Source organism: Coptis chinensis, chromosome 6 (genome assembly GCF_015680905.1).
Source record: "Coptis chinensis isolate HL-2020 chromosome 6, ASM1568090v1, whole genome shotgun sequence".
Taxonomy (NCBI): domain Eukaryota; kingdom Viridiplantae; phylum Streptophyta; class Magnoliopsida; order Ranunculales; family Ranunculaceae; genus Coptis; species Coptis chinensis.
This window is the reverse complement of record NC_141461.1, coordinates 7,292,846-7,437,024: the sequence shown is the minus strand read 5'-3', so window position 1 is coordinate 7,437,024 and position 144,179 is coordinate 7,292,846. Positions and strand designations below refer to the sequence as shown.

Below are 144,179 nucleotides of genomic sequence, written 5' to 3'. Positions count from 1 at the left end.
CCCAAGGAGGAGATATAAAAAGTGAGGAGAGGGAACTAGTAGAAGAGGGAGAAAGGAAAGAGGGAGGAAAGAGGCACCGAGAGAAAAAAAGAGAGGTGGAGGGGAGGAGGAGGGAGGAGACAAACCGGAGGCGGAGACGACGGGCCGAGGGAGACGCCGGCCGAGAGGAGGAGGAGGAGGAGGGGAGGCGGGAGGCCGGCCAGAGGAGGAGGAGGAGGAGGGGGAGATCTGAGAAGGGGGAGGAGTATGGAGGCGCCGGCCGAGAGGAGGAGGAAGAGGAGGGGAGATCTGAGAAGGGGAGTATGGGAGGCCCGATAGAGAGAGGAGGAGGAGGGGGAGATCTAGAGAAGGGGAGTATGGAGGCGCGGCCGAGAGAGAGGAGGAGGAAGAGGAGGGGAGATCTAGAGAAGGGGAGTATGGAGGCGTCGGCCAGAGAGGAGGAGGAAGAGGAGGGGAGATCTAGAGAAGAGGAGAAGGGAGACGACGACCAGAGAGGAGGAGTACGGAGATGATGTCCTGAGATGAGGAGAAAGAGAGGAGGAGATATCTAGAGCAGAGAAGGAAGGAGACGACGGCCAAAGGAGATGACGGGTCGAGGAGACGCCGGCCAAAAGGATACGACGGCCGAGGATAATGACGGGCCGAGAGGGGGAGGAGTAGTGAGATGATGTCCCGAGATGAGGAGAAAGAGAGGAGGAGATATCTAGAGCAGAGAAGGAAGGAGACGACGGCCATAGGAACGGCGGCCAAAGGAGACGACGGTCAGAGGAAACGTCGGCCAAAGGATACGACGGCCAGAGGATATGACGGCCAGAGAGGGGGAGGAGTAGTGAGATGGTGTCCCGAGATGAGGAGGAAGAGATGAGGAGATATCTATAGCAGAGAAGGGAGAAGACGACGGCCAGAGGATACGACGCCGTAGAGGAGGAGTAGGGAGATGATGTCCCGAGATGAGGAGAAAGAGAGGAGGAGATATCTAGAGCAGAGAAGGAAGGAGACGACGGCCATAGGAACGGCGGCCAAAGGAGATGACGGTCAGAGGAGACGTCGGCCAAAGGATACGACGGCCAGAGGATACGACGGCCAGAGAGGGGGAGGAGTAGTGAGATGGTGTCCCGAGATGAGGAGAAAGAGAGGAGGAGATATCTAGAGCAGAGAAGGAAGGAGACGACGCCATAGGAACGGCGGCAAAAGGAGACGACGGTCGAGGAAACGCCGCCAAAGGATACCACGGCCGAGGGTATGACGCCGCAGAGGGGAGGAGTAGTGAGATGGTGTCCCGAGATGAGGAGGAAGAGATGCGGAGATATCTATAGCAGAGAAGGGAGAAGACGACGGCCAGAGGATACGACGCCGAGAGGAGGAGTAGGGAGATGATGTCCCGAGATGAGGAGAAAGAGAGAGGAGATATCTGAGCAGAGGCGGGAGGAGACGATGGCCATAGAACGGCGGCCAAAGGAGACGACGGGTCGAGAAGACGCCGCCAAAGGATAATACGGCCGAAGAGGATAATGACGCCGCCGAGGGGAGGAATAGTGAGATAATGTCCCGAGATGAGGAGGAAGAGGTGAGATGTATATAGCGAGAAGCGGAAAGGACGACGGCCGAGGATACACGCCGCAGGGAGGGTAGGAGATGATGAGAAAGAGAGAGGAGATATCTAGAGAGAAGGGATGACGAGGCGACGGCCATAGAGAGCCGGGCGAGATGACGGTCGAGGAGACGCCAAGGATACGCCGGCCAAAGGAGACGACAGCCAGAGAGGAAGAGGAATAGGAGGAGAGATCCGAGAAGAAGAGAGGTGACAACATCCGTGGAGGAGGAGAAAGAGGAGGAGAAACCCAGAGAAGAGGAACTAGAATGAGGAGACAACGGTAGGAGAATAGGGAGGCAAACCGTGAGGAGATGACATCTAGAGAGGAGGAGAATCCAAGAGTGAGATAGAAAAGAGTGGAGAGAGGAGAGAACCACGGTGCAGCCTTGATCCCTCGAAGGGTGGGTACGAGGGCAACCCAAAATGGGTTCACCGATGAAGTCGATTAGGTGTTGTTCGCCTTCGCATCTAACCAAGTAGTCGAGGACTATAAAATTAGAAAAAATTGTGAAACGGGTTGCAACATTTAGCAACTGTGAAACTTAAAGAAACTTCCTCGACAAAGGTTAGACAATTTATTTCTCTCTACACATATTACAATGGAGTGAAATATACATGATATATGCATGAAAATAATGCAACTATGTTAGCATGAATAGTTAGAAAGATTGTGGTGTATGCATGCTATGTTAGTAAAACAATGCATGGTTTAGTTTGGATATGATTGCTTCAGAATTCTACGCGGGTTTGTGATGTCAACCTAGATTTTTCGCCATAAGCCATCCAAAGCAAAACCAAGTTTTCGAAAACAAATCAATTTTTTTTTTTTTTTTTTTTTTTGAAATTCATTTTGAAAACAATGTGAAACAAAACATTTTTTTATCCACAGAACAAGAAATACCACAAATGATTGCATCACAAGTGAAGGTGGGGGAATGAGTTACCGACAAGAATGTGAGCATGAGGACAACCATCAGATAGAAGTACGATCAAACTTGGCACCTATGAATTAGATGATATTCTTTTCCCTTTGATTGTTTGACCTTCACAACGTACTGAACGACACCCAAAAACTTTTTTCCAACACAGATAGAGCATAAAGCATAGGACCAATCTTCTGGAGACGACTTCCTCATACATCGCAAAACACTAGTAGTGAATCCTCCAATGCCTTCCTTTTTTTTTTTTTTTTTTTTTTTTTTGCGAAAGTACTTCTCAACTAGGAGATATAGTGGACTTAGAGATCAAGAGCGGACTTTCATAGGACTATAATGTAGGCTTAGGTGATGGGCCTCGTAAAGAAGGATAGAATCAAAATTTATTTTTGGAGTAGAACTTGTCATATAAAGGGATGAGTAATTGGAATGATGGTAGTGAGATGATGATACGGATCCCAAATCTTAAATAAAAATGCCCCTTGTTTAGGTTTTTCATTTTGGACCGGTGTTGATTATTTTGTGCAACTCTAAGCATTTTGAGTTCTGACGGGGGTTTTCTCTCTTTTTTTTTTTTTTTTGAAAGATTTTTTTTTTTTTTCCCTTTGCACTAGAATTTTCTTCAACATCTTCTTGGGATAAATAACATGGGGGTGATTGTTTTGTGATCAAAGATGGATGGAATGATACCCCTGGAATATGACAAGTTCTATAAAAATAGGTATGGGCAATCTATGGGTAGGCTAAAGATTTATTAGGCTTCCTAAAAGATATGGGCTTATATTGTGGGAAATAAAAGAATAGGCTAAGGCTCAAATGGGCTTCTAATGGTAGCATATGACATTAAGTGGGCTTATGAGGCTAAAAACAAAACGATTAAAGATGGCCTATTCCATCGCCTATCTAAGATTTCCATTATACTCTTCGCCTTAAAATAAACAAAGCCGGTAAAAATAGTACCTTTTAATCGGGTCGGCATTAGTAGGATTTTTCATGTAGAATCTTCATAGTGAATGGACATTCACCGTTGGTTTGAACTTTCTCGTTCATTGATTCCACTCTAGTCCGATCCGCTTTGCCCAATTTTTTACTTGCAACAATCTGCCCATTGGTATCTAAGTCCCAAGAGAAACATCAATGCCCTACTTCATATATCTCGCTCAAAAATGTTGATCATAGATGAATTCCTTTCAAAGATTCTCGCTTCTTTTGATGTAGTCGATTCGAAATCACCGACTTTTGATGATAGATAGCTCTCATGTTTTCGATCGAGGCTAATGATGCAATATGGAATTTGCCCTCCACGGTAGGGGTAGCCGGTCATTGATTGGCTAAGTAGTCGCTGATTGATGAAATGCAAAATATTCCCTTCTTCAAGAAGGTAGTTGATCAAATGACGCCAGGGAGTTTTGCCCTCTCCACAAGCGGTAAATGCATAATGTCAATGTCGATGTTGATGATTTTAGACATTTGAAAAATGTTCTCAAACATAACCGCTGAATTTTCTTCCTCCTCAATTTCTTCTTCTCGTGAGTGATTCTCTCATCTTCAACAATGAAAATCATGTACCACCTTAAGACAATAGATTGTCATAGGTATGATCAACACTTCTATGGATTCCTTCAAGAATTTGATCAAAGCTTCAACGCCGAGGGGATCAAGGTTATACCAATCTGCACATAATGTGGTTCATCCGGTGGTGCCAAGGTTGATGGTCTTTGTCTCCACAATGACTAGCGCCCCCGGTTAATTCTCGATCAAGCTGATGAGAAGGAAACGGACTCAAAGCAGCCTCATTGTCCATTCCTTATCATTGCCTGGGGAGGGATCATAATAATCTGCACAAGTCATTCAATCATCTTGCACTAAGGCAAGTGGGTAAATCATATTCGTGGGATTTTGAAAACTTTTTGATTTTTTTATATTTTGAAATATTTGATTTTTTTTTTTTTTGATTTTCCAAATATTTGATTTTTTTTTTTTGGATTTTTGAAATATTTGATTTTTTTTTTTTTTGAATTTTTGAAATATTTGATTTTTTTGGATTTTTGAAATATAGTACAAAAAGGAGTTAGAACAAAAGTTTCACGCCTTTCGAGCCCTATCTGATTCATCCTGGCTCAAACCGAGCAATATGATGGCCGGGATTGATCAATAATGACTTCATGCTCCCCAATCATCATAGTCGCCATCAATGAATGGATCCTCATCGTAATCTAAGGTCTCTAAAAACCTTTCCCAAATCTCATATCATACCGGGAGTCGAAAGTGGCATGTTCTCAACATCTACCGAACCGAGTCAACAATAGATTCCATATTCAATGATCATCCAAATCAAGTATGGTATGAGGGTCCAACCGACATGATAAGGAGGATAGCCTTCGCCTCCCCGGTCGTAAGATTCAACTTGGGGAACCGCCAAAGTAAAAGATGGAGTATAGTCCATACCGACGAGGAGATGTCGATCCAACCTCATTTATCCAACTAAACCGTTTAGCCTCATGATCCAACCTAAGTCAAGGCGATATCCTTAATAGAAATTAACATCCGCTTTGAAACAAGAATTTCGAAGCCGCAGATCCGGTCATCGCCTTCCCCAAAATATGTTGAATCAATAATAGCCTCAATCTATGCCCCTAGATTAGGTAGAGCCAATCCGAGATAATTCACCGTATGCTAGAATCGAAAATAATTCCCCGCCAAATTTTCCACAAACTCCTCAAGATAGCCTAGCCCTTTTCGATCATCTTGACTAGAATCAGAAGGGTTCTAAAATGCCGCTTTGGTTTTTTCCCAATCCAAATCTTTGGAAAATAGTTCTCGCTTCACTAACAACCGAAATCATCTTGGGATTTCCATTGCAAAATGGGGTAGGAGCTTCTCCTTATCGAGTGCTCTAAACTCCACAATCCCTAATGGTCGCTCGTGTAGTTACACTTTCCTTCAATCATTGGTACCTTTATGCTCCTCTCGAAGAATCCGTGATCATCCCAATCACTAGTGATGCAGATAATCTTTTCTTGCCATAAGAACTTAAGCTTTCGGAAATGTAGATGGAATTGTGCGCCGACCGTGTAGCCACCGGTCCAAAAAGGAAATTGTAATTAGCCTCGGCGTCCATAGCCAAGAATGTGACTTTGAATGTGACCGACCTATTTGGACGTTAGTTGTGAACTCGCCAAGGACTTCTCTTCTCGATTATCAAACCCATGAACCGCTCTGGCTATATCTTTAGTGAAAGTGAAGTCTTCTGGCATGATTCCAATGGCTTTCGCAGAATTGACTGGGCAGATATTTAAACCAGATCCATTGTCAATCAGTACAAATGACACCTTATGGTTGTTGCAATGCACCGTAATAGTCAACGCTTTAGGTGGATTATTCCATCTCATGGTTAGATCACCATCAGAAAATATTATGGAGTTTGTCTTCCTGAGGGAAGCAACAATACGTGCCAAATCGTCTGGCTGGATAGAAACTGGAACATGAGCTTGGTTCAAGACTTGAAGAACTGCTTGCCTATGTCAGTGATGTCATGAGTAAACCCCATATGGAAATATTGACTTGGTTTTCTGCAATTGTCGATTACCTCATTACCCTCCCCGCTTCTCGTTCAAGAGTCGCATGGTCAGCCGTTGGGACAAAACCCCGATCCTTCCGTAGTGTGGTGCCTTGTATATCCTTCCTCTTCTTGTCAAACCGCGAGTCTCAACACATTCCTCCGCCAAACTAGGTTCTAATTGCTTCAACTGATGTAGTGAGATTGCCGAAATCATCTTTACTTTTCTGCTCAATTAACTTCTTCCCTAGAACCTCCCTCGGATCGCGGACTCTTGGGCCGGCACAAACGGACCTTGGGGATCAGTGGATAGAGTTCGATCACCCGCCGCCGAAGTTGATTCTCGCTAATCAACGTCCTCGAGGTTCTCACCCAACTTGTGATGTCGCTGATCGAGATGTATTCAAAGGATCTACCCATTTCAGAATGGGCCTCGCGATCATAAAGGATTCCGATGCTCTCTAGTCAACTTGAACGGCTTTTGAATTTGTGGAGTATGTAGAAATGGTGCTACCACCTCATTTAATTAGATACCTCTAGGCTTTGTTTGATCCATGCATCTTCTAACCGCATCTTGAAGATTAACCGCCTTGTGGGCTTAACATCGACGCCCGTCTGATCGAATGATGAATGATGTCGGACCCTTCTGACATTTTCCAAAGTATTAACTCTTCCATTATGAATTGAAATGGATTTGTCGAAAATATTGGGAGTGCCGAGATCGAGGCATCTATCTTACCCTCATCAATTAAGTTTTGGATAAGATGTTTAAGGAGCATGCACCTCTCCCGCCGTGTGACCTGGAGCCCGATGGAAGTCACAATGTTTCAAGCATTATACCGTAATCCATTAATCGATTTGGAGGAGGCCTGCTACATTAACGTAATCAATCCCCGCTGACTAAAGCCCTCAATACAACTTGTAATGGGAAGCCCAATTCTATGAACTGCCTCATTGGTTCGAAAACCCCCGCCTTGTCATTCTTGGAGGAAAATGACTTGATTGAAAAGGATGAGTTGTCACCTCCGACCGAATTTGGCGTGATGTGGGCTGAGGTTGTACTTGTGTGGCAAACGCATGTGTGTCCTTTCGCTTATCGACAATAACCTAAGGTGGCTTCTTCTTCCTCGAGCATCATTTGAACCCGATGATACAATTGAGGTCATAGTTCCACAAGCTAAAACATCTTCAATTTGAGTCCCCTCACAAAACCAAAGCCTAAAAAGATGGATGATAGCCGAGACTCAATCAATTTGCATATTCGAGTTCAAACTTTTACCACCATTCGAATCTGCTTGGTCTCCTCGACGGCCCGCCTAGAATTGAGCTGCTTTGGTCCTCCACTTGGTTACATACTTGGTGAATGTCTCAAGAGGACCTTTGCTTGAGTGTTCCAATTGTCTTCGACCCATCTAGATGTCTCAGATTGTATGAAAAATGGGTCACCAAAGCTATTGCAAGTTCAGCCCACGATCTCATCTTCCTCGAGCCCTCGTTCATCCACCAAGTCGCGCACCCTTTAAACTCCTTTGGAATAATCGACCAATAGTTCTCGCCCGATCCCCATAGGCCGCAAGTAGCTAGCGACATTTTCACATGGGCTTTGGGACACCCAAATTCGCCATATCTCTCCATCTTAGGGAATTCAAACCATGTGGAACCCTAATTTGTGGATATGGACAAAGACTATCCAAATCGAACTCGTCCACTTTGATCTTGGTCAGTGCTTCCTCAAGCTTTTTCAATTTGTCTACCACTGGGCCTTGGTATTGATCTTGGATGATAGGAATTTGATTTTGGTGTTCATATAAGTGGTAGGTCAGGGTGTCCGTGGTGATGTATGGAGGAGGGAACATGAATGGTGTAGAGCTCATGGGTCGATAAATTTGGGGTGAATACGGGTGTGTATGTATATTGGTTTGGGTTGTAGTATGAATGGTGAACGCGGGGTTATGCCAATGAGGTAGGGTCGATATAAGAGACGGGTTGGCTTGGTGTCCGAGTTGGTATAAGAAGTTGTAGTCAGGTGGATTGATGCATGAAATTCCTAGTAGGTAGTTGAGCTTATGGAGTAGGTAGGTTAAAATCAAACCTCTTGGTGGTGGTAATGGAGGGATTGCCTTTGAGAAAATTGTCCTTGCCCCATGTTCATGAATTTTGGTAGCATTTTCTTGAAACATTGTCTCCATTGCTTGTCTCATTAATTTGTCCGATCCAGAGGGGGTGATGTTGACTCTAACCACCTCCTCGGGGTGGTTGTCCATTGCTAGACAAAGGATTGTTCACCTTGAGAGATAAGCTGGAACTAACCATCACCGAGACGCCAGTGGAAAAGACCATCGAGGAGAATTAGTCGGGTAGATTCTCCATTTCCATAAGCGAAGTTAATCCGGTTGCACGAGATAACCTTAACCCCGCCTTCTATTCCAACCGGCTTCCCATAAGTTTCTTCTTTCCTATCTTAACCGAAATACCTCAAAAGAAAACATAAGTCCGACTCTCTCGTGATGTCCCTAGCAGAAAGTCGCCAAAAAACTTGTAATGACAAAAATGTGTACCTAGGTCTATGCAATTGATTTTAGAGTCGCCACTAACTTTATTAAGGAAAAGTCGAGAAAAACCTATGTGAAGGACTAGCCCTCAAAACTAGATGATTATCGGGTTCGGTAGTCAAGGTAACGATGTGGAAGGTGTTAGGCACCCACGCCGCCGGTAAAACCAAAATTTACTTCTATTGAGGTGTAATGTATTAAGATAGGCAAACGAAGAAAGCTTGAAACATTAATCTACCAAATTGGATGATCTTCACTAAATTATTTAAAAACTAATAACTATATGCTATAATAAAACTAAAAAAAACAAATAATCCTAATATGCAATACTAATTAAAATAAAAGAGAAAAGAAAGATGTCACCTTGTTTGGAATGTGCCTCATACTTGATCTTGATTGATTGATTGATTGATGATCTTGATTGATTGTTGATAAATGATGATGGTAAACTTGATTTGGAATTGACAACTATGATTTTTGGATTGAAACATGTGATTTGAGAAAAAAACAGCTTTTGGTGAAAAGAAGCTTCTACTTAAGATCGAAAGAGGGGAAAAGAATACTAAAGACGAAGAACACGAAGAACTTCATTAGAAAAACCCATCGAAGTTGAAATTTTACCTTCAACTCCAGATTAAACTAAAGAAATTCTACTCTAGAATGATGAACTAGAAAAGAAAAAAAGAAAAACACTCAAGAAAAGAAAACTACTAGGCTATTAGCTCAATAACTAGGTCCGCATTATTAACTTCAATTCCTAGCTCCGCATCCTTAGCTCCGTGATGTTTTTGTGGGTGAATGAGACCCATATTTATAGCTTTTGTGTGCAGATTCAAATATGGTAATGAGTTTGATCCAATGGTCGAAGTATTGATTAAGAAAAAAAATCCAATGGCTCGATCTCTTTTCTAGTTGCACCTCCTAACCGGCCTTTGATTCAAGAGGGGGATAAGGGGGTGCGATCTTGGCCCTTGGTTTTGATATTTCAGATGGATTAGGCAAAAACCAAGCCCTACACGTCCTCAATGAGCCCATAATCCGTGGTTTCCAAACATGGCTCCAAAATGGCATATTCTCTAATATTCTCGATTTTAGGGATCAAATCAAATCAAACAATTAAGGAAGGTTCTCTAGGTTTTGAGGCTTTAAAATGGGCTAGAAACCCTAATGAAAAGGTCCAACTCGATCTGGATCCACAGCCCACGAGCACAAGTCCAAAACCACAAAAGGCCCATTTTGACCATATTTTCAATGCCGAAATTCCCTTTGACCGGTCAAAATTAGGAAAAACTCTTTCTTCACAAAAGTTGTTCATTAATCCATTAGGAAGGTCCATGAACATTTAAAATTACCCTTGGGTCGAAATCTTACTCCAATAAATCGTTACACTCAACAGTGCGCACAACGGGCTGAAACGGGATAAGGCAAGATTAGGGTTTCTGAAATCCAAAAGGAACCTAGGCAAGCTTGTACTCATTTCCAAGGATTTTTCAAGGGGAATTCAAACAGGAAATAATCTCATCCAAAGAAAGAGCGGAAAAAACGAGATTTGGGCTCCAAAGGGTTACAGGGGCATTTTGGTCATTTTCAGCTCAAAACTCAGAAAGCAACGAAACTTCAGTCATAACTAGAACATAATGAGGAGAGTCTAAAGACTCTAAAAGAAGATGAAAAGAAAGAAGTTTGAAGTAGAAATGAAGACTCTAGAAAGCAAATCACCTTATATTATCATATTTAATTCAAGCGTAAAATCACGAATCTAATTATGCCCTGGTGCAAAAATGGGTGTCTACAAATTTTACACATTACTCACGTCAAATCTTAATTAGATAATGACAAACAAGGTTATACAATTTTTCGACAACATTTTATTATTACATTTGTCCATAAAATTAAATATGTGAAAATATGGAAAAAGTCAATATTCCAATACCAATCCAATGTCAAAGTCAACATGTCATTTCCATGTTCAGCAAGTTCATGGTCATAGCCATGGTTCATGGCTAAGGTCATAGTTCAGGTCATGGCTAAGGTAAAGGTGCATGGCTCATGGGCTCATGGCTAAGGTCATGGTTCGGACCCAACTAGCCAAGCCCATGACTCAAACAAAAGATTCAAATAATGTTAGCCGGATCCACATAACTAAACATAAAAGCCAAACCAGAAACTAGCCTAAAAACAGATTTAGCCCAACTAAAAATATCTATCAGAAACATATCCACTTAAAACAATAATGACCCAGCCCACAAAATTAAAAGGAAACCGGCCCATGCTCAAAAGAATAGAATCCGGCCCAACAACTTAAACCCAACTGACCCAAAGAAAACTAATCTAAACTTGCCCGACCCAAACAAACCAACTTAGGTTGGGCCCAAGGCCCAACAGAGAGGTCATCTTCCTCCCCTCACCAGCAGCCTATCCTCCACCACCAACCACCACGAATTCCACCCGCTACCACTCCAAACCTAATCGAAATTACTCCAAATCAAAACCCTACCACTTTAATTAAGGCAAAACTATAATTATTAAACTCAAATCACTTCCAAGATCTCGAAATTTCACCACCGCCTCGAAAACGCCCCCCGACAACCAACAACCAAACATCCATCCCTAAACAATCAAATCTCCATTCACCAAACACAGTTCAATCAACACACACTTCACCCATACACCGCGACAGTTAAGCCACCGATTTTTAAACCCGACAATCCCCCATAAACCAACAACCCACAATCAATACAATATACCCAACACTTCACAACAATAAGAATTTAAAACCACAACAAAAAGAGTTAAAAACTATGCAGGACGATTTCTTTCTCCTGGGCTTGCACTACCATTAACGAGCCCAATCAAGCTCGATACTTAATATACAAGAAGATGTTTGGCTCACCGCTATTAACACACATATCCGAAGTTTCAAAAGCTCAAAATTCAGAGTTTCAACAGCCAACCTCAAAGAAATCAAAATAGCAACAAAGGAACCATTTTTAACTATTCGACAAGCATCTAATAACATAGAAAAATACAAAGCTTAAACCTTTGACAAGAAAGCTATTTCCTCAGACACACGGAAATTGAAAACAAAATAACTACTATATTAATTAAAAGCTCCATTCATAGTCCGAATCGCTATGGCCCAACTCTCTATCAAGCGAAGTTTTTATCTCCGCTTCCATTTTGTTTTATTTTTATCCCAAAACCCTATTCTCAAAAATATGAATATATATACCGGGTTTGAAACCTAAGCCCCAACACCTACTGAGCCCTTAAATCGACCCACATATCCCAAATCCAATCCAACAAATTTTAAATAAATAAAATAAATAAATACATATTACAAATACGGGCGTTACAGAACAAACACTGAACTGCTATATGGACTATGGCTAAAAACAACATAAATGAGAGGAGATTGTTTATAAAAACATATAGTGTGCACCCACTCAAAAGACTTACTACTCTGTTACAATCAAGATCGAAACAAGGTCGATCAGCAAAGCAAAATTTACAAAGTAATAGAAGTGTAGCACTTCACCATTGCTATATATACTGTAAACAAAATTATTTACAAACCAAAATAAATATATTGTAACCCATCAGTAGAGTTCTACCCGTTGCCCCCTTCTAAGTACAAAATAACAATCAAACTGAACTAGAAATAAATACTACGTGTTACTCAAATCTTAAGATCCTTCCATTATTGACGCGCATGTAGAAAATACACTGAAACTATATTAATAGCTGCGAGACTACATGAAAAAAGTGTAAAAAAAAATAAATAATACTATAGTAGTTTGTACCTTTGTGATCCGACTTTGTCTTTTTTTTTAAGGACAATTACGATTGTCATGATCAGCATATATAAGGGTTGCAAACGTGACATTTTCTTGTGTTCTTACTTGTAAAGTCTTGAATTATTATTAAGGGTATTTTTGTAAATTTCATATCAAATCCGTGGTTGTTATGTAATTTGGTCGTCGGGTTTATATTTCAAAGGTATAATTTATCAAACTTGACCACTCATAAGTCACGCTAGGTAGGCTTTAGGCAAAATTTGACCAAAAATGGCGGTTAAATAGGCGCGGCCGCACGAAGTTAACAAATTTAACGCATGAACCAGATAGAATATAGAAGATCAAATTTAGCGGATGAGCCGAAAAATAATTACGAACGCCAAACGAAAGTGGTTAAGTATTAGGACCTTAAGTCCAATTGAATCGATCGGGCTTGGGCCCAAAAGTATCGGCCAAATCGCTAAAATTGAAAAAATAAAAAATCGGGCAAAACCAAAATCGCCAAAAACGCGACTTCCTTTCTTCCCCATTCGCACTTTCAAAACCCTAGGAGAGAGAGAGACCTAATCCTCTCAATTCCCCATCGATTTTACTTCAATACTTCCGGCCTCAAACCTAGAAACACTAGAATGAAGTGAGAGGATTGAAATCTCTTGAAATTCGAGCATCCCGACGCCAAATCGCCATGAGTGAATCGCCTCCAATCGATTCCACTCAAAAACTTAAACGCCTAAAACCTTAACAACACTCAACCAAGCGAATTCAAAAATTATTGAATTAAAATAAGCTAGCTGAGTTAATTTGCTTCAATTTCGATTTCTTGAGGTTGTGATGCTTTAAATGGATTGTATTAGGGGTGTCCGGCAATAATTGGACGAAAAGGAAAACAAAGGGTGGAGTCGAAAAATTATTTGAATCCATTTTTAAAAGGTGAGTAATTTGGTTTCAAACGATTAGTTTAAACTCGCTTTAGTGGTATTGGATGAAAGATATTTGAATGGGTTGGTTGTACACTTCGGCAAGAGTTCGGTTTGGAGAAGGAGAGCTCCATTTTGACAAGAAGCTTTTATCCCAAGAATTTGATTATTCAAGCCAATTTCGAAAGCAATTCATGTTGATTTATAACCGCTTAAGACTTGAATGAGTAATGAAGGGGATAAAGAACACCCGATATTATTGTTAGAGTTAATATGAATCGGGCTGTAGAATGGGTCAGAAGTTAAAAAATTTGGAATAAGCCCAACAAATAGCCAGAGATCGTCAAGTAATCGTAAATGGCCCTCACATAGTTAGATAAAAATAAATACCAAACCAAATTCCCAACAAATTTATATAAGAATTTCGTAAAATTCTAATAACCGACGATATTTATATGCCAGATAATTGAATTCGAAGTTGATTCGGTTTGCCGAGCTTGATTCGCTAAGGGATTGAGGAGAACGGAGTTGCTAAGGTAGAACCTACATCCCAATATATAGTCCGCTTATTTTCATGCATGATTTGAATTGATCAAATTGGAAATAGATAGTTTGTGTATCAACCATGCATGTATATATGATATTCATGTTTTGCATTGTAGTTTTCCTCGATATGAATTAAGTATATGGATAGCTTTCGCGTGAAATGGTTTTCTCAAATCGGGGGTAGCAATTGTTTTCCTTTAAAAGTGAAAAACTGGTTTTGGGGAAAGGTTCGCGTCTCTTTGTCCGCGAAGGAGATAAGATGGATTTTGTAATATTACCCGGTTGTTTGTAACTAGGTAAGTTCGATCGGTCCCGGATGGTCGTTATTTACGATGATTCGCTTGGGGAATCATCGGTTGTTATTTACTACGATCGCCCGCTGGGAGTCATAGGTTGTTCCGCCGATTTCGAAATCCGTGAACTCACACCTATATAATCAAATTTAAAAGAAAAACTAGATATGTAACTAGAGTATTTGAAAATAATGGTAATACTTATATATATATATAGATATTACTATGTTTATCACGAGGAGATTTAGAAAAGGAACCGCAATTCCTATAAAAAGGAACCGGTCGATTTCTGAGACTCTGCAGTCATTCAGATTCCAACCAAACACACCTTCGATGGTGGCCACCTTTAAAGGGATGCATCACCGGATGTAGTCCGAATTCCTTTTCTACTTTTCTAGATAACCATTGCTTGACGCAAAATGGTGATTAGCTTGTATGGGTTACATGCTACCTCGAAAGGTTTAGACGAAGTGAGAGTTTAGTCCACTTGTGTGTCGATCCCGAAAGCAACCCATCGTCGAAATAGTTAGGTGACAGCCCCATGGGGTCGTGGGTCAAACCAGCCCTAAAAGCTTTGGGATTTTGTGTGTACTGAACACAACAAAATAAAATCGAAAACAATACATGGTTCACACCGGGAAGAAGATTGCTCTCGACCGGGTCGAAAATACCGCATCCTCACCATTCTAATAGGATGCAAATGACCCACAAGAGTTGTATGCCGATCGTAAAAAACTATATTTTGTATATCAATGAAGCATGCCGATTTGATTTAGCTAGATAGTGATGTATATATACATAGTCACAATATTTGAATACTATTATAGAAACCCCGCATGTTTTAAATGTTTTATATAAGTAAACTATTATCGTTATGTGCGCTTCTATTAGTTGTTTGCTCATCCTACTTAACATTTCCTGACGGCAGCCAACTGTGGAGGAGGGTTTCCTAACCCTAGGAATGACGGTATGGTGATTTGGGAGGATTCCCTTTACGCTTGACGAGAGGCAGAGTCAAGGTTATATTTGACTCAGATAGATGACCTAGGTTATTCTTTTGTCAATATAATGAGCCTAGCTCTTTTCCTTTGGTTGTATAAAAGAGACTAAGATATATACTAGGTCATTTTGATGTAATAATCGTATTTGGCAAACCGTTTTTGTTTTGTAGTTATATCGCCATATCCCTCGTAGTAGTTAGAGAGTTTGTATATATGGTTTTGGATGTATGTATGGTTGTTGGAAGGAATTATAAGATGTCCGTGGTTTATGACAGTTATGACAAGTTTTGGGTTTTACTTAACGCCGATCAAACAAAGGAAACTATAAAATTTCGTAGAATCGATAGGTGTCTCGCGAGATTCATTCCACGCCCCTGATGTGTGTTGGGTCTCTGACATTACTTCCTTGTTCTTCCATAGATCTAAGTATCTACCATGTTCCCCTTGTGATGCATCATCTTTTTTGGGTCTACCTTTAGTTTGTGAAACAGGGGGATCTAAGAGCTACGAGGCAAAGAAGGGTCATCTAGCTCTTGAATCACATGGTGCCGATGGCAAAGAAGGGTCATCTCTTGAAGCACATGGTGTTGATTCACTTAGAGCATCTTCCTTGACAACTTCCCCTGGAGTGATACATGATATTTTTTTACCGAGTTCCCGTAAACCATCTAAGAATATCTTGTAGCTTGCTGGAGTTCACAAGGCAATACATGCCCATTTTGTTTCTTCTTGGCATAAATAGCTAAGGTTCATCACTTCAATTTGTTCTTGACATTGTGATCCTCCCTTATCATCTCTCCTAAATCTGTTAGCCCTTTTCAACCATCTTTCTTTTATGAAACATTTAGGAATTTCATAAACATCAAGTTTGGATAATACATTTATTAAGTGGGCACAATGTATTCCAACGAACTCATAACGGTGACATTCACAAACGCCTTCGATCACAAGTTTGTGGATTCCATTTCACAATCCAATATATGTTGATTCTCGCCATCAATTTTATTGCGCATGAACTCCACCTTATATGTATTCAACTTACCACCAACAAAGTTAGCTTTATACAACTCAAGATCAAAGTACTGAGCCCTAAATTTTTCATAAATCTTTCTTGTATTATATATCTTCGTTGCATGCTTCAAAATAAAACTTCTTCCAGTAACAATACAATTTTTCTACTTCGACTCAAAAGTCATCGTGTCTCTCCTTTACTTCTATATTCTTCAAAGCTTGTTCATATTTTTGAACGAATTCCTTTAGACTAATAGTACTATAGATATAGTCTTTGAAAAAGCTATTAATTCCCTCATTATGGCCAGTAGTATTCATACCAGCAAAGAAAGTAGTTCGATTATACACTGGAACCCATGCCTCTATATCTTTATAAAGTCCATCCAACCAAGTATTTTTGGTAAGCCCATATTTAGCTATCAATGATTTCCATCTTCAATTCTCTCAAAATCCTCAATCCTAAATGTTAAACTCAGACATTCCTTCATGGCCCTTTAGAAATAACTTGATTTTTTGTAGTGCAAATATCCTAATTTTTTTACCAAACTTCTTCTTAGTATGCTAATAACATAACTTGTGTTGTGTGGTAGGAAACACCTTAGGAACAACAACTCTCATGGTTGGATCTGAGTCAATAATAAAAGAAATCGGAGCCTTTCCCCCCATTGCTTCCTTCCAAGTCTTGAATAGCCATAAGATCGAAACTCTTCTCCGTTTCGTCTTGTAGCAATATAATGCACATCCAAATTGGATAGTTTGAAAGTTATGGTTTACACCCAATTGAATGGTGCAAAAGGTAACTCGTACTTGTTAGTCTTGTATGTTGTATCAAAAGTGACTACATCTCCAAATTGTTGGTAGGACATGCATGACCTAGCATCAACCTAAAAGAAATTAACAACTCTCCCTTCTAAATCACACCATTTGAGCATGGTAAAACTAAGGATTATCAATTTCTCTTCTTTGAAGTGATTAAAACCCATTGAGCATCACTAACATCAAGTTTTTGTCTCACATCATGAAGATGATTCCAAAACCACGATCGTTGGCACCAATCACTTCACCTCCAAGAATAGTATTGACTTTGTTTATCTGTAGATTTGCACATAAAAACGCCAACCGTACCATACCTTTCACTGCATCGGCATTTTCAATTTAGCCTTAGGTGGTTTCTTTTTTGAGGGCTTACACAAAGGAGTGATTATGCTCGCCACAAATCTACTTAACCTAGCTCCCATTTCATTGTGGTTCGAATGAGCTTAATATACATTTGTGTTTTGCATTCCCCTCTCATTGTGTTGAGGTATTGAATCGTGGTCTTGACACCTCCTCATTAAACTTTTTTTAATAATAATTCAAATGCGAGCATGTAAAAGAGATGTTTGTCACTTTATCACAATTACTCCAGGATTTGTTAGACAATCTTTTAATGATTGAAAACCCCTTGCTAAGACCATATTTTTTGTAGTATCCTTTCGCCTCTTCGCTTGAATCAAAACCCATGCCCACAAATAGTGTTTGAATATTATATATGTTCAACATCCTTATCAGGAAATCCAGTGACCTGCCTCATATCTTCCTCTATTGTCAAACAATTCTGTACATGATTATGCCATTTTTAACAACACTACACCTGTAGTAAAATTTTAGTGATTAGTCACTTAATAATCCAGAAACTCAACTGATTTTGTTCATCTCAAATATTGCTTATTTCTTTAATTAAGAAAATAACAAAATGAAGAAAAATAAAAATGAAGAAATCATAACTAATACACTATAAAGAATCAAAGAAATATAATACAACGGAAGGAGTAAATTAAAGGGGGGGGGGGGAATCAAATAGAAACCCCTTTAATAAGTCTTGTAAATGAGAGTGTGGATTGTCCTAAAAAAAGTGTGAACTGGAAGATAGTGTGTTTTTAGCACCAATTTCGGTCATATTCTGGTCAAATGCTTGCTTGCGCATTAGTTAAGCCAAGCTATATTTTCATCATTTTGATAGTCAATTATGACAGTTGGACTCTCTTATTAAGGACCCTAGGATTTGGTGTACGTGTTGTAAGGTCCACATTCATTGTAAGATCTGTTGTACAAAATATGTTGTATACTAATCCCCAAACAAAAATGTTTAACCTTGTCAAAAGTTGTTTTGAAATTTGAAAATTTTGGACCATTAGATAACTTTATAATATTGTAAGCAATTTTTGATACATCTAGACATTTATAAATGTGTTGATTTTTTCTAAGGATAATCTATATTGTGAAGATAATATCTCCACCAAAAATCAGTTTCTAATTCATTGTTTTTCATAGTGGAGTTTCTTTGGAGTTCGTACAAATGGAGTTCATATAACGGGCTGGATATATATATTGTGCCTTTTTTTTTAGGCTTGGTTACTTTGCGCAACCAACAAATGAGGCAGAGTTAGTTCCAAGGTCACAATGTTACAGTTTATGATGGTTGCGTTCTATGGTCTTAATGCATTTTAAATACTGTTTTAATTAAGTTCTTCCATATTTGATACAACTAATCATAAGCTCATGTGTATTCAGTAACCAAAGTTTCAGTCAATAATCCTATGCAGTCTTCTTGTTATCTACTATCTATATACTAAAGCAGAGACTTTTTATGGATGATTTTCTCTCTCCTATGTGGCACTTTAATATGAGAGTTAGTTTTTCTCTCATTTATGTGGCACTATAATATGAAATATAGTATTTTCTAATAGCATACAATCCCACGTACATTGAAACTCTTTGGAGAGTTTGAGTGTATTTCTAATTCTTATATTTGGAGAGTCTGAGTGTATTTCAAATTCTTATATATTTGATCAAATAAAAAAAATTGCTAAAAAATAGGTGATTTGTAAAAGTTAATTTCCTATTACGAATCAAACATTTTTAGTGTTCCAATTATTATATATTTGATCAAATAAAAAAAATTGCTAAAAAATAGGTGATTTGTAGAAACTAATTCCCTATTACAAATCATACAATTTTAGTATCTATGATAAAGCACCGACTTATTTCGAATATATCCTTAACACGGCCTCAAAACATAGTTAAAAATAATTATACAAAAAATAACATCACAAAATATATAATATAAAATGAAAAAAAATTAATAACGGCAAAACAATAATGACAAATATTTTAAAAAATATATAATACTGAATGAAACTAATGTCAAAAAAACAATTAATGGAGAATCGAAAACTGGATGCAAATGCATCGAACTAACTTCAAATAATATTTAACGGAAAATCGAAAACTGGATACAAATGCAAGTATTAAACTAATCTTAAAAAGTAATTAATAGAAAATTGGAATATGGATACAACTGCATTAAACTAATATTAAAGAATAATTAATGGAAAATCCAAACTTGAATGCAAATACATCAAACTAACATAAAAAAATAATTGTCGGAAAATCAGAATCTTGATGCAAATGCATTGAGCTAACCCTCAAAGATTAAATTAACGGGAAATCGGAAATTTGATGCAACTGCATTGAACTAACCTCAAAGAAAAATTAATTATAAATTGGAAACATGATGCAAATGCGTGGAACTAATCTTAAAAAATAATTAATGGGAAATCGGAAACCGGATACAACAGCACTGAACTAATCTCAAAAAAATGAACTAATTTCAAAAAAATAAACTGGATGCAAATGCATTTGACTAACCTCAAGAAATAATTAACGGGACATCGGAAACTGGATGCAAATTCATTGAACTAGCCTCAAACAATAATTAGCAGGAAATCGGAAACCAAATGCAAATGCAACTTTATCAAATAATAAACGAGAAATCAGAAACTAAATGCAAATGCATTAAATTAATCTCACATAATAATTAACGGAAAATCAGAAACTGGATGCAAATGCATTGAACTCCATCTCAAATAACAATTAACGTAAAAATTGGAAATTGGATGCAAATGTATTGAACTAACCTAAAAGAATAATTAACGAGAAAACAGAAACCGGATGCAACCGCATTGAATTGATCTCAAAAAATAAATAACGGAATTGAAAATCGATGCAAATCAGATTGAACTAACCTCAAAATATAACGGAAAATCATAAACTGATGCAAATGCATTGAACTAATCTCAAAACATAGTTGGGTTATATGTTGTGGGAATGTCTCAATAAGTATAGTTTTGCATTTAAAATAGTGTTTATCTTATCTTTTTTAAAGATGATTGGGAACTCCTTGCTATTCAAGTAGTTTCAATATATATGAACTTCACCTTATTAGACAATCTCACAAAAATTCAATCAAACTTCTTTTATTAAACAACAAAATAAAGTTGAAGGATTTTATCAAAGACGAGTTTTTTTTTTAATTGAAAGTGAGGTTTTCACGTTATAAGAAATTTGGTTGAGTGATTAATATAATATTAATATATAATAGTTATGCATATTTGCAAATATTTTTCAGAATAATTAATATAACAGCACCCGTTCGTAGATAACCTTTGAAGATTTCACATAGTGAGTCATGTATAATTTAAAGAATAATTAATAGGAAATCGGGAACTGGATAATCTTCGATGATCCCACATAGTAAATTAAGTATAATTTACTTTTTATGTCATATTTGCAAGAACACTACAGATAGATCAGTAGAAGTTAGTACACCACATTGGATAATTAAAAGAAAATCAGAAACTGGATTCAAATACATAACTGAGCTCAAAGAGTAATTAACGGGAAATCGGAAACTTTATGCAAATGCAATAAACTAAACTCAAAAAATAATTAACTAGAAATTGGAAACTTGATGCAATTGCATTAAACTAACACCAGATGATAACTAACGGAAAATTAGAAATTGGATGCAAATCCTTGAAAAATATCTAACGGGAAATCGGAAACGGTATGCAAATACATCAAACAAACCTCAGATAATAATTAATGGGAAACCGGAAACTAGATTCAAATGCATTGAACTAAACTCAAAAAATAATTAACAGAAAATCAAAAATCGAATGCAACTGCATTAAACTAACCTTATAGAATAATTGGTGGGAAATCGAAAACTAAATGCAAATGCATTGAAATAATCTTAAAGAATAATTAACGGAAAATCAGAAACCGGATATAATTGTATCGAACTAACCTCAAAGCATAAATAACCATAAACTAGATGCATATGTATTGAACTAACCTTAAAGAGTTATTCACGGGAAATCGGAAACTGGATCCAAATGCAATTAACTAATATCAAAGACTAATTAACGAAACATTGAAAAATGGATGAAACTGCACTGAATTAACCTAAATGAATAATTAACGGGAAATTATAAATTTGATGTAACTGTATTGAACTAACCTAAAAATATAATTAATGGGAAATCGAAAACTTGATGCAAATGCATTGAACTAACCTCAAAGAACAATTAACATAAAATCGAAAATTGGATGCAACTGCATTGAACTAACCTCAAAGAATAATTAACGGAAAACCAAAAACTGAATGCAACTGTATTAAATTAAAATAAGAGATTAACTAATGGGAAATCAGAAATTGAATGCAAATGCATTGAAATAACCTCAAAAAATAGTTAACTGAAAATTGGAAGTCGAATGTAACTGCATCGCACTAATCTCAAAGCATAATAGCCTTCTCACATGAGTAATTACGAGTAATTAAGAACCCAAAATGAAAGCGAGTTTATAAAAACAGACTCTTACATGTATGCAAACTGTATAGAAATTTTAAACTATTGAACTAACCTAGAAAAACAATTAACGGGAAATCAGAAACTGGATGCAGATGTATTGAACTAACCTCAAAGAGTAATTAACGGGAGATTGGAACCTGGATGCAAATGCAATGAACTAATCTCAAATACTAATTAACGAAACATCGAAAATTGGCCGGATGCAACTGTACTGAATTAACCTTAATGAATAACTAACGGAAAATCATAAAGTGGATGCAATTGCCTTTGAACTAATCTCAAATAATAATTAATGAGAAATTGAAAACTTGATGCAACCGCATTGAACTAACCTCAAAAATAATTAATGAGAAATTAGAAATTGGATGCAACGTGCTACATTAAACTAACCTCAAAAATAATTAATGAAAAAATCAGAAACTTGATGTAAATACATTGAACTAATAACCCTAAAATATATTTGTATTATATGTAGAGGGAATAAATGTCTTGACAAATATAGTTTTGCATTTTAAGTAGTGTTAGTCATAATTCATTTATTGTGATTAGAAATGTCTTGCTATTCATGTAGCTTCAATATTATCTTCGCCACATTGGGCATTCTAACAAAACTTTAATCAAACTTTTATTGTTAAACCTAACAATAAAAAAAAGTCGATTAGTTTTATCAAAGTTTGATGTTTCCTTTTTATAGAGAGGTGTAAGAAATTTAAATGAGTAATTAATATAATTTTCATATCTCAAAGCTATGCATAGTTGCTAATATTTTTTAGAATAATTTAATATAACGACACCGGTTCGTAAGACACGTTCATGTGATAAATCTTTTCAAGTGGGCGTAGTGTATTTGTTCCGGCCCCCACAAATGTGGCCCAATATAAGCCCAATTCAATACAAGCCCATGCTCAGAGCCCAACTATAAACAAGCCCACGCTCAGAGCCCAACTATAAACAAGCCCACGCTCAGAGCCCAACTATAAACAAGCCCACGCTCAGAGCCCAACTATAAACAAGCCCACGCTCAGAGCCCATGCTCAGAGCCCAACTATAAACAAGCCCACGCTCAGAGCCCATGCTCAGAGCTTAACTATAAACAAGCCCACGCCGAGCCTAACAAAACAAGCCCACGCCAGAGCCCATGCTCGAGCTTATCTATGAAAAAGCCCATGCCGAAGCTTCTACATTCCACGAAAGCCGGTTCTCCCATGCCCTTCTCCAACTTCATTCCACGAGTGACATATGTCCCCGGCCAGCTCTCTAACTTCATCCCACGAGCTGACAGTTGCCCCGCCAGCTCTCCAACTTCATCCCATGATTGGACAGTTCTCCCGCCAGTTCTCCAACTTCATCCCACGAGCTGACAGATGTCCCGCCAGTTCTCCAACTTCATCCCACGAGCTGACAGTTCTCCCGCCAGTTCTCCAACTTCATTCCACGAGCTGACAGTTCTCCCGCCAGTTCTCCAACTTCATTCCACGAGCTGACATATGTCCCGCCAGTTCTCCAACTTCATCCCATCGAAAATAAAATGCCCCGCCTTTACCGAATCTCCAACTTCATCCCATGATTGGACAGTTCTCCCGCCAGTTCTCCAACTTCTTCCCACGATTGGAATATTGGAGAACGAGGAAGTAACTATCACCAATGCTACCTATAAAATCCAACCTTCATCATTTTTCTAGAACTACGCAATCGAGACTTGATCCCAAGCAATATCTTTGGGTACGTAGGCAACTTCAAAACCGAAGTCCAAATCTCATCTTTCCCCAATCACCATCTCCTTCACCATCTCCAAAACACATTACTCACAACCCCTCAACCATGGTGTGTTTTTGGCAAATCTTATTTGAAACATATTTGGCTTTTCGCTCCTACCACTCAACCACAAAAAAAAAAGTTACGTCAATGACTTCTAAAAACAAACAACGGTGAAAGTATCCCTTTTACCGCCACAAGTTCGGCATTCACCTTCACTGCCGAATTCATTTTCCAAGTCCGATGGTCCTCGCCATCTCAAGGACCGAGAGAGTGGGTATTCACGCATGCGGATCCATCAACTCGGGTAGGCCGGTTCCAACAATTGGAGAGCAAGAATAACAATCAAGAAAACAAATTTAACGCGTCGAGTGTCACAGCGGACGAATTTCTAAACAATTAAAAAAAATGAATAATTGAAATATAAATATCTCAACCATCACTTGGTTCAATTGTCTAAAAACCCAGGCTATGACGGGGAATACAACACATGTCAAAACCTAAAACCCACATCACAACAGGGATCAACTTAACAACAAAAATCTCCAAATTCCTCAACTATCACTTTATTAAAACTTTCTTCCATCCCAATACAAACATAAACAAACTTTAAGAATAACTTGTTTCCAACATCGTATTCTCATGTCATATAAAAAATGTAACCTACGTTATTACATCATTCCAAAGATCGGACCTAATAAACTAAACTCCCCAGATTTGCTCCAAAGTGAGAATCCAAATCACACATACCATTCCACCGCTTTCCCACCTATGTTCCCAAGAACACACCCACGCGTTAGCCAAAACAAAGCAAACATGGGTCCGCAAATTGAATTTTTTGGTATGAGTAGACTAACACATATAAACATTTCAAACTTTTCTTATCCAACTAACACTTTAAATCTATTATAACCTAATCATTCTCGAATTGGAAGGCGGTTAGTTCAGTCATCTCATCCGCATAGTTTCTTCCCAAGCAAAACTTCCATTTGTTTAACTTCCATTGTATTAACTCATTCTATTAACTCCTTTTAATATCTAAACCATTGAATTACACTTACCGATATCCATATTGTATAAATAAGTGGTAGGACCGGCCCCTGCACAAAATGTTATTAAGTCATACCCTCACGCAAAGAAAGTTAGAACTTGCATATAACATATGTAGATATCCTATGTATTCAAAAGTAACCCCAAACACTCGCGATAATCCAAGAATACAACTAACATTCAAAATAATACCTTAGTTCCTCTCTAGAGGCTGATCCAAACAATCACGGTCATTCATGGCACATTCATGAATACCCGGTCATTCATGGCACATTCGTTGAATAATACCATATAACGCTTAACGGGCCATTTATGGCACATTCAATAAATGCCCACCTAACATATGACATCAATGCGGTCGTAAAACTCAATTTCCAAAACTTGAGTCGTTGGAGTTCTAAAAGAGTCGCGGTAAATTTATTTACGCATTATTGAACTTTATTTTATGTATCATTTCGAGAGAAATCGAATGAGTATCTTCATTCCTGTATTTTTTGATTCACCCATGGCGTATTAGTTTTATGGATGTCTAAAAATCATAGCATTAAAGTATCATAAAATCTTGCAAAAATCACATAGTAGTTAATACACATACACACGTATATATAGAGGTCTTAGCCTAAAGTCAAGTATGCTAATAGCCCTAGACCTATCTTAATAACCCAAATCATAATCCGAAGTTAAAAGGTCAAATTAGGTCAATTGGTCAAAGTCAACCACGGTCAAAGTCAACTCGGTCAAAGTCAAAGTCAACCATCATGGTCAAGTCAAACTGCTGTTTTCATGTTCGACCGCCGTCGGTCATAGCCATGGTTCATGACTAAGGTCAAAGGTGTATGACTCGTGGGCTCATGGTTAAGGCCATGGTTCGGACCCAACCGCCAAGCCCAAACCTTTTTTCCATAACCCAAAGTCCAAACATGTAAAGACCGAGAAAGATCTATTTTAAGTCCTATGGACTGGCCCCAAAAATATTAGAAGCGGGCCCAAAACTTATCTTGAATGTGCCCAAAACACAACCGAAGTTCGGCCCAAAACTTTAAATTAAACCGGTCCATAAATTTCAAAACAAATAGAAAGGGCCCAACCACTTAAATTAGATTTCGCCCACATAACAACTTAACTAAAACCGCCCAACCAAACTAATGTTTTGGCCCAAGCCCAAAATCGGATTCGTTTCATCTTCTTCTTCTCCACCGGCCACCACCAAAATCGGCCACCACAAACTTTCACACACCACCCTACACAAACCCACCGATTTTAATCCTCACAAAAAACCCAACAACATTAAAGAAAACAAAAAAACCCAAATCGTCCATTCCCAACATCACCAAAACTAGATCTAAAATCGTTTCGGCCACCATTAAAGCTTGTTCCAAGCTCCAATCGACAAATGACCCACACAACTCTCAACCACCACTAACCAACCAATAACCAAACATAGTTCAAACAATTGTTAAAAGCGATAAACCCCTAAGTCCCAATAATGGCGTGCGCCATTAACGATGGCTCAAGCTTTCTCCAAGCTTCCCCCGATTTAATTTTTTTTTTCCGACATCACGCTACTACACAACCCAATCACGGTTTAATCAACCAATACAAACAACAATCACCCACCAAAACAAAGCAACATAGTATAAAAGCGATTTATTCATGGGCTAAAGCGCCTCCATGAACGCTTGTTCATAAGCGTCGGCAGTCCACCCAATATCCAACCCCGACAGATCCCAACAAGATAACATAAACCCAATCATCCACAAGAGGAATTTAAAACCACCGGATAAACTGTACAGGACGATTTGGCTTGCGCCACCATTAAAACCTCTAGAGTTCGAACAGTTTACCCAAATCAACAAAGTTTCGACAGTTTAATACCAATCCGAATTTAACAAAGTTTAATAACTACAAATGGCACGAAGTCCAATACAATAGGAAAAATGAGCAGTATAAAAAAAACAGAAACAGTATACGCCGATATATGTAAACTACAAATCCGGTGAAATAGCAAAATAGCTACTCACTTTTATTAACAGCTCGACGAATCTTCCTAGCCCGATTCGTCGCGCTCCAACCTCCAGCAAACAAGCTTCAAGCTCTGCCTCCATTTTTAATATTTTATTTTTCTCTCGAACCACTATTTTCGAGCGATGTGTTTATATACTTGGGTCCAAAACCCAGAGCCCAACACGATTCGGCCCAAAACCAAGCCCACGTATCCCGAGTCCAATCCGACGAATTTTTAAAATAAATAATTAAATTAATTAATTAAATAGAAAAATACGTATTTAAAAAATACGAGTTACGGGGCGTTTCTCAGGTGCTCCACTCACGCACGCCATTAACGGCCTCCGAGAGCCCGGCGGTTCAACAAAGACGAGATCCGCGAAGAATACAGTTTGGCAGTTCTATATCAAATCCGAGTTTCTCTAGAGTTTTAACAACTCGACGACACGACGTAGAATAAAAACAAGGACAACCCTTATCCATTTATCTACGGGCTTTTATCCGTCCGAAACTGCTGGATATCCTATATCTGTTTTATCTGTTATCTATTTTCATTATTATCTTTATCATTATTATTATTAGGAAAACAAAGAAATAAAACACGGGGTGTTATAGTCAGCTTCTCAAAGATGATTCAGGCTCCACGGCAAAAAGTGTTTGGGATCGTTTGAACACTTAAGCATCTCTGTCAAAGACTCCGAGTACAAACTCCCGCACCAAGAGAAACCGTGCGAGTCGCTTACGAAAGGATTCGCGCAAACAAAATGTGCAACGCCGAAAGCCTACACTTTCCAGTGTAATCGTAAGCGAATCCACAAACTCCTCTGCCGACCTAGATGCAGACCACCCTATGAGGGATCACCAACTCACAAAAAAGATCTCATGACAAAACCGGTTTTGCCGATTCGAACCGTGCTAAGAGATCGGCAAAATATCCATATAGGTTAGGCAAGATAGACTACCCAACCAACGAAAAACCAATGAAGTTCCTACCCCAAACTCTAGGAGGGTAGGCAAAAACTAATCTGAAGTCCTCGTCGCAATAGCAATATATCGCGATCTCAACAAAGAGAAGACTATTCACCCGCGCGGTTCCAGTTCACAACCTAATCGCTCAAGTTGTAGTCCTAATCCAAGAGCTCATTGTCGGCCAAAGTATGTTGACAATGGTAGCGATGGAGATGGAGACTCACTTGCAACAGTCAAGAAAATGGTTACGACAGGTCCGAAAGACTCCGTTAAGTATTCTCCGATGTTCACCATAGGAGAAGAAGGAACCGATCTCCACTCGGCTCGGTCACCTTCACCTGTATGGATCGGGGTCGACGAACTCACTCCCCTCGTCCAAGAAATCTTGGCCAAAACGTCCACCAGTTCGGATTCGGGACCATCGTCGAGAATGTTCCATTTTCTGAACGACGTCTCCATGAGATGATCTTGAAGGCTGTTAATGATAAGGAGTCACGAAAAACAAAATTTGAAATCTCGCTATAGAAAGTGGTATCGATTCTCCTTCTCTCTCCAATCCAAACAACCGCTCATCACAAGGACTTCAAGCGGCGAGAATTGAAGTATGATGAGATTGATGGAGATCCTTTGATGCATCTTGTTAATTACGAAACAAGATGATCTTATGGACTTTCGACGATTATCTTCTTTGCAAGTTATTCCCCGTCCACACTCATTGGAATTGAGTCGATGAGATGGTTTAACATGCTTCCGAAAGATCCATCCACAATTTTACTTGATCCGCTTACAAGTTTGCCGAGCATTTTCGTCACAACCGAAAAAACCAAAACATATTGATTCTCTATTCAAGATTAAACAACAAAAGAAGAAAAGCTTCGATAAGTTTGTTGCGAGATTTCGAAAGCGGTTTGTTGAAATCCCGGATGCATCGATATTCTTGTCATTTATGCCTTCAAGGAAGGCATTAATTATGATAGGGGCGGCATTTACAACTCTATTGTAAAAGACGTCCCAACAACTCGTTATGAACTTTTCTCTCGAACTTCAGCCGGTTTATTCGAGTTGAAGATGATGCATCGGCACGAAGTTCCGCGAGAGATAGGGATCGAATAAGCAAGCCGCAGGAACAGAGTCAAAACCGGTTTCAATAAACAACCGTCAAAAGTCCAAGAGTGATGGTAGGCCACAACAATGGAACGGCAAAGAACAAAAGAAACTTCCAGAGTTAAAGCTTACCGCCTCAACGAAGTACTGTTATCTATGAGAAGATTAAGGGGAAAGAATATCTTATCTCCACCTTTTCCTCTCTCAAAGATACCAAGGCTACACGTGATAAATCCCCGTGGTGCAAATTTCACGATGATTTTGGTCATGAAACCGAACAATGCCGATCTCTAAGGGGTAGAATCCAAGGTTTGATCGAGAAGGGTATGCTTCAGATTATGTCTTTGGTAAAACGAAAACAAGCTTTAGTCGTTACCGCATTACCAATGTAATCAAAGTCGGTCATGCGAGAGTTGATTCAATGTCTAACACCCAACGCAAAGAATTTCAATCACTCCAAGATCATCGATCTCACCACCACTATGTTTATAGTGGATATGATTTTCTCCACGGAATGGGTACATCAAACTTATGAGGAAGGACCTCTCTTGGGATCGAGAATGACCGATAGGAGTGCACCATCCTCATTATGATGCCGCTTGTAATACAAGCTTTTGTTGGAATTCACCGTGTGCAGAAAATCATGATCGATCTGGTAGTTCGGGCAAGTGTGATCTACAAGTGTTGTTACAAAGGACTCAAACCTCCCCGATAAAATGATAGTTCCCGATCCAAATCCTATCATTGGCCGATGGGACAACAAGAACATCGGTTGGTAGATGCTTTCTTCCGTGACATTAATGAACAAGGAAGTTACAATTGATTTTCTTCTCTTGGATTGTAACTCCTCCTACAATGTCATTATGGGAAGAGATTGATTCACTCAATGGGAGCTGTCGTTTCTACTTTCCATCGCTATCAAGTTCGGTGTGATGGTAGGGTATGCAAAGTTCGGTGATCGATAAGCGACTTTAAAGTGCCATGAGTCCATACTTCGAAGATTATAAAGATTCGGAAGTCAAGGGTAACACCATCCTAAATGTCGATGGGAAAAAGTAGCAATTACAGAATTCCATTGGCCGGGTAAACGCTATGGAGCAGCGTTTAGGTGGCCCCCCGACCATCGATAGACTCCTCGAAGTACAGATCGGCAACAAAGAAGAAGAAACCACTTTTATTTCTCAAGGAAATTTCCAAGAAAGAACAGATAATCTCATTGAGCTTTTGAAGAAAAATTGCCGCGGTGTTTTTGCGTGGACGGTCGAACAAATGCACGGGATTGATCCTTCACTTGCATGTCACAGTCGATATCGACAAAACACAAAAGCCAAGCATTATTCGGAAGCTTCTACGAATGGCTCCCCGATCGAAAAGCTCAAAGTGAAAGAAGAGATCGACAAACTTCTAAGTGTTAATTTTATTAGGCTGCATATATATCCCAAATGGATATCAAATGTAGTAGCAAATCCCTAAGAAAAATGGGAAACTTAGAATCATGGTTGATTTTACCGATGTCAATAAAAAATGTCCTGTTCACCCGTATCCTTTGCCTCGTATTTCTGAAATGGTTGATGCCACTTCGGGGTTTAAAACAATTTCTTTTATGGATGCCTCAATGGGATTTTATCAAATTGCATTAGCCGAAGATGAACAAGAACTTACAACTTTCATAACGGACCAAGGCTTATTTTGTTATAAGGTAATGCCTTTCGGTCTAAAAATGCAACACCGCAACATATCGAAATTCATTAATACATCATTTTCAGACTTCTTAGGCAAGTTTATGGAAGCTTATATTGACGATATGGTCATCAAGTCGCATGAAGAGTCATCACACCTTCATCACTTGCAAAAATATTTTGATCGGTCGATACATATTCAATCGCCTAAAATCCATTAAAATGCGATTTGGATTAGCATCGGAAAATTTCTTGGATATCTTATGACCAAACGAGGCATTGAAGCTAACCCCGATCAAATATATGCAATTACTTAAATGCCCTCGCCAAAACCAAGAAGCAAATCCAAAGAACTTACGGGTAGGATAGCCGCTTTGGGTAGATTTATCTCAAAATATTCAAATCGCTCCACCCTTTTTCCAAGCCATTAAGGGATCCCCAAAATGGACCGGATGAGTGTGACGTAGCTTTTCAAAAATGAAAGAATACCTAAATACGGCCGCCAATTCTTGCTAGTCCGACCACCGGACAAACAATTGGCATCTATTTGGCGAAAGATCGAAATAGGCGTGAGTGTCGCCTTATTCATTGATGATGAAAATGAACAACCAATTTTCTTCATAAGTAAGACCCTTACAGCTCGAAACAAGGTATTCACAGATTGAGAAAATAGCTCTCTCACTTGTCCATAGTGCACGAAGATTGAAGCCTTATTTTCAAGGACGATCATCAATGTCTACACCTAATACCCCTTGAGAAAAGTTCTTCAAATGCTGATTCGAGCCGATTAGCGAGAATGGGAAACATATTTGAGTGCCTACAAAATTATCTACAAAACCCGATCATCCGAGAAAGGCCAATGGCATCACTTATGGCCGATTTTCCGTCGATGACATACCACCATGGAAGAGCGGTTTGACTTAACCTCCTCCTAATCCACAACAAGGATCGGCCGATCCATCCACAAGTGCCGACCCTACTTTATGGACTATACACACGGACGGTTCCAAGAACAAATCGGGAGTTCAGCCTTGGTTGTGTTTTGATCCGACGATGGCGAGAAAATTGAAAAAAATCTGTTAAGCCTCGGATTTTGGCGATCAAACAATGAAGTTGAATATGAAGCGGTTCTTTATTTATGCAATGCGAACGGCACTTGACCTCGGGGCGACAAAATCGAAGTTATTCACCGACTCAAAAGCTTGTTGTGAATCAATTTGGCGGATCTTTTGTTACTTTCGAAATGATAGGATGGTCGCATATGTCCAAAAATGCATGAGCTATCCATTCATTTCAAATCCATTGCTGTTCACCCGCTCTGCCATGAATGATAATCGTCATGCCGATGCCTTTAGCCTATCTCTCTCCGCAGCTTGATGTTAACAATGAAAGAAAAATCTATATTGATTTCCAACCTTTTCCAAGCATAACCGGTCATAGAAGAACATGTTCAAAACTTATATATTGCTCATCTATGCTATTTCCGGGCGACATCTCGAAATTCAATTCGAAAGCAGCAAGTGAATGCCGTAAATACAAGGAAAAGAAAGAGAGAAGAGCTAGCTCAATCGGTCCGCACAAGTTCAAAATCTCACCGGAGGAAGCGGCTCAAGAAGATTTAGTCGACCATCAAGGTTTGGCCGATCATCGTGTTGAGAGTGATTCTCCACCCACACATAATGCCGACCAAATCAATGTTGATATGGAAGATGAGTCCCACGGCGATAATTCTCGTAAATTACCACATTTGGATCTCCAATCTATCGGCGATGACACTTCACCGATGATTGGAGACCTATTTATTTAGAATTTCTGCAACATGGAACTCTTCCCTCGATTCGCCGCTTTCCTACAAAATTAAGAGATGCCCGGAAATTTGTCATAATTCCAAATTCTAAAGGAAATCTCCTACTTTATAGGAAAGCAAATAATTTCAAATCCTCTTTTTGGATGTCTTTCCAAAGATCAAGGTCATCTAGTTCTCGAAGAGATACACTTCGGACTTTGTGGAAACCATTCGGGGGACGAAGTCTTGCACATAAAGTCATGACTCAAGGATCTTTGGTGGCCTAGCATGCAAAGACACTCAACGAATTTTGCCCAAAATGCATACCATGTCAAAACATGCAAATATGGGCAAACTTCCAAAGAACGGAACTCCACCCAATTCTAAGCCCTTGGCTTTTTTGCGAAATGGGGCTTGGATATTGTGGGACCCTACCAAAGGCTCCCCGGAAGTGTAACGATTTTTATTGGTTGCGGTGATTATTTCACTAAAATGGGTAGAAGCTCAACCGCTTGTGAACATCTCAAAGAATGATGTACGGCGTTTCTTATGGAAAGACATCGTTTGTCGCTTTGAATTCCATCTAACATCGTCTCGACAACGGTAAACAATTCGATCGCGGAAGAAATTCACAAATTTTAAGCCTCACTAAAAATTCAAAGATAATTTCTCCGCTCCATATTATTCACAAGCAAATGGACAAGTAAAGCAACCAATAAGACGATTCTCTCGACTTTGAAGAAGAAGCTTAATGAAGCAAAAGGAAATTGGGTTAAAGAGTTGCCCGGTGCTTTTGGGCTTATCGCGACCACTCCAAAGCATTCTACCAATCTTTCCCCTTTCAATCTAGCTTATAGCATGGATGCCGTCCTCCGGCGTAATTAATTGCACCAACTACAAGGACAAAAGCGATACAAACCGGTAACAATGATGTCGCTCTAACTTTGGTGGCGCACTCAATTGATAAAACTTCGAGAAGAAGCTTTACAATGTCTAATAAAATATCGGGCCCATGAAACGCAAATATGATAAAAAAGCTTTGCCTCAAGAGTTTTGAACCGAAGATTGGGTACTTAGCCGCAAAAAAAAGCTCATTGAATCTGGGAAGTCAGTCGAGAGAATTGGGAAGGACCGTTCATTATTGATAGACCCGGCATCCAAAGGGTCTTATTTCCTTCATCGAATCACCGGAGAAAAATTTGTCAAGCCATGGAATGCTTTTCATTTGAAAAAGTTTTATCGTTGAATGTTTATTTTTCATTCATTGTAATCATTTTATAATTCAATAAAATTCGATCCATCTTTCGTTTTAACTAGAGATCAAATATCCCAAATTATGTTATCATTACACTATGGGGGCGGCGACTCCCCAAATTTCATTATGTTATCATTACACTTTGGGGGCGGCGACTCCCCAAATTTCATTATGTTATCATTACACTATGGGGGCGGCGACCCCCCCAAATTTTTTATGTTATCATTACACTACGGGGGCGGCGATTCCCCAAATTTCATTATGTTATCATTAAACTATGGGGGCGGCGACACCCCAAATTTCATTACGTTATCATTACACTATGGGGGCGCCGACACCCCAAATTTCATTACGTTATCATTACACTATGGGGGCGGCGACACCCCAAATTTCATTACGTTATCATTACACTATGGGGGCGGCGACACCCCAAATTTCATTACGTTATTATTATATTATGGGGGCGGCGACACCCCAATTACGTTATCCTTAATACTTATATCTATTTTGCCGACCTACCTCAAAACCAGATTACACAACTATTATATATTTAGACCGACCTATTCTGATTACCAATCTAATAAAAAATAGATAAAAACCAAATATCATGAATACAATTGGAAAAAAAACATAATTGAGAAAGAAAAACCGTAACCTAACCTCACATCATCATAACAATAAAGAATAAAAACTTCACTCGTGAAGTTATGCATAATGCTATCCTCCACTAGAACTGAACACCTAATAGATCCGGCGGAGATACATCTTCCAACTTCCTATAACACATAGTATAATAATCGGACAAACCTTTGCAATTTTTCCGCTTTCTCGGAATCTCTTGATTTCCAAAGTCCAACACTTGCCGATGCTTCACGCAACACCGCCCCAGATTTCTTAATTTCAACCGCATGCTTCTCAATTATATCATCCTTCTCTTCACACCCTACTCTAAAATTTTCCACCCTCTCATGACATTCATCTAACTCCTTCTTCAAAAAATGCATTCTCTTCCAATAGTACCTTGTAGTCTCCTCTAATCCCTCACCCATGAACTTGTTTTGACAATTCCAATTTCTCACATTTTAAAATTGCAACTTCATCACTCAAAACCTTCTCGCTCCTTGAGAACAACAATTTCTTGATTACGCTTTTACACTTCAAATTTCATGATATTCATTTTCATCTCATAGTCGTGCAAAACTACTTCATTTCTCATAAGTACTCCTCTCAAATGTTCATTCTCCTGAAAGATGAGATCTCTCTCCTTCCAAATATTACTCAATCTCGCATATTCACTGGTTTTAATCTTATGATTTTCTTTTGCTTCTAAGATTTCTTTAGCACAATCCCCAAGCTTCGACGCCTAATAGAAAAAATAATGTAATACTCAAAAAAAAAAAAAAAAAAAAAAAAATCAAACACACACTATAAATTACCTCTGCAAGCTTTGAATTCAACATATTAATGGTTTTTCCAAAATCTACACTTCGTTGATAATCCAAACACAATAACTCTGGATCTAAAATATTAGACAAAAGGATTTAAAATAATAATATATAATAATCAAGTAAATACTATTTAAATAGCTATTCAACATCTAACCTTCAATTGCCAAGGCTTGCGATCGCCCGAGTGATGAGCATAGGTGTTGTAGAACAACCGCCATCCCCTACAACGAAGAAGAAGGTACAGTTGATCCAACAATGATGTCGCTAGCACTAACAAAAAGTAGACACTTCGGTTGACACACCGCATTGGTGTCGCCAGGTCGGCAATCCAAAGATTTGTACCAACAATCGTTGACACTTCATAACATACCGCATCGGTATTAAAAGCAGAAGTCGGCAATCCAAAGCATTTGTACCAACAATCGTTGACACTTCGTTAACATACCAAGATCGGTATTAACAAATTGGCAATCGATCCAAAGACTACCAAAAACAATGGTTGATACTAAACTCGACACACCAAAGAATGGTGCCATCGGCGAAGTTGTTACACCAAAGATTGGTGCCAACAACAAAAGTTGGAACTCCAATACTACTTCCACCAAAAGGAGTTGGCGGTCCAAAATTGATTTTGACAAATGTTTGAACCCATTGTATCTCCACCATCGTCAACTTTTTCCATCTACATTACCAAAAGAACCATTAAACAATCAATAACGAATATTATTCTAAATCACAGAAACAAGATCAACACTAACATCAAGTCCAGATATACTATTAGTCATCGCTTCCCCACCGATATCATCATCATCATCAATATCAAGCACATCAGTAGTTTTATGTACAGGAAGACAAAAAACCTGTGACAATGAAACATCATTCCAAAACATATTATAGGTATTACATATATGATATTTTAAAAGAAATATTATATATGTACCAGTTCTCGACTATCAATCTCTTCCTCAATTTTACTTGAGTTATCCCCAGCTTTTTCTTCTTTTTTTTGATACATTTCTTTTCTTCTTTCTAATATTTTCTTGTCCACTATCCTCGAGTCATCTCCTTCTACTTCTTCGTCATCTTCAATCGCTATCATCCACAATAATATTCTTTCTTTCTTTGAGCCACAAGTAGGTGCTAATTCCCTAGGCTCATTCAAGCCTAGTTTCTATATCATGATAATAATCTACTATATCGTGCTGAAACGAAAAGATCATAGACATCCGCATTATGACTAAACAAACTAACAAATTTCTTTTTTATCATCTCGCTGCTAAACACTGATTTATTTGGAAACTTCAGAAAATCCCCTATAAAAAAATTTAAAAAAAAAATAAAAAATAAATAAATAAATAAATTTAATCAAAATGTAATGCTAACTATTTAAAATTAAAATTATAAGAATATTAAGTTTATATCTTACTTGATATATTGTTAGGATAATCAATATCTTCGAACCTCCAATTGCCTTTAATCTTAAAACCATACAATTTCGCATTCTTGTAGTTCGAAGGCATCCCATAAAACCGATAATTCTGGTTGTGATGGTTATGATATCCCAATACATAACTTTTTGAAGAGGCCTTGTTTTGCCGCAGAGGCTTCAATAACTCAAACAAAAGGTCTGACGACATACTATTTTGATAAACCTTACAAATTCTCGCTACACGTGCAAATATAGCCCAATAGCCAGGAGATAATTGTAAGGGATGTACTCTCCATCGAGCTAATAACTCGGAAACTGATTTCCGAAATGGAACACTACAACCAAGCCAAAAATGTGAAAACAATAAAATTATCTCATCCTTTTCACATTTTTGGTCGATATCGCTACCAACATACTCAATTAAAACATCATCTCCGATATCATACTTTGCTCTCAAACTATCAGCATCAATTCCCTTCGTCACCCTATTCATATTAAAATCTCCCTTATCACCCCATCTCCTCTTCAAGTTATAATTCTTCTCCATTATCAAATATTTTCAATACTGTCAAAAAAATAGAATAGTATCGATTAATCCTTCTCTTTCTTTGATAATAAGATCTAAACACTTGTTTACTGTCTCGCGATCACTACATAGATACAAATCCTAATATACATTTCCTCATTTAAAAAAAAGTGTGAACGGTTAATAAAAACATACCTTACTGCCAAAGTAAAACAAGAACACGAAGGAGATAATTTGAACTTTTATTCTTCTCTTCTCAATTCTAGCTATCTCTATCTTTTAAGTCCGATAATTATTCTACTCCCACGAGTTCTCCTTTTATAGATATTCTAACTCCGTGAGTCCGATACCAATAGGACTAGATTTTCAACACCCACCCAACAATCACTTTCCTAATTCGCTTAAGCTTCTCCCTTTTATTAGGTTATCTTCAAGAGACCTTGTTATATATGAAGTGTGAATTCAATTTGGAAATTAATTAAAGATCTTCAACCGACCTTGTTATATTAGTTTATCTTCAACAGAACTCACTTACTAAAAGTTTGAATTTGGCGGATCGAAACATGCCGATCAACTAGCCCATCAATTCAGTGAAAAATTCAATTACCAGATGCAATACACGTCCTCGTTTCTTCTCCCACTGACGAATCATCACTTGTTCGAGTAGCCGATCCAATAATGCCGCTCGCATTGTCGCATTGCCGCTGGTGCGATGATCCATAGAAAAGCCGCTGAAGAACTTTGAATGCCGCTGCTATTTTTTTCCCGAATTGCCGCTGCCATACCATAGTTGAAGGTAGTTGAATAACCCATAGTTGCCGCGGCATATCCAGAGAATTATGGGATCTGTCCGCTTGCTGTATGTGATAATAATTCTGGCTATCAGCAATGCTCTCATTCATCTTTCTATGCATTATTGGTTGCCTATAATCCCTTTTCCCAACATACGTATCTTGTGAATGAATGCGCAATAGGATTCTCTGGAATCTTATTTTCCATGATTGTTATAGAGACAAGTCTCATGGCATCAATCTAGAAGCGTGTTTGGACTTTTTAATGTTCCCCGCTAAAAATGGAATATACAAACGCCGGGAAGGAGGTATCACCAAATACAGGTTCCAAATACTCTTCTCTTCCAATCGAACGGTTGAAGACTTCATTGTGCTCCCGCTCGATTTTGCTAACTCATGTCGATCTCCCCTTTTAAGCAATGTTATCATCAGCAATGTTAAACTTATATTCAAGAAGTGCAACTGCGCAAATTACACCATTGGAATGCTCTCTGGACAAAGATGGTGTGCTTGAGCAAATAGAGAGGAAAAATGCTACATTGACATGTCAATACTGATTGATCGATACTTCGCCAAAGATCGGTGAGGCAATTACCAAAAAGGTGGATACTTCCTTGAAGCTCCAGTTTACGGTAGCAAAACCCGCTGAAGATGGACAACTTGTTATTCTTCTTCTTTGGGGAGAAGTCATCGTATGAGGGAAGCAATCCCCGCTTTTGATGTCATGGGAAAGAAGTCTTTCTATTTGTGCCCCTTTTGTGTTAGTGCTTGACGGTCTGCAAGCGTTACTTCCCCACATGCCCACATGTGTATCGTTGATACCTTCGAAGATGTCTTGGAAGTTCGTGGAGCGGTTATAATGTGGTGGGAGATAAACCAGAAAGGCCCCCGAGGGTAGAACGAGGGAGAGTGGAGGCATCTTTCTTTGCGAGTCGCAAGTTGTAGGATGAGATTGTTGAGCACTTTCACCATTGACAAACATATTTCTTTTAGTGGTGTGTGTTCTTGATGAGATTGGCATTGAATCAACTTTATAAGCAATCCACTCTCTTGGACTATGTGGCGATCCCCCGCTTCATCGCGAGAAAATGTGTGAGCAAACCTGAACTTCAGATGGTTGGAGTTTTTCAGAAAAGGATGCTCTAGTAACATGCTTGTCGATGGCCTCTCTAGGATTTCTTGTAAAACAACATTGCGTAAGCATGGTATCGACATCATCATCCGGTTATATGCCTACACATACAAGTCCAAATTCACCACCCAAGAGTTTAATTTCCAAAGAATATATGGAGAAACCTTTCCTCATGGATGCCACAAAGAGAACTGCCCAGTTAAGGCGAAGCATGGTATACTAAACGGCCCAGATTTGTTAAAGCCGTTAAATTGATAATCGACGAAATGAGTTTAGGTGTCTTCAAGGCCATTTCAGAGTTGATTGTTGTCATGGCTTCGCGACCGATGAATTTTTGGAAAAGAAAGTTGCGGATTTAATTAATTGCCCAATCTAACGTGTAAGACATGCCGCCGATCTCTTTGGAGGTTGCTTCAATCACTTTTGCCGATCCCGCGATGCCAATCTTTGAACCGGCCGATGCCGCCGAGTTTAGATTGCCGCGAAGTTTGAATTGCTCGAGTTTAGATTGCCGCTGAAGTTTGCATTACCCCTGGACTTTATCATGAATTGCCGCTCGAGTTTAGATTGCCGCAGAAGTTTGAATTACCGCTGGACTTGATCATACCAGCACTAATGCACCGGATCCCATCATTTTTTACCAATTTACTAACCTACCAAGTACCATAAATATTAATACTTCTTTGCCACACGGGCCTTGCCCATGTAACAAAGAGAGGGCGATGTTCCGGCCCCCACAAATGTGGCCCAATATAAGCCCAATTCAATACAAGCCCATGCTTAGAGCCCAACTATAAATAAGCCCACGCTCATAGCCCAACTATAAACAAGCCCACGCTCAGAGCCCATGCTCAGAGCCCAACTATAAACAAGCCCACGCTCAGAGCCCATGCTCAGAGCTTAACTATAAACAAGCCCACGCTCAGAGCCCAACTATAAACAAGCCCACGCTCAGAGCCCATGCTCAGAGCTTATCTATGAAAAAGCCCATCCTGAAAGCCTACATTCCACGAGCTGACAATTCTCCCCGGTTCTCCACTTCATTCCACGAAACATATGTCCCGGCCAGCTTCTAACTTCATCCCACGAAATGACGGTTGCCCCCCTCTCCAACTTCATCCCATGATTGGACAGTTCTCCCGCCAGCCTCAACTTCATCCCACGAAATGACAGATGTCCCTTGATTCTCCAACTTCATCCCACGAGCTGACAGATGTCCCGCCAGTTCTCCAACTTCATCCCAGGAGCTGACAGTTCTCCAACTTCATTCCACGAGCTGACAGTTCTCCCGCCAGTTCTCCAACTTCATTCCACGAGCTGACATATGTCCCGCCAGTTCTCCAACTTCATCCCACGAGATGACAGTTGCCCCGCCAGCTCTCCAACTTCATCCCATGATTGGACAGTTCTCCGCCAGCCTCAACTTCTTCCCACGATTGGAATATTGAGAACGAGGAAGTAACTATCACCAAGGTTACCCTATAAAATCCAACCTTCGTCATTTTTCCAAAACTACGCAATCGAGACTTGATCCCAAGCAATATCTTTGGGTACGTAGGCAACTTCAAAACCGAAGTCCAGTCTCCTCTTTCCCCAATCACCATCTCCTTCACCATCTCCAAAACACATTACTCACAACCCTCAACTGGTGTGTTTTGGCAAATCTTGCTGAAACAGTATTCTTTGAGGATATGGAAACAATCAATCTGTTTTAGTGATTTGTACACATTAATACGTAAGCCGAACGGTGATGATTTACCGCTAAATCTAATAAAACTATTATACAAACTAGATCGAGTTTAAGATAATTCCATTTGAAAATGACGGATTAATATCCTAAACCACAAAGTGAAGAGGCTATCTCAATTTGATCCCTTAGTTTCTAAGTACTTATGCACCATAATCGCTGCTCATTAACGTATTTCGGTTTATTTTCAATAAAAATATATTATGATTCGAAAATTTGCCGCTAAATCACTATAAATATAAGAAAATTATTATACAAGCTAGATCGAGGTTAAGATAATTCTAGTTAAAAATTTTAGATTAATATCCTAAACCACAAAGTGAAGAGGCTATATTAATTTGATCCCTTATTAGTTCCCAAGTATTTATGCACTATAATCATTGCTTCATTAACGATTTTGGTTTATTTTCATTAAAAATATATTCTCGATTCGAAAATTTGTGTGAGACATTTTGTAAAAAGCCTTTTCAAAGACAAAAATATTTAATAGATCCCGCCAGATGTCCGGTTCAAAATCTAGTTAACACCGAAAACGTGTCAGTCGGTCAAGCAAAAGCTCTCCTTCGTGGGCCTTTATGTGCCAATAGCCCAGATTAAGTTTTGGGTAAGAAGATATTAGCAAAGTCCAGTACTTTCTAATTGGGCTATAGCCGGGAGACAAATTTGTAATAAAGCCCATCCCAATTACTGGTCGCTTCTTTCCTCCGAAGTTCAAACACACAAAAACCTCTCGACTTCCATAACAACATCAGTGCAGCACCACCAGCGTCTTAGGGTCTTAGACTCTTAGGGACAGGTATTTTGGTCTGTCTCTCCTCTTGGTTGAATTTTCATTGACTGTATTCAGCATAGAATGGGCGATATGAGTACCGGCCACAACAATGACCACAGAAGGTATATGCATTTGACCACTAGTTAAGGAATTGAATGCTACATAGCATAACTTAATAAGAATGGTAGTTAGATGAATTTCTACCACAGAAACGTTAGCAACTGTGCAAAAGGTACGCATGCTACACGTTACTCGTTAGTCGATCGTTACTTTTATCCTGACACATACAAAAGTGGTTTTCCCTCAGGCGCTTATATGAAAATAAAAATAAAAATGCTCGTTAGATTATCATTCCATCGCCGAGGGAGCATAAATAAATACCCCCGACATGCTTTCTTTTAATTTTTCACACAAAGTCACAGTAGTATCTTCATATATATGATCCTCTAGAAGAACATTTGGGGTTACCATGTTAATTATCTTTGCATCAGTAACAGTATGTGTAAAGGTAAATAGAGCTCCGACCCTGTCTTAACAAAAAGTGGGGAACCTGAATATATCTAACAAGCTGTAGAAGGATGAGTGTAAGGGTTATATATTTGAGGTTCCTTTGCAACTGTATATGAGACCTTGGAGGATGTGTTAATGCCTCCACTTCCAATCCGCTCACAGGATGGGCACATTGTGAGTGTAGCTGCTGGGAGATGCATTAAGAGTGGTGGTGCTACTTTCAGTGCTTTCAGTTCATGTAGCTCTTTTTGTAGCCTCTTGTTCTCTTGTCTTAGAGCCTCACTACACTTCTTCAAGTATTCACAGTCTACTTCAGTTTGCTTCAATTTGGTTCTGTAGAAACAATATATTAGTTATGTATAACACTATAAATATAATTAAAACAAAATATAAACTGTTAAATATGTGCCCCAATATAATCTGAATGGGGGGAGGGGTATTAAGATCAAAGTATCAGTCTTCAATAGAGCACCTTGTTGAGTAGTATATCGATTGGGCCTTGTCAAGGACATCTTTGATACTTATAGATTAACATATATAGTTAAGGTAATCTGATGCTCATTTAATGGTGGTACAACTTAAAGATACGAACCTGGCTCTCCTGTTTTGGAACCAAACTTCGATTTGTCGAGGCCGTAGGTTCAACTGCTTTGCCAAGGCTAGTTTTTGCTTCTACATACATATAAGGGAAGACCTTATTAGACCTTATTAGAACTACAACAAACATTACAGTGCATATATACTAGAAAAGAAAGAGCAGTCAACTAGTATATGCGCACCGGATTCAGGGTAGTATTCTCCTTGAAACTGTCCTCCAAGAGTGAAGATTGTTCTTTCGACAGTCTCAACTTCTTTCTTGTATTACCTTCTTCATCTTCATCACTAATCACCCTTTTACAAACCCTCTCTAACTCCATAATCTCTTCACTTCCAAGGCGGTCCTTTTCGCTCTTCACTCTTGTGTTACAGAAAGAAGATACATCGCTACGGGGAGAAGCATAGGGATGGACATCTATTGACTCATCCATTGCTTGATACGTCTCATCTGAAAGGCCTAATGTTAGAGATGGCTCAAAACTTGTTGATGGAGTAGAAGTGGGAGATGGCAACAAACTCTCGATGTTTAGACATGGTTTAACTCGCTTGTAAACGGAATTTGATTCGTTTTCATGCATCCTTTCGCTTCCTAGACCAAGCCCAAGGTGTATATTGCATACATCTTCAGACATGTTTTGAAACATGTTGAACAAGAACCAATCTTCCTAGTAAGAAAGGAATGTTTGATAGCTTTTGAAGTTCTCAAGTCTCTTTGAAAGAAGAAGGAAACAAAGTCTGCCAGAAAATGAGTGGGTAGGTATGACTATTAATCGTAGTGAATGACTAGAGAAGCTAATCTGGAATGAGAAATTAAGAAAAAAACCACATATTATTTTTGCTTCATAGGTTGACTATAACAATCCTACTAAGTATCATTGTTTATTACCATCTATTATGACAAAGATATATCTTTGTGTCAGCTATATGCCTATATATATATATATATATAGTTGAGGTATGGACATACAGGACAGTACACATCAACGAGAATAATTCGTCCTCCTATTCACACTCCACAACAACTACTACAACTTTCTTTTCACATGTTCCTTTGTACTAATCTTTACTTTAGATTGCAGACAATTATGTAGCACCTTTTGAGTTGTTTAGCTTACATTGTAACTTGCAAGTCGTAACTACCTTTTAGGTCTTTACTTTCTACCTATTTTTTCTCTTTGTTGTGTTATTTCAAATTTGTAGCATACATGGATCTGTTATGCTTCACATATGTTTAGGTACCATTCTTCATATTTGTCATGAATAGTGGAGATAATTACATTCTAGATCGAGTAACCAGATTCTTGTTAACCACTTGAATAACATCATCATGTTGCAAAAGAAAATAGAACCAACTGTGCTGCTAAAGCAATTATAAGTTAAATCTAAGTGAAGATCGATGAAAACAAATAACATATATTTCTTCTCAACTCTATTTAGGTTATGAACTAAGTTGGAAATATAGGAGTGAAGGCCCATATATCTTCCACCTTTATCATGATTAACTGCCTGCAGTAGTGCTTAAGAATCTAGATTAACTGGCGTTAAGCTGAAGAGAGAATTAACTTCAAAATCATGTTGGATACTTGGATATGGATATCCATTAGTTGTGTGTCCATACTCCATAGCAGAACAAACAAAGATGTCTCCCACTCCATATAGCATATGTTATGTTCAGCTTTATAACACATGCTCTGTTGTCCGTCTTCTTTTCTTTTTACTTCACTACAGATAATTGTACGTCTTGCCTATTGAAATGATGGCTATTAATTTAGGATCATTTTAATAATATCTAGTATATAGCACTTGTTATTCAAAGTTCATATTAAAACATATTCGTAGCATACCCCAAAACAACTTTACAGTAACAACCTTGGGCATGTTTGTTTTCTTCAACAGAGCTTAACCCCAGAGTAGCCCTGCTCGAGCGTTGCCACGGCCACTGGGTGAAAACCGTTCACATTAGAGAAAATTAAGAATGCATATTGACACTAGCTAGAGAAAATTCATGTATGATTCGGTGATTCGTTTTCCATCTTAGAAAGTAAGTTTAATGCTTCGAAAAGAAAAAAGGGTATGTAATGTTAATTGGCCATGTGCCAATTGAAAGAAATTGACTTGAGATAGTAACAAACCATCAAAGTTATCAACAATACACATATAGTGGTGCCATCCCTAACACATTGATAAGAGGATTTAGAATCATTGAAAACAATCCCTCATTAGTGGACTTCCCCTGCCATTATCCATTCTTATTTCTTCTTAGTATATAGTGGGTTAAATAAATCTTAGATCGTACTGCACACTTATCACTCCATACTTTATGGAATGACACATCATTTAGAAGAATAAATGATGTACTAGAGAATGCATGTACTAGAGAATTAAGAGGAGGAAACACAAGTTAGGCACAGAGACCCCACCAATGATTTGGTATAATGGGTATTGGATTCCACTGGTGTTAATTGTGGAGCGTAGAAGTCGGCAAATGATAGAAGAAAGGATCAAGTTGTGGTATGCTGATTTTGGATTTGATAGGTTGTCCTTCTTGTCTTGTATACTGCCAGCCGACCATATTTTCTTAATAGGAGTTGTGATTTTTCTTTTTCTTTTCTTGTTGTTTGTGTCTTTTCTGTCCATGCATAGCTGCAAAGTTGCAAGCCCTCCAAATCAAGGATACCAAGTCTTTGGTATCAAACTTTTCTTAAGGATTGTTTTTTCTTTTTTTTTGTGTTGAAATCAATTTGTGATTGTTGGATTTATCATGAGGTACTTCTCGACCACACGGATAGTCTCAACATACACTCATACAAATGACTAGTTAGTAATGATTTGGCGAGGGAAGTAGTGATGTACGCAGCATGAAACACCAAGTATAAAGAGAACATGATATTAGAACCTAACTAGTAACTACCTAAAAGTTATCCTGTTAGCTGCTAAGATGATACTTGTACTTCTGAAATTTTCAAAAGGAGATTAGATGGAAGAGGGGATGTGATTACAATGATGATGATAATTGATTGGAGAACTTAATCATATTGCATTGGACAATAGATGTCTAGTCAGAAAAGTGAGTACATATCCTGTCTTCAATACTGTTTTCCATGAAAGTATGAAACAACATCATCAACACACCGACTTTCTAAAATTTCATTTTAGCTTATCTTACACTCTCCTCTCCATTTCTAGAATGGGCTTTTCAGATGGGATATCATGCTTGCGTTTAAAAGTATATGGTTGATGAGTAATGTCATCCATCCCCACTAATAATGTTGCTTTCTTGTGTTGACTTCTCAGTATATTTCCTTCTTTGGACTCAAGTTCGATGGAAAATGTTACAATCAATTTGACTTGTTAAAGTTGTTAGTTGATATAAACAATTGTATACTCTCGGTGCTAGCAGCAGAAATTGCAGCGCAACAAGGATGGGTGCAACTGTGGATTGAAACTGATTTTGTGGCAGTAAAGATTGCTTTTAAAGGACTGAAGATACCATAAAATCAAAATGGAGAAGCAAGAGCCACAGAGAGGTTAAACAAGGTGCCAGTGACAAACACCTATAGGGAAGCTGATTGGACCTGGGCACACAACCCAGGCCCATGGGATAACTAGTACCGATATTATTCCCCACTTAACCACCCATTGGGTTTTGACCACAGTTTGGCCATGAGTGTGGGGTTTTATCCGAAAAGGCCTCAGTACTAGTTAGTGATCTTCCCACTTTACCCATGTGGGACTACTAGATTTCAAGATTTAGTTAGTAATCTTCCTACTTTACCCATGTGGGACTATTAGATTTCAGGATTGCACGATATCATGCCAGACTTTGTAGGTGTCCACGCTTCGAGAGGACAAGCTCCACCTTGACGCTTTGTTAAGCAACTCCATTTGAGTCGTTAAGCAACTCCATCTGAGTTATGCCATCTTGACAGTTCCACCTTGAATGAGTTCATCTTCAAATTCTACATGATATGTGTCGTTTGTCCCAGCCGAACTCGGCTCTGATACCATTTGATTGGACCTGCATGATCTGTGCCGTTTGTCCGAGCCGAACTCGGCTCTGATACCATTTGATTGGACCTGGGCATACAACCCAGGCCTGAGTCTCCAGGCCCATGGAATAACTAGTACCGGCTTGGGCCACATCTTGACCATGGGTGTGAGGTTTTATCCGAAAAGGCATCGGTACTAGTTAGTGATCTTCCCACTTTATCAACCCACGATGAACTCGTTTCTTCTTCCATGTGGGACTATTATATTTCAGGTTCACAATACCCAACATAAACCAATTTGATGTTGCTGCAAAAAAAAGATCCTCATTGAGTATAAGTGAATTGCTATTGAGCTGCAGCGGACCAGAGTTTATCAAAAGTATTGAGTGCGTGCCCATATAGGACTTACTATATGTAGCATCTCAGCCTTATGAGCATCAGTTGTAACAAGGGCCCTTCCCTTTGTGTATGACATTTTTCACTCATGCTCAATAAAAACTCCTGTGTGTGCAAGAAAAAAAATGCGCTTGAGGGCGGTTGAGGCACAATGTCATGCTAGAAGTTAAGACCCAATAATCATGTAGTAGTAGTGTAGTATATCACTCTTTTTCTTTCTTGGTTCATGAGCTTATAGTATTATGTATATAATTTGTACGATTCAACAAGAAATCACATTCTTATTCATTGAAGCTGATAAATAATTTTAGTAGGTGGTGAAAAAATTGGATTAATCTACCTACAGATCATTATCAAATGTGAAGTTGTATGCGTCTTTCAGGTGCAAATAATGCTGGATGGTAAAAATACAAAAATTATGGGCCTCATTTGGCATTGCTGAAATCATATATAGCGTCTTTCTCATGGATTTCATAGCTTAAACTCTGTTATGGAAATGTGCCACGCTGCTTGAGCTCACCTCATTTCCAGCTCGCTCAATCTAATTTCTGTTTGTATGAGTCTCGCCTGAACATATTCAAGCTCAACAGCCTCAACTCAATTGACATCCCTGCACCTGCTACTCCGGCCTCCTGCTAATACTAAGCTACTCAAGCTCAGCCGACAGGGCTTGCATCATTCCGTGTTGCTATCAAAGTGTACGCAATTATTGGTCGATTTTATACCAATAACTAGGCAATGAGTATATTCCACTGTCCTAATTCAGCTTCTATGTACTAAAAGTAAAGGTTGATAAATCGTCCCGTGTGAAAGGTGAACTCCCCTATTAGATTGCATGTAGAAGCCCCTTCAAAGAATATATTCCAGCTAAAACAACAAAGAAATGCAAAGGTAATTGCCACTAAAACTCAACTTTGGGCTATGGCGGACCGGAGTAGCACAAGATTTGGTTGAGATCTTGAGATACCCCTCTCATGGTGTAATCATTTTTCTAGAAGGTGGAATTTATGAAAGGTGATACTAATCTATCATCAGCTGACATTCTGAGAATACATTCCATTTGGCATTTGCATCATTAACCATTTAAATTTCATGTCGAAAGTCATAATTATTCCAATAATCATACAGAGTCTATGATTTCTATCACGATCTTTTTCAGATACAATGAAATCTATGTATGTACTATACCCTTTTGTTGACAAATATTAAGATCATCATGGAATAACTTTTGAGGCAACTCAATAAGCGCCCAACTCCTTTATAGAGTTCAAACACCATCAAAGTTTACACTTCAAATTTTGCTCATAAGCATTCCTTCTAGAGTAGAACATATAAGAGAATATGTTTATCAAAAGATTGGGAATATTATTTATTACGCAGTATTATTCTACTGGTCAATTTCGCATAGGATATTATTCGCAATAGGATTTTGAATTTTTGAATATACAAACAACGTACATAAAAAGAGGAGGAAAAGAGGAGGGACCAAAATTCATTAAAAGTTGACTTCACCCGAGTTGTGGTCCCGTGGACTGAGTTGAAAAAACAACACTGTTCGCTAAAACCCTTCTTTTTTTGCTAAAACCCTCTTTTCTGAAAAACCTTCTTCCCCTCAAAATTCCCAAAAAGTTCTCACTCCAAATTTTCACCATGGAACCTGCAACTACTATAAGCAAAGATCTATTAGACATAGAGAAGAAGAACACTACTTCTTCTTCCTTGGGTATATCTTCTTTTCTTTTTTCCTGGTAATTTTTTTTCTTTTTTCTTAAATTGAATATTATTAAAAATCTAATGTTTTGGTTTGTTTTGTTTGCAGAGTCTAGTCTTTTGGTATGCAAAAAGGATTCTTTGCCTCAAAACCCAAAACCCCAAACTTGTTCTGGGAAACTTGTAACAACTTCTGTAGCTGAAAGTCAAGGTAATGTTTTTATTACATTGTGCTTGTTGCGATTTGTACTAAAGTGTATTTGTTTCGGTTGCATCTGATTGTTGCCAACATTTTTGGACTTCATTTCAATGTTAACTGGAAAATGTGGAAATTATCTTTGCAAACCACTAGACTGTATTGAGTTATACTATAGCACTTTTTAGGGTTTTCTTGCTGGCTTTCTGGTTAATCGAGTCATATGGAGTGAGAAATCGTTTTGAAGAAACAACGGGCTAAGACCCTTTTCCTGTTTTGAAATGGTCTTGGTAATGTCGCTCATGGCAAAAAGATACCTGGAATGCTACTGCTATAAAGGAACACTAGTAGTATGGTTGTGTTGCTTCATTTATAATGCAGACATATAAGAGCTCAATGAAAGCATAAAGGTCGTTGTGGAATAGCAATGTAAACCTGCATTCTCTTTTGGTAGTTAGGCCAGTTTCTTATGAAATGAATTCTACTGTTACACATAATGTGTTTCCATGTCTTGAAGGCTGGGTACAGAGTGTTGATTAGGCTTCGTACCCAAATTTTGCCCCATATCGAACCAAGAAAAGTATCGGCTCATTTTGGTCTTGAGTTTAGTGGATAGGCCTTTACAAGAATTAAGAGAAAAACTTGATAATTAGGTACCATATCTAGTTTGCATACAATGTGTTTTGGTAAGGCTCTCTCTTATGTTAATAGACACTTAGGTTAATTTTTGTCAGCTGCTTAAGATGATGCAGTACTAGAAGCCTATAATATAACTGAGGGCGTATATTTGGCTTGATTGGGTTACACAGCTTGGACACCTAACCATGTGACATGAGTAGTACTTTCCCCCCATCAGATTTTGGTAAGCTTTGTTGAAGCTAATGCTGTGAAGTCTTCTTAGCTGGAAAACTTGCTTTGAACGTCCAATATGAGTTATTGGTCAACTCTGTTAAAAATGTTGTCATTGTTGTTGCTAATCTCCCAAATACTCCAGTGCTTTAACAGTTGCTCAACCTAACTGCTTCCAATCATTTCAGTTCTTGGAAAAGTGAAGGATTTCTTAGGAGTTATGGCTGAAGCCAATGCAAGGCTGCAGCATGATGCAAAGGTGACAAATTAATCTCTACAATTATTAAATCTTCTGTTAGAAGAGAAATTCCAGTAAAGGCTAAGCAATTCTGTTTAAAATCTACTGAGCAACAATTGTTTAACAGGAGAAATCTTGCATGGAATATGATATTGAGGCACTCACTGGGAATGAAACTGAATATATTGAAATGGTAATCAATTTCGCCCCTTCTCTACTAATTAGTAATCACCAAAAAGTAACTGCTTCTCCAAGCTGGTAAAACTTAATTTGCAGGATTTGGCTCTTGGTGTTGCTGATCTTCATACGCCAGAGGCTGTAGCGGCTGCCGAATTTGCCATGGCTGGTTCCCATTCAGTGATTGCTCTACCTACCACTTGCTGCAGTGGGTCTGAAAACGAAACTAGTGATGATGACATCAACAACAATAATGTTGGTGAAGCTAATAGCACATCATGTTCTTTGAACAAACCTAAGAAGTCAATGTCAGAGAAGGATGCTGTTGTGAGTAATGGGCAGTTGAAAAAGCGTCAAAAAATTATTGAGCTCCTCTGATACATATTTGGTTTACCGACATTTTCAGATGAGAGGATCCCATTCAGGGGTAACATGGCCTACAGATGCTTTACTGTGAGTAGAAAGAGCTACTGATGTTGCTGGAACAAACTTCGTCTCATCAAAGAAAGGCAGCAGCAATGTATCTAATTCCTTGCGAAGTCTGTGCTTTAGTGTGTTGTTCCTATATTTAATACGCTTCTTCTCTCATGTGTTTCTGAGTTATTTCCTTTCCTCTCAGTTCGACACTTGTAACGTGTGTGTCATATTAATTTTTTCTTACTTATTACTCTAGCTTGTTGAGTAAATAAAAATTAAACTCACACCAGCGTGTCTGCAGTTCAGTAGCAATCAGTTGAGCTAGAGATTAATACTTAATCAAATATCATTTTCAATCCAGATAGATAGGGGTTGACAATATGCATAAAATAGTTATCTATACTTCCGTCCATATCCTTTTGCTTCTATTATTGTTTCTAGGGGAATTGACTTATCTGGAATTCTGGATGGAGCAGATTCGTAACCAACTAATACCCCCTCCATTCTCCCCTGTAGTTCACTCTGGCTTTCTGATCCCAAGTTATTTCTCCGTACCTAGAACTAATATCTCCATCCCCACATTTGATAAGCATGGAGGTAAAATGTTGCACCATGTTCTACTGTATAATGATGGCCTACAGCTCTTAGAGCCATGTATCCACGTCATCATCTTTGGATGACAAATGCTGTAGTGTAACTAATTTCAATTATGGGATCTGTGCGATTTCGAGAAGAGTTTTGTGCAGCGACTGTGGCTTTGAGAAGAAAGGGCAATGGTCACTGCCTTTAATCTTGAAGACACCCGCAGGTGGGTTATCTCTGACAAGCTTTTCTTGGACATCTGGAGAAAGAGTGTGATCATCAAGAGTCTGAACAAAGAACCGCCTGCTTGTGCCATAATTCGCTGGCGTGAGTGAAAGCTTCTCCATGATTGGTTCCAAAGGGATGGGTCTCATGGAAACTGTGGCCAGTGCAACATCCTGAAATGTAGTGGATCTTCAGTTAAATTCATTATACAAGATCACAAGTATATTCACTAGTATAGAACAAGAAAAGTATCAGATCTAGAGTTAGCTTATCCAAGCCAACATCTCATTATTCCACTAGGTACTAAGTACTAACTAGAATCATTTATGCTTCTGATAAATTTCGTATGTAATATTTAATAAAATTTACTCAAGCATGGAAATCAATAACCAAAGAATTACAACGATAAACTAGGACGACTAAAACAACATAAAGAGGTTTTATATCTAACAACTTATTCAACAACAGTGCAGAGAAACAAGATCCTCAATCATCCAAGTTCAACCATACCTTAGAAGGAGTCTGGTTGAAGTATAGGCCCTTCGTCTGCTGCTTATCAAACCTCAGACTAGTAGGGGGCTTGTCTTGACCATTGCCATATACTAGCAATTGGGATTCCTGCACAAACATCTCAGCAGATCCTATCTGCACCAATCGATTAGTGTGTTACTAACAGACAAGTCAAGGAGGATGTGCGTCAAAGTAAATTTAATCCCACTAGAAGATAAAATTTAAAGTAGAATCCCAGCTGCAAATTTTTTAGAAGTATTAAATATCGTATGATATTTAAAACTTGAGGCTGCCTCTGGTCCAATACCTTCTTATGAGTGAGCAGTTTCTAATTTCAGCTCTCTATGCAGTAAGCACTAAGGAGTTTGGTTTTATGTGTATGATCCGACCCCTAACAATATGATGAGTTTAAGTATTTCAATCCCATGATCTCATCCGCAGGTAAACTTGTTATGGCTTGGAATTACATTTAACTCCTAGAGCAATATGTTATTACCAGTGTGCGTCATCCAAGTTGACTGAAAGGTCTGGAAGACAATAGATACTACACATACAGCCGATACTTCGTTAGGCTGGGCCACCCAGTTACTTGTATCATTGTAGGGGTTTGTAAATTTTATTTCTTAGTTTAAAGATATATGATTTGACATTTGAGTGTACTAAGTTACTAACTTAAAGCACAAGTAGGAGTCGCCAGTTGGTGAAACACAAGCTAAGAGAAAGATGTGTGTATCATCTTCACGACCATATTTTGGTTTTAATTATGATCACATAAGAAATTAAAGGTAACATACCTCTTCAGCAAACACATCAAAAGGCTTCTGCCCATCCGAAACCATTGTAGCACAGACAAAAACTGCTTTTGAAATCTTTTTTGGGCAACACTCAAAAGCATATGAGATGCTTGCTCCTCCACAACTGTGGCCAGCCAAAAGGATTACAGACAAAAGGATCACACCATCACTAGCACACTCACACCTTTTCTTCTTCAGGTAAGTTCTGTAAATAATCAATCAGGGGCTTAGCGTAATCAGCCAAGAGATCTATGGCAGAGCAACAGTCTTATACCGTGCTCCAAACCCTTCTCCATGAACAAAATCCTTCTTCCTCTTAACACTTGTAAACCGAATGTACTCTCTTTTCTCCCTTGACAATGTCTGAACCCTCCTTTCAGAATTTGCCGAATCATCAAAAAATGCTTGTCCACGCACTCGGGGACTCAACAAGATTGCTGAAGGGTGTTTTTAACAGAGAAAAAAAACATAAAATAAAAACGATATGGGGACGCGAGGGCTCGATCTCGGGTTCCTCGTATATTCGCTCGCAGTGGGGCCTAGGACACTGGAGCGACCACTTTACTAATGCTACGTTCCCGTCAGATTTTGAAAGTTATATTATATATATCATCTAGAGACTTTTGTTGGTCCTAGGCTATTATTTCAGATCCGTGGTCCAGGCTTGGTCTTGTAAAATTAAAACCCGACTCAGTGTTAGAATATTGAATTTCAGTGTTATTTACCTCTTAATTTATTTATTTAACAGTTCCATTGAGTTTTTTATTTTTTAACATTGAAACCCAAGAAACTTGACCAACCCGACCCAGCCCGACTAATCCGAGTTGGGCTTGGGTTGAAAACTTAAGGACCGACTAGGGCTTGGTCCTGAGCTCGGTCTGAAACATTTATAACTCGGGTTAGGCCTCAACCCGACCCAACCTGCCCGAGTTCCACCCCTAGGTGGGATTTATTACTTTTGCTTTTGGATTTCTCCTAACATCATCTCACTGCCATGTTTGTTCTCTTCATGGTTTTTGTTGGTCAGTCAAGTGACAAATATGCATATTTCCAAGATTTGTAGGGATTATCTGTAGTACAATTGAATGTGGATTAGCTGTGTTTGACCAAAAATTTTGTTGAGAGCATGTGTTTATGGTCTGGCTAGTGAGAAATGCTTCACCTGTTAGAGGGGTTCCACTGTATAATATATCAATGAAACCAAATGAAGTGGGGCCTAGGACACTGGAGCGACCAACTTACTAATGCTATGTTCCCGTCAGATTTTGCAAATTATATTATAAATATCATCTAGAGATGTTTTCCAAACTTTTTTTTAAAGGCCCAACTACACAAGTCCATTTGCTTTATTAGTCCTTCTCATAACCACTAGGTAATTATCATAGGCCCAATTGACGAAACTCAGGCCTAGAATTAAATGTCACATTCTTTTTAGGGTCCTGTTCAGTGTTCTAAAAAAAAACTAGGCGGTAGTCGGCAGGCGTGGGAGAGCGCCTAGGCCTTCTAGGTGGTGCCTAGACGGGCTAGGCGCTAGGCGTTTTTTATTATTATTTATTTAAATAAAATTAACTTTATATACTTTTTAAAAATACATATTAGTAATCCAACCACGAAAGTTAAGTAAAATCATACCATGTCTCCTAATAGTCATAACTCAAACAAAATGACATAAGATCAAAATAATCCAAATAAACATACAAAAAGATAACATTATGACTTTTGAACTACTCCACTAGATCTACAATTTCTCCTCTCCATATCTTTCCATCACTCTCTCTCCATCAGATTCAAACTCATACTCTTCATCTCTCTCATCCTCGCTCTCCTCATCCGACACAAAATCTTCTTCATGAAGCTCTCTAACATTATTAAACTTTTTGATGATTATCCAACCATAACCAGAAAATCCGAACCGGGATTAACTTCTTCATCATCCCCACCATGAACAATCCATCTTTGTGCCTTACTAGCTTCACTAGCAAGTAATGCATCTACCTCTTTTTTTTTTCTTTCATATTATTGTCGATGAGTTTAGCATTAAATTGACATCGACTAGATGTTCCAACCTTGTCAGATCAGTATATTCCTTTTCTTTGTATGTATCTACACAAAAGAAAATGAAAGTTAAAATACTATTAATACTCTGTGTCTCTTAGTTTTATTTATTTAACCACTTACTACAAACTTTATGGTTAGTACTTACCCCCTCAAAAGCACTCCAATTTCTCTCGCATCCCGATGAATTTGTAGTCAGTGAGAGGATCCTTGAAGCCATTCTTTGCAAGTTTGGAGTATGATTATCATAGTTAGACCACTATCCAACTAGTCAATAGATAAGGCAATAAACACAAATATAAATAGTATTAATGTTAGTATTAAATAATATCAGGTGGAATGGAAATGAGTAACTAAGTAATGAATATCTTACCTGGATCATACTTATCATCATTCTTGGCGCATCCCGCCACGAGTCTACCAAATGCACCTTCTTTTTTTTCTTATACTCCAATAATTCATTATTTGTGACTTTATTTTGCATATCAAAGTCACCATGGAAGAAGTGCTCCTCTATACAAAGAAAAATCTTGTTCATGACAATTGGATCCTTTCCTATATCTTGATCTTTGAAGTAGTAATAAGGATTCAAAAGGTAGGCAACCAAATGCAATGGACTGTCAAGCCTGATAAGCACCCAAAACTGTATTATAAAAACCTATAGAGACATAACATTTCGGGTGATTTTGTGCTTAATAATCATGAAATAATCGCATCTTCGCTTTTTTGCGGTTGGAGCAACTAATGTAAAATGATGATAAAGCCGAAATTTAAGCACGGAATAGGGAGTATACACATGCCTTCCGATCAAGCCCATGTGAAGCCAACAAATTTGGACTAAAGCCCAAAGACTCAAATAGTACATAATCCAAATAAACGGGATTATGTGCATGTAAGCATCAAACTTCCGCTCATATCTCTTGAACCATGACTCGAATCACGGCGAGTGAGCTGCCCGGACGATCGGTCGCGATGAACTCTACAAATAGGCAGAAAGTTGTAAAAATGTCAAAAGACCCGGATGCCAATCGGACATCGTGACGTGGACCCACTAGGCGGCCCATAAGATTTGATGAGTCATCATGCAAGTCAAGACAAAGGTGCAAATAATTGGTGCAAATTTGACACCTTGCATGAAGTTAATGAGTTAGTTGGATTTAGGTGATGATTATCTAAAAAAAATGAAGGTGTCAAATGGGGGTTAGTTGTGGATAAGTGAAAAATAAATGAGAGGAGAGTGTTTCACGTGGGAGAAGAGAAAAAGGCTCTTTATGTAAAGGGGGCTGATTTTGGGAGTTGGAAGCTTTTACTTCATTGACTTTTACTTTTCATTTACATCCATGTCTTTAATTTTGTTTTTTAGTTCTTAGTTTTTAGAGAAAAGCTTGAAACTTGTTAATGGGGAACTCTCTAGTTTTTAAAAAACCTTCTTCATTTCATTTAGGTAAAAACAGTTTGTAGTTTTCTTGTTTCATTCTCCTTTTTTCATTTCACATATCTTCTTGTAGTTTAATTCAATCCTAGGATCATGAGCTAAAACTCTCCCAAGGAAGGGTTAATGATACTCATGTGAGGATCATGCTTTACAAATTTAGGATTCCAAAATCACTACTTAAAAGACTTAGGTTCTATTTTTCATCCCCGTCCCCAAAATGACAGAGATTGACAATTATCGATCAATTGTTGTAAAGTAGAACTAGGAGTTGGAATGATATTTCGGAGATGAAATATCATTTCAATTCTACATGCTAGCATGATATGTTTAGAGATAGGTATATTATGTTAGGGATTTGAGATGGTAGTGACTGCTTCTAAAAGACTTGTAGCTAGGCCTGCGTATGAGTAGGATTAATCCTTCCCTATCTATCTCTCTCTTTCATTTAACTATAAACAAACTTACAAACTTTAGATAACTTGTGTAAAAAATCTATCTATAAAAAATCCTTCTCACTTAGTGCTCCAAAGTGTAGATTCCAGTTGTGATCATTTAAATTCTTGTCTTAGAAGTTGGAACGAAATCCCTACTCGAACTAGATTGACATTCTCAAAGAAAAAAAACAAATGAGTAAGGAATTATTGAGTTTTAGCACGTAGTAAGTCAACTTCTAAAACACCTAAAAGTCTTAAGATCAAATGGCCATTGCCGGGATACCATATGTACTATTTGATGACACTCGGCGGTTTGAGGCTATACCATATGTACTAAGGGTAATATTATTATTAGACCATTGCACATTGGTCGTCGATGGTACCGGCCCGAACCCTAGGCCCCCAAAACATAAAGGTTAAGCCACACCGATTTGGATTGGGTTAAGCCCTAGAGTCATATATGACAAATTACTTTGATTTTCTTGTAATGATTTTCTTCTTGTAGTCCGGTGTTGTTGTCACGCGTTCTTTTTTGTATAATGACACATACATCTTCCCTTAGTACATTGCCACGTTCATCTCCACTTGTACATTTGTATATAAAAAATAAAATAAAAATAAAAAAATAAAAAATAAAAAAATAAAAAAATAAAAAAGGGTTGAAGGTGCCTTCTTCATATTCCATGGATGACATTTTAATGCCGATCATTTTAGCATTCGATTCGTTTAATTTGGAATTGAAATGAATCGAAATTCCGTTTGAAATTTTGGGACATAAGCGAAATTTCCGAATTCATTGGGCTTGGACCAAAAATTAGAACCGACCCAAATCACGGTAATGCGGTCACAAAACCCAAATGTTATCTCCATCGTAATTATTAAAAAAGCGGTCGATATCCACAAACGGGTCGATATCCAAAACGGTCGATTTTTGCCTATAAATTCCGACACTCCTCATCACCCTTCACTCATTCTCTCACTATCCAAAGCTTAATCTTCACATATTATCTTTTCATTCAAAACAATGGATCCGATCGAGCGATTGGAAAAGGAGCAACGTGAATGGGTCATCCACAAGATTCGTGATAACAAAAGATTTGTCATTATTCTAATCATCGATCATGCATAACTTCATCCGAATATCTAGATCTATGTAACCTCCATATCTCTTTCCCTTTGTCGCTTTGTATATTACTATGGTGTGTTAAATAATTCTCAACCATTTGTACGGGTTACGTACTAAATGGAGGAGCATCCTTTTTAATAAATTGGGTATATTAGTTGTATTTTTACCTTATCATAAACATAAAATAGTTATCAAAACCATAACAAATAAGAAAAATCAATAACGCAATAAAATAAATCAAACTCAACTTATTGTTTTCAGAGAAGATTGTGCACGCTACACGGTACGCCTAACACTTGTCACGCACGCAGCTCAATTATTCTATCTATCTTCTATTATTGAGGTATGATCATAAATTTTGAAATTACGTGTAGGTCTAACTGCTCTGTGGAAACTTTCCTCCTAATTCTCTATCATTTTAAGACCTCATTAATTGTTTTGGACACGACATGAAAAGACATACTATGGATACCCATAGTTCTTGCTGACATAATTAGGGATACCAACATCACATGTTTCACTTGTAAGTTGAGATCTAGATGCACTTGACATCCCCGATTCGCACTGCATCCTATATTTTTGCTATAAATCTCTTCATTTCAGCCATTCTCATTTCACGCTTTCTACACTATCCTTCCATCAATTATCCTTCCAAATGGATCAACCAAGAAAGATAGTACCCGAGAAGAACTACTTGAATTTTTTGATGATTGCCGATTTTCTCCTTTTTATGACACGAAATTGTACGCCGAGGATGGATGCCTCTTCTATATCATGCGTATGACTATTCCGCAGATTTTTGGTCTTGATGTTCTACCAATTTAGCGGACTGAAAATGAAAAATTCTGTTTCCATGCATATGGACAACGCTTTGAATTAACTAAGAAAGTTATCTCCGACATACTTCAAATTCCAATGAATGACTCGGGTTCGATCTTTCGAGTCCCCATTTAATTCCGTCAAAAATTACTACGGGCCACGTATCTCATGGCGGTCGGAAATAAAAATCACGTTGTTCTTCAACGCTTTTTGAAACAAAATCAACGAGTTGTGCTCCACCGGTTGGGACACAATGTGGTGGGTACGCCACACCAATCTGAAGTCACCAAGCCTCAATTACACCTACTTTGGATTATGCGAGAATCAAAGAGATGATTTTTGTATAATCCAACACCTCCGAACGCAATCACCGTAAGAACAAAAAGGTTAGCACCTCCGCCTACTTTAGTCACGAAAATTATGATGCGTTGGGGTTATCCAAATTTCTTCCGTAAATACCTCTTCAAAGAGCATTTGTTACAATACTTCACAAAGATCGCGGTGGTTCTTGGACGCCGATACTCTGCGGATGAAATGGATGGCCAAAACTCAAACTCGCATTACATTTCTTTGATGAAAGTGCCATGCGTAACATTTTAAATCCCATGGAAGGTATTCAAATTCTTCATCAAGGAATGAGGGAACTCCACGCGCGTCGCCGAAATCATCATCAAAAGTCTTATGGATTTCCAAGAACGTCAAGCGATGCATGATGTTGATCAAGAGGCACTATTGAAACTCACTCTACCATTAGAAAATCACACTCTTCTAATATAGAATCAAACTACGATCTCTCGGCAACCAGGGAACCCTTCAAATCCAAATTTTAGCCAACAAATTAATGAACTGAACAGTGTTGTCCACAATCTGCATTCCCATCACCATCCTTATCATCATTCTGAACCATAAAAAAAATAATAATAATGGTAAAAAAAAAAAAAAAATAAAAAAAAAAGGTTTATGTTCTGCTTTTACAAAACTCAACTTTCCCCAAAATAAATAAAATAAAATTATTATTATTAAGTATTTCATCGTGTGTGCCTTTAATTAAAATTTTTGTTATCTTTGTATCTTCTTTTGTAAGAAATGCCTACTAAGGATTGTCATATTTCAAGTTGTGATAATAACAATTTTAACATGTTCTTTTAAACTTGATTACGAGGAGGTTTTATCTTCTTGCATACTCATTCCTCCATCCATCAAAAATTTTCTTGGACATATTTCTTCTCATATCTTTCCCCATCACTCCACTCCATCAAACATGGCATCTTCATCGAACGTAGCATCTTCATCAAACAGGACACCTCCGAACTCATCCCCTCGAAAGCAATCATTTCAGCCATGATGGATTCCAATACTTATGGACTTCATTTCCGTGATTGCATTACTAACATCGGGTGGTCTTCCCTTGTTATTCATACGACCAAACTTATTCTCCAAGTTTGGCGGCCTACTTTTTTATGCTAATATGGAAGATACACCAAAGATTCAACGCCGCTCATGGTTTTTTCTTAGACGGATTCACAATCAAAGTTGGTGGCACAAACCATGTCTTTTCGAGGGCAACACTTGCCCGACTTTAGATCTTCCATATCACGAAACCCAACAACAACATGGCCATACATTTATCACAACTCTACTCGTTCCTTTTCATGGCCTGCTTTTTAAAGATATCTGGTGACGGTCTTGAAATTAAAGATGAAGGAACTAAACTTGGCAAATGGCGGACATCACCATTCCCTTAGCCAAATGACCATGAACATGGGAAATGCGATGTTGTTTATCCTTCTTAACATCATGGGAGATTGGCATTTTTCTACCGCCAATGATGCCGCATGTGTAGTCTTCAATGCGCTTTGCTCGAGGTCATACATTCTTTGATATCTTAAACCGTGTTATCTCCAATTTGAAACGAGCTCGTACTTTTCGGGATCAAAGATATACTTTTACCAGAATCGCTTTTGTCGAATTATGAAGACACATTTCCCAGCACGGGGCCACTACTTTTCATGACCGGGTCAAAGTAGATTCTATGTGCCCAAAGAAACAAGATAATTCGCTCATTAAGGTTTAGGCAATGGAAACGTCCCCGCACGATACTTGAGACATGTTCGCTTGTTATCCAGCGATGATAAGATGATGAAACATTTGAACGAATCCGGTGAACAAGAATGGGCCACCATTTGGGAATACGCTATCTTTTGGCGATACTAAGGAAAATGCATTTCAATCAAGAAGAGGCCGACCTTCACCACATCATGGATGGTAAACTTGAGTAGGGAATTGTACATATATCTAACTGTATATAATTGTATATATAGTGTGCTACACTTTTTTTTTTTTTTTCAGATAATATATTATGTTACCACAACTTTCTCGCTCCAAAGAATCCAAAATTTAATTTTGTTTACGGTTATCAGGTAATTCCTTTCTTTATCTATTTCTATTTCGAAGACTAATCATCACTCTGTTTGGGAGTGATATATATATATATTAAAATTAAAAAAAAAAAAAAAAAAAAAAAAAAAAAAAAAAAAAAAAAAAAAGGCAACTTGTAGTCTGTATATAGTTTCTATTTTCTTGTTAGTAAATATAATTAGTGACAATGTCTTGTTTCTTTTTCAATGATGAAAATTATCTAGAAGTCTCACATTAGCATTCGAATTATGATTCGTTTTTAAGAAACTTAAGCTAATACGTACGCAATAATTTTTATATCTTTTTATGAGTATTCATGCACCGAAAGTATCATTGATTGTACATGACAATAAGTTTCCGAAAACCACGGTTAGTCTACTTAAACTATCAATCCCGTGAGAATCTAACCAAAAGCCTCGATATGAGTGATTTGTGAGTAATGACACGAGGAGTAGTTTTTCGAATAAAGAAAAATCACGCGATCGACTTACTTGATCACCATCCCAACCTAGGCGAGAATTAGGCATTCTTTGGATCGACATAGCTATAAATTATTACCTTTACAAATTTTACCGCTAGTCACTCCAATCGAACCTTTCATCAAACCTTTCACTTTCACCAAAAATTCCTTTACCCATATATTAACCCCAAATAAAAGAACCTACCTAAGTGATGAGTATGAGAAATAGGGCTAAATGTAGAAAAATAAAAGAAGACTTGTTCCAAATAAAAGTTAGTTACCTGCTTCAAAAATAAAAATAAAAATAAAAAATAAACAGGATCATGTTTCTTAAGCCTAAAAAAAAAAAAAAAGAGCAAGGTAGGAAAACTCAAGGTAGGGCGGAAAAAAGAAAACAAGGATTTCTCAAGTGTAAATATCTTGAAGACCTTATTCTCTTATACTTATCATTTTTGATCTTCCACTTCCATTTCTTTCACACTATCACCTAAGCCCCATAATACCTAATAAAGACCTCAAAATTCAATTAGGAGTAGGATGGTGTGATAATAAGTAGTAGATGTGATTGATCGACCTCGGCTCCTCTGACTGTCATCGAGTATGTGAAGAAAAGTGTGCCCACTGCACACTGGAGTTAACAAAACCTGAGTGGAAAAATTATGAGCGAATTTGTGTTTCTACACATACATGTGAGAACCCATTTAGGTACACTCTCCAAAGGATCCGAAAACAGCTCCCTCTTGTGCAATTCAATGTAAATTCACTGAATGCATACTCATATGTAGATGTTTTAATTATTGTATGCATATTAACTTGAGTTTCGAAAGAATTAATCCTCGTTCCTTGCTAAGGAGATGTATAGATATCTGAGATTAATTTAGGAAACAAGCTTTTGTTACTAAGTCATTGTAGTATAAATGAAGTTTGTGAGTATCTTCCCTGGAAAACTCTCACGAGGCTATAACTCGTCCACTAGGGAATTCCTAGTGGTTTAAGGCCTTGTTGCATATGGTCAATGCAACCGCTTTCTACTAAACGAGACTTAGCTTAGAATGCACGCTTTTGCCACTTATCCGCTTTTAATGTCTCTTCTTTGCTTGAGGACAAGCAAAATGCTGTTTGGGAGTGGTGTGATAAGCACCCAAAACTGTATTATAAAACCCGTAGAGACATAACATTTCGGTCAATTTTGTGCTTAATAATCATGAAATAATCGCGATCTTCGTGCTTTTGCGGGTTAGAGCAACTAATGTAAAATGATGATAAAGCCAACATTTAAGCACGGAATAGGGAGTATACACATGCCTTCCAATCAAGCCCATGTGAAGCCCAACAAATTTGGACTAAAGCACAAAGACTCAAATAGTACGTAATCCAAATCGAAAGCGGGATTATGTGCGTGTAAGCATCAAACTTCCGGCTCATATCTCTTGAACCAGACTCGAATGTGACGAGTGAGCTGCCCGACGATCAGTCGCGATGAACTCTACAAATAGGCAGAAAGTTGTAAAATGCCAAAAGACCGGATCGCCATCGACATCGTGACGTGGACCCACTAGGCGGCCCATAAGATTTGATGAGTCATCATGCAAGTCAAGACAAAGGTGCAAATAATTGGTGCAAATTTGACACCTTGCATGAAGTTAATGAAGTTAGTTGGATTTAGGTGATGATTATCTAAAAAATGAAAGGTGTCAAATGGGGGTTAGTTGTGGATAAGTGAAAAATAAATGAGAGGAGAGTGTTTCACGTGGGAGAAGAGAAAAAGGCTCTCTTATGTAAAGGGGGGCTGATTTTGGGAGTTGGAAGCTTTTACTTCCTTGACTTTTACTTTTCATTTACATCCATGTCTTTAATTTTGTTTTTTTAGTTCTTAGTTTTTAGAGAAAAGCTTGTAACTTGTTAATGGGGGAACTCTCTCTAGTTTTTTTAAAAACTCTTCTTCATTTAGGTAAACAAAGTAGTTTTCTTGTTTCATTCTCCTTCTTTTCATTTCACATATCTTCTTGTAGTTTAATTCAATCCTAGGATCATGAGCTAAAAAACTCTCCCGAGGGGAGGGTTAATGATGCTCATGTGAGGATCATGCTACAAATTTAGGATTCCAAAATCACTACTTAAAAGACTTAGGTTTTATTTTTCATCCCGTCCCCAAAATGACAGAGATTGACAATTATCCGATCAATTGTTGTAAAGTAGAACTAGGAGTTGGAATGATATTTCGGAGATGAAATATCATTTCAATTCTACATGCTAGCATGATATGTTTAGAGATAGGTATATTATGTTAGGGATTTGAGATGGTAGTGACCTGTTTCTAAAAAGACTTGTAGCTAGGCCTTGCATGAGTAGGATTAATCCTTCCCCTCTCTCTCTCTTTCATTTAACTATAAACAAACTTACAAACTTTAGATAACTTGTGTAAAAAAATCTATCTATAAAATCCTTCTCACTTAGTGCTCCAAAGTGTAGATTCCAATTGTGTTCATTTAAATTCTTGTCTTAGAAGTTGGAACGAAATCCCTACTTAACTAGATTGACATTCTCAAAGAAAAAAACAATGTGAGTAAGGAATTATTGAGTTTTTAGCACGTAGTAAGTCAACTTCTAAAAACACGAAAAGTGCTAAGATCAAAGCCGACAACGTCTTTTTCTTCGATAATATCTATGACTTTGATTGTAGTTAGCAGCCACATTTTTAATGTTTCTTTGATATCTTTCTCTGCTTGCTTTAGTTCACCATGTAAAAAGCCCATAGATGGCTTATCTCCCAGTCACAAGAATGCTAAAACACTTTCACTAAAGGAGCAAATACTTTCAAGCATAGTGTTACCCCATTCCAAAAGTCATACTTAACACCTGGAATATGCCATTTTCCCTTTGCGCCTTGGACCATTTGCACTGATTCATCACTAGTAAACATAGTTTTCAACTTCTCTTTTTTATCCATCAAACTTTGCAAAGTCAGGAAAAAAGTTGCAAATCTAGTAACTCGCGGCCCACTATGTCTCTTTTTTTTGTAGCTTTCCTCATCATCGACAATGTTTTATGATGTGAATAAATGAAGATAGTGAACACTTTTGCCTTATCAATCACTTCTTTGAACTTTGGTAGCTTTCCAATCCCTTCAAGTATAAGGTTCAATGTGTGAGTGACACATGAACTCCAAAACAAGTGTGGTCTCTTGTTCCTCAGTAAAACCGCCTCGACCATATTGTTCGAAGCATTGTCGGTCACAAGTTGAACTACATTTTCTGCTCCAATTTCTTCAATACACTTATCAACATAAGAAAAAATAAATTCTCCAGTGTGTGACTCCTCTGAAACTTCCTTAGAAGAAAGGAAAGTTGTGTTTAGCTTGCAATTGACACATAAATTCATGATGCTCCTTCTTTTTCGATCGGACCACGTATCCGTCATAATAAAACACCTATTAGTAGCCCATTCTTTTTTTTACTTCTCGAGTGAACTTTTGGTTCGCTCATATTTATTTTTCCTTCAACAATGGCTCCCTCAATTGGTATTGGCTTTGAGGTAAGTAACTCGGGCCAAATTGACCAACCGCTTCAACAAATCTTTTGAAGCTATCATTGTCAATAGCATGAAAAGCAATACCGGTTTCATACACCCATCAAAACAAGTATTGATGCACGCTATCGCTTCTTTCCTTCCAAAGTGCATCATTAATATTTTGTTGGCACATCTTTTTCCTTGCATCAATTGAAGAATCAGGAGTGATAGCGGATGCAAACTTATCCATAGGCCCTAGAGTATGTGGCCTCTTCCTCAACACAACCTCGTCATCTTCTCCATCAATAATTTGAACTTCTGCTCTTACTTATGCAATGTGCTGGTCTTTCTTACCCTTCTTAACTTTTGCTCCTTCTAGTGCAGCTTTACATTTGGCTTTATCTTCGTCGTTAGACTTTGGACATGCTGTTACTTGTCCCAAAATGTTCGCAATGTGTAGTTTCATTCGATAAATGCCCCCACTAATTTCTTTATTGCACAGCTTACATTTTAACTTATCCTTGTTATTTGCATCTTTCAACATCCCATACTCCCAACCAACATCGTCAAAATCACGTTTCAAATGATCGGATTCAGATTCAAACACGACATTAAATGCCGCAGAAGAAGCAACATTACCAACCATTGAACTGAAAATATCACAACATCATACAACAATTAATAACCCAAAAAGACAATTCAACCATATAAGTTACTAGTCGAACAAAATATATGAAATAGCTAAATGAGTTGTCATTCATTCACTTAATTTTCTCCAAGAATACACTAGCTTATAATTTCTAGGCATAGAAAATATATGAACTTCTGCTCCACCTCGTCATCTTCTCCATCAATAATTTGAACTTCTGCTCTTACTTCTGCAATGTGCTGGTCTTTCTCACCCTTTTTAACTTTTGCTCCTTCTAGTGCAGCTTTACATTTGGCTTTATCTTCGTCGTTAGACTTTGGACATGCTGTTACTTGTCCCTTAATGTTCCCAATGTGTAGTTTCATTCGATAAATGCCCCCACTAATTTCTTTATTGCACAGTTTACGTTTTAACTTATCCTTGTTATTTACATCTCTCAACATCCCATACTCCCAACCAACATTGTCGAAATCACGTTTAAAATGATCGGATTCAGATTCAGACACGACATTAGATGCCGCAGAAGAAGCAACATTACCAACCATTGAACTGAAAATATCACAGCATCATACAACAATTAATAACCCAAAAAGACAATTCAACCATATAAGTTACTAGTCGAACAAAGTATTTGAAATAGCTAAATGAGTTATCATTCATTCACTTAATTTTCTCCAAGAACACACTAACTTATAATTTCTAGGCATAGAAAATATATGAACCTACTAGATACTATACTGATATTAATTAGGATGACATAAATATTCTAGAAGAGTACACAATAAAACATGGCATTAGTTTTAACTTTTAACATTGAGCTGCTGCTGGAAGTTGGAAGTTAAATGTTTTCAATACTCAAAAACATTAGGAAACCTATTTATTCACACCTAGAGCATATTATGGAACTGCTTGGCTTGTGTACACTCAGGCTCATTGTTTGCATTTATACGATTTGTGAGATTTGGTCTCATGTTAGTTCCATACACGCATACAGTGTACAAATCAGTTCATGTTATGTTAGATACAAATTTCTCAAGCACCTTGGCAATGGTTAAATTTGTAAACCTAAAATCAATTACCTCAAATCTGATGAGAACAAAGAGGCAGTTTGTGAACCTGTTGGCTTGTTTATACTTAGTGATTCCCTGCGTCTTTATTATTAAAGGGTGCTAATATTCTCACACCCTTACACTTGTAGAATGCAAACTAGAGTCTGAACATATAAGTAGCTATCTTGGTGCTGATTTTTCTAATTTATAAGTTTAAGATCAACTGATATTTAACATTCTCATCTTACATCAAATACTCAGAACTAGCAATTCATATGTACCCAATGCTAGAGATGATAAAGCAGATCAACAAAATATACAAGGAAAAAGCGATGGATAATCCTGACTTTAGTTTTCCTAGCTAGAGTTTATTTTGTTTACCTTATTGAACTATGTTCTGTCTCTAATAAAATTATACAATATCGAAAAAACGTGATGATCTTGAAGATAAGGAAGTTAGTACCTTATCTTGGAAGTTGGGAGACAACACGAGCTGCTGCTGAACGAAGTTGGAGCAAAGTTGGAATGAAGTTGGACGAGCTGCTACTGAAGGAAGTTGAATACGGGTTTTGTTTTTTTTGGGTAAAGAATACGGCCTTTGATTTGTAATTTCACTAATTTGAGTAATTTGTTATAAGCCCTATTGGGACTTGCCTTCTTGGGCTTTTTTCGAAAAAACAAATATGGGCCCGACTAGACCGATTAGCCCCGCTTGGATCATATGCAGACCGCTAGTCGGGTAACCGACTTGCCCACCGATTATAGCCTTAGGCGAAGTTGCTGGGGCACCGCCTAGCCCTAGCCACCGCCTAGGCCGATTTTTAGAACAATGGTCCTGTTAAATACACACTCCAGCTCCTAAGAGGGTACTCTCCGACTTGGGAACCAGTTTTTTGGTTAAGAGTAACCCAACCGGTTCACTAAAAAATTAGAGGGGCACGCTCTTGAAACTGGGTGACTTTGTATGCAGGTTTTTAGTACTATTTTCATAGGTTACTAACAGTATAAAATACCTTCGAGACTTTCTCTTCTCTCTTCCTCCCGGCCACACCCCCCCCCCAGCCTCCTCTCCCTTTCTTTTACGTTTAAACTACTACCGACATAAAAAATAATAAAAAAGTAATAAAAAAAAACACCCGAGTCTCACTTTGTTTGGAGTTTTCGCTTTGTTTTTTAGAGAAATTGGATTTTGGTAATGGTGATTTTGGTAGTGTGATTCTAAATTGAAAACATTGCATTTATTGTTCAAAGCATAGTAAAGTGGTATTTAGTTGCTGACAATTGCTCAAAATGTTGGTGTTTAGTTGCTGAAAAATGTTGGTATCTAGTTGCTAAAAATTGTAATAGTAAAGTCGTAACCAGTTACCGAAATTAAAACTCAGTTTCGGTATCCAGTTGCTAATTTGATAAATGGTATTTAGTTGCTCAAAATTGCTCAAAATTTTGGTGTTCAGTTGCTGAAAATTGTATTTGTAAAGCGGTAACCAGTTACTAAAACTCAATTTTGGTATCCCTAATTTGAGAAAATTGCTCAAAATTTTGGTGTTCAATTGCTGAAAATTATAATAGTAAAGCGGTAACTAGTTACCGAAATTAAAACTCAATTTCGGTATCCAGATGCTAATTTGATAAATTGTATCTAGTTGCTGAAAATTGCTAAAACTTTTGGTATTCAGTTGCTGAAAATTGTATTTGTAAAGCGGTAACCAGTTACTAAAACTCAATTTTGGTATCCCTAATTTGAAATAATTTGGTGAAATATTGAAATATCGAGATGTCTAACCCTAAATCTTAAACCCTAAATTGAAATATTTATAAATGGTATCTAGTTGCTCAAAATTACTCAAAATTTTGGTGTTTAGTGGCCGAAAATTGTATTTGTAAATCTCAATTTCGATATCTCTAATTTGATAAATGGTATCTAGTTTCTAAAAATTGTTCAAAATGTTGGTGTTCAGTTGCTGAAAATTGTATTTGTAAAGCGGTGACCAGTTACCGAAATTAAAACTCAATTTTGGTTTCCAGTTATTAATTTGATAAATAGTATCTAGTTGCTGAAAATTGCTCAAACTTTTGGTGTTCAGTTGCTGAAAATTGTATTTGTAAAGTAGTAACTAGTTACCGAAATTAACATAAGATTGAGAAGATTACAACATTCTACAATTCCTCTTTTTTCCCTTTCCTTTTCACAATAACTTTTGTCCCAAACCCATGACATATGTTGTCAACTTCCACTTCCAATTCCAATGTAAGCTTTCAATATGCTTAAATTATACTTAAATTCAACAAAAATAAAATAGTTAGACATATACCCAACTTAAAGAAAACAATTGAAGTGGAGAAGATAAGTCAAACAAATTACCTCGCAAGTGTATGGATTTGGTGAGTTTTCATGCTCACCACCTCCCATAGTTTTGAGTTTTTGTAACTTTTTATATTAGGAATGGAGAATAAGTGTTTAAAGAGAAGTAGATTTGATAGTGGGGAAAGAAAAAGAGTATAAAAATGGCTAAAATTTGGGTTTGAATTTTAGTGAGAAGCCAAAAAATTGAAAATGAGTTTTGAGTTTGATTTTGAGAGGGAAATTCAAATCAGCCTAAAAAGAGAATAAATTGATTTCGAAATTTCATAAAAACAATTGGGCAAAATATTGAAATAGTATTGAATTATTGAATAATTGGTCGAAATATCAAAATTATTTTGAAATATTAAAATAATTGGTCGAAATGAAAACTCAATTTCAGATGTCGAGATATCGAAATAATTTAAATATTGAAATATTGAGATGTCTAATCCTAAACCCTAAATTGGGAATATCAAAGAATCTCAAATTTTGATACCATTACAAATTAAAATAATAATAATAAAAATATATATATAATAAAATAGGCGTTAGATTAGATAATGAATATTAACTTCCAAATGTACTAGATGTTAGATACTATATTCAAAATATAGTTAGAACTGTATTGAGGTTTTTTTTTTTTTTTTTTTTTTTTTTTTTTTTTTTTGAAAGTTCTAACATTGGCTAAACCCTAAATATATGTACAGTTGCTACATACCAATTCTGAAATCATAAATAATAACTAAAATGTTTTATTATGGAATGGAAAATGGGTTAAAATTATATCATTTAATCAAACTTTAATTTGTTGGTAAAAATTTAGATGTTAAACCGATTCAAATAAAATATAGTTAGAACTGTATTGTTTCAAACCTTAAATCTTAAACATAAGTAAAATTGCTACTAATTATGAAATAAAAAATTACAATCCAAACATTTTATTATAGATTGGAGAACGGGTTAATTTAAATAATTATATTGTCTAATCCAATTTTAATATGTTGGTAAAAATTTAGATATTAGATTAAAAGTGTAGTTAGAACTGTAATAATTAAAACCCTAAACCCTAGACATAAGTATAGTTGCTAACAATTTTGAAAAAAAAAAAAAATTATAACCTAAACGTTTTATTATAAATTGGAAAATGGGTTTAAATTATATTATATAATCTAATTTTAATTTATTGGTAAAAATTTAGATGTTAGATTCAAAGCCTAGTTAGAACTGTATTTATTCAAACCCTAAACCCTAGAGACATATACAATTGCTACCAAATCGAAATTAAAAAATTAGAACTTAAATATTTTATACTTGTTGGAACTAAGTTATCACCTAAAACAACTACAAATAAGTTAAAATATGTTAATTATTAATCAAATTATTATCAAAATTGTTATCAAATAGATGATAAAATATTTAAATATTAGAATTTGATAACACAACAACAAGATACTAAATGGTTTAAGAATTTCCAGTGTCTATTTGTTGTATATTTACTTAGTAAATGGTAACCCGACACTGTAATTTATGATTATGTTTCATCAACCCGTTACCGTGATTTATGATATTTTACGACAATGTGTTACCGTTTCTCAAAAGAGTACATAAATCAAGATTACACGAAAATTATTTTGAAGTCTAAAATTCAAACTATCGTAATCCATTTAGTTTAAATTCCATTAGACAATTTCAATTATATTAATCTCCAATTTATTCTTTTTCATATTCAATTGGTTTTTCTAATATCATATAATCTTTAATTTATTTAACATTGAGATGTGGGTAGTTGTATTGCGATAAAGCGTTCATTTGAGAGTTGAGTAATGATACATACTCCATTTGAGAGTTAAAATATAGAGGTATTGAGAGTTGAGAAGTAGAAAAAATTGAGTTGAGTTAAGTTAAAGAAAATTGAATTGGATGTAGATAATTAGATAAAAAGAGTGTATTTTGATAGTGTATAGAGTTGCATAGTGCAAATTAGTTAGTTAAAATAGGAGATTACCAATTTTTTATGGGGAGATTACCACTGGATTTTTTGGAACACAAATGTAATAATAAATTTCCGGAAATACCTTTTAGAAAACATGGATTTTTATATTCTTTTTAGTTGGAACACAAATGTAATAATTTCACTAAATTTGTTCTCTTCACGCCTTTTGTTGGTAAGTCAAGTGCCCATTGTTATGAAATTCTTTTTGGATGTGAAATTTTGTGGCATCATATTTAATATTATATTATTTTATATATAGCTCGCTTCGGGTGAGATTTTTTCATTATTATACTTTTTTTTGCTTTTGGATTTCTCCTAAAAATCAGCTATCATTTCACTACCATATTTATATTCTCTTCACGGTTTTATTTTTAAATACCTTTTGAGACTAAGTCAAGTTTTGTGGCAAACATTGTTATGATATTCTTTTTGGTATGTGAAATTTTGTATATATATATATATATATATATATATATATATATATATATATATATATGCGTGTGTGTTGACTGTGTTCTAAACATTTAAAAATCGGTGAAAAATGCATTAATGGGGAGGTTTTAATCGTCATGACGCTCAAACGTATTCAGTAATTAATTCGAGAATTACTTAAGGCCTACAAATGCTGCGTGCAATCATCATCAACACGTCCGCCATTTTTCTATTCAAAATTTAAAATTTTGAATCAGATTCCAAAACAAGAAAGTTTGATTATATTTCCTTATAATCAAAATTAATGGATTGCTTCAAAGTCATGATTCTAAATTGGGTAGCAATAATGCAATATAGAATATATCATAATCATTCCTATGCAGAAGAAAAAATAAAACCGAATAAACACAAACTAATTAAATATCTTATTTTCTTTGCCGTCAAAAAATAAATAATCAATCGTTGTTTTAGTTTAAGGTTTGGTAGGTCAGTTTAAAGTTAAAACTAAACACGGTTACATTGCGGCCATAAAACAGTTGGGTTAAAAATCCCACTTAACTAGAACCAACAAGTAACAACACAACACGTGTCTCTCACTCTTACTCAACTAACACGTGTCAATATATTAACAAAAGGACTACAAAAACCCAAAACTCTACACCCGTAGTAAAAAAATAGACACTGACAAAAAGCTTCCAGCAGAAGCAAGTAAAAAGAAAGAGTAAAGTAGGCATCTCCTCAAAACTGTGGGGGAAACTGAGATTCGTTTTAACGCTTTCCTTAAAACTCGAAAATTGGAAATTAGAAATCTTGAAATGACGGCTAGTTCTGAAAAAGATAGATTAGGTTTGATGACAAGAAGAAGTAGTCCTATGGTCGTGGGTGATGATAGTTTGTGGGTGAAGCTTCGTGATGCTGGGTTCGATGAAGAGTCAGTTAAAAGAAGAGATAAAGCTTCTCTCATTGCTTATATTGCCAAACTTGAAGCTGAGGTATATCATTTTATTTATTTTCTTGATTTCTTTAATTTGTTATTAGGTGAAGGAATCAAGTTTGTGTTTTTAATTACTTATTATGTTATTGGCAATGAATTCATAGCTTGGTTAACTGAAAATGATACATTTTCTTGGCTATAAAACACTAATAACGAACCCAACCGACCCGATAAATCTTTGCTGCCTCAACTCCAATTCTCTCAACTTGTTGGTGAAAAATAAAAAAAGGAAATCCAAGTTCTCAGCATATGTCGGATTTGTTAAAAGGTGAAGGACTAGTGGACCGATTTGGTGGTAATGGAAATGGAGGACTTGTGATACACTTTTTTTATGCCGTCCGACTATTTGATCCAACGTCCATCAATAATATGCTGACTTTTTTAAGTCGCCTACCCAAAAGACATACCTACTTCCCTTACATAGTTAAATGTGCATCTAGAATATATTATTCTATATGCAGCAGATGGCGTGTCGGTTAATTTCAGATTTTATGCATATAAACCGGTGACCGAACCGACACAGTTGGTTTTACAAATTAGCAAACTGATCTGAACCAATAGTAAATAGATAACCGACCTGTATGACTCGTTTCGGGTCTGTTGTGGCGGATTTATGCACACCCCTATTGACATGGATACATGTGTCCGTATCCGACATGGCGAAATATCAAACATTGAGTTATCACATATGGTATGTGTCATGGATTATCTGACATGGATTGTTTTCTTGATATGTCGGGTCCATTCAAATAGATAAAACACCTTTTATAACATGAGAAGTTGCAGCATATTTCTACTGGAATTTTGTTATCTCTGATCACATATTTACATTCTTATACCAATTTCTTGCAGATTTTTGACTATCAGCATCATATGGGTTTACTTTTGATGGAAAAGAAAGATTGGGCATCGAAGTATGAGCAAGTCAAAGCTTTAGTTGACTCAACTGAAATGAAACATAAAGTGGATCAAGCTGCACACTTGTCTGCTTTAGCGGAAGCAAAGGAACGTGAAGAATCTCTCAAGAAGTCTTTAGGAATCGAAAAAGAGTGTCTAGCAAATGTAATGTTATTATCACTTATGTGCTTCTGTTTGTTTCAGTAGATGCGCATATTCTTTTATTTTTTATATCGTTATACTGTACGACCCTATATATGATTGTCTGTTTGCTTATCTGTAGATTGAGAAAACCCTGCATGAGATGCGTGCTGAATCTGCTGAAACCAAGGTTGCAGCTGACATCAAGATGACTGAAGCACAAAATATGTTAGAGAATGCCCAAAAGAATCTTGTTGATGCTGAAGCAAAAAAGCATGCAGCCGAATCGTTGCAAGCAGAAGCCACTCGGTATCATCGTATTGCTGATCGCAAGTTACAGGAAGTTGAGGAACGTGAAGATGAACTTAGGAGACGTATTATGTCTTTCAAGTCCGAGTATGTATTTTCTTGGATTGCCACTTTTCACAATTGCTTCTTACTTTGGTTGAAACTTTTGGTTTTTAAGACTTATATGTCTCTCAAAATCATTTGTAGAAAGAGCAAGAAACATCCATAACTACTATTTCATATGCCTTGTAATCAAAATGACAGTTGAACCAACAGTGTGCGTGCGGTATTTCTTTAATTAATTAACCCTGCTTTCAGCTGCATGAAAGATTTATATTTTTTTGGGATATGGGTCAAACATGCTTCAAGTGTTTGCATGCATTAGGTAGTTTCCTTAACAATAATTTGGTTTTTATGTATTTGCGAGTCACGGTTTGTGTTGTTGATTTATGCTCTTTGATTGCTAGATGTGAAGCCAAAGATAGGCAGATCAGTCTTGAAAGACAATCTTTAGTTGAAAGACAGAAACTTGTTCAACAAGAACAAGAAAGAGTGCTGGACTCTCAGGCCCTGCTAAACCAGAGAGAGGAGTACATCAGTGGAAAACATCAAGACTTTAGTAGGCTTGAGAAAGAGTTGGAGGATTCAAAAGCGAAGATTGACAAGAAACTTATAGCTCTGAATGAGGAAGAAGCAAGTTTGAACTTGAATTTGGCTTCCCTTTCAACTAGGGAGGAGGTGCGTTGGTTTCTATTCCTATGTGCATTTAGGATAATGATTGTGGGTGTTTGAATATCACCAACACTTGCAGAAGTACCTCAAGAAGCTATCACGTAATTCATTCTCAATTACTTTGGATTATTGTGCTATTTGGAAGCATAATTACACTGTTTGTCCTTTCTTGCTATCAGGCTGTTAGTAGGAGGGAAGCAATGCTGGATAAAAAAGAAAGAGAGTTGCTTTGTGTGCAGGAAAAGCTTGCTAGCAAGGAGCATGTCAGTGATTCTTTTTAAGATTAACAATAATATAATCATATTGTTTTATTATATTCTGATTGATACTTCTATTTTGAAATTTCCAACACTGGAAAATAATGTAGTTTCTGGTGAACCACGCAGGATGAGATTCAAAGACTGATAGCCAAGCATGAAGCTTCTCTCGAGTTGAAAAAACTTGAACTAGAAGCAGAGATGGAGCAGAAGCGCATATCAATGGAGGATGAGACAGAGACCAAAAGACGGGATTGTGAGTTGAGGGAGGTTGATCTTGATCAGCGTGAAGATTTGGTTCGGGAAAGGGAGCAAGAGATCGATTTACAACTAAGAGCTCTATCTGAGAAGGAGAAGGATGTAACTGAGAAGCTAAACTCGCTCCAAGAAATAGAGGAGAATCTCTCTGCTGCCAAAGAAGCTATTGAACTGGAGAAGCTTTATATGCAAAAAGAAAAGGAAGAGATAAAGAGTATGAAGGCCGACCTCCATATATCATTTGATTCACTGGAAACCAAGAAAAAAGAAGTAGAGGAAGCACAGGAGAAGCTAGAAGCGACCAAACATGAAAGGAATGAGTTACTGGTTCTAGAAGTGAAACTAAATGATGAAGTTGATAGTATCAGAGCTCAAAAGCTTGATCTCATAACTGAAGCCGAAGAGTTAAAGGCAGAGAAATCAAAATTTGAAACTGAGTGGGAGCTGATAGATGAGAAAAGAGATGAACTACGGCAAGAAGCAGAACGCATTTCTGAAGAGAGGAAATCAGTTGCAAAGTTTCTTAAAGAGGAACGTGCTAGGCTAAAAGCTGAGAAAGATGAACTGCAGGAACAGTTTAAGCGTGATGTGGGGTCCCTTTCTAGTGAGCGCGAAGATTTCTTAAGTAAGATGGAACAAGAACATTCTGAGTGGTTCAGCAGGATTCAGCTGGAGCGAGAAAATTTTGTCCAAGATATTGAACTTCAGAAGATTGAGTTGGAAAATTGTATCCGTAAAAGGAGGGATGAGATAGAAAGGTATCTAAGGGAAAAGGAGGATGCCTTTGAGCAAGAAAAGACAAAAGAACTTCAGTATATTAATTCTGTGAAGGAGATACTTGCTAAGGAGCGGGAAATTGTTGAATCAGAAATGAGAAGGCTTGATGATGAAAGAATAGGGATCACCCTGGATCACGAGCGGAGGGAAAATGAGCTGGCTGAACTTAAAAAGTCTGTTGAAGAACTTCAGATTCAAAGGGAGAAGCTAAAGGAACAAAGGGAATTACTGCGTTCAGATAGTGAAAAGATTAATGCTCAGATCCAGCAACTTGATCAGTTGGAGAGCTTGAAACTAGCCTCAGAAGATTTTGTTTTATCTGAGATAGAAGAAGATTTTAAGTTCACCAGACAAAACCGTCCTGCCAAACGATATCAAGATTTTCAGGCAATATCGAAGGACGATGAGCTGAAATTGCTTACCTCAAAAGATGCTCGCAGTGGTTGGTTGGGCTCTAGTTTGATTTCAAAGAAAGCACAAGATAGTGCTTCACCCCCTAGTTCGACCAGGTCATGGTTAAAAAGGTGTTCTGACATAATTTTCAAACCTTCTCCTGAGATGTCTTCTGTTAACGACAATGAAAGATCAGCTGCTACCGAGTTTGGAGGTGCAAAGTTACTGGAAGACATGTATTCCAAACAAAGCAAGAAAGTTGGGTTGGCCCAACTGAAGAATGTCCAGGACGAGTCTGATCTGGTTGACCAGTATATACCGAGGAGTGAGAGGAAAGACAGTGGTTTCCAAAGGATGCAGCCTATTAAATCGGTTAATGAAGAACCAAAAGTGATACTTGAAGTACCGTTAGCTGATGAGATTGTAAAAGGTGCATCAGTTATGGAATCTGAAATCGAAACAGAAGTCACTGAAGATGCACTATATCCTGATGCAGGGGTTTTAGCTGGAAGAAAAAGAGTTAATAGGTCTTCCTCCCCTGATGATTTTGAATTGCCATTGAAGCAAGGGCGTAACAAGAAGAAAAGAAGGCAAGGAGGAGATTCTCCTGTAACACCATTAGAAGAGACCACGTCAGACTGGTAATACTTAAATCACTATCATAATCTTGTATTCTTGTCAGTTTGATTTTAAAGTAATGTCAATATAGCTTTATTTTCTGTATGGTAAAATTAAATGTGTTTTTGCACTATATTTTTGTTTCCAGTGCTGCTCCTCCCTCAGTAGAGAAAAATGGTTTTCCATTATACGGCCAGACTCCCAAAAACCCTGAAGAAAATGGCGATGGTGCTAATGAAACCATGAAGTGTGTAATTGATAGTGATGCTACTGAAATTAAAGGGATTGAAACCTCCGCAGAACTAAACAAACTGGACTGTTCACAGAGCTTCACACCTGCTTCCCACCAAGATGATCCTGATGATGGAGTCATAGGTGCAAATGCATTTTCTGAAGCGATACTAGCTGGACTAGATTGTTCACCAAACTTCACATTCGCTTCCCCCCAAGATGATATTGTTGATGGAGGCATAGATGGAAATGCATTTTCTGAGAGAGTGGCAAATGGCTTAGAATTTTCTGCGAAATGAATCGTACAGGAAAGAGAACTTACAGAACATAATGAAATTTCAGAAATGGGTTTTTAGCCAGGTGACGATTTTTTTTTATTGATTAAATGATTTTCAGTGTGCATTACTAATCACATATGTTATTGTTACTGATAAAGTGGTATATTCCATTCTGCTTATATTCTGAAGGTGTTCCTTATTTTAGCTACTTCCTTCATATTTAAATCAGTTTATCTCCTCATCTTTGCATATTGGTAACCTTTTTAAAGTTTTTATATATATAGCTGGTCTAAATAGAACAGTCTTTCAACAGAAGGGAATATGAGTTTCTATCAATTTATTAAACAAATTCACCATAATTGGCACTGATTAAAGCTTGTTGTTTGTCACAGAGGATGAAGGAAGCAGGTATTCCGAAAGTCTCCCAGTCTGTTTGGCGTGGCTGGGGCTGTCTCCCAGCATTAACGTGTAATGATTTGCTCTATCTTGTGTAAATGTAGAGTCTAATTTGTATTGTTAGAGTTTTCCATATACAGTTAGTGTTGTCTTTCAGTTAGAGTTGGGGTTGGAGATGAAAACCACCTTGTCAAGATTGATCAGAAAGTATACTACAGAATATTGCAATGGAAGTAATTTTCTTGGAATGAAATATATCATAGTGAGGTTTTAATGGAGATTTCTGTCAGTGTTTTTTTGTTTTGGTAATAGTTGGTGTGCTTGCTTGTATCTTTTCGTGGTAAACAACTTTTTACTGCATTTTCAGATTCTTGCCTGCTTAACGGACAGAGTGTCAGGAAATTGTCTGGCAATGTGTGTGCAATTGTAAAAATAAACCATCGATCTGGTTAACAGATGTAAGCAGATCAATGGCTTCCATTAGTTTTTGTTTGTACAAGGGGGCGAACCCGAACTCCAATTTGGCTGATGAACATATTCGCGTCTTATTCTCTCCAACGCTCAATCCCACTTGCCAACTGTCAAAACAAACTACCACTGTCTCCCTCTCAATTCGTTGTTGGTGTCATTCCCATTCTCATTCTCATTCTCTCTCTCTCATTTCAAGAAATTTTTCCGAAGCTTCTTGGAATCTTTCATACATTCGAAACTATTAAAGCTTAAAATGGAAGAATGATTTGAACTCAGCTTCATTAACCTTAGAGCAATAATAAACTAGATGGCGATAGAGCACAAATGTTGCGAAACAGGGTTCTTCATTTACATTGTAATCATTATTTTATTGGTTATATTTGCTGGTTTAATGTCTGGACTCACTTTAGGTCTCATGTCCTTGAGTATTGTTGATCTTGAAGTTTTAGCTAAATCTGGAACTCCTAATGATCGTAAACATGCAGGTACGTATAGCAATGCCAATCTCAATTGAGTTTTATTTTATTATTGTTTTCATGTGCCGTCAAATCGTCAATCATATTAATTGTTGCATCATAAGAAAATAAGTTCCTAGGACTGCTTCGGTCTTTGCCATTTGGTTTCGAGACTTCGAGTTGGATGTATCGAATTTTGTTAACTATATAGCACATAGCACATACTTGATGGTCAAGAATAACCAATACAATTTTATTTGCTTTGAGACTTGAGTTGGATGTACCAAATTTTCAATCCACTTCCTATATATTCTTTAGGAAGTGCTCGTCTCCATTTAAATTCTTCAAGAACCAACATTTAGTTGAATCGTGAGGTCACACAATTACAGAACAAATTAAACTTTGCTCACCTCCTTAGTGTATAGGTGCAATATTCTCGAATGATCTACACACCAGATATGGTAGAAGACTAGGCAAATCCTTAGGTAAATATTTCTAGAGATGTGGTAGATGTAAATATTTCTGGAGATGTATACACACCTACCACACGTGGTGGAAGGTGCTTAGGTGAGACTTGAGAGTACTTGCTCCAAGCGCTTATGAATGAACTTCCACTCCCCCATTTATGTATTTGTTTGACTAGTGTAGTCAATAAAAGCCTCAGTGGGAAGTAGAACTACAGATTCCAAATGTCTGCTAATACAAATTTTACGTCATTTCTTTTTCTTGATTATTCTTTTTCAGCAAAGATAATGCCTGTGGTAAAAAATCAGCATTTGTTGCTTTGCACCCTTCTTATTTGCAATGCTATTGCCATGGAGGTAAGTTTTCTCTAGGGCGCTTCTTATTTCTTTCTCTTAAACGGACATATTGTATAGTGCCTTAAGCAGCTTATATAGTGTCTTGCACAACTTATATAGTGTCGTATGTTAAACAAGTTAATAAGCGTAAATTAAAAAGTTGTTCAAGACATTATATAAGTTGTTCAAGACACTATAGAAGCTGCCCACGAACATGTCCGTTTAAGAGAAAGCCTGGCTTATCTAGAGAAAAATGAAAAATATTTCTCTGTCAGGCACTCCCAGTTTTCCTTGATGGTATAGTTACAGCTTGGGTTGCTATATTGATTTCAGTGACGTTGATACTGCTTGTTGGCGAGGTGAGATACCCTGATTGACTGATGAACTTCCTGCACCTTTTGATGGGTCTACACACCTAATTATACATGTTCCATATTTTCTATGAACAGATCATACCACAATCTATCTGTTCACGATATGGTTTGGCAATAGGTTCATCCCTGGCTCCATTCGTTCGTGTACTTGTTTGGGTTTGCTATCCTATTGCATACCCCATAAGTAAGGTGGTATTCTGCTTGTTTTCTTGCATGACGACTTTTCCATGTGTTTTTGTATAAGTTGTTAAAATGATAGGCAGGTAGCCATAAATTGATTTACCAAAGAAAAGAACCCCATATTGTTATTTGGATATTCATCACAGCAAAGGCCTTAAATGGCCTGTATTTTCTAATTTTTCAGCTACTGGACTATCTGTTGGGGAATGGGCATGTAGCACTCTTCCGAAGAGCTGAACTGAAAACACTTGTTGATCTGCATGGTAATGCGGTGAGTTTTTCTTCTATTGCTCGACTCCTATGAAATTGTCATCTATGTCTGCATTAAAACTTCATATCAGAATATAAATTGATGTAGTTCAGAATAGTTGTGCATGTGTACGTCCATTATGCCTGTGGTTAATCAAAAAAATTCTATTGATAGGCAATATACTTGCTTTCTTTCAGTGTCATGAGGAGTCCTACTGGGATTTATGTTAGAATTTGATATTGACATATTTACGCACAAAGGTTTCCTTGTTCTGCGTATCAATATCCAAAAAATTGCATAACTTATGTTGGAAGAGAGACAGAGAGTAATTGTAAATCGTTGTTGGCTTGACATTCCTACTGCCTTTTCATTTCATCTACTTGCCATATTCTTCTTTGACTTGGATGCAGGCTGGAAAGGGTGGAGAACTAACTCATGATGAAACCACTATTATAGCTGGAGCGCTTGAACTTACTCAGAAGACAGCAAAAGATGCCATGCAACCTATATCTGACACTTTTACAATTGATATTAATGCAAAGCTTGACAGGTATGTAAAAACCTGATGAATACAAAGTTACAAACCTTAGGTGAATTGTCTAGGATGAGTGTTCAGTGTTCTTCGTGATAAAATTCACTGCATACTTTTTATGATACAGGGACTTGATGAAGCAAATTTTGGAGAAAGGGCATAGCAGAGTACCTGTTTACTATGAGCAGCATACAAACATAATTGGACTTATATTGGTAATTTTTCAGAGGTTTATAATCTCTTTCTTGAGAACTACAAATTATGTAGTTTTTTATGTATAAGCTGAATATGTTATCTGTATTTTTATTATAATTTTCATTGACAAATCAATCTGATGAAGCTTTTTCCCATATTGGAATGTTATAATACAACTGTACAACGAGCTCACAGGATTGCGCAGTTTCCACTCTAGTTTGCCCAAAAAACCTTTGTTGTCCTTCTAAGTTATGGAGGTTTATAAAATTCAATTATAACTTACTCCAAGATTTGTACTTTCTAAAGCTACACTTGGTGTTTAGTGAAATAATATTTACTCTTTGAAAGAGTATTTACTATGATGCAGACTCTAAACAACAATTTTAAGAATCACATAGACTGATTGGTTCACATATCTGATCAATGTAAGTGAGGTTCTGTTGTACAGACATTGTGTGTTTGATTTATTGGTTATGATTCATATGTTGATCTAACCTCTGGTTCCTTACTGAAGAGGCGGATTGGCGGATCGGACTTGTGGTCTGCCATGAGTTTTATCTGAAGTCTTGTCTTCTGATAATTGTAATATCCTTAAATTTGCTTCAAGAATGCTAACGTCTCATTGCATAAAATGCAGGATTGTTTCTTATTTTTGGTTTTCCTTCTAACATCTCTGGTTTTTTTAAAACCTTAGGTAAAGAATTTGTTAACAATCCATCCTGCAGATGAGGTTCCTATTAAGAATGTCACTATCCGCCATATTCCATGGTATGTCATCTAGCAAAAGTAGATTAATTAACGTTGCATTTTACTGGACAAACCATATTGAAGACAAATGATAGGTGGTTATAGTTAAGCTCCTAGTTTTAATTTTTTATTTGTTTCCTAAAGTTGGAATCTAATCAGGCCATTGAAAGGATATATAGTCTATAGACTGAACTCCGTGTATACAGTTCACCGTCATTATATCAGTTTCATCTTGAGTGTGGTAATATATGTGCTTCTATGTCTAGTTAATCCAGTACTTGAAAGATGTGCCTGTCTGAAATTACTGCTAAATGTCATCCTAGATCACATATTAACTTCTGCATCATCTTACATTCCTTCTTTTACTTCCCCATCTTTAAATTATACATCTGTTTTTCCGGTATGTCCAGTTTTTATGTTTTTTTGGGTTTGTTCAGGCTTGAAAACAGACTTTTTTTCCTAGTTTGAAAAGGTCTTTAGTCTTACTATGGGATCTTGTTGTAAAGAGTCTGCAAGTAGTAATTAGTAGCAAGTAGTGATATTTCCATCCTTGTGCTAGGGTTCCTGAGACGATGCCTCTGTATGACATCTTGAATCAATTTCAGAAAGGAAACAGCCACATGGCTGCTGTCATAAGGTCACAAGACGAACCAGCAGAGATGGCGGAGACCAAGAGCCCAGCTGAAGGTCAGCAGCTACAGGAAAATATTTTCACATCAGATGAGCCTTTTAGTTTGGACTGTGCATTTTAGCCTAATATATTTTCGTTCTGTAGGAAAATCGTATCTTGTTGAAGTGAGGGTGGATACTGAAGGAGAAAGGCATCCGAAAGAGGTCAGAAAGACCAAGAGAAGGCTCCAACAGTGGAAAAGTTTTCCCAGTAGTGATGCAGATGTCCTAAGGACGAGGAGCAAGAAATGGGATAAAGACATCCTATCAATTGATGAGTGCCCACTAGCAAAGCTCGCCAAAGAAGCTATTGGCATAATAACAATGGAAGATGTCATTGAAGAGCTGTTACAGGTATAGGCGTCTAGCTGAATGCTTTTACTAGTGGGATATCTAGTCCGTTTTTATTTTATATGAAACTTAAGCATCACCACTTGACTTTTGGTTTTATTCGGTTGTAGGAGGAAATCTTTGATGAGACGGATCACCATTACGAGAATTCATCACATCAGCTTTCTTGATGATATATTACTGTGATTCGCAGAATCACATTGGACAGACACAACATGAAATAATTCTATTACTTTGGTATACAGAACAACATGAGTTTGGAGAGGTGAAAGCTCAAATGAAGATAAAGGGCTTGTAAGGTGTGACATAGCTGTATAATGCTAATTGCAACTGACCATTATATGTGTACAAGAAGAAATAGAACTACTGTTTCTTTTCTTTTAACATCGATTAACATTTATTTTTCAAAAGATATAAGGAATGATTGGACAGCCAAATATTAGGTTAACACCAAATTTTCACACTTTTCTTTATAAATCCCCATCATACAGTGCCTTGAGCTGCATTAAGCGAATTCCTACCTTCGACACTACTTTTGATCCCTAAAGTTTCCCTTTCACATTTTCGTTATATCCATTGCTCTTAGCTTTCCAAAATGATAGCTGTTTGCATTATTCTTTCACATCTCCATAGCTCTTGCAAATAGGGGCACAGAAAGACATGCGCTGTAGATGCTATATTGGCATGCTATGGGATTACAAATTTATTTATTTTTTTCTCAGTAAGTAAAAATTTGTATTGATGAAAGGTGGTTGGGGGGGTTTACATGAGGAGTTACTTACAGTCTACTCACACAGTAACACTATAAGAACTTAACTAGCTTTCGAACCCGTCCTACGAACGGGTGTCGTTATATTAAATTATTGTAAAAAATATTAGCAACTATGCATAGCTATGAGATATGAAAATTATATTAACCAATCATTCAAATTTCTTGCACCACTCTCTACAAAAATGAAGCATCAAACCTTGATAAAACTCATCGACTTCTTTTTGTTGTTAGGTTTAATAATAAAAGTTTGATTGAAATTTTGTGAGAATGTCTAATGTGACGAAGACAATATTGAAGCTACTTGAATAGCATGACATTCTTAATCATAATAAAAAAATTATGATAAACACTACTTAAAATGAAAAACTATATTTTTCGAGACATTTATTCTCTATACTTATAATACAAACATGTTTTAGGGTTATTAGTTCAATGCATTTGCATTAAGTTTATGATTTTCCATTAATTATTCTTTGAAGTTAGTTCAATGTAGTATATTGCATTCAGTTTTCAATTTATCATTAATTATTCTTTGAGGTTAGTTCAATGCAGTTGCATCAAGTTTTCGATTTCCCGTTAATTATTATTTAAGGTTAGTTCAGTGCAATTGCATCCACTTTATAATTTCCCATTAGTTATTTATTAAGGTTAATTTAGTACAGTTGCATCCAATTTTTTATGTTGAATTAATTAGTCTTTGAGATTAGTTCAATACATTTGCATCAAGGTTCCAATCTCCCGTTAATTACTCTTTGAGATTAGTTCAATACATCTGTATCCAATTTCTGATTTTCCATTATTTATATTTTGAGGTTAGTTGAATGCAGTTGCATCCAATTTTTGATTCCCGTTATTTATTTTTTGAGGTTAGTTCAATGCAGTTGCATCCAATTTCCGATTTCTCATTAATTATTATTTGTGGTTAGTTCAATACATCTGCATCCAATTTTCAATTTCATGTTAATTGTTCTTTGAGGTCAGTTCAATGCATTTGCATCAAGTTTCTGATTTCCGGTTAATTATTCTGTGAGATTAGTTCAATGTATTTGCATCCAGTTTTCGATTTCTCGTTTATTATTTGATAAGATTGCATTTGCATCTAGTTCTCGATTTTCAGTTAATTATTGTTTGAGGTTAGTTCAATGAATTTGCATCTAATTTCTGATTTTCCGTTAATTATTTATTGAGGTTAGTTTAATGCATTTGCATCCAATTTATTATTTATGCTTTAAGATTAGTTCGATGCAATTACATCCGGTTTCTGATTTCTCGTTAACTATTCTTTGAGGTTATTTCAGTGCATATTTGCATTTAGTTTCTGATTTCCCACCAATTATTCTATGAGGTTAGTTCAATGCAGTTACATTTGGTTTTTGATTTTATGTTAATTATATTTTGAGTTTAGTTCAATGCATTTGCATCCAGTTTCTGGTTTCCTATTAATTATTATTTGAGGTTTGTTTAATGTTTAATGCATACCGTTTACGATTTCCCATTAAATATTTTTCAAGAATTTTCATCTATTTTCTAATTTTCCATTAGTTGTTCTCTGGCGTTAGTTTAATGCAATTGCATCCAGTTTTCGATTTCTAGTTAATTACTTTTTGAGTTTAGTTTATTGTATTTACATAAAGTTTTCGATTTCCCGTTAATTACTCTTTGAGCTTAGTTATGTATTTGAATCCAGTTTTCGATTTTCTTTTAATTATCCAATGTAGTGTGTAATACCAACTTCTACTGATCTATCTATAGTGTCCTTCCAAACATGACATAAAAAATAAATTATATTTGATTTATTATGTTGGATCATCAAAGATTATCTAGTTCCCAATTTCCCGTTAATTATTCTTTAAATTATGCATGACTCACTATGTCGAATCTACAAAGATTATCTACGAATGGGTGTTGTTATATTAATTATTCTAAAAAATATTTGCAAATATGCAGAACTATTATATATTAATATTATATTTGTCACTCATCGAAATTTCTTATAACGTGAAAACCTCATCCTCCATTAAAAAAAAAACTCACATTTGATAAAACCCTTAAATTTTATTTTGTTGTTTAATAATTGAAGTTTAATTGAAGTTTTGTGAGATTGCCTAATAAGGCGAAGTTCATATATATTGAAGCTACTTGAATAGCAAGAAGTTACCAATCATACGGAAAGAGATAAGATAAACACAATTTTAAATGCAAAACTATACTTATCGAGACATTCTCACAACATATAATCAAACTATGTTTTGAGGTTAGTTCAATGCATTTGCATCCAGTTTCTGATTTTCCGTTATTTATATTTTGAGGTTAGTTAAATGCAGTTGAATATAATTTCTGATTCCCGTTATTTTTTTTTAGGTTAGTTCAATGCGGTTGCATCTAGTTTCCGATTTCTCGTTAATTATTCTTTACAGTTAGTTCAATACATTTGCATCCAACTTTTAATTCCTTGTTAATTGTTCTTTGAGGTCACCAATGCATTTGTATCCAGTTCGATTTCCAGTTAATTATTCTGTGAGATTAGTTTAATGCATTTGCATACAGTTTTTTATTTCTCGTTTATTATTTGATAAGGTTGCATTTGCATCTAGTTTCTGATTTTCCGTTAATTATTGTTTGATATTAATTTAATGAATTTGCATCAAGTTTCCAATTTCTTGTTAATTATTTATTGAGGTTAGTTCAATGCATTTGTATCTAGTTTATTTTTTAAGATTAGTTCAGTGCAGTTGCAGCCGGTTTTCGATTTTCCGTTAATTATTCTTTAAGATTAATTCCACACATTTGCATCATGTTTCCAATTTATAATTAATTTTTTTTGAGGTTAGTTCAATGCAATTGCATCCAGTTTTTGATTTTCCATTAATTTAATCTTTGAGGGTTAGTTCAATGCATTTGCATCCAGATCCGATTTCCCGACAATTATTTTTTTATATTAGTTTGATGTATTTGCATCCAAGTTTTGATTTCTCGTTAATTATTATTTGAGGTTAGTTTAATGCAGTTGTATCCATATTCCGATTTTCTATTAATTATTTTTTAAGATTAGTTTAATACTTGCATTTGCATCCCTCTTAATTATTTTTTTTTGAGGTTAGTTCAATGCCTTACTTTAATTATTTTTATATATATATATATATATATATATATATATATATATATATATATGCATTTGCATCCGGATCCCATTTATATATATATATATATATATATATATATATATATATATATATATATATATATATATATATTTGCATCCAGTGTTGAAAAATTATATATAATATTTATAAATTTTATAAATTTAATTGGAATATGTCGTAATTATTGTGGCTAAAATTGTGGTTTTGGAATCCTTAATTATGAATAAATATTTAAATCCCATTGTGATGGCGCATCAAATCGAAAGGGTTTTAGGAAAATCATTTTCAGTGGAAACTATTGTTTTTAGCAATTTAGTTTTTTGTCTCATATTTTTTTTTCGTAATTAGTTATATTGTTTTTAAAAAGTTGGAGACCGTGTGACACTCTAGATGGGATTATTTTTTCATAATTAGTTATAGTATTTAAGAAAAGTTAGAGACTCTCTAAAACTTTATATGAGATTGTTTTTTTATTTATATCATATTTTTTTTTTATAAATAGTAATAGAGTTTAGAAAAAACTGGAGTTCCTGCAAGTGTTTCAAAAAAATAGATTGGCAAGGGTATAACTATAATATATATATATCTAAAGAATTGGAATATGTCATAATTATTGTGGCCGTAATTGTGATTTTTTGAATCCTTAACTGAATAAATGTCTAAATCACATAGTGGATGGAACATCAAATCGAAAGTGTTTCAGGAAAATCGTTTTCGGTGGAAATTATTGTTTTTAAACTCTAGATGAGATTGTTTTTTTTCGTAATTAGCTATAGTGTTTAGGAAAAGTTAGAGAGTCTGTGAAACTCTATATGGGATTGTTTCCTTATTTATATCATACTTTTTTATATTTAGTAATAGAGTTTAGGAAAAACTGGAGTCTCTATGAGGGTAATCTAAGGATAAAGATAAATATTTGTTTTCTAGAGGGTAGAACTCTAATATATATATAAATCCTATTTTGTCTCCTACTTTTTCTTAATTAGCTATGACACGTGGACACTCTAGAAACGCTTCCTCAATTGAAGAGGGTAGAGCTATAATATATATATAAAGACAAAACCTATAATAAACATGTTCTGGAAAAACAACTTGATCATTGTCATGCAAACTGACCGAGTACTTTGCCAATTGATCTGCTGTGAAATTGGCTTCTCTCCAAACTGGAGTCAATTTGCAGTAGTCTAAAAGATTTATGCATCTCTGCCATCTCTGCTTCATACGCCAAGGTACACTTGAAGTTCCAAAAGCATTAACCACCGATGTCGAGTCTGATTCCACCCATACCTTCCTCAAATTTCTCTTAATAGCATACTCCACCGCCTCTAGAATTGCTAAACATTCAGCTATGAAATTCGTCTGATGGCCAATATTCCTGCAAAGACACACTAGGAACACACATTCATAATTTCTAAAGCACACACCATAGCCTGAAGGGCCAGGATTACCACAAGAAGCCCCATCGACATTAACTTTTATGATATCACCCTCGGGTGGGTACCATTTGCAATCCTTGATCCTAAGGTGCCCTCCCTAGCTTGTCTTGCAAACCCCAATTCTTCAAGATACGAGACTCACTACCCCTTCTTTTCATCTGACCTATAGCAAGGCAGTAAGAGAATTGGATATTAGTCCTCAATTGTGCTTTTCTTTGACATAGACTCAGCTGTTCCCCTTCAAAGATGCATCGATTTCTACTTCTCCAGTTGATGACTATGCCTGCTAATACCGTCGACACCCACAACTGCTTAACGAGAGAACCGCTTTTCTATGTAGCCTAAGTGCCTCCGAAAAATTTGTAAAATTGCCATTACATCCAAACTGAAATCCAGCCCATTCCCATAACTTTTTTGCCTTTGTACAATCCCACAAAATATGTTGGAGTGTATCAGCCGCATTACATCCCATGTAGCATCTGGAAACTAGTTTAACACCTCTTTTTTGGAGAGACTGATTACAAATTTACAAGTAGCTGATAAAAAGAAAATGCAATTGGGTAGCTACTGGAATACTAGTAGCTCGGGCTGATACTGAAGCCTGGTTTGGGGATGAAGAATTGGAGTAACGAGCCAAACTTCCATATGCAGAGTGCAGGAGCACCTATCGTTGTTGCAGAAGCCATTCCGTTTAGTGAGTTCAAAAGATCCATAGGAATCAAATCTCCTGTTGTCAGAAGCAATCCAGTTAAAAACTTTGTAATTGAACTTTTGGATGAAATTCTAGTGAGAGCTTATATACTTGTGGGGTGGGGGTGGAATGTCCCAGTTTTAAGCAAATTCAAAGTGTTTTTTGGCGTGAATTTTCCATAACATCTCTAAGACCAACAAAACTACAAATTTTGAAATGAGAAGAGGTTTAGGAGATATAAGCTAACGGCATAGGCCAGCAGGACAAAATCTCAATATGCCCGCAGCAGCCTCTTCTACGACAACGTCGCAATTGTAACCAAGTCACTGCATGGAGCATACACACAAACAAATGAGGAACCAAGCTTAGCAACCGAAATTGAATTTTGTTATTCAAATCTTGTATATTCACTACACTTAAAATCTTACAAGCATAAGAAATTACTAGAACTGCTGACTCATAACAGTCTGTTTAGATATTCTCTTTCTTCTTGTCTGTAAGTTTATAACCTCTTTCCTTGCTGGTTTCTTGGAATACATTTTTCAACTCTCCAACCTAACCTTCTCCAATCACCCTCATCGGCACCCTCATTAAACTATCTGTTCAGCTTTAGGGATGGTGGTTTTTCTTGCCCAAGAACAATCTCATAGGCATACTCGAAAAAAAGTAGAAGCATAACAGAAACCACTAGCAATGCCGACTCGTGTGCTTATGTTTAGATTTCCGCTCTTTCTTTTTCTTATTTGCATCTTTCTCCTCTTTCCTGGCTTGTTTCTTGGAATGCTTTCTCCATCTCTCCACCTTTACCTTCTTCATCTCCTTCCAATCGTCCTCGTCGGCACCACCATCAAAAGATCTATTGGACTTCAGCGAAGGTGGTTTTTCTGGCCCAAGCACGCGCCCCCTCCTATATTCCCCATCTCCTACATCAGGGCTCACTGATAGCCTGGTCCTGGAATCCAAACTCGGACATGGAAGGTAAGGACCTGGTTCATCCATCCTTGGTCCCACCCCACCTCTGCCACGTTTTACCCTGTTTCCAATAAAAGTTCCATACATGTCAATAGACACACAAACACACACACCCACACACACAAAATAGCCAAATAGCAAGGTTTCTCATAATTTAAACACCCACACACAAGAAATACTTAATTGAAAAAAGAGAGATGGTAAAAACCTTTTGTGTAGAAATTGTTCAACCTCATTGTCCTGCAAGCCACCATCATCACTAGAGTAGGAATTGACAACTTCAATTTTACTTGGAGCAGCATTGTGACTAGTGTGTTCCTTTTGCCCTGAACTAGTGCATGTCTGCAAAACATTATGTTCTCTGTGCCCTGAACTAGTACTTCTAGAAGAGTCACTGAGGTTCCTGTGGCTCATCTTCTCCTTAGAAGTTCCTCTTAGTTTATGATCCAGCTCTCTCTCCTTCTTCCGAACTCGCCACAGTTCATTTACTTCCGCAACTCGATTAGCTGAAGGAAACCAAACAAAGCATATAAGTTGAACAACCAAGTAAACTAAATGATGTGCAGAAGTGAGGGTAAGCTTATATTATTAGGAAAGGGCAGTTTCTGATGGCTCCCTGAATTGACGACTGCTACTGCTTGCCCAGAATCATAATTAGATTTTGCAAATCAAAGCACAGATGTTATCATATCCAAGGAATAACTCCCACCAGAAGATAACAAAAAGAAAAAAATGTCTTTCACATATTATTAAAGGAGAATAATCTACCTCATAAACATTCATTCATAGTCAAAGTAAAACTAAAATTATTCCCTCCCACCTCTCCCAAAAATCCAATCATTCCACAATTAAACAACGTGTAACTCATTAGTATATGGACTTTTATGACATAGATAAATGTTTTTCAAGTAACTGCAATGAGAAGAGAGTCATCCAACAGAGTTTCAACCAATTCGGCAAGTGCAAGTTTTATATGTGGGCCACTAGGTCTGTCTTCGTCATCCGGTAAACATATGATAAAGCAAGGCTACATCAAGTTTTGTCATACTACATTTTTTCAAAATCCACAGGATAAAACAGGACTTAAAAAATATAGTTTAGTCAGACGCGTGGTGCTAACCTTGTTGCACCCCAAGAACAGTTGCTGTAAGGAAGCGTGCATTAGGTCTAAACCGTTCATTCCGCTCACGAAGATATGCATGTGCGCCTTCTTTATCAGCCTGGCGCCGCAGTTCAGCCGCCTCTTTCATTAGTATTTTAGCTATCCGATTCTCCGTTTCTAAATCCATTCCTATGCAAATAATCCACTCTACAAATAAGCAAACAACACCACAACGAGTTTCGCATTACAACATTGTTTAAAGTATCATTGAATATGTGGAATAACTGAAATCAAAATCACACCAATGTCTGTAAAAAATGATGAAACCTGAATACCTAACAACTCAAAAGTAGGATTTCACAGCAATACTTTTTTTTATCAATTTCACACAATTCAATATAATACATAAATTTCATGGAAATTACTTAAAAACCCAAACTTTACTAGTTCTACCATCAAAATTAAGAGTGGGTGTGTTTCAAATTACCAAATTAGACATACAGTGTACTTTAATTCTAACCCTAACCCCGAAATTAGATTCATATAACTTTTTGAACAAATTACAATACAGCCCTGGAAAAAGGGAGGGAAAAATTAATATGAAATTGTAAAAGAGAATATAAAGGAGAGCCGAGATTGAGAAAAAGAAACTAACCTTTGTAGATGGTGTAAAGATTGAAGAATTGAGATTGAGGAAGAAGAGAGAATGATCAAGAGAGATAAAAAGGGATGGTGCCAAATGCCGTGAAATATCGGGGAATTAATTACGAAACATGACGAATATTTCATCGTACTGAATTTAGATAATTTACAAGTACCTCCCTGATGTCACTGAAATTACATAATCAAACCAGTCTCAAATTTAAACACTTTTCATCAAACATCATGTCACTTTTCATAACTTGGAAGGAAGGTTTCAAAGATTTTAAAAAAACCGGTTGCGAAACAAAACGATGGTTGGCGCTTATCTTCAGGGCTGGGCTGGGTTTCCGAACAAACATTTACAACAACTAGCAAGATGCACGTGCTATGCACGCGATGTTAAGTAAAACGTGCCGAAAAGTGTAAACATAATTTTACTTCACCATTTTTTATTAATTTCCAAATTGGGGTGTTTGGAAGCTAGCAAATTTTGAGAGAAAGCACTCAATAAATTTTTATAGGAGAGTGTGTACGTATGTGTGTTGTGTCTTGGACTGACAATAATTAGACCACCTAATTAAACGGGAAACTTGATTCTACTCACGTGTTGTGACAAAGTATGAAACTTCAGGAACTCTCGATTAACAAAATGCTAATTGATTTTGGATGAAGTATAGTAAATAAAAAATAGTTATAGAAAGGCATAAAGCAAGGTACGTACAGATTCAAGTATGAATGAGATTTACAGATGAATATCCAACAAATGTTCATACCGTGGTTGGTCCTCAGAATGCAGAGGCCCCACTCTCCAGTTGCGGTGTGCTAACTCTATCCCATCGATGGGGGACTTCAGACTGAGAGTTCACAAATGCGTTATTGTTTTAAATAAGTGATCACCCATTATGTTGGCTCTCCATGTGAGCTTTAATAGCGTAAGGGAAACCTGTCCAATAGACACATCTTTTGTTGGTGCTAGAGAAACCAAATGAGGTCCAAAGATTACATCGAATCGGTACACTTTCATCTCTAGTTTGAACACGACTCAAAAGATTCGCATACATGAAAGTTTCACAACTATCAAACAGAGCCTATGAGTAGCAATTACCTTAGATTATAATTTATAAAAAATCCATGATTTTAACACCCTTCAAATTTTACAATCAAATTTTTCTTAGGATAGGATCTTCTCGCCTCTACATAAAATCTTTTAATTCCAAATCTGACCATACCAAATGTAGTCTCCAAATAACAATGGAAATCAATTGCCAACAATTCTTACATTTGTAAACATATTTTTATAGGGTTAAAGTTTCAGTTTTGGTGTTCTCTTAGTGTGTGTGTGTGTTGATATTTATGTAGTCGACTTAGGAGATCACCCTCACAAAGTCATTGGTGGTCATTCCTCAACTATTGGAATATTGATACAACACAGGGTGTAATCGCCTCATTGAATGTAATATGTCTAGATCATAGATACATTCTAAAGATCCACCACTTCGCCTAGTCCTTTTTGAGGGAACCCGCACCCACACCCATGAAGGCATATGGGATTTGAGTTGTGAAGTGTCGACGTAACCGACATCTTGTATGCGAGGTTTCGTTCCTTGGGTGGTGGGATCACTATATCCATTGGAATGGACATGGGCTCTTCTCCGAAACTTACCCCCGCCTCGATCCCGGGACCTCGCTTAGCGATCATCCCCACTCATAGGTCTAGCAATGTTTAACATTGATAACTAAGATCATTCGGACCTTATTAATTTTAAAATTGGTACCAAGAATTTAAAGAAACCATCAACCATTCTAACCGTCCATAGAAAACCTTAAACCAAAGCAATCCATCGCTTATTTGGTTCTCTTAGTCTCCCTGATTCACTGTAAGTATGGCACACATATCTGAAAACACCCCAGATGAACTAAATTGTATATGTAGTAAGAAGGATTTAAATATGGATGTCCTTTAGACAACAATGATGCCAGCAAGGATGATAACAATAGCATTAGGAGACTATACTTGCATATGTCCAGCTGTATCTACAATAACTACATCTGAACCAATGCGAGTAGCCTCCTGGATGGCTTCCTTTGCTACAACAGCAGGATCTTTCTCGTATCCCTTCTCAAAAATAGGAATCTGCCAACATATCAGTATAACATCACTTTATATAATCTACATTGCACCGTACATAAAGCTGAACGATTCAGCCAAACTGGTGTCTGACTCACATACCTGGAGCCTACGTGCATGAGTCCTAAGCTGCTCGACAGCTCCAGACCGGAAAGTATCACAAACAGCCATCATGACACTGACATCATGTTGTCGAAAGATAGCAAAAGTATTAGCAGGTCTCCCACAATCAGGTGATCTCAAAACCGGTCAAGGAAACAACTTTAACCTTTGCAAGATTGGTGGACTTTCCAACTCCATTGACACCAACAAAAACAACAACATATGGTTTCTTTTATAATGATTTGCATGTTGTTGCACTGTCCTACGATGTATTTGCACCCAATCATCGCCTAACAAATCCATTGGCTCTGACCTGGAAAAGGAAAAAGCTTTATCTCTAGTAAATTATATATCCTTAGTCTACTAATTCCAACTGCCAGGGCCTGGCTTAGACCTTCTCACAGATCTGACCATATAGTGTCGGTAAAAAGTTTAAGTAAGTTTAAGATTTTGTACTTGTACTACAGTAACACACAAACAGAATTAACAATATAACAAATAACAAATAACAAACAGTGGAATGCAGAGCAATATCCTTACGGCACAAAATAGGCTGGTGACTAAAGGAAAATATATAAGTCAACTACGTAAGATCTAACGCACAACCCTTGCTGTCTTTTTTCGGCAGTTACAACAGTGGTTCAAAATTCAAATACTGGAGATCCTAAAAGAGTAGAAACTGAGCACATCAGTAGCAGTCTTTTCCAAGTTAACAATTTCTTTAGTAATGCTGTATGCATGTAAGATATTTACATAGTTTATACTGTAGGTGTTGATGAAGGGGTTGAGAACCCAGGCAGGTAAATTCTTCGGGTTTAAACATCAGCAACTTGAGAACTCCGAATCCCCCAAAAATACCGCGGCTTCAACTTCTTGTTGATGGTCAGAACAACCAACCCAATCGTGACTCACAAGTTGCACAAATGGCGATTGTCCAAGCATACCTGCAACAATATGCTACTTGCATTTTTCACTTGAACACGGCAAAATGAATCTCCAAATAATAAATATCCTCAGTTCAAAGTAAATAGCCTTCTTGAATTCTGCTCTTTTTCTTTATACATATATTTCTAATAATATCAGCTAGTTAGTCCCAACTATTTCAACTTGTGATATTCATATGATACTACCCCTCATGAGTTCACTGAACTATGCGAATAATTTACTTGAGCACCAATTTTTGAGTTATGAAAAAATGACGACACAAAAAAAATTAAATGTAGAATGAGTACAAAGAAATTAAATGTAGAATGAGTACCTTCAAATTGTGATATACTTCCACCCCCATCTTCATTGCCTCTTTGAAAGAGGAGGCTCCCACTGGAAGGATCATGAACTCCTGAAATTGAAGACCAAGTCAAAGTCAGAACTTAGAAACTCACAAGAATAATGAAATTTCTTCAATATGAAAAAGATTTGGATTGACAAAGTCATTACCTGCATCGCAAGCTTGTTAAAATTCCACCAAAATGAAACTTAATAGATAATACTATACCCACACCCACACACACACAAAACACGCATACACACATAAGAGAACCTTCATTGGTCCATCAATGTTATCCAGTTGTTACCTTTGAGAAGTAAGCAACAATGTTTTTGCCTCCGTATTTCATCCGTTGAACCAAAGAGCAAGCAAGATTGTATCCCAGCTCAAAGCTTCTATCTGCTTTGACCTTAAAGCTTAATCCATCATTCCTTGAACTTCGGATGCTCTTCCAAATGGATACCAAACATGCAACAATGTTGACTTCTAAAGACACGATCTTAAAACTTCAAGTCTTTGATAGACATCCATACACGATCCATTCTTCCTAAACGATATAGAACCCGAAGTCTCTAACAACATAGTAGCGGATGTTTGCTCCCTCGAGAATGCATACACTCCGAGCTTCATCCAACTTGTTTTGTTTCCAGACAAAAAGATGCCTACTTAGATAAAAAAAAAAAAAAAATTGTTCAAATCTAATAGATATATATAGGCCAAGTCATTATCAAGGACACATTTCACAATTAAAAACACCAAACAATCCAGTTTTCTCCATGGATGATTCATATTCACAAAAATACAGTTAAATCTGAAACTCATGTAACTATAGACCAAAAAATCCATACAGTTAATCCTTATAGATTATTGTTATTACCTTATAGAAATTGAAGTCGTTGAGAGTAGAGGGTAGATTTTGAATGGTGGAAAGAGCCTTATCATAATCATCCACCTTAATCAACCCCACAATTTTACAACGCAAAGCGTCAACGTCACCAGGAATAATACCAAGAACTGTAAAATAAAATAAAATAAATTAATAGTCCAAGAAAAATATAAAATTGTAAAAAGATTAATTAATATAAAAATACCTTGATCCAAACTTTAACCGCTTGTTCAAATCAGATCTATGGATATGTCGATTGAGGGTAGAGAAAAGATCTTCGGGTGAAGGCATTGAACAAAGGTAATAAAGTTCTCAGATATCAAGAACCACGATAATGATGAAATTTTTCTCAAGTCCTTCTTTAGTTCTCGCTTCGATCTAACCGAATTGGAAGCATAAAGCAAAACCAAGATCGAAAAAGTTCATGGAGAAAAGAGGGAAGTTGAAAGAACTTCAAGATTAATGGTAGTTAAGTGGGTATTAATGGTATTTAAGTGGGTATTAATGGCAAGGTAACACCGCGTACATGTCAATATAGGCGTGGATTTGGGTTTTTGCCCTGAATTTACATAAAACTCCTTTGTCTGTGTGTTGTAATTGAAGGGTATAAATAGAAATAAAAAATTAAATAACGAAATAGTCCTTTTTGAAGACATTGAATAATATTTTTTTGTATTTAATTAGGGGTATTAGGTGGTAGAAAAAAGGCTGGTCTAATTTAAAAGGCCAGGTTAATTATGGTGTATTTTACTAATAGAGATATTTCTACAAAATACTATGTTGTTAAATGACTCCCCAAGTGCATCGATATGCCTAGAAGGGGGGATACATGCATATCCAATCCAAATTTTATTTTATTTTCCAGTTTGTCATGTCATTTCATCACTATGCACTTTAAGCGTTAATCAGCAACAAATCACTCCAAGACCTTATAATGATTAATCATAATAATCATAATTAATCAGGGATTAATCATAAACTAATCATAGATAAAAAGTTTAATTAATATATAGGAAATAAAACATATTTTTAACTAAATAATGAAAAACATTCTTTAAAAGAATTAATAAGAGTGGGCTATAGTATAATAAAGGCCAAGGATCTTCTCCAGCTCCAAAAGAGAGTGAGGATAGTATTTGGGAACACTATGTAAGGTCAGATGACAAGACTATAGATATGTCAATTTTGAGTGGTTCTATGACTTCTATCAGTACAACTCAAAAAAGCTCCAACCATGCAAATGTTTCAGAATGGTTTGCGGTGACTGTCCCTACACATTCACCTTTACCTCAATGACGATCTACGCCTGGAATTGCTGGGGTATTAGTTCCACCACGGCGATTCAACATATAAAGGACCAGATGAAGGTGCTGGGAGTGGATATAGTGTGTTTGTCTGAAACTAAGGCAAATAGTAAGCGTATATTGGCTGTAAGTAAGATGCTAAATCTTGGGGTGTTATTTTTCTGTACCTACTGAAGGTTTAAGTGGTGGAATTGCAATCATGTGGAAAGAAAAAGTGGACTTTAAATTTTTTGGGGCTACTAAGAACCAAATAACAGGTAAAGTTTCAAACTATTACAACAATGCTCCCTTTTTCTTCTCTTTTGTGTATGGGGACCCTGTTCCTTGCCATAGAGGAAGGGTTTGGGCTGAATTGAGGGAAATTGCTCCCCTAGTGCCAGGTCCATGGTGCCTTTTTGGGGATTTTAATGTCATTTCTTGTTTAAATGAGAAAGTGGGAGGCCGTAGCATTTTGACCAAGTACATGATGGAATTCAATAGTTTGATCAATGATCTGGGGTTGGTGGATTTAGGGTTCAAGGGACCAAAATTCACATGGAACAATAATAGAACTCCAGGTGCACATGTATTGGAAATATTGGATCATGTTATGCCCACCCCCCCAATGGCTGACCTGTTTCCCACATGCATATGTTAGGATTGTAGCAAATGCTTTTTTGACCATTTAGCATTGCATATTTCTCTTACCAGTCCTGAGGATAGATGTTTCAAATCTTTTAGATTCTTTAGCATGTGGTTATCATATATTTCTTGTAAACCATGTATTGATGATGCTTGGAAGTTTGTTATGCATGATATGCCTGATATAAATGTGCTAAATAGATTGCATGTTACTAAAGATAATATATCTTAATGGAACAAGAATGTCTTTGGGAACATCTTTCAGAATATTAAAAAAAAACCTAGAGAAAGCTAGAAAATGTTTTATCAAAGCCTTTTACCACAAATAATCATAATAAGCTAGGCTAAGGCTCTCAAAGCCCACCTGCTTGAGTGGTATGTGAAAGAAGAATCCTACTGGAAGCAGAAATCAACAACTCATTAGATAAAGGAGGGGGGGGGGGATACTAGATTTTTCCACCTCTTTACCATATATAGGAGGAGGAAAAACAGGATTAAAAGAATAAAAGACAATGATGGTATTTGGCATTATGGTAAAACTGATGTAGGTGAGATTGTGAATGAGTATTTTTTTAATATTTTTTCTTCTGATTGCCCTGATGTCAATAACAACATTTTGGATCTATTTCACCTTGTTATTTCTGATAGAGAAAATGAACTTCTCATTGCTATTCCATCTTATGATGACATATGGCAAGTGGTGAGGAAGTTTGGAAAGCTCAAGACTCCTAGGCCTGATGGTTTTCAAAGAGTTTTTTATCATGACTGCTGGGATATTATAGGAGACTGCATCACTGCTTTTGTTCAAGATTTTTTTGCTTCTGGTAAGCTGAATCCTAGTTTCAATGAAACTTTTATAGCTTTAATCCTTAAGGTGTCAAATCCTGACCACATGTCTAAGTTCAAGCTTATTAGCTTGTGCAACTTTAGTTACAAGATTATCTCTAAGATCCTGGCTAATAGACTTAAATATTATATAAATAAGATTGTGTCCCCCTTCCAAGGAGCCTTCATAAAGGGGAGGAGCATAGGAGATAACATTAGTCTGGCATGTGAGGCTTTTCATAACATGAAAAATATGAAAGAAAAAAAAAATGGATGGCTTTAAAAATGGATATGGCAAAAGCCTATGATATGGTGGAGTGGTCCTTCCTTGATGGCATCTTTGAAAAACTGGGTTTTAGTGAACTTTGGAGAAACTTGATTTTACAATGGCTTACAACTGTTTCTTTCAAGGTTTTACTTAATGGATCCCCTCTTGAAAAAATCATTCTTGAAAGAGGGCTGAGACAGGGAGATCTTCTATCCCCTTACCTGTTTATTTGGGTTTCTGAGGCCTTATCAAGGATGCTAGCAAAAGCTGAGAATAGGGGAGAGATTCAGGGAATCAAAATAAAGAGAAACTCTCCTGCTATCACTCATCTTTTGTATGCAGATGATTTGATTATCTTCTCCAGAGCTACTCCTGAAGATAGTAGCCACTTAAATACTATCTTACAAGAGTATTGTGATGCCTCTGGTCAGCTGATTAACTATGAAAAATCTAGCATTTTCTTTAGTAGAAATGTTCAATTTAGAGTTAAGTTTAAGCAGAAAAGGTTCTGGAGAATAAAGTTGTTTGATCCTAAGGGCAAATACCTTGGGGCCCCAATCATGTTGTCTAGAAAAAAAACTTAGGATTTTGACTATCTTGTGGATAAGGTGCATGACAAGATGGGATGGAAAGCTAAGGTGCTTTCCCAAGCAGGAAGAGCAACTCTCATACAAGCTGTGGCTCATGCTACCCCTCTCTATGCCATGTCTACTTATTTTCTCCCTGTCTCCACATGTGACAAGATAGACAAAGCCTGCAGAGATTTTTTCTTGAATGGTTCATATACTTCTAATAGTGTCCACACTGTTGGGTGGGGGCACCTGTGCAAACTTAAACAAATAGGAGGTTTAGGGTTTCGAAAAGCTAGAGATATGAATATTGCTATGCTTGTCAAACTACCTTGGAAAGCTGCTACTGACTTAGAGTCTTTATGGACAAAAGTCTTTACAAGTATATATAGAAAAAACTGGATTAGGGATGTGCTCAACCCTCCTGGGAAAGCATCCTACTTCTTGAAAGGAGTCCACAAGGTGTTTAATCTCATATGGGGGTCTCATTTGAAATATTGGAAATGGTTTAACCACTTCAATAATCCATGACCCCTGGCTTTGCAAAGATGGTAGACCTATCACTCTTCAAAAACTGAGAGTTGACCACCCAGAACTTGAATCTTATCATGTGGTTGACCTGTTTCTCACTAGTGGAAATGGTTGTGATATTGATAAACTGAACCATATGTTCCCACCTCTTATTAGCCAGAAACAAGAGGTGGGGGTGAGACCAATTGGTGCTCAAAAAGATAAGATTAAATGGTATGGGGATGGTAAAGGGGTTTTTACTGTGAAGATTGCCCTTGAACTTAGTAGGCGTACTACTCTCTTCACCTTGAGCTTTGTCTTGGTGCTTCCTCTTTCCCTTAGCACTTGATCCTTCCACAACATTGGCCTTTGCCACCATGGGATCCTTGCCCTTCTTCTCAGATAGGCGGTTATCTTCTTATATCCTTAGACGGATAATCAGTTCTTCAAGATTCATATCTTTGCATTTATGCTTAAGATAGTTCTTAAAATCCTTCCAAGATGGTGGTAATTCTCAATCATAGCAGCCACTTGGAAAGATTCTCCTAGGGTTATTCCTTCAGCAATGACATCATGGAGGATTACTTGAAGTTCTTGGACTTGGCTTATGATGGTCTTACTATCCGTCATTTTGAAATCAAGAAATCTACCAACTATGAATTTCTTTATTCCAGCATCTTCACTCTTGTATTTCTTGTCCAACGAATCCCAAAGTTCCTTAGCAGTCTTGAACACAATATACACATTGTATAATGAGTCAGCCAACCCACTAAGGACATAATTTCTACACAAGAAATCAGCATGAAACCAAGGATCCTTGGCCAAAACCTTCTCCTTGTCGGTTTCATCAGGGCTTATATCAGGAGCCTTATCCTATAGAAACCTTGCCAAGTTCAGGGTGGTCAGATAGAAGAGCATTTTCTGTTGCCAGCGCTTGAAATCAGTTCCATTAAACTTTTCAGGCTTCTCCCTATGAGGAACAGAATGGGAAACAGCAGGAGTAACTGGTGGTGTTGCCATATTTTGAAATACAACTACACTTTGTTATTCCCTTAAACCAAAAAAGAGAAGAAAATAGAAACAAATTCTGTTCAGTAAAGAAGAAGAAGAAAAAGAAATCTGTCTTAAGTTGTTAGGAATATACAACTTAATTGTACTTACTCTTTACCAATTACCAAACTATACAAACCTTTTGTCTTGTAAGTGTCTTGTACTTCTTAATTAAATCCGAGCATAGTATAGATACACTATGTCCTTAAGACAGATTTCCCCCCTCACGGTGCTTGAAGGTTGATGGGAAACTGTCTCCCAAGATAGAACATATTTCCTTCTATAGAAAGCTAGCACTTCAATTCTATAGAATCAGCGAACACAACATAATATTTGACTAAGAACAGAGGGAGAAGAGAAAGATCAAAACTCTGTGATCTGGTGTGTATTTCTCTCCAAATTCATCCACTATTTATAGGTGAGTGGTGCCTCTTCGAAACAACATAGTGACTCTTGGGAAAAAGTAAACAACTTTTTGAAAAGTCACATGTTTCGAAAAGACACACCATTTCGGCATAAATCACTATTTCAAACCAATGCCTATTTCTAAATGTCACACCTTTTTGGCATAATGCACTGTTTTGAACAAGTGCATCCTTTTGAAAAGGTTTTTCTCACTTTACGTACTGTTTCAAGAAAAACCCATTTCATCTCAAGTGGGCACTACACCAAAACAGGACATCCCTAACAGTCAGAAACCGTTACTAAAAATATTTGTAACGGTTTTTATGCGTCATAGTTTGGGCGTTGCTAATTCGTTATTAATATTCGTAACGGTTTATAACCGTTACATAATTATTTATTGTAACGGTTTCTAACCGTTACTAAAATATTTACTAACGGTTTTCTTTGCTCAATTGTATTACTCTTTAGCAACGGTTTTATAAAATTAGTAACGTTTTTTGGTGTTACTCTTTTTTAACATCAGTAACGGTTTTATAACATTAGTAACGCTTTTTTATGTTACTCTTTTTTAACATCAATAACGGTTTTATAAAAATAGTAACACTTTTTTGTGTTACTCTTTTCTAACATTAGTAACAGTTTTATAAAGTTAGTAACGCTTTTTTATGTTACTCTTTTCTAACATTAGTAACGCTTTTATAAAGTTAGTAACGCTTTTTTGTGTTACTCTTTTCTAACATTAGTAACACTTTTATAAAATTAGTAATGGTTTTTTGTGTTACTTATTGCAAAGCTTAGTAATGGTGAAGAACCGTTACAAAACTATTTCATATGTAAAAAAAAAAAATCCCCCAAAACCACCCCCCCCCCCCTTTTGGGAGACTACTTAACTTGCATAAAGATGCCCCCACTTATTGGGTATTTTACAATCATCCATAATATAAACAAGAAATCTTACAAGTACATCCAATCATATAATCTTTTATTAAAATAACATCACCAAAACGTCTTTCATAAATAGGACTTGCCACTTAATGAAATACACACGCTTTTCCAAATCAATGGGACTTGTCCTTAAACTCAAGCTCTCATATCATTTGTACAAAACTAGCACCTTCAAGAGTTGTAAGCATCGGGGGGATGACTTTGGGATGGTATCATCGAAAAAGTCCCTTTCATCCTATACACCAATAGAAATAAATAAAAGGAGTCGAAAGCAAGAGAAAACAAATATGTATATATAGATATATACTTATATCCTATTCTTAAGTAGTAGCTCCTTATACTCAAACTACGGGATTCAGAAAACAGAGTATGGTAGCATAATTCTTAAGTAGCAGTATGTTTTGTCCCTTCCAAGAGATCGGAAAGTTCAGTATTTATTTTCACTGGTCCAACAACCAAACTCACAAAAAATGTGGCAACAGGGTCTCATACTCCTAACAATATGAGCAATTCAAACTCCAATAAACCGTTCCACTTGAGCAGCCTTCAAAGATCCTACTTTTGACACTGTTTTTGTGCCTTCCGAAAAAATATTTGACGCAAGGAGGTGTTCTCTCGCCTCATATACAACCCTACAGACTCTATTAAATCCATGGGAAGAGTAAGAGAACAGTTCTATTGATTATTACTAAAGAAGCTCATGGAGTCCAAAAAAAGCTATATGCTGAAGATTACTGACTACTACTAGTGTGTATCTACGGGTATGATCATACTATTTGCAACAATTCTTTAAGGTTAAATAGCTAAACAACTGCTAAGATATACTGACAGATAACAAACGTCGGACAACATACTTTTGCAAACATACTACATGCATCCTTTTATGCACACGCAGATGCAATATGACAATTGAGATATTTATATTCAATCTAAAGGACATTAACCACTCAATGTGGGAAATCAAGACTCTTACATCCATCAAATAATAGCTCAAGCAATAAGAAAGTACAAAAGATGAAGTGTAATACCCATGAAGCTAAAGCTTATGACTATTGACTAAAATTGTTGTTAAATTCACTAATTAAGTACTGAAAATGTCGTCACCTAAATGTAAAACCGAATATAAGAATTATCCCTCATAAAACAAATAGAGACTTAAACTTACCTGCATTGAAATGGTTAACTCTGCATTGGCATCAGGTGTTGGAATCGCCCTAGATTCTCTAGATCCTTTCCTTTCTGAATCAAACCTTTGCCATCGCCTCTCCCACCTTTTTGCCTAGAAGTCAATGAAAGACAATTGTTGAGCGAGATCTTAATCGATAATTGTGACTCTTAGAAGAAATATAATCATAATTAATAACTAAATCATAAGCATCAATATCATTTTTCTAAAAGTAAAACTTCACAGAACAAAAGATAGTGACGAAATCGAATAAAGTCCCGAGCCAATAATAGATACTTTGACAAGTATAACAACCAACAACTCAACCTCTACAATACCCATATCACGGACAAGCTATGGCTATCCATATTGATAGTCAATATTCAACATTGTCGGTATGATATACCTCACAAGTAAATAGTTGTGAGTTCACATGAATGTCCAAGTCCCAATCCAGTTTTTAGTCTATCAAGGCTCGTATTAAATTCAATGTAAAGTACTAATTAATCTCCAAAACAAACAAATATACTTTATAATCACCAAAATCCACTGTCCATTAATCCCCAAGCCGCGTAAATACTCCTCCAAATCCTCCACAAAAGAATAATGCAAAGACTAAACATTAAGTTGTATAAAAGCCAAGCAATGATACAAACTAAGTGACAGTTCCCAAAGCATAAAAATAAGGCCAGATCCTCTTTCTCTCCAAACTTCTTCTCCATTAACATAGATACAATTTCACTAAAGACAACAGAAAAAGGAATGCACAAACCTTTAACACCAAATTCTCAAAAGAAGATAAAATCATACAGATGCATTGAATTCATATATCATATAACTCAAAGCATACCCTAACAAAGCATTTCAAGTAAGTATTGCAAATTGCCGAAGTTATATACAGATAAAATACTCTTCAAAACTGAAGATGTAATGCAAATGGACGACCAAAAATAAATAAAAATCACTAACAATTGCAGTTCTAAGAAGGCATCCGAGACTCAAGCTTTAAACACAACTATGAGCATTCTACACACGAGAACATAGATTTAAACAATACATACATATATGATAAATAAAGGTACCTAATATATTAGAGAAAAACAAAAAGTAGGTAAGCCTACTTTAATTTTATTACAGTTTAGGGTATATAACATGTTAATCAATACAATTTCAAAAATAAAATAAATTCATAACGGAAAATTAGGTATACCTTCTAGCTTCTTCATCTCTTTACTTTAGCCAAATTCCTTGCTTGGAGGATATCTTGAAGGCTTGAAGGATCACATGCAAGTGGTTTTGTCCTAAAGAACTGGAAGCATGAAAATCAAGGGAGAAAAATAATCAAAACAACAAAGTAAAACATCTCCTTGAACCCAAAGGTGATAATATTATTAACGAAAAGAGTAAATATTTCTTTAACACACAAGTAATCGATACGCAAAAAGTTAATAATGTTTAGAGAAAATCATATAGAACTCGACCACTCAACCGCATTTATCAATAACAGATATGCAAGAATTAGTACAAGGCAATAACTCCACCAACTAACTCAAATCTCCTTTTTCCTTACAAACATATTGATTGTCGCCTTTATCGATATGTGACTCGGACAAAAGTAGTCCTCAAAGGATTTGAGAGTGCAGTTCCCAAATAAAGTTTTCAAAGATTCATAACCTTAAAGATGGTAGAAAGAAGTGAGCACATAACACTTCAAAACCAACCATCTTTTCCCTCCAAAAGATCTTCATCGACACCTATTAACCAATCAAAATTTATCTAATATAAGAGGGTGATGAATTAAATTGCTTGTGGGATTCTCACCAGTCTATGACCAAACTCAAAGCCCTCCCACACAATTCCTAACTAAGATATCCACTGTTACTTCATCATTTTTTAGATACATTGTCAAGACTAGACCAATATCTCAAATCTCTATTTACAAGGAGACAGACATTAAAAGGTAGTCTACTCGTACCTTAACTGAATCTTGTTATGTAAAGACTAAGTTCTATACATCACTTGATTTTTGTCCAACTAATAGAAAGGTTTCCGGACCAAGTGTAAAACCAAACCATCTTGTCTATAGTACTCAAAATACCTTAAACACACCAAGTCCCAACTTAGTTGAGTGTGATCGAGTGAGAAGTAGCTTAGGTAACATGTATGACTTACAAGCCGATCCATGCCATGTAATCAACTTAAAAACGTCTAGCCGAGCCACTCTAATCCTAACTCCGAGCTTACAATGTTATTAACTAACCAAGAGTCACTTTCATATCAACTCAGTAACCCGACTTGTGAAGTCATTGACCTACCATTCTCATAAAACTTCTCTTTGTTCTTATACACTAATATACCTCACATTGTAGGCGAAACACGAGAATGATATCTATCTATTGACCATCCGTCCCGAGATATGTAGCCAAAACCCAATTATTTGAACCAACTTAATCCATCAAACTTCGACAAGGTATAAGACATTGTCAAAGAATCCTGGATCCTGCTTTATAACTCAAGTACACAATCAACACTTTCGACATGAGAGAGAAACAAACAACAAAGTTTGTGTTTTATTGAAGAAGGGAATCTTTTTTACCGCAAACTCATTTTGTGCTAAGGAATATTTCCCCTCGGCTAAAGAAAAATAGGATGGGCAATGGCATATGGTGAGCAAATATAATTGCTTATCGCGTAACTATTTTATCAGCTCTTGAAGGTGATGAGAAATTCCCTTGTTTGCTTTTATATCAAGTTACATTGACATGGGCACTGTGACGAGATCCGATATGGTACGGCGCATCCGACAAAAAGAACTATCACAAATTGAGGTACATAACCTTCAATGCATTACACGCGATCCATCCAACACGGATAATGGGTTATACATTTTCTTTTATAAATATGGAGTGTACCTACATAACTTTCACATCATGAAGATTCTCCACTAGTAGGGTTTACCACGTGGATAATGTCCTTGTGCAATCAGATATACCCACAAGACGGTTTTAGTGTTTTTTGTTCTTTGCCTTTCTTGTTTTGAATGGGTGACATGTTACATATCTCACATTAGTTTGTATCATGTGCACATCAAGAGTTCACACTTAAAATTGCAACACATAAACCAGTTTTAATAAGATCACAAAACTTGAGTGTGACTATGATGTACGTAACAACTGAACAAGAGATAAATAACAAATGATATCAAAGATTCACTAAGGATGACTGCCATACCGATAAAAATAAGGGGCCAAGAAGTCTACACACCTCACTCTTCGAGCAGAATCTGTAGTTCCACGATCTGCAGGATCAATAGAAAACAAAGATCTCCATGAGCCCCAAAGCGCCAGCAGGGAATTCTTTAAATGTATCGGAACACATCGCCTATAAGGTTGTTGGGGTTTGAAAATGGTTGCATGTGGCAATTTTGATTTTCTCCAATAGTCCTCGACGGTGAACCACAAAGCTTAAAAATCTTATGCAACTGCTCCACCAGTAAGAAAGAAAAATTCAAACCCGGTAATGCGTGGAAAACAAATAAAACTAATGAACAATAAAGGATCCCGGAACGTGACGCTTTTTCGAAGGAAAACACAAAAAATATGTAGACAATATTCTCAGCAGATGAAAAGATTGTTTTTTTCTTCTTTCTCAATCAAGACAAGAAAGAATTTATAAACCGAAGTTGTGAAATCTATGTCGTATTAAAGATCAACGCCGACAATAATTCAAAATCAAAACGGCTTTTTCAAAGAACAACCGCCAAACATTTTGTTTTTCCAATCAGCACTTAAAAGAAATGTTGTAAATCAAATGTTATTAAGTTTACATCGCACCAAAAGATCAAAGCAAAACACATTGAGGTCGAAAACAATTATTCAAAGAATAGCCTGCAAAACTTTCAACAGTGGGTTTTGGTGATATCGTGTTAACACATACCTTGCACTCAATCTACTTGAACTAGACTCACATGTAAGATAATCTAATATTATCTACTCTTTGTATCCGGCCCTTTAAACTCCTAGGTAAATGGCATTTTGGTTGTATCATTTGTGTCTAGCCCGAAACACTTGCCTTATCAATGTAAAAATTAAAAGGAGAACAATGTAAATGAATGTCATATCAAAATTTCTTTTCGCATCTTTAGAGCATCCACATTCATGCAAACATTTGGTGCGTCAATAGTACCAAGTAACTTTTACATCGATACCACTTGGGTTGTTCCTATCAACTTCCCTCACACTTATCCACGGTGTGGGTCCGAAGTTTCGGCGAGGGTATTCACATCTCTCAAAACCGACTTGAATTGGGAAATTTTCCCATTAGTGTTTTTTTCAAAGCTCGATTAGTTAGAAATTTTCATGAATATTAAAATATTTATTGTTAAAAACATGAAAAACTAAATTAGAAGATACAAAAATTTCTAGTTTAGAAGTATTAACACGCTTTTTAAGAAACAAATGAATACGTGGCTTCTAGCATCTATATACCCTTTATATATTGTTCTATAGTATTGGATACCGCATACACTATATACTTGACATTATCTGAAAATTGAAGGTATTCAACTGAATATCCTAAGACCCTCCCCGGTCCGTCCCTCGCTTATCCATACACAATACCATCCTCATTAACATAAAATGGTTTGACTACCCAATATTTAACTACGAAAAACATAGTCCGAATTCATGTTGTCAGATAGCAAAATCTCTCGCCTAGTTTGATTGCTATAGTCAAACCGATAATAATAATAGAAACCCATGATACTTTAGAAATGGATCCCATCCTAGTTTTTACCGCATAATTTTTTGTCATTCACGCCCCGACCAATCTCTCCATAAGATTTAACAATTAACAGCTCTTTACCGCAATAGAAAAGATTTTAGTAGAAAAGACTTTAGCAGATGATAAGCATCATTCAAGTAGAAAAGACTTTAGCAGATGGTAACTTCTTTATTTGATTGAGTAAGAAAATAAGGAATCTGAAATAATCATGAATCATCGATAATATAAATACAAAACCTCTTAATTTTTTTTTTTTTATTATGTATCAAGGTCTCCAAATATACCAAACAAATGCTAAAATCCTTTCGATTTCCAACCAAAACTTCATAACAATGAAATTTCAGATTAGGGACTTTATTTTCTTACCTTGCGCTTCGAGAGTTTCCTTCTCACGCCTCTTGACCTCTCTCCTCGCTTCATATTCTAGATCCTCTAACAACCGTGAAACATCATATACAATAAACATATAAAGTAGTCCTAAATATCAAGAAAACCCATAAATAACATCATATCATGAACCCCGACGTGCAGGCTAACGCCTCAACTTCATCCTTATATGCCTTAGTAGCAAATTCAAATCCTATCCCGAATCACCCACCATTATTTCATAAGTTTCAAAACTAACGATAAATCCCAATACAAATATTCAACCACCGGATCAACATTTCAAATATGTTTGGTTATGTCGCAAGAATCTAATGTACTACATCGACAAGATATACCGCATGAGTGCCTCCTCTAGATGGTGAACTGCATAATGGACAAACAATGTCTAACATAAAATAATATTATCATGAGATGTACAAAGAGACCTCAAACAGGAAGAAGAATTAAATGGAACCTAATAATAATATAAAAACAAGGACATTTAGTCTTGCACAAAGGTTGTTAATCTTGGTCAAGTTCTTGGTGGGTTATCCTCCATACAATTCTTACTATTTGTCTTGAGTTCTGTATTATTCACATAGACCACTAGGGTTTTCACCATTTAAATCTCAGAGAAACTTGAAAAATGAAAATGAGAAAGAAGCCGCATTTGAGTAAATTCCAAACTTATTTGAAGAACACAAGATATCAAATAAAAATCAAAATTTTTCGTTGTATTTCAAAATAAATATCATACCTTTGGTTATAACTGAAGCAAACTAGCACCGAAATTACTTGCAGTTGTGGATTAAACACCTAGAGCAGTGTGAAAAAAAAGCATAAAAGTGAAAATTAGTTAATGAAAATTAACAGACCCGTATAAGAAGAAGGAAAAGGAAGAGAAAACTACTGGATGTCGGTGGCGGCAGAAGTGTTTGTTTGGTTGAGAGAGAGAGGCGTTGGAAAAACAATGAGAGGGGATGAAAAATATAAGAGAGAAGAGAGAAGAGCGCGATTTTTTCTTTTTTCCCTCTCGCCCAAAATTCTAATTTTGGATTTTATTTAGTTTCTATTATCCTTTTTTTTTTTTTCCCGCTAATCTAGTTTCTATTATCTTAATAACCTTTACGGTTTCCTGTCAAAACAAAACTTTATAAATACGTTACAAATTAATTCTCAAATCCGGGAAAATTAACTAACACATTATTTGCAATTTTAACGCTAAATAAACGTTAGGAACTTAGTTACGCCTAAAAAACGTTAGTAAACAAAAAAAGTGTGCGTTACTGATTTTCTGTTTTGGTGTAGTGGGGGTAACTTGGGAGACAAACTACTCATTCATAATTTAATGGATTTGTGCAAATTCATTTTTCTAACAAATTCTACCACCAGAAATCTCTGCATGCATTATCCATTTTAGTCGTGATGGAGATGGGGATGTGAAAAGCAGACATAGTATATATAGGCTTTGCTGAGCAACTGCTTTGATGAGAGTGGTTCTTCCTGCTTGAGAGAGGAGCTTCCCCTGCCAGTTAGAGACTGCACTTCGTACTCTGTCCAAAAGGAAACGAAAGTCTCGAGCTTTTGACCTTGAGAAAATGATCGGTGAACCTAGATATGTGTCTTTCCCTGTCATAGAAGTGACATCAAACGAGCTTCGGACACTAGCTTGGACCTCTTGAGAAGTCCCCTCACTGAAAAGAATAGAGGATTTATCTCAATTCACTAGTTGGCAAGTAGCATCACAATATATGCGCATGATTCTGTTAATGTGTTCCACTTCAGTTGCCGATGTTTTCCCAAAAACAATCAGATCATCAGCATACAACATATGTGATATACTGGGAGCTCTTCTAGAACTTCTGATACCAAAAATCTCTTGTGCAACTTGTGCTTGGAAAAGCAGTCTTGACAAGGCTTCAGATAGCATGATGAAGAGATAAGGGGACAAAGGGTCCCCTTGCCAGAGTCCCCTGAGGGGAGTGATGGTCTTGAGAGGCGACCCATTCAATAACACATTATACTTCACAGTGGAGATGCAAAAACGAACCATATTCACCCATCTTGATGAGAAGCCCAGCTTATTCATGATAGCAAGAAGAGATTCCCATTCTACGCGATCATAAGCCTTTGACATATCCATCTTCAAAGCACTACACCATAACACTGATTTTGCAACATATAGGAAAATTGATTCCTAACACATATTCAACCATTACAAAGCGTGTGACACATGCATTCCATTAGAAATATTACCAACCGTTACATATTATATAACCAAATACTTGATTTATTTGGTCACATTTAGATAGATATTATGTAACAGATACAGAAGCGTGACCAAATATAAAAAATAAAATAAACTTGAAAATAAAAACAAGATAAGGTGGATGGAAACTTTGAGGGGGAATGCTTTTCATTCTCTCGCTCACTTGAAAAGAAAACTTAGAACTTGCCGGTGCCGACTACTGGTGTTGCTATTACCGATGTTGTTGCTTATTGAGGTAACCCATCATTTTGCTTTTCTCCTTCATTTTCTTCATCTTATCTTCTCCCCATTTTATAACAGTTAGGGTTTAGGCTACGGTTTTCGATTTACGCAATCAATTGCACAAATTGTTCAATCTACTCAAGGAAGGATTCTCTTTGGCCAAAGGTAGCATGAAGTGCTTATCATTTAGTGAAGCCTCCTTTATGTAGGGTTTCTATTTTTCAAAAAAATGAATTAGCTTTGGCTATATAGACATGAAATTAGTATGGTTTTTTTTTTTTCTTGTTATTGGTGTAACCTGTCAAACATGGCTAAAGGTTGCATCTTTGAATGTTAGATTTCAATTCCCTTTAAATTTTCTTATGTATCAAAGACAAGGGTAAAAAATCTGCTTGTGTTGGCTTCATTCCCTTTCATTATTCGAGGGAACCTAATTACTTTAGAAAATTTGTTAAATTTCCACTTTGATTTTTTTATAATCTAATTGACTAAGTTGTATGTTGATTCTTATCTCTTTGGCTTTCGAATTATGTGAAAAAGCTTTGTTCTCGAAGTGAAATTGTATATTTTGAAGATGGTTGATTGTTTAAATGATGGGTTACTTCACTTACTTGTGTTGATACTTAGATCTGGTATGTACGTTGTTGTTGCTGGCCTTTACCAAATGTGACTAATTTGATGAGGTCCTTGTTTAACGCAAAATAACCGTTACTAATATTTTTTGTAACAGATGTATATCCGTTACAAATAGGCTGTTATGGTGTAATGAAGCAAAAAGATTGAGCTTGTTTCTTTTTGATGTCTTGATTTTATGAATGGTCTCATGAACCACTCCAATATTGTCACCAATGGACCTCTTAGGCCCAAAAGCACCTTAGTTGGGTGAGATGAACTTAGGTAGCAGTCCTCTTAACCTATTTGCCTGAATCTTAGAGATAACCTTATATGACACATTACACAAACTTATAGGTATGTAGTGTGTAGTTAAAGAAGGGTTATCAATCTTTGGGATGAGAGTGATAAAAGTTTGGTTTAGGTACTTGCCAAAGTGACCCTCAGTGAAGAAAAACTGGACAAGGTTAACAAGATCTCTACCCACCACTCACCAATATTTTTGGTAGAAAAGAGCTGGGAAACCATCAGGTCCTGGTGATTTATGCCCTCACATGCACTTGACCACCTTCCGAATTTCTGTTATAGAAGGACATCTGGTGAGAGACACATTTTCAATCTCAGTGTTGCATGGCTCAAAGAGGTTGAGGATGGATTCCAGGGAGGTTGGAAGATCAGGATTCTGGCCAGGCCTAAAGACATCCTCAAAAGCAGAGGAATTCCTTTTCAATCTGTGGTCGAGAAGTTAACCAATTGCCATCTTTATTTAGACTGAATAGTGTCTATACAATTCCTTCTTCTTATGAAATTAGCAAAAGAATGGAAGAACTTTGTATTATTATCCGCATCCAGGACAGAGGCAAAATGAGAAAGTTGCTTCCAATATAAGTTCTCCTTCTGATATAGATCGATAATATTGTCTCTAGTATCCTTGATACGCAAAAGGTTTGCAACATTTGCTTGGTCAGAGAGAAGAGAAGTTAATAGAGCCTCTGATTCTTTTATCTATGTAAAAATATTTCTGAAGACGTCCTTTGTCACACCCCGAATTTCGACAGAATTCGGAAAAAACAATATTTGTTCCCGACTCTTCGATCTTCGAGGTGTGACGCACTCTCAACTCCCAAAAACCCATAAACAGTTTAAATATGCGGATAACTAAAAACCAATAAATTTTTTAACTTAAACCAAAGTCCTCTTCATTACAAAAATTCACAAATAAGATTAGGTTACAACTCTCCTTTCCATAACTCTTTAATTTAAATACAACTGAAAATATAAAACAACATTTGTCTCAACTAAAAAATCTATTACACCTTAAGGGAAAACAAAACATATCCTGAATGCGACGCTAATGCAACCACAAGCAACAACCAACCTTCTTCAATATGAAACCTGTCAAAACTTATCAACTATGTTCATTTAATGAACACACCCGATAAGCAAACATGCAAATCAGGTAAGCATTATAAAAATGCTGGTGTGAGTAGCTCTAAAATACAACATATACTTATACCAAATATATACACAATCCATACGGCAGTTAGTTCCTCCACCGAGGTGCCTTAACTTTCCACGACGAATACAACATCCTTAAGTTCAATAACTAAGGCAGGTAGTTCCTCCACTGAGGCGCCTTAACTTCCCACTAACCACACAACAAACTATACGCATAATAAATAAGGCATATAGTTCCTCCATCGAGGCGCCTTAGGTTCTAACTAAACAAATAACCAACCATGCATATGATATCCGTACCGCATTTCATGCTCAATTACAGAGTGGGTCGTCTCTGCCCAAGTAATTAGTTTGACCCACACTTCTACAAAACCATATACAATCATCTATCTAAAGATACATCATTAACCAACACATTACCATAATTATATTAATTAAGGCTTTCTTTGCGTGTCCCTAAAATCACGTCATATCTATGTCTTACCTAGTTTCCCTGGCTACCACAATCGCTTCCCAACGCCGAACATGTACATCCACATGCCTCCCCTTACATAATGAACCACTCCGTGCGTAACTACCCTGAGCGGGATGCCGCACACCAAGTAACCTTCACACGAAAGCCATTATGTAAGTACTGCCATTATTCGGCATAAAATATCGCGCATCTCATTCTAATTTTGCGAACGGAATAATCAAGCCACTATTCGGCTACGCCAGAAGGGCCATTCAGATTTACTGAAACGTCAGAAGGGCCAATCCAATTACTTTCGCCCAAAGGGCCATTCAGATTCACTGAAACGCCAGAAGGGCCAATCACATTACTTATGCCCGAAGGGCCATTCAGATTCACTGAAACGCCAGAAGGGCAAGTCATATTACTTATGCCCGAAGGGCCATTTAGATTCACTGAAACGCTAGAAGGGCCAAATCCCATGAGTTGTGGTAGCTAGGTTCTAGGATTTTCGTTACGTAATTTATTCAAAGGTCATACATTTATGACTCATAATAATTCCACTATATCACGTGCAGGTCAAATACCTTATTGCACTAAGCCACAATATTTAGAAATATCTCAATTATATCTCATAACCACTTTCATTCTTTCACGTGCCAATATATTATTGCACTACACCACAATCCCGTGGAAAATATCCACAAATACTCTACTAGCATCTCACAGATAAAATAATGGAGTGTCTATACATTTATTTCTCCACAACTATTGCATTTAATATATATATCCCAACATATTATATAATGTCACAATATCAACGTCAAATCTTATTTAGATAATGACAACCAAATTTATACAAGCTTCCATAGCATTTTAGCATTTGATTTGTCCATACAATTTATAACATAAAAAGTAACACAATTAAACAGTCCACAGTCCACAATCAAATCCAAAAAATCTAAAGTCCATGAATCTAAATCCGGATGTAGTTTAATATTCATAAAAACATATATATCAAATTGTTATTATCAGAATTCCCCTCTAGTTACGTGATAATATTTATATGTTTTACACACTACTTACGTCAAATCTTAATTAGATAATGACAAACAAGGTTATACAATATTGACAATATTTTATTACTACATTTGTCCATATTCTTAAATATGTGAAAAACTGGAAAAGTCAACATTCCACAGTCAAAGTCAACACGTCATTGTCAAAGTCAAACTATCATTTCCATGTTCAACAGGTTCATGGTCATAGCCATGCACCTTTGACCTTAGCCATGGCTCATGGCTAAGGTCAAAGGTGCATGGTTCCTGGGCTCATGACTAAGGTAATGGTTCGGACCCAACTGGTCAAGCCCAAACCTTAAAACTAGGCCCCAAAAGTCTAAACCAACTTATTATTCAACCTCCCGAATTGGGGTCATAAGGACCAACCCACATAAATTAGAAACCGGCCCAAAGAAAACTAATTAGTTTTAGCCCAAACAAAACAAAATAGAACTGGTCCAAACTTAACAAAACTGGTCTGGCCCAACAACTAGAACTAAAGCCCAACAATTTAAACCGGCCCAAGAAACCAACCAAGGCCCAAGCCCCAGACCCAAACCGGTCATCTCCTTCCTCCAGCAGCCTCCACCACCAGCTCGCGCGCCAGCGCCACCACTTCTCCCTTCCCCCTTATATCGGTTTGACTCCTTTTGAAAAACCAAACCACTTTAATAAACGCGAAATCTTCAATTCTTGAATTCCCCATCTTCACCAAACTAGATCTGGAAATCCATCAACCTCCATTAATGGCTTCCACAAGCTCCACTCGACAGCCCTCACGCACCCTCGCTAGGTACCCATCACCTACAATCCATTCAAAGAACAGAACCAAACCCCAACAACAAAGTTTGAATAAAACTGGCGATTTCCTGTCGGCCGCCATTAACGATTTCTTGAAGCTCCCCACAGCACTCAAACCCCCAACAACCAATAACCAACCCTTAATCCATCCACAATTCAGTCCGCCTCCAACCAACAAACAATCACCAAAATAAAAAAAACGGTTTTGGAGTTTGCGCTGCCATTAACGTTCTGAGCTCCAGCAGATTCAAACTAGCGTTTCCATCATACCTCAACAACCAACCATACCACAACAAAAAAGAAAGTTCAAACAAGCCAATATGATTTCGTTCAACTTGTTGGGCGACGCCATTAAGCGCTGTTCAAAGCTTGAACCGATCTTCAACAAAGCGATTCTAAACCCACATCAAAACAAAACAACATAATCTAAGGCGCAAGATTTATCGATTCATGGGCTAGCGCCTCCATGAGCGCTTTGTTCATAGCTTCAATGGGTTCAAATAAAAACTAAAAGATAACGGCGAACTAAATAACTATAAAACTGTCGGAAACACTTTCGATCAGAATTTGTAAATACTAAAATGCATTTAAAATCATAGTTTATGAAATTTGTAAATTCTAAAATGGACAAAAAATTATAGTTTTAGTAGTGGTGAGAGATAAACTCTACTCCTTCAGATCAAAAGCTCAACTCGACGTAAACCCCTCATCGTCAAATCGTCGCTATTTCTAACACTCGAGCAAACAAGTTTCTATCTCTGCCTCCATTTTTATTATTTTTTTATTCTCTAAAAACCCTATTCTGTAGAACAATGTGATTATATACTTGGGTTTGAAACCCAAGCCCAACACAGACTCGGGCCCAGAAACCAGGCCCACATATCCCAAATCCAATCCAATCAAATATTAAATAAATAAATAAATACGTATTTTAAATACGGGAGTTACATCCTTATTCCAAATTCTCAAGGATGCGCAAAGAAGTTTAAGCTTGGAGTTAAAGATAAAAGAGGGGGAGCCATGATATGAGTTACTCCAGCATTCCTTAATAACCTCTTCGCACGAACTATCCTTGCACCACATGTCATGGAATCTAAACGGCTTTGGACCATTATCAACAACCCCAGAAAAAAAAAAAGACGGCAATAGCAACATGATCAGAGCAAGCAGTGGCAATATGCGAGACGTAGGCCAAAGGAAAGATATCTAGCCATTCAGAGTTAGCAATGGCTCGGTCCAATCTTTCACGGATGTTGGCATCACTGTCACAGCCCGAATTTCTAAACAATTAAAAAAAAAGAATAATTGAAATATAAATATCTCAACCATCACTTGGTTCAATTGTCTAAAAACCCAGGCTATGACGGGGGGATACAACACATGTCAAAACCTAAAACCCACATCACAACAGGATCAACTTAACAACAGAAATCTCCAATTTCCTCAACTATCACTTTATTAAAACTTTCTTCCATCCCAATACAAACATAAACAAACTTTAAGAATAACAGTGTCTTCAACATTGTATTTCATGTCATATGAAAAATGTAACCTACGTTATTACATCCTTCCAAAAGATCGGACCTAATAAACTAAACTCCCAGATCGCTCGGTGAGAATCCCAATCACACGCCCTTGATTCCAATCGCCTTCCACCTATGTTCCCAAAGAACACACCCACGTTGCCAAAACAAAGCAAACATGGGTCAAAGAAAATTGAATTTCTTTGGTATGAGTAGACTAAATACATATAAACATTTCAAAACTTTTCTTATCCCACTCACACTTTAACTCTATCATAACCTAATCATTCACAAATGGAAGGCGGTGGTTCCGCCATTTCAACCTAAGCATAGCTTCTTCCCAAGCAAAACTTCCATTATATAACTCATTATAATAACTCGTTTTAATATCTAAACCATTGAATTTAAAACTTACCGATATCCATTGCTGTATAAGGGTAGAACCGCGTCCCTGCACAAAAATATTATTAAGTCCTACCCCCTCCTACAAAAGAAAGTTAGCAATTTTATATAATATGTGTAGATATCCTATAGGTATTCCAATGCAAGCCCAAATACACTCGCATAATCAAATTAATTTATCTTATTAATTAATCAATTACTTTTCTTATACACATATTTCACAACCTATGTACCTTAGGTCATTCCCCGCCACATTCAAGGAATACCCAACCTTACATTCCCCGTACTCAAGGAATACAACTAACCCGCATGGCGAATACCTTAGTTCCTCTCTGGGGTAGTCCAAAACAATCTGGGTCATTCATGGCACATTCAATGAATACCCGGGTCATTCATGGCACATTCAATGAATACCCATAGATAACGCTAACGGGCCATTTATGGCACATTCAATAAATGCCCACCTAACATATGACATCAACAGTCATAAAACTTAATTCTAAAAATTTAGACGTGGAGAGTTCTAAAAGAGTGCGGTAAATTTATTTACGCATTATTGAACTTTATTTTATATATCATTTAAGATAACGAATGCGTATCTTGATTTCTGTATTTTTGATTTACGCGTTATTAATTTCATGGATGTCTAAGTGTCAACGTTGTATATCCTAAAATACTGCACAAACACATATTAGTTAATACACGTACACACGTATATATAGAAAGGTCTTAGCCTAAAGCCAACCATGCTAATAGCCCTAGACCTATCTTAATAGCCCAAATCATAATTCGAGTTAAAAGTCAACTCTGGTCAACGGTCAAAGTCAACTCTGGTCAAAGTCAACACGTCATTGTCAAAGTCAAACTGTCGTTTTCATGTTCGACAGGGTTCATGGTCATAAATGCATGGTTCATGGCTAAGGTCAAAGGTGCATGGCTCATGGGCTCATGGTTAAAGCTATGGTTTGGACCCAACTGGCCAAGCCCAAACCTTAGAACCCGAAAGACTAAACATTGGAAAACCCAAACAGATCTATTTTAAGTCCAATGGACTGGCCCCAAGCAATATTTGAAACGGGCCCAAAAGCTGTTAAGTGGTTCGGTCCAAAATTGAACTGAAGCCGGTCCAAAAACTTAACTTAAACCGGTCCACAAAACTTAATTAAATCGGGCCCAAACAAAACAAATGAAACTGGCCCAAACTTTAATTTAACTGGTCCACAAACTTAATATAGAATCCGGGCCCAAACAAAACCAAAAGGGTTTGGCCCAAGGCCCAAAGCCCAAACCGAAATTGTTACTGTTCATCTTCCCCTCCACCAACAGCCACCAAAATCCGGCCACCACACCTTCTACACAACCACCCATTTCAACCAATCGGTTTTAACCCTTGCAAAAACCCCTACAACATTAGTTAAAGCAAAAACCCCAACTCATACAATCCAAACCTCACCAAACTAGATCTGGAAATTTCTTGCCGCCGCCATTAATGGTTTCCCCCAACCTTTCAACAGCCCCCATCCACATTCCAACATCAAACAAACATCAACAACCCACCCAAAACAGTTCGAACTACAAACAAAATCGCATAAACCCCAAGTCCCAGTAATGGCAGTAACGCCATTAACGCACCTCAAGCTTTCTCCAAGCTCCAACAGCGCCACACACGACCATGCTAAACCCGACATTCATCATATATCAACAACCAATTAATATTAACATCACAGTATCAAAAAAATTTAATCAAATTCATCAGGACGATTTCTGCTACTGGGCGTGCGCCACCATTGACGTCTGTCGAAGCTTCGACAGAGCTTCGACAGCCCGACATCAACCAACGAATTCAAACATATAAAAACATCATAGTTCAACCCACAGTAAATCAAAAAGAGTATACACAGAGAAAACAAGAAAAAAAAGACGATTTCTCTAATGGGGCTTTAACTGCCCTTAACGCCCAAAGTTTCGACAGTTCTACCTCAAAATCCGAAATTCAATAAAGTTTAATAACACAGATGGCACGAAGTCCAATACCACGGATAATGAACAGTATAAAAACGAAACAGTATACGCCGATGTATGTAAACTACAAATCCGGTGAAATAGCCAAATAGCTACTCACCTGTATGAACAGCTCGACGAATTTTCCTAGCCCGAATCGTCGTGCTCCACCTCTCCAGCAAACCAGTTTCTTTCTCTGCCTCCATTTTTTTTATATTTTATTCTCTTCCAAACCCTATTCTCTAGAACAATGTGTTTATATACTTGGGTCCGAAACCAAAGCCCAACACCGACTCGGGCCCAAAACCAGGCCCACGTATCCCGAGTCCAATCCGACGAATTTTGAAAATAAATAATTTAATTAATTAATAAATATAAAAATACGTATAAAAAACACGGGGTGTTATAATCACCCAATCTGTTATTTGACCATGTGAAGGATGGTCCAGAGAAACCTAGGTCAGTCATGTCTAGATCATTTATAAACTGAACAAAATCCTCCATGTGTCTTATAAGGATAGGATTACCACCCTCCTTTTCAACAGAACAGGCAACACCATTGAAATCCCTAAGAATAATCTAAGGGTCCGAGAAAACATTCTTATACGCCCTGATGTAGTCCCAAACAGCCTTCCATCATTTATGAGACACAGGGTCCCCATAGATGAATGATACATGCCAAGATACATTGGTAAGATAATTCACAAAAGTACCCAAGATAGCGTGTTTATAGCCATCCACAATCGGGCAGGGATCGGGTCGGGTTCAAGTCGGATATGGCTATATCCGAATCCGAATCCGAATAGTTTCATAATATCCGAACCCGAACCCGATTATATCCGAAATTTAATATCTAAACCCGACCCAAACCCAACCGAATCCGACTAACCCGATCGAATAACACTAAAAATTCAAAAAAAACCCAAAAAATATATCCGAATCCGACCCCACAGGACCCGACCCCAACCCCGACCCGAATAAGTAAACGAATATAAAAATCGACCCAAACCCGAACTATTCGGGTCGGGTTCAGGTCAAACCCGACCCGATTCCCTGCCCTAATCCACAACTTGAAAAACAATATTATCCTTATATAGAACAGCTAAACCACCACTACTCCCTACCGGATCAACAACAAACACCCTAGAAAACTTAAGAGACTTATGTACATACATAATCTTATTGAAAAACAACTTAGTTTCAACTAAAAACAACACATCAGGATTAAACTGTTTAACAAGGCTCCTAAGGTTATTAACAGTATCCTTAGAGCTCATCCCCCTGCAGTTCCATGATATAATCATTGTACCAAAGGCTTCTGTGAAGGGACAGAAGCTGCGAACCCATTCGAAGTAACAACACTTTGTGTTGGGTCATGAGTGCCATCAATCAATTTCTCAGTAGTGCCATCCACCTCCACTTTCTTAGTAACTGTCAAGCTGTTATTTTCTTTCACAGAGCCTACATTGTCACTAGTCTGCTGTATCATACTTAGAGGTGGTATTGGAGAAGTATGGCCAAAAGAAGAAGAGAGAGTCCTATTTGGTGCATCCCCATCTGGTGCCAGATTTGGTTCCTCAATGTTCATGTTAAACAGTGGATCATTGTCAATCTCTTGTAGGAGCTGCAAGATGTTCTCTGGTGGTGAAGGAATGCTACTAAGGTCATAAGCCAAGCCGTCCCATGAGGGAATATCACCAACTTACCTGAAGTCCTCTTCATCCTCATTATTCAGTCCCACATTGTGGAATCCACATCAATGACCTCTGCCAGATGTGTCACCTCAAGGTCCTGTATTCCAAAATCTGCCCACATCCAGTCATCAGTATCATCAACATGCATGACGAAACCACTTTGTAAGCCAGTGTAGTTAGACTTTGATGGTTCCCCTTCATCCATTATAAAAGGTGTTGTTCCTTTTTCTATGTCGTATAGATCATCGGAGTCAAAGGAGATGTTCTCCACCACCATGTGGAAGGGTTTACTGATGATATCATCACTCTCCCCCTCTTGCATATCTACATCCTGCATTTGTACTGTGTCAGAGATCAAGTCAATGGCACCAGTCCTCATTTTCCTCACTCTTGTTCGTTTAGCATATTGATCATCCTTGTTAAGAATACGGCATTGTCGTCGCAACATGTGAGCATCCACGTTACTTGGGTGAATAGTAGCCAATGGCTTTGGGCAGCAGAGTGCATCAACTTCTTTTTTCATCCGTTTTCCCATATCAGTATTAGTATGACTCTCCTCACCACTTTGAGTTGGTTCTTTTCTCTTCTCCCCCAAGATGATAAAAAAAGAGGGAGAAGATGAGAAGGATGAGTCTTGCTGTTGTGGCTGAGGATCATTGGAAAAAGGTAGAGCAGACTGATCTGTATGCGCATTGGTCAGTAGTTGACCATGTGAAAGATCCTCACACTGGGTCACAAGCATAGAAGAGACAATGAAATTATTATTGATGTTGTTTGAAGGTTGTGGAACGGGTAACAGAGCAAGTCCAACATGTGAAACATCAGTAGGGAGGAGTTAGGAGGCAGAAAATCCTGCTCCCAATTCCTATCTTCTGTAAAAGAGCAAGATGGAAATAGAGCATTCTAGGGACCCTCATTAACCGGACAAGCCTTAAAACGTTTCAGGAGAGGTGGGAGAATATGTGGTGGTGGGTGAGTTTTTCTTGGGGTTAAATTTGTTATCAAGGCTTGGGTAGAGACCGATATAGAGCTGGGTATAACAGAACATGATTCCCTTGGTTAAGGTCCATATATGAAGGTTTGATTTGAGATATGTCAAGTGGGTTATTATTTGACATGTGGGGATGGGTTTCTCTTGGCGGGGTGGAGGGATTAATGGTAGTGGGCTGTGAATAAAAAGACTGGTTGGATACGCTCGAGGCCATAGTTTCCACATGTGCCTGGCCTAAAGAAAAAAGGTCAATGGAGGGTTTGGGCTTGTTAGTGATTGGTAATGAAAACTGTGCCATCTGCTCCTAAAAAATCGTTGCTTCTGCTGTTAGATTGTGGTCAGTTATCTTAGAATCCAAGATAGGCCTTTTCCAAAAGTCAACCTTAACATCCTTGATCTTGACATTCTCTGGCTTTGTAGCCTTTGTCTTTATAGATGAGGAATCCCTTATATTGTCAATGTATGCAGGGGCCATCTTTTCATCAGTGGAGAGTCTTTTCACCTCTTGTGTAGTCACAGCCCTAGGAATAGCCAGACTAGGCCTATTACTAACTCGTACACTGGAGGGTCTCCACCTATCAGCAGCCACATCATCACCCTGTATAGAGGGTTTATTCCGATCTATGTTCATCGAACCTGTGTGATTCAATATACGCTTTATCCTTTGCCTAGGGTTATGTCCCTGAAGGGGTGATGGCACTCGCATAGCATTCAAGAGGTAAAGGACAAACTTCTTTCCTTTATATATCAACCCCCCTTCCTTTTAGATGCGAAAGTTGTGCCTCCAGCCGTTTGCACACTCTATGTTCATGCCCTATCAAACCACAATGGTGACAAAAAGTAGGCAGGTTTTCATATTTAAATATTTTTTTACATACCTTTCTGTTGGACAGCTCCAGGTTAATTGATAACCATAAAAAGATAATCTTACTCACAAATAAAGCGATGACACTCTAAACGCAAGTAAAACTATAAACTAGTCTGTTACTAGATTTATCAAAGATATTTGTTTTCTACTCTCGAATCTATTGACGTAGAGTTGGAATAGAAGATTCGTTCCACTCCTAGTCCTTTAGCATTCAAGTTTTCTACAATTAACGAGTCTATCCAAAGTCTAATGAGAGTAATGATGGAATTTATACTACGATGTGAATTCAAATAACAAGTTACGAATAACGAAATGACAAATTGCTAAGAGTTGAATCTAGATAAAGAATTAGGGGAATTTGATTCCACCTTGATTCCAACTTAATAACCTAGCATAGAATTGTTGTAAACCAATTCTTACCGGAACGTAAGAATTGGTCGTTCTAATCCCTAATTATACATGGCATTTCTACCAATTCATAACTAGCATGTGAGGTCGTCCACCCATTCTCATGGCGAATCAACGACCTTCTAGAGTAGAATAGATTCTTACAACGATTCTATACTACACAATCAAGTTTTCATCAAGGCTTCATCAAACCCCTCTAATTGAGGTTTAGCCTTGATTCATCAAACTATCATTTCCCATTAAATTAAAACTAGACATAATATAAAGATTTGGACTTTACTAATTTTAACTAACAATACTTCAAATCTAATTAATAACTAAGAATTGAATAACAACAAAAATTGAAATTAGATCTACAAATTTGAATGACAAAAATCGAAATGATCAAGAACTACTATTTTATTTATCTAATCAATGAAGAACAATCATTCCAATAACTAATCTAAAACAATGCATGAAACTAATTAATTAACTAATTGAAATTCCAAAAACTAGATCTACAAGCTATTTTAATGGTTACTTTTTATTCTAAGCTATCTAACTATATCTTCCTTAAGAGCTAAGTCTTGTTTTATGTAAAGAAGGAGACCAAATCCACAATCTCGTGCATGGGCTGAGGTCTCATGTTTTGGACTGGAAAATCGAGCCCAAAGCCCAATTTCTTCAGTCCACAGAGCCCGTTTCAGTTAGCTTTGACTTCATCAGACTTTTAGTCCACTTTTACTCCTCTGATTAGGTCAAGGCTTAGACCATTGGAAATCTCTTTTCGAGCCGGTCGTTTTGACGTAAGGTAGGCCCAAATCCGAGGCCTGAGTCCAAAGTTATGGTCTTCTAAGTTCTGGCGACTTGTCTTGTTTTTTTACCCGTGTTGACTTTTCGAACGATCGGGATTCATAAAGGCTTTGTCTCCTTGAATCTTGGCCTTCATCACAGAACTTCTTAACAACCAACCTTTTGCTCCTTTATATCGCCAAAGTGGCACATTTCTACACATAATTGAGTTCTATGCCTCAAATATATAAAAACACGTAATTAGCATTAACTCTTATTTATTACTCGCATAATTGGTCTAAAAGTAATATTATTAAGGGATTAAAACTACAGTTTTGGGCTCTTATCATTAATCTCTTTAGTAAGAGGTTTTCGGATATTAAAGATACCTTTACACCGAGCATACAGACTACTTGATTCCATTCCCCCTCTTACATCAGTGCCAACAACCTTTGCCACACTGTTGCCAATATCAGTAACATCCTCCTTATTTATATGCTCCACCGATAGTCCATGTACTTGAAACCACATGAGGAAGTTTGAAAAATCATACTGATCCGTAGGGGTGTCTCTAACCCATCTGGTGAATGATATAAGCAAGCCATAAATGTCCCAAGGGCCATTCTCCAGCGTGAAGAGCATGTCCTCTTGTCAAGTAAAACCTACTCTAACCACCCCCTCGCCATGAAGGTGAGTTCAAAATTGTTATTAAGTTTGCAGTTTCGCTCCAGTTCCCTACTATTTCCCCGTCATCAATCCAGTCTGATAGGAACATTTTACCTATGATCGCAAATTTCCATTCCTCCAAACTATCCGGTTGAAGAGGCTTTAGAGCGATCGTCTTTGGGTTATTATAAAACTCAGACGGAGGTAGATAATCATTTAGAGAACTTAAAGATGCGAAGCTTTTCTTCTCTCCCATAGTAAAGGATTAGAGCAAGGAACAACAGTCAACAAGAGCTTGTAGAAAAAGAAACTGAGAAAAAACTCATAAAAGAAAGAGAACTAGAGGAGCTGACTTTCACCCAAGAAAGAGAATCAGATAAAGATCCTCACCCAAGAAAGAGAAAACCAAATAAGGATTCTCACCCAAGATAACATAAGAAAGAGACCTTACACCAGGTTTGGTAAAAAAAAACTTTGTTAGATGGATCCGATGCGTTGTGAAAAAGCAAGAAACAAAAACGTTGATGAAGAATAGAACGCTAAGACAGCTGGCACGTTGGCTAAACTTTAACGTTTAGAGAGTGTGGAACTCAAGTTGCCTTGGGCAGGTACCCTTTCTCAATCCAAACTCTTACTTAAATTAGTTTTTTTTTTTTTGTAATTAGTTTTTTTTATTTTGTGAAAGATTCTACAAGAAATTGGTTTAGAGGACCAATTTCGGGCCAAAATCACTCTAGAGGACAAGGTTTTTTAGAAATCACTCACAAAACCAAATTTCACATTTTAATAACCCACAGACCTAGTGTTTTAATTAAAATAACCCTCAAGGACAAAATAAGTTAGCCCGGTCTTTTTTCTTTTTCTTAAATATCACTTTTACCCTTCTGTGTTTTATATACATGAAATCACACGCCCTTCACTGCTTTATATGGAAGAGAGCTGGAAAACCAATTTTTGGGTGAAAATAACTCGTACAAATCATTATTTATACCCCAAATAGGAATGAACAATGAACAATTGTTCATACTATAATAAATGTTATTATTTTGATCATACATTATTGTTCATACCTCTAAATAGGTATGAACAATGATCGTTCATAACTTATGTTGGGGTATATATATATATAGCTCGGCTCTTAAACGGACTAGTCCATTTATGGACTTGTGTCTTGAACAACTTATATAGTGTCGTGAACAACTTATATAGTGTCTTGAACAACTTTTTTAATTTACACTTATTAACTTTTTAATTTATGTTTATATGTGACACTATATAAACTGTGCAAGACATTATATAAGCTTCGCAAGACACTATATAACAAGTCCGTAAACGGACGTCCGTTTAAGAGCCGGGCAGTCTATATATATATATATATAACAATGATTGTTCTATATATATAAAACAATGATTGTTCATACTCCAATAGGCGTTCTTACTAATTATATATACATTATGTTGATGTATGAACAATCACTGTTCATTCATACGAATAGTGATTGTTCATAGCTTATGTTTAGGTATAAACAATATTGAGGTACGGTATAAACAATGTTCATACCCCAAATAATCAAATATGTATGAACAATGATTGTTCATACTCCAATATGTGTTCTTACTGATCATACACTATGTTTGAGGTATAAACAATGATTATTCATAGCTCATGTTGAGGTTAATTGTTCATACTATATACACCGGGTCGTTTCTGTTGGGACGGATTATTTATTATTTCACGTCAGGGACCTTTCATCTACCCGATCCATTTTTTATTTCACATCAAGAGTATACTTGACCTTTCATCTACCCGGTCCTTGTGAATGATTAAAAAAATAGTTTTGAGAGTGATTTTTTGTCCAATTTGTCCTTGAGAGTTAGTCTCTGAAGATTCTCAACGGTACAATTCTCGTTGTAGGCATAGTACAAAATATTGCAATAAATATCGAACAATTAAGCAAAGATATATAAATATCACGTTATACATATTCAACTATAAATATCAATGATATTTGTTGATATATCGACAATATGAAAGATCTGTCAATATATCACCAAACAGTGGATTTTATCGCAATATATCAACGATATATCAATGAAATATCAACCGAACCTATTCTACACTTTTCTAAATGTAAATTTTTTTTTGCTCAATTGTGGAGTACGTCAAACTTTGTTCTGTCAAATTGAGCACTAACATGCCTACCACTAGTGCCACCAGGTTGTTATATAAATGTTGGCTCTCAAATTATTCATAAAGTGTGTGACAAAATGACAATTAAAATTAACAAAATTGAGTTTTGAATAACAATTACGCTTTGTGGGAGGGAATGAACCTAGGTTCATTCTGGAAATTAAATGGTAGGCCCACTAACCGCTAGAGAATGAACAACATTAATATTCATAGACCAATCTATTATTGTATACCTATTAATTTGTGTATTTCAACCAAGTAACCCTATTATATTTCTTTGTCGGGTTGAGGTCTGGACTGGGTCTGATTACATTACAGAGAGAAATACAAAAGTTCCAAACTCAAATTCTTACAAAGACAAAAACGTTATTTTTTTTTTCTTTCGGTTCTAAAAGCACCATGAATCCCGAGCTTATTGATGGGTTGAACTTGTATTTGGAACTCAAAACATGATTTCATAAGGTATATAACAATCCTAAATATGTGCAAATAAATTAGTTAGTATTTTTGAACACTAGAGTTATTCATATTAAAACTATCATCACATTTAATGAAAATATTGATGGTATTTGTAGATATTTGTCGATATATCGTGATATATCCACGACATTTGCAGTAAAAAAATACCCACACAGAGTTTGTTAATATTTGTAGATATTTGTAGTATATCACGATATTTGCAGACGTCCAAATATAAAATTTCCCCACATGGGAGGATATCTATCTAATAAAAAAAGGGTCGGTGTGGGGACCGCAGGGCCCCATCCGGTGGCTACAAATCCTTCTCACAAGTTATGACATGACATATCCAAAGACTTATGGGGTATGTGCAGTTTATTATTTGGGCACAAAAGTACTGGAACATTATTGATTTGGTCAATGATAAGCACATGCCCACATTTATATTATATTGTCTAGTTAATTAGTATAAATTCCTTTGATTAGTCTATTTCATTGGTTTTACGAGAATTAACGCGAAGACGGTGAAACGGGTTGAGATTGAGGACTTTACGGGGTTGTAAGATCCTCACGAATTGACTCAAAAGAGAATACATAAAACAATGTTGGAAATAGCATGTATGAGGTATTCTAATGCTACTGTGAAAGTTTGAAGTGTTGTTGTCAAGAGGTCAGAGTGCGCCCGCGCCCTAGTATGCTTGTTCGAGAGCGCGCCCTGCGCCCTCTTCTAAATTCGCAGAATTACAATACTTTTTCCAGCACCCTTCACAACTTGCTTTACCCGCTCCGAACTCAATTTGGATAGCTCCAAAAGGAGTAAAACACTGAAGGGAAGTTTCCTAAAGCAATCCCTATATATACCAAGCAAAACCAAGGATATGAGAGCCTCTCCAAAACGTATAAAAGAAACAGTAAAGAAAAGAAAAGAAAATAGAGAGAGAGAGAGAGAGAGAGAGAGAGAGAGAGAGAGAGAGAGAGAGAGAGAGAGAGAGAGAGAGAGGACTTCACAAGCACTAAAACAAGCGATATCTTTGGAAGTCAAAAGCTTGGAGAACAACTATTGGAAATAAGAACAGATGAAATGAAGAAGAGAACGCCACATCAGGATTACTATTTTGTCAATAGGTTCTTTTACTCTTATATCTTCATTGATCTATATACTATGTGCATGTCTAGCTAAACCACAAGCTAGGGCTTAGATGAAGCCCTAGACTTGTGTAGGTTTTTGATGTTTCATTAGTTTACTGTTCTCATAATTTAAAGATTCATTGATTGATTTCTTTTGGTATTAGTGGTATACTTTCATTAATTATATCTTGTATGTAAATTCCATGACTTGACTAGTTAATAGTTAGATAAATATTATGTTATTATCAAAATATTGATTTTATCATTTATATAAACTTGTGAGAAGTCGTGCTATAAGAAGACGATTTTTGTTAGGAGTTTATATTCTTGTTTGCTGAAATTCAATAAAATCAATATATATATTTATATAAGAGCTTAACGTTCACATCTTCGAGCAAGCTGGGATTACCTTTTCCTCATGCTACTCGTAATTAAAAGAGAATTTTAAACTGATTTGACTTTACTAATCTACAACAGTCTAGGGTGGATTCGAATGCCTTAGTATTCTCTCCATTATTAGTACGTATTTAATATAAGTTTTATTAATTTTCATAGTTTAACTAGCTAGGTTAATAATTAATATTCCTATAAACACATATAATTTGGATTAGGTTCAATAGACTTTAGATTTCAATTATTCCTATATAGTAATCCCTGTGGGTTCGACCTTGTTCTCGCACACCTACTACAATAGACCTTGTGCGCTTGTAAGTAATAGTAAAGTAGGATTTAATTAGCATGTTAATTTAGGTTGGTTAATTATCCATCAGTCAACAATAGTTGCCTTATGGGTTGGGATTTTATCTTTCGGTGGGTTGGTTTTTTTGGGCCTAATTTGAAACAATGACGTAGGCACGAGCTATTTATACTAAAAGAGGTCGGTGTGCACCCATCTGGCAGCTACAAATCCTCTTTACAAGTTATGACACGGCGGATTCGAAAACTTATGTGGTATGTGCAGTTTATTATCTAGGCACAAGAGTACTGGATCATTGTTGATTTGGTCAACAATACGATTGCTTTATGGGCAGAGCTTTTATCTTTCAGTGGATTGAAGTTCTTTTGGGCATAATTTGAAACAGTGTCATAGACATCTCTACACTATATGATAGCCGGATATTTAGGAGGAAAATTTCTCAACCGAACTATATATTTGTAATCTCTCTATTTTATGATTTTAGAACCACCTCCCTTAATTATTCTAATCAACTCCTTCCTTTTTAAATAATTTACCAAAAACTCTCTCACTTTATTGAAATTAGAATTAGCTTCATATTATTTAAAATAATTTAGAAAACCTTATTCACATCACTCAAATTATATTCAACCACTCATAGCTAGTAAATTCGTGGACGGCAAAAGTTCGATCACGTCAATTATTAAGCCTAAGATTCAAATTTTCAACAAAATACTTTTAAATATTCGGTCCAATAAAACGCTATCATATCGTGTTTTAAACGGGTAAATTATATTTCAAAAATTCCATATATTTTACATTTAAAAATTTTGATATATTATATAACGTTTTTATTTTTATTTTTACAATTTTATTCATGAAAAAATAATACAAATGTCATTTTTATTCAAACCTTATAATTGAAATAATTCAATAATTCGGCAATTATAAGCCCGACCCAACCAATTCGCGAATTAAACCGTGATCATTCAAAAATTCAAAGATATTATTCGTTTTTTATTAAGCCAAACCTTATAATTCGCGAATAATTCGTGAATAATTCGGCGAATTACTAGCTATGAACCACTACCAAAAAAACGAGTTTACCGACATACACCATAAAGAATATCCGACGGTTTCCATCAAGAGGGGGAAGTACCCGCAGATTTTGTCGGTCGGGTATAATATTTCCATCTATCGGGTAAGCTCCCTACGTACTTCATTTGTTTTAGATGTGGCTGACGGTTGTAGGAGAGTTATTGTCCGTCGGCTATTTCGACGGTTTTAATTGTTGTTGATTTCCAACAGACTCACGTAATTTCCGATTTGTTTCAATATTTTTCAATGTTTTCAAACCGTCGGATTTGCTCCCTCGAAGTTTGGGTCATCGGCATATCTCTTCCGAATACCGGGCGTTCAAATTAATTTCATTTCCCAATTTAATTTTTAGGAAAAAAAAATTACAAAAGATAACCCAAAAACTGTTATCCCTCTCTCACTCAAGGCTTGTTGTAGCCGCTTCACTCCTTCTCTCGTTATGGGTTCGTTGAATTCTAGGTAAACCATAATAAATTGCTTGTCTTTCTGCCAATTTCTATCTTTTGATTTATGTAAGGATTCTTTAACTTAATCTTTTATGTGTTCATGATCTTCACGCAAGGCATGCAACTACTACTACGAGTTCATCAATGGGATTACAGATGTTGGTGGTGTATGTGGTAATAGGAGGCAACCTGCACTTCTCAGACTTGCTCTTGATGATGTGGTAATCATCTATCTTTACTGGTTTTACTTTCTTGTCAATAGCATTTCTAAACTTTGAAGTAATTTTTGAAGTAATTTCTAAGCATATATTGTAAGTGTTATTTGAAGTAATTTTTTCCCATTCTTTCGATTAGTAATCTGGACTTAAAATGAACAGCCCCATAAATGCTTTGTTATTGGCTCATCTGAGTCCACAAATTTGTTTGTGAGCGAATGTACAGATGCTGTGACTAGCCATTTCACTCATTAGAGTTGCCTTCGAAACATTTTTGTTCCTAGTTAAGTGAAATATTTGAAACTTTAGTGCCTTGCTTTTCATTGATGACTCACTTATTCATAGTGTATGTTTCTGTTTTTTCTTTTGTATTTTTTTGTCAGGAGTTATTTGTGAATGGGGAGTTCAGAGTTCAATGGGCGGAAGTTGAAAATATAATGGCTAATGAGAAACTTGCTGAAATCGCTTCAGCGGACCACAAACATGCCAAAAGGTAGTCTTTCTTCCAATTTTCAGTTTTGTAGCATTTGGTATAGACTAAAGGGAATGCCAAGTTATGATGATGTTAATACTCTATTCTTAAACTGATTGTTGTAGGATTTTAGCTAATCAGCAATCAGCAGCTCGTTCCAAGGAACGAAAGAAAGATGAGGTATATTTCTTAGAATTGGAACACGAAATTCAAACCTTACAAACAAAAGCAACTACTTTGTCTGCACAGTTGACACTGTTACAGGTGTGTATTCTTTATTTACTTTATGTGCTTTTAGTGTGCCCTTCGCTGACTCACTCTCACACTCAACCAAATACAAATTCACTCCTTTTTAGTGTTTTTAAAATAAAATCTTGATTTCATATATAATAATCTTTTGTTTTAGGGGTGAAGATTCTTGGTCTCTAGAGATAAGTGTTGGTGGTCTTTTTAGTGCTCTTCTTGGTATGTTCACTTGTATTTTCTTTTTTGTTCGGTAACTAGCTGATAGTTTCCTAAGGCCATAAACTAATGGCCTTAGAATTGGTTTCATCAATTAGTGGTGTTGGGCTTGCTGCAATATGAAATATATCCACTAAAGGTTTCCCTGATTCCGGTTACTTCCCTATAATTTGAATTCTTAAGTTGCGACTTTGAGCTAATATATTAGCCCCAAGTCCCCAACTATATTTCATGATGCTAACTATTGTATTTGTTCTAATTATTGTATTCATGAGCTTCCCAAAGTCCAAGACCACATGCTAATTGTTTCCAATAATCTTTTAGTATATGCTCTTGTTTCTCGATATTTCTGGTACTTGTGTTAGTTTATGTGTCGTAGGTCTTGTTTCTCTTCAACATGGTTTTTTTTTGTATGTGTAAAGCTTTAAAGAGAGCAAAATACTACTATTCTTTTTTTTTTAAATTTTTTTTTTTTTTTTTTTTTTTTTTTTTTTGTGATGAATTTCATGTTAACTTATAAGGAGAATAATGGTGATGGACTAAAGTAGCTCATCATTGATTTCTAAAACGCTTAAACCGTTTGATGGACAAAGTTCTGGTGAAGGTGAAGATATAAGGATTAGTTTACCTGATGAAATTCTTCACCTCATTTTTTTCATTCATTCCTACTGTTGATTCATGTAAGGCTGTTTTTAAGATTTTTAGTTGAACTTGTGGTTGCATTGTTGCTTTTAATTTATAATTTCATCTATTCATTTTTGTTACACGTCCTTTCTACTTGTGCCAGATACTAAGTAAGTGTAGGTCTTCTTTAATAATTGTGATGTTGGGACCTTTTATTAAAATCCCAAGATTTTTTAAGGCACATTCTCACATTCACATAACTACCAAGGCTTAGGTCCAGAATGACCTTTCTACTTTAGTTTTTTTCATGCATTTCTTCTTGAATAAGTTAATTTATCATTATTGTGTTATCTTAATGTATGTAGCCAATGCGACGTCCACCAGTTCGTGAAGAGTCACATGTGGACACGGGGAGGTGTTTGTGTGTGCAACTAATTGATCTTTTTAACTTCTCACCAGTGCAACTAGTCCATCCTCATGTAGTACATCCCTTTTACTTGTTGATTAACCTAGGGGGTTAGGTTTGTATTAGTGCATGGAAATTGGTAGTATACTTGTTATTCATTTGTTACTTGGCTTTATTCCTTTAATTGTATGTGCCTTAATTGATTTCTTATATGTTGCAAGTACTCAAGAAAAGGTTATTCCTCGTGTTTACGACATTGTTGCAATTGAATGGAGGGATTAATGTTCTGACCAACTTTGACTTGTCTTATGGGGCTTAAAGTTTGCGTCTCATTGCATTTTATTGTTTTAGAGCACAAATATGAGATTGTGAAATGCTTGCAAGCGAGGAAACATATATGTGGAATGACTGGTGATGGAGTGAATGATGCTCCTGCCCTTAAGAAGGCTGACATTGGAATAGCAATCGCTGATTCAACTGATGCGGCTCGTAGTGCTTCTGACATTGTCCCGACGGAATCTCGGCCTAAGTGTCATCATCGTCTTTGTATTGACCAAGATAGCAATCTTTCAGAGGATGAAAAACTATACGGTGATTTTTTATTCTGTTCATGGTCTAGTATGGATTAGCTATACTTTACATTTATCCTTTCGCCTGCAATTTGATTGCCGTTTTTTGTTTTTTTGGATAGTAAATGAAATGAAAACTAGATCATGTTTTGTGTTTTCTTTTCTTGATAACGTTTTTGGTGGTTGTAGATATATGCAGTTTCCATCACAATTCATATTGTGGTAAGCTTCCTAGTAGTCTTAGGGTTATTCACTTGCATCATTTGAGTACTGTAATCTGGAAAAATAGTAGGCATACTAGATAGGAGTCTTTTTAGATTTTTATCATCAAGTTGTACAGTTCTTGCCTTCTCACCATGATTTTCATTTGACAGTTTGGTTTCATGTTGCTCGCTCTTCTGTGGAAGTTTGATTTTCCACCTTTCATGGTGCTCATCATTGCAATCATGTGTCATGTGTTGAAGATTGAGCATTGCCAGATGGATTGGAGAAATGGCATATTAGGCAAGGCTCAACAGGAAAGGCGATTTCTAGTCAATTTACTTTCATTCATAAGAAATTATGTTTCCCTCCATGATCAGTAGGTAGATTTCTATTAGAGGCATATCAAATACCTCTCCCAGGAGACGTTACCAGTAATCTTGTGATAGTCAAGTGATCTAGTGGCCCATGTCGAGATCCAAGCCGGTTAGACATTCAATGGTGGCGTTACTTATGGTTAGACATTCAATTTTGGTTGCTAAACAATTGGTGCTTAGTCATTGCTAGGGTACTAGAGATTTACCGGTTGCTAGACGAGATGGTGTGGTGCTGATTTTTGGTTTTAATTTTATATGTATTGAATTTCAACATCCAAACCCATTTCAACGGGTTTGCTAAACAATTGGTGCTTAGTCCATTTTAATTCGCTATGGTTTTACTCTAAACGGTTCGGATCTAGAGAATTACTTCCAAATAATAATAGGGACACGTGGGTTGATTGGATCGGATCCGATTATCCCATTTATGGTGTATGGTATGCTATTTTGATTTTTGGATCCTTCCGGTTTTGTATTGAAAAATGGATCTCGGCATGGATATAGTCCGATCCGGAACCCGTATTTCCAGATATGTATACTTAGTGAACGACATGTCTTATTCTTGTTTTTTTTATGAACACATTGTTTCTTTATGAATACATTAACGCTTTGTAGCATTTGAGTAGGAACTTGCAAGAATGTAATTGGTGCGAGGAAAGAATGTAATGTTGGGATACCAAACAATTATTATAAGAAATATTTTTTTTAAATAAAAACTAATACCCGGGATAAAAACCGCCTAATAGCAAACTACCCGACGGCTAGTAGCCGGCATATCCGACGGCGGTGATAGCGTCGATCTAACCGATTTGCTCATAACGGCCAGAACTATCCGGACGATTTTAACGGTAGGAATATCCGATGGTTTTAGTAGCGGGAATATCCGGCGGTCTTTGATGCAGCGAGAACTATCCAACGGTTTTGATAGCCCGACATATCCGGCCGGTTTTTGGCGGTAGCATATCCGGACGGTTATTAACGATAGGAATGTCCGTCGGCAAAGATCTTCAACCCCGACGGCCTATTTTGACCAATAAAACCGTCGAAGCCTATGCCGACCGAAAGCATTTTCCGACAAAACCTTGGCGGCGGTTTTGGTCTGTCAGGTAATACCTTTCGCGACAGCCATAGTCAGTCGGGTAAAGTCGTTCTTTTTGTAGTGAACCCCTCCTAATGTTTTTATATTATTTTTTAGATTATAACTAGAATTCAAAAAATCATACTATCATAGAGATGTTAGAGCGACAGGTTTAAAAATTTGAAAAAACACCGATGCATAGCACGGTTCGCATACTCGTAGAGCTATATAATAGTATATTAACTATACATATCCATAATTCAAGGGTCCTATTATTGACATACCCCATATTGTGTTGGACAGATCCCAAATAAGCCTAGTCCAATTTGGGGTATGCAACCCAAACACACACACACACACAAAAACAAAAACCCAACTTAAAATAAAACCGGCAAACCGGTTAGAACCAGTCATCATCATAATGAGGAATCAGGATTACGATCAGTTTCATGATCCTTAATGTTGATTCAACGTAAAAGGACTATAGCTTATCGAACCTTCAGTTTAGTAGTCTATTTGATTCAACTACTGGAACTTTTGGATTGTTTTCTGAAAGAAATTCCAAATACTGTATTGTTCGAATGGACAAACCATCTGTTGAAGTTGTTACAAAAGCTCAAATGGTGGACCATTATGCTCAAGTACTAACAAAGGTTTTGGGCAATGAGAAAGATGCACAAATGTGTATATACCACATCTCTTGGCAAAACAATTTTGGGTTATGTTGTGAACTTGATGAGGAGTGTGCACAAGAACTAGCTGGTGTTCCTGGTGTTTTGTCCGTTCAGCAAGATGAAAATTTTGGCTCAGAATACAAGAATTATGGAGGTGATGGTAATTTACATAATTCTGGCCTCTCGTTTTATACTTCGGAGAAAACATTATGTACAGCACTACTAAATCGTTTATCCAATTCCCAAACATTACATGCTACATCGTTTTATACTTCGGAAAAAACATTACGTGTAGACACCTGCTAAATCGTTGTAACTATGTTGAGCGATGTGGTGAAGTCGTTCGGGGTTAGCTTCTGCGACCCAACCAGGTCGTTTGGGAGTTTCAAACGGTCTAGCCATGCCATATATATTGGTCTCGAACGACACCACGAGGTCGTTCCAATGTGCATGATTTCAAATGGTCTAGCCATGCCAACAACACCATGAGGTCGTTCTAATGTGCAACGGTCTAACCATGCCGTGTATATTGGTCTCGAACGACACCAAAAAGTTGTTTGAAGCATCCATATTTAAAATGTTTGTTTTTCAAATACACGTACAAAATTTGATCAAAATTACATTAAATGAAAAATACAAACAAAAAATTGATTTCATTACATGGGATAATTATTACATTGACCCTTAATTTCATTACTTCATCCAACAATTTTTTAAATATATATATATATATGGTGTAGTGGAGGTTGGGTAAGGACAATTAGAGGTTGCAACAAGTTACTTTTGATGTAGGTGGGGGAGAGGGGTGCCTAACATAAATTACAATTTTTTTTTGTTAATGATAAATTTGTAAAATAATTTTTTTTTTTGGATCCGCCCAACACAAAATAGGTTGTGCCCATAGGCCATTACGTAATTCAAAAATCGATATATTACGTAATTCAAAAATCGATATATTGCCCTATTCCCATATTTTGTACTATGGTTGGAGACGTGAATCACACTTTCAAAAAACAAGAAAAAAAGTTGTCGTTCTCGAATGAAAATTTGTCTCTCTAGTCTCTCCCACAAGTCTACAACTAACTAGTTGGTTCATTTGATTTCCAAAGTATAGTCATTAGTCAGTCACTCGTCTTGAGTCTTGACTGATGATGAGCATACGCCATACGGCATACCCATTCCACTGAAAGAATATAAAAGGCCGGTCGTCTTGACTCATTGACCCGACTCTTAGCTGGTCTAGCTGACTCGTCAAAGATAAACAAACTATAAATCCACGCTTCAAATATAACGTTGTAAAAGCCAAGCAAACTGCTAACCAACAACATCAAAAAAACGAGACAGAGCGAAAAGAGATCTCACATTCTTCTTCATCTTCTTGGAAGATGAATGAATACATGTTAGGAGTAATTCTCGCAACTTTGTTCGTGGGGTTATTTCTTTTATTAAATAAGAAGAAGAAGGAGGGATCTTTACCTGTTGACGACGAGAATCACAATGACTGTAAAACTAGCTCAATTGTTAATAATGGTGTTGTGAAAATACAAAGTGTACGAGGAGAAGGAGATATTGATGTGATTGTTGTTGGGGCTGGTGTTGCGGGTGCTGCTCTCGCTTGCACTTTAGGAAAGGTAACCAAATTTTGTTCATTTAATGTTGATCTGTATGTGCATTTTGTAATCAAACTTTAATTCATTGTAATGAATTATTGATAGAAAGTTTAGAAAAATAGTTTCTTTAACTGTTTTGCACATGTTCAAAATGTCAATTATTTGGGGAGAGAGGGCAGTTCATGGTCATTTTGTTGGTGGGGGCTTATTATTATTATTATTATTATTTTGGTGGGTAAAAAGGATTTAAGGCCAAAAGATTAATAGAGATTCTGCTACTTGGCAGACAAGAATGGTAAATTAGTCAATGAAAAAGAAAGTGAACCTTGCCTAATAGAAATATTATACTGACTAGTGTATTAGCTATCATTTTCACTAAAAGTCAATAGATATAGTTTTTAAATTAGTTTGATTATGGAACTAAAATATATTTGGAGTGCTAAAAGTCAATAGATGTAGTTTTTAAACTAGTTTGATTATGGAACTAAAATATATTTGGAGTGCTATAAGGGTCTTCCTTGAATGAAAGGGAATACCCTTTGCTTGAAAAAGATTAAGAAACATCAGCCATCGGTGCTTTTTGAATAAGCTTAAGAGTTAGTTTCAATACTCTCACTGTATTTTAAAATTGTGAGTTGGTTGGGTCTCTGCTTAAACACGTGTTTCATTGAGTTATTAACTGTCATGATGAAAATGCTTCTTAGTTAAAACTAGTATTTATGTATTCGAAGAATTCAAGGTGCAATGTTATTTGCAATTGATATCAGGATGGACGTCGAGTTCTTGTGATTGAGAGAGATTTGAGCGAGCCAGACAGAATTGTTGGGGAACTGTTACAGCCAGGAGGATACCTGAAATTGATAGAGCTTGGCCTTCAAGGTAGGCATGAAATTATGAATGTGAATATGTTTTTGCTACAGGTCAACATCTTTATGTGACTCAACTATATGCTCCGCAGATTGTGTAGAGGAAATTGATGCTCAAAGAATTCTTGGTTATGCTCTTTTCAAGGATGGTAAAGATACAAGACTTTCGTACCCATTAGAAAAATTCCATTCAGATGTTGCCGGGAGGAGCTTCCACAATGGACGTTTCATACAACGCATGCGTGAGAAAGCTGCATCCCTTCCAAAGTAAACTTCTCACCTCCGTAAAAATTCTTTAACTTTTGTTTTCTTTTGTTCTTAACCATTTAGCATTAGTATGTAATTTGGTTTCATTTTCTTTTTATTTTTTTTATGCTTACTTCTACTTATTAGTAATGGCTTTTCAGTAGACTACTTAATAGAAAAGTGGATGCTTAAATATAATACACTAGTGAATTTGTTTTGGTAGACTTTCTTAAGTGACACATCTCACGTCGCAAACCAAGTCTACTTTTTTCTTTTTCCCCATACTTATGTCCCTTTTTATAATGGTTTCCGTGAACCATATCAAGCACATGACACTTTGTATGTTAGTCAAAATTATACTCTACGTTTAAATAAGGTCAAGTGTCCAACCAGAAATTGCCATTCGTTCTAGAGTAAAGTGGGGGGAGGGGAGAGAATCAGAACCTCCTGATGACTCTAACAGACAAACAAAGATTGTGTTATTCCCATAGGGTCTATAGAAACCATAAATATCTTTTGTATATTATTTTCTATTTGGAACTAGATCATAGTTTGCAACTTGCATAACTTACATTATCCCATTTAATAGTTTTATTTTTTTGAAATAAAAACAACATCATGCTTAAAATATCCCAATTTTCTTTTCAGTGTCCGCCTGGAGCAGGGGTCTGTAAAATCACTCTTAGAAGAAAACGGGGTTATTAAAGGAGTATTATACAAGACAAAGAATGGTGAAAAAGTGGAAGATCATAAAGCATATGCTCCTCTTACAATCGTTTGTGATGGTTGTTTTTCAAACTTGCGACGCTCTCTCTGCAGTCCAAAGGTGAAGTTTTTGTCTCTATCTTGACGAATACACATTGGCTTACTCTTGAGGTTGGTGGCGAATCATATTTTCTCTTTTTGTCATTCTTTTGTTTAACTTCTATACGTTCTGTTGGAACAGTGTGATGTACAATTGGTTTCCTATGCATTACAAAACCAGCTCATTTGTAATTCCTTAGTAATAGTTGCTCCGAAATAGTTGAAAGTCGCACCAAGTCTTTCCTGATTGAGCTATTAGAATAACAGATTTCCTGCTTTTTTGGCTTGCTGTTGTGAAGTATGGTTGTGCTTCCTTTCGTAGTCTTTGGCATTGGACAAAAAAATTAAAAGCGTTGGACTTCTTCTGCAGGTTGATGTACCCTCTTGCTTTGTAGGTTTGGTTCTGGAGAACTGTGAACTTCCATATCCAAACCATGGGCATGTTGTCTTGGCAGAACCCTCCCCCATTTTGTTTTATCCCATCAGCAGTTCGGAGGTCCGCTGTTTGGTTGATGTTCCTGGAGAAAAAGTACCGTCTATTTCTAATGGTGAAATGGCTAACTATCTGAAGACTGTAGTAGCGCCCCAGGTACTCATTTGATTCACACTAAGATATACGCAGCTGAAGTTTTTAGTCGATTACTTCCATTATTTTTCAATTCTATTGTCCTTTTTTCAAATATTAACTAATGTAGTGCATGCATTTTTCAGATCCCCCATCAGCTATATAACTCCTTCATAGCAGCAATTGAAAAAGGCAGCATAAAAACAATGCAAAACAGAAGCATGCCAGCTGCTCCCCATCCCACTCCAGGGGCTCTACTAATGGGGGATGCATTCAATATGCGTCATCCATTAACTGGTGGAGGGATGACAGTTGCATTGTCTGATATTGTTGTGCTTCAAAATCTCATTAAGCCTTTATGCGATCTGCATGATGCACCTGCCTTGTGCAAGTATTTGGAATCTTTTTACACCTTGCGTAAGGTAAGCATGATTCTAGTTGATCCAATAAAAACTTACTGCATCCTATCTTCACCAACTTACATAAACGTGAAATTATTGCAGCCTGTGGCCTCAACAATAAATACCTTGGCTGGTGCACTGTACAAGGTATTTTGTTTTTCAACTGATCAAGCAAGGAAGGAAATGCGCCAAGCTTGTTTTGATTATCTAAGTCTTGGAGGAGTTTTTTCGTCAGGGCCAGTTGCTTTAATCTCTGGACTCAACCCTTGTCCACTCAGTTTGGTTTGCCATTTTTTCGCTGTGGCGATATATGGCGTTGGCCGCCTGTTGCTTCCATTCCCTTCGCCCAAACGTTTATGGATTGGAGCTAGGTTGATTTCGGTGCGTCTTCCACACTTTTCTTTTCGTCCTACTCTCTGTCCAATATTGTAGTAGCTGCATTTATTACATATGTTTCTTAGTTTGCAATTATTCCCTTTGCAGAGTGCATCAGGCATCATTTTCCCTATTATAAAGGCAGAAGGGGTTAGGCAGATGTTTTTCCCGGCTACTGTTCCAGCATATTACAGAGCTCCACCTGGCAACTGAAGGAGAAAGGAAAATTGCTTGTAACAATTAATGTATACTCTGTTTTAAGTCTTGTATGGATCGAACAAGGTTCCCGAGAAAATTATGTGCGGAAAATTTCGTATCTTAGGGTGTTTGTTAAATTTTAACTCATGAAAAGGAAAGAAAACAAAATTGGTGTTCCACTATGGAATGAAATGGAATGGAAATGAAATAATTTTAATAGAGTTTGGGCCAAAAGCCCACAGTTCCAGTTTAATTATGGATAAAAGACACCTGGTTTTTTTTTATGTGTAAAGCCCATCCGGTTGACTTTTGAGTTAGATTACTACTTTGCCCTTTAAGACAAAACAAATAACGCCAAATATGAAATCCGGCGTAATTTTCTCATGTGAACTTTGTTTTGAAATTTTGTGAAATTTCAATCGGTAATTTTGTCCTTAAAATTTCCTATTGATTTCTCTCTCGAAATTTCTCTCAAACACGGCAACATGGATGTCTATTAATATTACAACAACAACCACTTTCAACTCCCACTGCAATATGAATGTTATATTGTTAACTATACTGCAACATGGATGTTGCACTATCTATTACTACTGCAACAACCATCGCGAATAATGAATGTTGCATCGCCAACTATATCTTTAGCGTGGATGTTGCACCGCCTATTACTACCGCAACAACTACTTGCAACATGAATATTACATCATTAACTTTATAGCATAATGGATATTGATCGTTTATTACTACCGCAACAACCATTATCAACTCTCACCGCGATATAGATGTTGCACTATTAACTTCTTCTACAACAACATGGATGTTGCAATCGACTATTACTACCGCAAAGAATCACCACCGGGCAACTCCTATTGCAATATAAATGTTGCACTAGCAACTCTACTACAACATGAATGTTGCACTATCAACTCTAATGCAACATGGATGTTGCGACCGCCTATTACTATTGCAATAACCACTATGAACTCCCAATCGCAACATAAATGTTGCACCGACAACTCTACTATAGCATGAATGTTACATCATTAACTCAATCAAGCAATATGGATGTTGCATTGTCTATTACTACTTAAAACAACCATCGTGGAAACTCACACTACATACAAGTCATTTTATTATACTCACACTAATGGACATACTTAATAGAAAGTTTGTCGCAGAGATATGGATTAAAAACGGTGATTTAATCGATTCTGCGATTAAGGGCTCCAAACATGAGACATTCTACAAATGACAATTTGTGCATGAGGAAGGTAACAAAGCGTGGTATTAGAAAAGAAAATTAAAAGCTTGATTTTTTTTAGTATAAAACAAAAAAAGAGATGTTAGCTTATCTAAGAACACGAATGTGTTTTTTATAGAAGTATCAGGATCACCAATTTTCTCGAGGATGACTCCTACAATTTCATACAAGTTTCCTTGGTAAATAAGTCTTACTTGCAAAAGATTATCCAAGATCAAGGCAAACGCAAGAGACCTCACTTTTGGCTCCTTATCTGAAATGCATTCAAATGCGTAGTAATCAAATTATCACATATATTAACAAAGCCACTTTCTTCATGATGATTTTTTTTTATGAAACTCACATCACCCTTTACAATTACCACAACCTTGCAAAAGCTATGAACCCATCGCAGGGCTTCTAATTTAACTGCGAGAGGAGAAGAAGCATGGAGAGACTTAATAAGGAACATGTTGTACTTCTTTAAATACTCAATAGCCAAATTAGAAGCTACATTCTTGGAAGAATAATGACCGACAAACTTTTCAGCATCAAGACCAGCACGAGTCTTCTTGCTTAAATTTTTTCTTACAAAAAACTTACTTAAGAGTTCAACTTTACAAAGCTTGTTTAAGGTCCTTAAAACACTGACTTGAACCTCAATGCAATCTCAAATTGGTAACTCGAAAGGATCAAGCTTTTTAAGAATACTAAATGCCATTTTCATTAATCTCTCGCTATAGCACGCCGCAACCTATGGTTGGCCCAACAAGCTCCAATCACCACTTCCTAAGGAAACATTGCCCAACAAGACCTTCAAATCAAACTTAAACATGAATTAAGCTCTTTTTCAAAATCCAAACTTATTTGAACCAACAACTTTAATAGTTCTAGCTTCTCAATCAATGATGAAATTGACTATTCGACAACTTCATTACTCCCATGCTTAAGCAAGAACAGATACGTAACTGCACAACCCCTTATCACAAGGTGATTCGGATGCAAACGCAGCTGACTAACTGACGAATCTAACAATAGTATTTTCACCACAGTAATTATGGAAGAATACCAAGCTTTTGTAAAGAAAGTAAATGCAGGTTCGTCTCCAAAATACCATGGATCTCAACAGACGAAACCTTACTAGACTCAATTATCAAAAAATTGACAAAGATGCAGAAAGAGATCTAGAAAAATTACAAATTACCTCAAACTTACGATCTCTAAAATAAGATCTCAATAACAAAGTCAAAAGAAAAGAATGAAATCATGACCACAAAATCTCATTAAATCACAAATCACGATCTCAAACTTAATAAAAGAGTGATCTTTTTGAAGACTACACTAAGAACTAAATAGGTAAATTGAGAAGAAAAGGGTAAATTTGGTATTATAAAAATCTCTAATTGCGTCAATGACCTTATTCCGCAATTTAACGTGGCCAGACATTTTTAATTCACATCTAAAATAAGCGGGTGGGCTTTAGCCGTAATTCCAAAAGTCAATGAGTTTTAGGCTAATAAAGACCGGAATCAGGGTTTTTACCCCAGCTATATGTAATTTTAAATGGTATGTGTTTGGTAAACTGGAGAAAAGAAAATAAAAACTGGAAAAAAAAATCATGTTTGTTTGCAAAAACTATGGAAAGGAATAATTGTATTGTTGGGTACTTGAGTGTGCTATGGAAAGAAATTTAAGTCCATAGCTATCTATTTCCTTTTGCACATTTTCTTTCTATAGGTAAACAAACGCCTTAAAAACTATAGAAAAAGTGGACCACTCTTATTTTCTTTTAATTTACATAGTGCAAACACTCTTAATTTCATCAATTTTGGTTCTTTTTACACATTCTTTGTTAATAAAGCTAATCCCATCTCTTTATATTGGACTTCTCTGGTGAGCCAAACAATTTTTTTTACACCCTTTCTCTGCCCCGTCTAAATGCTTGACCTGCCGTACTTATATTTTCTCAATCGAGTAGAATTATAATTTAATATACACGGTGAGGGAGCTCGATCTCCGCCTCTCCGTGGTTCTTTTACAACATCATCCCAGCAGCCCAGCTCAATAAAGATCTTTCATATGGATCTCCTCCTTTCCCAGTAA

General features: G+C 36.8%; 9 protein-coding genes and 1 long non-coding RNA gene across 11 annotated transcripts; 5 read left to right on the top strand and 5 right to left on the bottom strand.

Annotated features, from left to right (window-relative positions):
• Positions 1 to 41,693: 41,693 nt before the first annotated feature.
• Positions 41,694 to 43,370, bottom strand: LOC147491190 (homeobox-leucine zipper protein HAT22-like). The gene is made up of 3 exons (XM_086566518.1): positions 42,638 to 43,370; positions 42,451 to 42,530; positions 41,694 to 42,191 (listed from the first exon to the last, which is right to left on the bottom strand). The coding sequence occupies exons 1-3, from the start codon at positions 43,097 to 43,099 to the stop codon at positions 41,909 to 41,911; spliced, it is 825 nt and encodes a 274-aa protein (XP_086422644.1). The 5' UTR covers positions 43,100 to 43,370; the 3' UTR covers positions 41,694 to 41,908.
• Positions 43,371 to 48,362: 4,992 nt separating this feature from the next.
• Positions 48,363 to 50,713, top strand: LOC147491189 (uncharacterized). Its single transcript, XM_086566425.1, has 5 exons — positions 48,363 to 48,563; positions 48,660 to 48,761; positions 49,784 to 49,854; positions 49,961 to 50,026; positions 50,110 to 50,713. Exons 1-5 carry the CDS (start codon positions 48,491 to 48,493, stop codon positions 50,386 to 50,388), a joined length of 591 nt encoding a protein of 196 aa, XP_086422551.1. The 5' UTR covers positions 48,363 to 48,490; the 3' UTR covers positions 50,389 to 50,713.
• Positions 49,903 to 52,951, bottom strand: LOC147491188 (putative methylesterase 14, chloroplastic). 2 transcript variants are annotated; one of them, XM_086566426.1, is made up of 3 exons: positions 52,539 to 52,951; positions 51,745 to 51,879; positions 49,903 to 51,407 (listed from the first exon to the last, which is right to left on the bottom strand). In XM_086566426.1, the coding sequence occupies exons 1-3, from the start codon at positions 52,581 to 52,583 to the stop codon at positions 51,135 to 51,137; spliced, it is 453 nt and encodes a 150-aa protein (XP_086422552.1). In that variant the 5' UTR covers positions 52,584 to 52,951; the 3' UTR covers positions 49,903 to 51,134. The 2 variants fall into 2 exon arrangements, with proteins under 2 accessions (XP_086422552.1, XP_086422553.1); XM_086566427.1 differs by lacking the exon at positions 52,539 to 52,951 and adding an exon at positions 52,052 to 52,255 and having other exon boundaries at positions 50,756 to 51,407.
• An 18,982-nt stretch (positions 52,952 to 71,933) lies between these two features.
• On the top strand, positions 71,934 to 77,800 carry LOC147491187 (uncharacterized). The gene is made up of 8 exons (XM_086564700.1): positions 71,934 to 72,254; positions 73,109 to 73,318; positions 73,437 to 73,690; positions 74,050 to 74,320; positions 74,494 to 74,577; positions 74,701 to 76,640; positions 76,766 to 77,208; positions 77,519 to 77,800. The coding sequence occupies exons 1-7, from the start codon at positions 72,078 to 72,080 to the stop codon at positions 77,145 to 77,147; spliced, it is 3,318 nt and encodes a 1,105-aa protein (XP_086420826.1). The 5' UTR covers positions 71,934 to 72,077; the 3' UTR covers positions 77,148 to 77,208; positions 77,519 to 77,800.
• A 133-nt stretch (positions 77,801 to 77,933) lies between these two features.
• On the top strand, positions 77,934 to 82,983 carry LOC147491186 (DUF21 domain-containing protein At2g14520-like). Its single transcript, XM_086564701.1, has 11 exons — positions 77,934 to 78,478; positions 79,193 to 79,269; positions 79,524 to 79,607; positions 79,698 to 79,811; positions 79,987 to 80,073; positions 80,463 to 80,602; positions 80,712 to 80,799; positions 81,474 to 81,547; positions 82,086 to 82,213; positions 82,302 to 82,549; positions 82,657 to 82,983. The coding sequence occupies exons 1-11, from the start codon at positions 78,301 to 78,303 to the stop codon at positions 82,714 to 82,716; spliced, it is 1,278 nt and encodes a 425-aa protein (XP_086420827.1). The 5' UTR covers positions 77,934 to 78,300; the 3' UTR covers positions 82,717 to 82,983.
• Positions 82,984 to 88,953: 5,970 nt separating this feature from the next.
• LOC147491185 (G patch domain protein) lies at positions 88,954 to 91,449 on the bottom strand. Its single transcript, XM_086566541.1, has 4 exons — positions 91,318 to 91,449; positions 90,681 to 90,869; positions 89,769 to 90,066; positions 88,954 to 89,621 (listed from the first exon to the last, which is right to left on the bottom strand). Exons 2-4 carry the CDS (start codon positions 90,847 to 90,849, stop codon positions 89,276 to 89,278), a joined length of 813 nt encoding a protein of 270 aa, XP_086422667.1. The 5' UTR covers positions 90,850 to 90,869; positions 91,318 to 91,449; the 3' UTR covers positions 88,954 to 89,275.
• A 1,709-nt stretch (positions 91,450 to 93,158) lies between these two features.
• Positions 93,159 to 93,848, bottom strand: LOC147491184 (uncharacterized). Its single transcript, XM_086569183.1, has 3 exons — positions 93,701 to 93,848; positions 93,535 to 93,610; positions 93,159 to 93,438 (listed from the first exon to the last, which is right to left on the bottom strand). The coding sequence occupies exons 1-3, from the start codon at positions 93,835 to 93,837 to the stop codon at positions 93,313 to 93,315; spliced, it is 339 nt and encodes a 112-aa protein (XP_086425309.1). The 5' UTR covers positions 93,838 to 93,848; the 3' UTR covers positions 93,159 to 93,312.
• Positions 93,849 to 94,421: 573 nt separating this feature from the next.
• Positions 94,422 to 95,215, bottom strand: LOC147491183 (uncharacterized). Its single transcript, XR_015199803.1, has 3 exons — positions 95,109 to 95,215; positions 94,793 to 94,873; positions 94,422 to 94,478 (listed from the first exon to the last, which is right to left on the bottom strand). It is a non-coding gene; the product is annotated as an uncharacterized LOC147491183 (long non-coding RNA).
• A 32,470-nt stretch (positions 95,216 to 127,685) lies between these two features.
• Positions 127,686 to 133,387, top strand: LOC147491182 (bZIP transcription factor 18-like). The gene is made up of 6 exons (XM_086567199.1): positions 127,686 to 127,709; positions 130,810 to 130,914; positions 131,292 to 131,401; positions 131,506 to 131,560; positions 131,787 to 131,845; positions 133,224 to 133,387. Exons 1-5 carry the CDS (start codon positions 127,686 to 127,688, stop codon positions 131,790 to 131,792), a joined length of 300 nt encoding a protein of 99 aa, XP_086423325.1. The 3' UTR covers positions 131,793 to 131,845; positions 133,224 to 133,387.
• A 3,604-nt stretch (positions 133,388 to 136,991) lies between these two features.
• LOC147491181 (squalene monooxygenase SE1-like) lies at positions 136,992 to 141,120 on the top strand. Its single transcript, XM_086565970.1, has 8 exons — positions 136,992 to 137,402; positions 138,149 to 138,260; positions 138,340 to 138,514; positions 139,142 to 139,319; positions 139,668 to 139,886; positions 140,009 to 140,284; positions 140,366 to 140,644; positions 140,747 to 141,120. The coding sequence occupies exons 1-8, from the start codon at positions 137,157 to 137,159 to the stop codon at positions 140,849 to 140,851; spliced, it is 1,590 nt and encodes a 529-aa protein (XP_086422096.1). The 5' UTR covers positions 136,992 to 137,156; the 3' UTR covers positions 140,852 to 141,120.
• Positions 141,121 to 144,179: the final 3,059 nt, after the last annotated feature.

Bases quoted from the DNA above. Each gene is read 5' to 3' on its own strand.
- LOC147491190 (XM_086566518.1), bottom strand. From the start codon at position 43,099: ATGTTTCAAAACATGTCTGAAGATGTATGCAATATACACCTTGGGCTT. The intron at 42,531-42,637 runs GTGCGCATATAC...ATATGTATGTAG, and splicing joins AGAATACTACCCTGAATCCG to AAGCAAAAACTAGCCTTGGC. The intron at 42,192-42,450 runs GTTCGTATCTTT...TTGTTTCTACAG, and splicing joins TTCCAAAACAGGAGAGCCAG to AACCAAATTGAAGCAAACTG.
- LOC147491181 (XM_086565970.1), top strand. From the start codon at position 137,157: ATGAATGAATACATGTTAGGAGTAATTCTCGCAACTTTGTTCGTGGGG. The intron at 138,515-139,141 runs GTAAACTTCTCA...TTTTCTTTTCAG, and splicing joins AAAGCTGCATCCCTTCCAAA to TGTCCGCCTGGAGCAGGGGT. The intron at 139,887-140,008 runs GTACTCATTTGA...TGCATTTTTCAG, and splicing joins AGACTGTAGTAGCGCCCCAG to ATCCCCCATCAGCTATATAA.
- LOC147491186 (XM_086564701.1), top strand. From the start codon at position 78,301: ATGGCGATAGAGCACAAATGTTGCGAAACAGGGTTCTTCATTTACATT. The intron at 80,603-80,711 runs GTATGTAAAAAC...TTTATGATACAG, and splicing joins ATTAATGCAAAGCTTGACAG to GGACTTGATGAAGCAAATTT. The intron at 80,800-81,473 runs GTAATTTTTCAG...TTAAAACCTTAG, and splicing joins ACATAATTGGACTTATATTG to GTAAAGAATTTGTTAACAAT.
- LOC147491184 (XM_086569183.1), bottom strand. From the start codon at position 93,837: ATGGATTTGTTAGGCGATGATTGGGTGCAAATACATCGTAGGACAGTG. The intron at 93,611-93,700 runs GTTAAAGTTGTT...ACATGATGTCAG, and splicing joins AGTCCACCAATCTTGCAAAG to TGTCATGATGGCTGTTTGTG. The intron at 93,439-93,534 runs GTATGTGAGTCA...ATATGTTGGCAG, and splicing joins CTCATGCACGTAGGCTCCAG to ATTCCTATTTTTGAGAAGGG.
- LOC147491185 (XM_086566541.1), bottom strand. From the start codon at position 90,849: ATGGATTTAGAAACGGAGAATCGGATAGCTAAAATACTAATGAAAGAG. The intron at 90,067-90,680 runs GTTAGCACCACG...GGTTTCCTTCAG, and splicing joins TGTTCTTGGGGTGCAACAAG to CTAATCGAGTTGCGGAAGTA. The intron at 89,622-89,768 runs GTTTTTACCATC...TATTGGAAACAG, and splicing joins GAACAATTTCTACACAAAAG to GGTAAAACGTGGCAGAGGTG.
- LOC147491189 (XM_086566425.1), top strand. From the start codon at position 48,491: ATGGAACCTGCAACTACTATAAGCAAAGATCTATTAGACATAGAGAAG. The intron at 49,855-49,960 runs GTGACAAATTAA...ATTGTTTAACAG, and splicing joins GGCTGCAGCATGATGCAAAG to GAGAAATCTTGCATGGAATA. The intron at 50,027-50,109 runs GTAATCAATTTC...CTTAATTTGCAG, and splicing joins AAACTGAATATATTGAAATG to GATTTGGCTCTTGGTGTTGC.
- LOC147491182 (XM_086567199.1), top strand. From the start codon at position 127,686: ATGACATATCCAAAGACTTATGGG. The intron at 127,710-130,809 runs GTATGTGCAGTT...TCTTCACGCAAG, and splicing joins CATATCCAAAGACTTATGGG to GCATGCAACTACTACTACGA. The intron at 131,402-131,505 runs GTAGTCTTTCTT...TGATTGTTGTAG, and splicing joins GACCACAAACATGCCAAAAG to GATTTTAGCTAATCAGCAAT.
- LOC147491187 (XM_086564700.1), top strand. From the start codon at position 72,078: ATGACGGCTAGTTCTGAAAAAGATAGATTAGGTTTGATGACAAGAAGA. The intron at 72,255-73,108 runs GTATATCATTTT...AATTTCTTGCAG, and splicing joins TTGCCAAACTTGAAGCTGAG to ATTTTTGACTATCAGCATCA. The intron at 73,691-74,049 runs GTATGTATTTTC...TTTGATTGCTAG, and splicing joins ATTATGTCTTTCAAGTCCGA to ATGTGAAGCCAAAGATAGGC.
- LOC147491188 (XM_086566426.1), bottom strand. From the start codon at position 52,583: ATGGTTTCGGATGGGCAGAAGCCTTTTGATGTGTTTGCTGAAGAG. The intron at 51,880-52,538 runs GTATGTTACCTT...CGATTGGTGCAG, and splicing joins TTGATGTGTTTGCTGAAGAG to ATAGGATCTGCTGAGATGTT. The intron at 51,408-51,744 runs GTATGGTTGAAC...ACTACATTTCAG, and splicing joins TCAACCAGACTCCTTCTAAG to GATGTTGCACTGGCCACAGT.